Source organism: Triticum urartu, chromosome 5, assembly GCF_003073215.2.
Source record: "Triticum urartu cultivar G1812 chromosome 5, Tu2.1, whole genome shotgun sequence".
NCBI lineage: Eukaryota > Viridiplantae > Streptophyta > Magnoliopsida > Poales > Poaceae > Triticum > Triticum urartu.
Window position 1 is genome coordinate 49,312,331 of NC_053026.1, and position 144,179 is coordinate 49,456,509.

A 144,179-nucleotide genomic window follows, 5' to 3' on the forward strand; every position below is an offset into this window, starting at 1 on the left:
TAGGGGGTCTCCGGACAGCCGGACTATATCCTTTGGCCGGACTGTTAGACTATGAAGATACAAGATTGAAGACTCCGTCTCGTGTCCGGATGGGACTCTACTTGGCGTGGAAGGCAAGCTAGGCAATACAGATATGGATATCTCCTCCTTTTTAACCGACCTTGTGTAACCCTAACCCTCTCTGGTGTCTATATAAACCTGAGAGTTTTAGTCCATAGGACACAACAACGACAACATACAATCATACCATAGGCTAGCTTCTAGGGTTTAGCATCTCTGATCTCGTGGTAGATCTACTCTTCTACTACCCATATCATCAATATTCATCAAGCAGGACGTAGGTTTTACCTCCATCAAGAGGGCCCGAACCTGGGTAAAACATTGTGTCCCCTGCCTCCTGTTACCATCCGGCCTAGACGCACAGTTCGGGACCCCCTACCCGAGATCTGCCGGTTTTGACACCGACACCCACTTAGTTCTTTTGTTGAGCTTTCATACACTTATAGCTCTAGTGCATCTGTTGCATGGCAATCCCTACTCACTCACATTGATATCTATTGATGGGCATCTCCATAGCCCGTTGATACGCCTAGTTGATGTGAGACTATCTTCTCATTTTTGTCTTCTCCACAACCACCATTCTATTCCACCATAGTGCTATATCCATGGCTCACGCTCATATATTGCGTGAAGATTGAAATAGTTTGAGAACATCAAAAGTATGAAACAATTTCTTGGCTTGTCATCGGGGTTGTGCATGATTTAAATATTTTGTGTGATGAAGATAGAGCATAGCCAGACTATATGATTTTGTAGGGATAGCTTTCTTTGGCCATGTTATTTTGAGAAGACATGATTACTTTGTTAGTATGCTTGAAGTATTATTATTTTTATGTCAATATTAAACTTTTGTCTTGAATCTTATGGATCTGAATATTCTTGCCCCAATAAATAGAATTATATGGATAAATATGTTAGGTAGCATTCCACATCAATAATTCTGTTTTTATCATTTACCTACTCGAGGACTAGCAGGAATTAAGCTTGGGATGCTTGATACGTCTCCAACGTATCTATAATTTTTTATTGTTCCATGCTATTATATTATCAACCTTGGATGTTTTATATGCATTAATATGCTATTTTATATGATTTTTGGGACTAACCTATTAACCTAGAGCCCAGTGTCAGTTTCTATTTTTCCTTGTTTTAGAGTATCGCAGAAAAGGAAAATCAAACGGAGTCCAATTGACCTGAAACTTCACGGAACTTATTTTTGGACCAGAAGAATCCCACGGAGTATCGGAGATGAACCAGAAGAGTCCCGGGCTACCCATGAGGGTGGGGGGCGCGCCCACCCCCCTGGGCGCGCCCCCTGCCTCGTGGACAGCCCGAAGATCCACCGATGTACTTCTTCCTCCTATATATATCCATATACCCTAAAAACTTCGAGGAGCAGAATAGATCAGGAGTTCTGCCGCCAGAAGCCTCCGTAGCCACCGAAAACCAATCTAGACCCGTTCTGGCACCCTGCCGGAGGGGGGCATCCCTCTCCGATGGCCATCTTCATCATCCCGGTGCTCTCCATGACGAGGAGGGAGTAGTTCTCCCTCGGGGATGAGGGTATGTACCAGTAGCTATGTGTTTGATCTCTCTCTCCTCTCTCTCTCTCTCTCTCGTGTTCTTGAGGTGATACAATCTTGATGTATCACGAGCTTTGCTATTATAGTTGGATGTTATGATGTTTCTCCCCCTCTACTCTCTTGTGATGAATTGAGTTTTCCCTTCGAAGTTGTCTTATCGGATTGAGTCTTTAAGGATTTGAGAACACTTGATGTATGTCTTGCACGTGCTTATCTGTGGTGACAATGGGATATCATGTGATCCACTTGATGTATGTTTTGGTGATCAACTTGCGAGTTTCGTGACCTCATGCACTTATGCATAGGGGTTGGCACACGTTTTCGTCTTGACTCTCCGGTAGAAACTTTGGGGCACTCTTTGAAGTACTTTGTGTTGGTTGAATAGATGAATCTAAGATTGTGTGATGCATATCGTATAACCATACCCACGGGTACTTGAGGTGAGATTGGAGTATCTAGGTGACATTAGGGTTTTGGTTGATTTGTGTCTTAAGGTGTTATTCTAGCACGAACTCTATGATAAATTGAACGGAAAGAATAGCTTCATGTTATTTTAGTACGGACTCTTGAATAGATCGATCAGAAAGGATAACTTTGAGGTGGTTTCGTACCCTACCATAATCTCTTCGTTTGTTCTCCGCTATTAGTGACTTTGGAGTGACTCTTTGTTGCATGTTGAGGGATATTTATATGCTCCAATTATGTTATTATTGTTGAGAGAACTTGCACTAGTGAAAGTATGAACCCTAGGCCTTGTTTCAACACATTGCAATACCATATTCGCTCACTTTTATCATTAGTTACCTTGCTGTTTTTTATATTTTCAGATCACAAAAACCATTATCTACTATCCATATTGCACTTGTATCACCATCTCTTCGCCGAACTAGTGCACCTATACAATTTACCGTTGTATTGGGTGTGTTGGGGACACAAGAGACTCTTTGTTATTTGGTTGCAGGGTTGCTTGAGAGAGACCATCTTCATCCTATGCCTCCCACGGATTGATAAACCTTAGGTCATCCACTTGAGGGAAATTTTCTACTGTCCTACAAACCTCTGCACTTGGAGGCCCAACAACGTCTACAAGAAGAAGGTTGTGTAGTAGACATCATTCTTCAGAACCCATTTGAACTTCAGTAGTCACTGGGGACAGAGGAATTTGTTGCAGAGGAGTGAACAACGGAGAATTGCGGTGCTGACTTTCCCAAAAGTCATCATTCAGAACTGGCGTTGTGCACCCAATGTCCACATCCTCATCTTCTCCACTAATTTCTTCAACGTCGGCCTCTTCAGCAGTAAAATGAGGCATGGGCGATGAAACAACTGGGGTTTAAGGGATTGCATCCACTTCAATTTCTTCATCCAACTGCTCTAAGGAAGCAGCAGAAGGAATGTCTTCATCGGATCCGCTTGGGATAACGTATTCTTCATCAAAAGGAACGAGTTCCTTTGATGGCATGCTTGAGATTGGAACAACATCAATAGGATTTTCAAACGAGCTGGTCAATTTCTTCATCTTCTTCGGAGCTGAAGAGTCTGATGAAGTTGATGCTTTCCTTTTCTTCACAGCTGCACACTCCGCAACCTTGGTCTTCTTAGCTTCTGATGCAGAATGAAGAATTGGACTTGGTGCAGGTGTAGGAGGAGCATGTTGGGGAACGTAGCAGAAATTCAAAATTTTCTACGCATCACCAAGATCAATCTATGGAGTAATCTAGCAACGAGGGAAGGAGAGTGCATCTACATACCCTTGTAGATCGCTAAGCGGAAGCGTTCAAGTGAACGGGGTTGATGGAGTCGTACTCGTCGTGATCCAAATCACCGATGATCCTAGTGCCGAACGGATGGCACCTCCGTGTTCAACAAACGTACAGCCCGGTGACGTCTCCTACGCCTTGATCCAGCAAGGGGAGAAGGAGAGGTTGGGGAAGACTCCATCCGGCAGCAGCACGGCGGCGTGGTGGTGGTGAAGGAGCGCGGGACTCCAGCAGGGCTTCGCCAAGCACTACGAGAGACGAGGAGGGAGAGGGGTAGGGCTGCGCCAACAGGGAGAGCAAATCACATGTATTGGGCAGCCCCAAACCTCAAGTATATATAGGGGGAGGGGAGGGGCTGCGCCCCCACCTAGGGTTCCCTCCCTAGGGGTGGCGGCAGCCCCTAGATCCCATCTGGGAGGCGGCCACAAGGGGGAGAGGGGGAGGCGCACCTAGGGTGGGCCTTAGGGCCCATCTACCCTAGGGTTTGCCCCCTTCCCCTCTTGGAGGCGCCTTGGGCCTTGGTGGGAGGCGCCCCAGCCCACCTAGGGGCTGGTCCCTTCCCACTATTGGCCCATGTAGGCCTCCGGGGCTGGTGGCCCCACCTGGTGGACCCCCGGACCCCTCCGGTGGTCCCGGTACACTACCGGTGATGCCCGGAACACTTCCGGTGGCCAAAACCATACTTGCTATATATCAATCTTTACCTCCGGACCATTCCGGAACTCCTCGTGACGTCCAGGATCTCATCCAGGACTCCAAACAACATTCGGTAACCGCGTACATACTTTCCCTATAACCCTAGCGTCATCGAACCTTAAGTGTGTAGACCCTACGGGTTCGGAAGTCACGTAGACATGGCCGAGACAACTCTCCGATCAATAACCAACAGCGGGATCTGGATACCCATGTTGGCTCCCACATGCTCGACGATGATCTCATCGGATGAACCACGATGTCAAGGACTTAATCAATCCCGTATATAATTCCCTTTGTCTAGCGGTACGATACTTGCCCGAGATTCGATCGTCGGTATCCCGATACCTTGTTCAATCTCGTTACCAGCAAGTCTCTGTACTCGTTCCGTAACACATCATCCCGTGATCAACTCCTTGATCACATTGTGCACATTATGATGATGTCCTACCGAGTGGGCCCAGAGATACCTCTTCGTTTACACGGAGTGACAAATCCCAGTCTCGATTCGTGCCAACCCAACAGACACTTTCGGAGATACCTGCAGTGTACCTTTATAGCCACCCAGTTACGTTGTGACGTTTGGCACACCCAAAGCACTCCTACGGTATCCGTGAGTTGCACAATCTCATGGTCTAAGGAAATGATACTTGACATTAGAAAAGCTTTAGCATACGAACTACATGATCTTGTGCTAGGCTTAGGATTGGGTCTTGTCCATCACATCATTCTCCTAATGATGTGATCCCGTTATCAACGACATCCAATGTCCATGGTCAGGAAACCGTAACCATCTATTGATCAACGAGCTAGTCAACTAGAGGCTTACTAGGGACATGGTGTTGTCTATGTATCCACACATGTATCTGAGTTTCCTATCAATACAATTCTAGCATGGATAATAAGCGATTATCATGAACAAGGAAATATAATAATAACCAATTTATTATTGCCTCTAGGGCATATTTCCAACACTCTCCCACTTGCACTAGAGTCAATAATCCAGTTCACATCGATATGTGATTAACACTCAAGGTCACATCCCCATGTGACTAACACCCAAAGAGTTCTGGGTTTGATCATGTTATGCTTGTGAGAGAGGTTTCAGTAAACGGGCCTGCAACATTCAGATCCATATGTACTTCGCAAATTTCTATGTCATCTTGTAGATGCAACTACTACGCTACATTTGGAGCCATTTCAAATAACTGTTCTACTTGGAGCTATTCTAAATTGTTGCTCCATTATACGTATCCGGTATCTCTACACAGAGCTATCCGGATAGGTGTTAAGCTTGCATCGACATAACTCTTTACGTCGAACTCTTTATGACCTCCATAACTGAGAAACATTTCCTTATTCCTCTAAGGATAATTATGACTGCTATCTGGTGATTTACTCCTAGATCACCTTTGTACCCTCTTGCCAGACATGTGGCAAGGCACACATCAGGTGCGGTACTTCAGCATGGCATACCGTATAGAGCCTATGACAAAAGCATAGGGGACGACCTTCGTCCTTTCTCTTTCTTCTGCCGTGGTCAAGCTTTGAGTCTTACTCAACTTCACACCTTACAACTCAGGTAAGAACCCCTTCTTTGACTAATCTATTTTGAACTCCTTCAAAAACATGTCAAGGTGTGCGTTCTTTGAAAGTATCATCAGGCGTCTTGATCTATCTCTATAGATCTTGATGCCCAGTATGTAAGCAGCTTTATCCAGGTTTTCCATTGAAAAACACCTTTCAAATAACCCTATATGCTTTCCAGAAATTCTACATCATTTCGGATCAACAATATGTCATCCACATATACTTATCAGAAATGTTATAGTGCTCCCACTCACTTTATTGTAAATACAAGTTTCTAGCAAACATTGTATAAACCTAAAAGCTTTGATCACTCCATCAAAACATATATTCCGATTCCGAGATGCTTGCTCTAGTCCATAGAAGGATTGCTGGAGCCAGCATGCCTTTTAGCATCCTTAGGATCGTCAAAACCTTTTATTGTATCACATACAACTTTTCTTACGAAAACTGGTAAGAAAACTTGTTTTGACATCCATCTGTAAGATTTCATAATCGAAAAATACAGCTAATGCTAACATGATTCCGACAGACTCTTAGCATCGCTATGAGTGAGAAAGTCTCATCGTAGTCAACTGCTTGAACTTGTCGGAAAACATCTTAACGACAAGTCGAGCTTTCTTAATGGTGATACTTACCATCATTGTCCGTCTTCCTTTTAAAATCCATATGTACCTAACAGCCTTACGACCATCAAGTAGTTCTTCCAAATTCTACACTTTGTTTTCATATATGGATCCTCTCTCGGATTATATGGCCTCGAGCCATTTTGGAATCCAGGCCCACCATCGCTTCTCCATAGCTCGTAGGTTCATTGTTGTCTAGCAACATGACTTCCAAGACAGGATTAGGTACCACTCTGAAGTAGTACACATCCTTGTCATCCCACGAGGTTTGGTAGTGACTTGATCTGAAGTTTCATGATCACTATCATAAGCTTCCACTTCAATTGGTGTAGGTGCCACAGGAACAACTCCCTGTGCCCTGCCACACACTAGTTGAAGAGCGGTTCAATAACCTCATCAAGTCTCCACCATCCTCCCACTCAATTCTTTCGAGAGAAACTTTTCCTCGGGAAAGCACCCGATTCTAGAAACAATCCCTTATTGCTTTCGGATCTGAGACAGGAGGTACACCCAACTGTTTTGGGTGTCCTATGAAGATTCATTTATCCGCTTTGGGTTCGAGCTTATCAGCCTGAAACTTTTTCACATAAGCGTCGCAGCCCCAAACTTTTAAGAAATGACAGCTTAGGTTTCTCTAAACCATAGTTCATACGGTGTCATCTCATTGGAACTACGTGGTGCCCTATTTAAAGTGAATGTGGTTGTCTCTAATGCCTAACCCATAACCTATCGTGGTAATTCGATAAGAGACATCATGGTATGCATCATATCCAATAGGGTGCAGTTATGATGTTCGGACACACCATCATACTATGGTGTTTCAGGCTGTATTAGTTGTGAAACAATTTCCACAATGTCTTAATTCTGTGCCAAACTCGTAATTCAGATATTCATCTCTATGATCATATCATAGATATTTTATCCTCTTCTCACGACGATCTTTCAACTTCACCCTGAAATTACTTGAACCTTTCAATAATTCAGACTCGTGATTCATCAAGTAAATATACTCAACATCTACCCAAATCATCTGTGAAGTAAGAACATAACGATATCCACTACACGCCTCAGCACTCATTGGACTGCACACATCAAAATGTATTACTTCCAACAAGTTGCTTTCTAGTTCCATTTTACTGAAAACGAGGCTTTCAGTCATCTTCCCCATGTGGTATAATTTGTATGTCTCAAGTGATTCAAAATCAAGTGAGTCCAAATGGTCCATTTGCATGGAGTTTCTTCATGCATATACACCAATAGACATGGTTCGCATGTCTCAAACTTTTCAAAACGAGTGAGCCCAAAGATCCATCAACATGGAGCTTCTTCATGAGTTTTATACCGATATGACTTACGTGGCAGTGCCACAAGTAGGTGGTACTATCATTACTATCTTATATCTTTTGGCATGAACATGTGTATCACTACGATCGAGATTCAATAAACCATTCATTTTAGGTGCAAGACCATTGAAGGTATTATTCAAATAAACAGAGTAACCATTATTCTCCTTAAATGAATAACCGTATTGCGATAGACATAATCCAATCATGTCTATGCTCAACGCAGACACCAATCTCGATGGTAGAGGGAGCATGCGATGCTTGATCACATCAAGCTTGGAAAAACTTCCAACACATATTGCCAGCTCACCTTTAGCTAGTCTCCGTTTACTCCGCAACCTTTTATTTCGAGTTTACTAACATTTAGCAACCGAACCGGTATCTAATACCATGGTGCTACTAGGAGTACTAGTAAAGTACACATTAACACAATGTATATCCAATATACTTCTATCGACCTTGCCAGCCTTCTCATCTACCAAGTATCTAGGGTAATTCTGCTCCAGTGGTTGTTCCCCTTATTACAGAAGCACTTAGTCTCGGGTTTGGGTTCAACCTTGGGTTTCTTCACTAGAGCAGCAGCTGATTTGCCATTTCATGAAGTATCCCTTTTTTGCCCTTACCCTTCTTGAAACTAGTGGTTTCACCAACCATCAACAATTGATGCTCCTTCTTGATTTCTACTTTTGTGGTGTCAAACATCGCGAATATCTCAAGGATCATCATATATGTCCCTGATATATTATAGTTCATCACGAAGCTCTAGCAGCTTGGTGGTAATGACTTCGGAGAAACATCACTATCTCATCTGGAAGATCAACTCCCACTCAATTCAAATGATTGTTGTACTCAGACAATCTGAGCACAAGCTCAACAATTGAGCTTTTCTCCCTTAGTTTGCAGGCTAAGAAAATCGTCGGAGGTCTTATACCTCTTGATGTGGGCACGAGCCTGAAATCCCAATTTCAGCCCTCGAAACATCTCATATGTTTCACGACGTTTCAAAACGTCTTTGGTACCTCAACTCTAAACCGTTTAACTGAACTATCACGTAGTTATCAAAATGTGTATGTCAGATGTTCGCAACATCCACAGACGACATTCGAGGTTCAGCACACTAAGCGGCGCATTAAGGACATAAGCCTTCTATGAAGCAATGAAGACAATCCTCAGTTTACGGACCTAGTCCGCATAATTGCTACTAACAACTTTCAACTAAATTTTCTCTAGGAACATATCTAAACAGTAGAACTGAAGCGCGAGCTACGACATAATTTGCGAAGACCTTTTGACTATGTTCAGGATAATTAAGTTCATCTTATGAACTCCCACTCAGATAGACATCCCTCTAGTCATCTAAGTGATTACAAGATCCGAGTCAACTAGGCCGTGTCCGATCATCACGTGAGACGGACTAGTCATCATCGGTGAACATCTTCATGTTGATCGTATCTACCATACGACTCATGCTCGACCTTTCGGTCCTCCGTGTTCCGAGGCCATGTCTGTACATGCTAGGCTTGTCAAGTCAACCTAAGTGTTTCGCATGTGTCCCAAGGCCATGTCTGTACATGCTAGGCTCGTCAACACCCGTTGTATTCAAACGTTAGAATCTATCACACCCGATCATCACGTGGTGCTTCAAAACAACGAACCTTCACAACGGTGACAGTTAGGGGGAACACTTTTCTTGAAATTTTAGTGAGGGATCATCTTATTTAAGCTACCGTCGTTCTAAGCAAATAAGATGTAAAACATGATAAACATCACATGCAATCAAAAAGTGACATGATATGGCCAATATCATTTTGCTCCTTTTGATCTCCATCTTCGGGGCTCCATGATCATCGTTGTCACCGGCATGACACCATGATCTCCATCATCATGATCTCCATCATCGTGTCTTCATGAAGTTGTCTCGCCAACTATTACTTCTACTACTACAGCTAACGGTTAGCAATAAAGTAAAGTAATTACATGACGTTTATATTGACATGCAGGTCATAAATAAATTAAGACAACTCCTATAGCTCCTGCCGGTTGTCATACTCATCGACATGCAAGTCGTGATTCCTATTACAAGAACATGATCATCTCATACATCACATATATCATTCATCACATCCTTTGGCCATATCACATCACAAAACACTTGCTGCAAAAACAAGTTAGACGTCCTCTAATTGTTGTTGCAAGTTTTTTACGTGGCTGCTATAGGTTTCTAGCAAGAACGTTTCTTACCTATGCCAAAACCACAACGTGAATTGCCAATTTCTATTTACCCTTCATAAGGACCCTGTTCATCGAATCCGATCCGACTAAAGTGGGAGAGACAGACACCCGCCAGCCACCTTATGCAACTAGTGCATGTCAGTCGGTGGAACCGGTCTCACGTAAGCGTACGTGTAAGGTTGGTCCGGGCCGCTTCATCCCACGATGCCGCCGAATAAAGATAAGACTAGTAACGGCAAGATAATTGACAATATCGATGCCCACAACTACTTTGTGTTCTACTCGTGCATAGTAACTACGCATAAACCTAGCTCATGATGCCACTGTTGGGGAACGTAGCAGAAATTCAAAATTTTCTACGCATCACCAAGATCAATCTATGGAGTAATCTAGCAACGAAGGAAGGAGAGTGCATCTACATACCCTTGTAGATCGCTAAGCGGAAGCATTCAAGTGAACGGGGTTGATGGAGTCGTACTCGTCGTGATCCAAATCACCGATGATCCTAGTGCCGAACGGATGGCACCTCCGTGTTCAACACACGTATAGCCCGGTGACGTCTCCTACGCCTTGATCCAGCAAGGGGAGAAGGAGAGGTTGGGGAAGACTCCATCCAGCAGCAGCACGACAGCGTGGTGGTGGTGAAGGAGCGCGAGACTCCAGCAGGGCTTCACCAAGCACTATGAGAGACGAGGAGGGAGAGGGGTAGGGCTGCGCCAACAGGGAGAGCAAATCACATGTATTGGGCAGCCCCAAACCTCAAGTATATATAGGGGGAGGGGAGGGGCTGCGCCCCCACCTAGGGTTCCCTCCCTAGGGGTGGCGGCAGCCCCTAGATCCCATCTGGGAGGCGGCCACAAGGGGGAGAGGGGGAGGCGCACCTAGGGTGGGCCTTAGGGCCCATCTGCCCTAGGGTTTGCCCCCTTCCCCTCTTGGAGGCGCCTTGGGCCTTGGTGGGAGGCGCCCCAGCCCACCTAGGGGCTGGTCCCTTCCCACTATTGGCCCATGTAGGCCTCCGGGGCTGGTGGCCCCACCTGGTGGACCCCCGGACCCCTCCGGTGGTCCCGGTACACTACCGGTGATGCCCGGAACACTTCTGGTGGCCAAAACCATACTTCCTATATATTAATCTTTACCTCCGGACCATTCTAGAACTCCTCGTGACGTCCGGGATCTCATCCGGGACTCCGAACAACATTCAGTAACCGCGTACATACTTTCCCTATAACCCTAGCGTCATCGAACCTTAAGTGTGTAGACCCTACGGGTTCGGAAGTCACGCAGACATGGCCGAGACAACTCTCCGGTCAATAACCAACAGCAGGATCTGGATACCCATGTTGGCTCCCACATGCTCCACGATGATCTCATCGGATGAACCACGATGTCAAGGACTTAATCAATCCCGTATACAATTCCCTTTGTCTAGCAGTACGATACTTGCCCGAGATTTGATCGTCGGTATCCCGATACCTTGTTCAATCTCGTTACCGGCAAGTCTCTTTACTCGTTCCATAACACATCATCCCGTGATCAACTCCTTGATCACATTGTGCACATTATGATGATGTCCTACCGAGTGGGCCCAGAGATACCTTTCCGTTTACACGGAGTGACAAATCCCAGTCTCGATTCGTGCCAACCCAACAGACACTTTCGGAGATACCTGTAGTGTACCTTTATAGCCACCCAGTTACGTTGTGATGTTTGGCACACCCAAAGCACTCCTACGGTATCCGGGAGTTGCACAATCTCATGGTCTAAGGAAATGATACTTGACATTAGAAAAGCTTTAGCATACGAACTACATGATCTTGTGCTAGGCTTAGGATTGGGTCTTGTCCATCACATCATTCTCCTAATGATGTGATCCCGTTATCAATGACATCCAATGTCCATGGTCAGGAAAACGTAACCATCTATTGATCAACGAGCTAGTCAACTAGAGGCTTACTAGGGACATGGTGTTGTCTATGTATCCACACATGTATCTGAGTTTCCTATCAATACAATTCTAGCATGGATAATAAACGATTATCATGAACAAGGAAATATAATAATAACCAATTTATTATTGCCTCTAGGGCATATTTCCAACAGAGCAGAGGAAATTGGTTCCGTTTCTTCAGGAACAACTGATGCAGTTGCCCTGGTATAAGCAATTTCTTCAGGCACATCGGTTGAAGCTTCAGCTGGCGTGGCAATTTCTTCAGGTGCAACACTAGTGGTTGCCCTGGCAGTTTCATCAACGGCTGGAATGCAGTCATCAGCCCTGGTACTACCATTTTCTTCAGCAGCCTAAGTATCATCAGCGGTGCTAGCATTTTCTTTAGTAGGCTGAGTAGATGCTTCAGCCTGAGGAATTTCTTGTTGCGTAGGGGCAGCAACATTGGTAGTAAACTTTTCAGGTATATTTACAAATCTGACTTTGGCTCCAAGCCAGTTAGCATAGTAGCGATCAAATTCATCAGTCAGTTTCTTGATCTCTGATTGCAGAGCAACAAGTTCTTTAGGTGAAAGCTTCGAGAAGTTTTGCTTCAGAAAGCGCTCTTTCTTGTACTGCGCTTTCTTCACCTTCCTCCCTTGTTCATATTTCCATTTTTCTTCATCAATGAAGTGAGTCAGCACATGACTTTGACCAGGAGTGAGGTTCAGCTCAGGCAGAGGTGTGTTGGGGTCCTTGTGCCACAAGTCAATGAAGTCGAGGATCAACTTTGGGTCTAGCATCAATGGCACATTACTACCTTTGGCTCTAGCGGCCCTGTGCTGCCTATCTCTGATGATTTCAGCGAGTTCTTCATCATCAGCTTCGTCGTCATCGGACGGTACTTGGAAGGCGACCTGCTTCTTTTGAGGACTTGGTCTAGTGCCTTGTCCTGCAGTCGCCTTGGTATTCAGCAGAGTGGGGCCAGTTGAAGAGTGAAGAGGAGCTGATGAACTTGCAGAGGCTCCTGAGGCAATAGAGATGCCTTTTGTCCTTTGGCACGAGGCGAGATGTGCAGGTGCTGAGGACTTGGAAGGAGGAGCTGAGGTTTTTTAAGGAGCTGGTGCGGCTTGAGGAATTGGCCGTGAGGGCTTAGCAGACGTTGGCCTTGAGGGCATTGCAGAGGAGCTTGGCCATGAGGGCATTGAAGAATAAGGAGCACTGGGCTTATGTGCGGGCTTCTTAGGCATGGCCTTCTTCGGCTTGCTAGTAGAGGCCTTAGCAGTGGTAGCAGCAGCAGCAACAGAGTCTTCATTGAATTTCCTCACTGCTTATTTTGCTACTCTGGCCAACTTAGCTTGACGCTTGGCCCATTCATCAGGATAGTCCTCACCGCGCTTGAGGCTAGTGGGATCAGCTTCTTGGCCAGGTGCCAATGGAGGTCTTGGGAAAGGAGGGTGAAGAGAAATTTCTTCATATATTTTGGAGTGACATATCTGTATTCTCTCCATTCTCGTGCCCATTTCCTCTCTATCCTTTGTATGCGCACCTTGCGCTGATTTTTGTCCTCCTTTCCATGTGTGGCCTCATTAGGAGTGCAATAATCCTTGTAAATGTCATCAGGGATCTCAAAAGCTGTGTTGACTTCCAGTTTCTTTCCTCCCTTATGAGGTTTCTTGCCATCTGCCAATTTCTTTAGCTGAGGGTTTTGAACAATTGAGTTCTCTGAAGAGGTATGCAACTTTTCTTCAAGGAACGCCTTGACGAAGAACACGACGAACTGTGAAGTGTAGATTTGAAGCTTGTCAGTTCAGATCTTCCACGCCCTAACTTGGCTGAGGAAGACAGCTATGGCGGTGGCGGAGTGAAGAAATCCGTGGCCGGTGTGAGTACGGCGGCGACGAGGTCGAGGCAGTGAAGCTCTTCCTCATCGGAGATGATGGAAGTAGCAGTGGCGCTAGGGTTTGAGAGCTCGAGCAAGGGAGTGAGGTCGAGCGGAGCAAAAACGAAGTGAGGAAGGGAGAGGGGTATTTATAGCCGAAGTGAAAAACTGCTCGCCCGAGGAAATTGGACGAACGTGCCCCTGACCCTTCTCATTCGCGTGACATGTGTCACCCACGTACTGAGACGTGACGATCGTGTGCGATCGTGGGTGAATAGGATAAGTATATCGTGGAAGCGGAGCGGTTTGAGTGGCAAAAGCCGAAAATTCAGATAAGATAAGTTTAAAGTTCCGTTCGCAATTTCTTCAGCTGACAAGGACAAAGTGAAGATTTTGAACGAGTTTCAAATAGAACGCACATGAAGAATTTGTGAATAGACTAGGTTGAGTTTGGCATAGAGGGGGAAAGGGTCCGATCACATTCACTTAGCAGAACAAGCAACTCGAAGAATTAGCAATAAGTGAATGCTGTAGAGGACGTAAACTCATATATATATACATATATATATATATACATACATAAACACTATTCTGATCACGGGATCAGAATAATATTCTGACCACAACCTGACCTGCCCTGCTAGTAGTATGTTGAACTTCCCCTTGTACTAGGTTGAACTTCCGCTAACATTGCCTAAATGGGGCTTGCGATATACCGTTGGAAAGCTATGGACACCAATATCATGACCCAACTTAAATTTTTGGCAAAATATAAGCGGTTTAAGAGCAGTTTTGAAAACCGTTTTTTCTTCACACAAAAAACGTGAATCGTATTTTCGATCGCATTTCTAAACCGTTTATCGGAATGAGGCATATAATATGTCGTTGGAAAGCTGCTGCAAAATCGCTCATTCCACATGTTGAAAGTTTTCTCTAATTCCCTATGGTTAAAGAGTAATTTGAAAAAATGTAAAATTTCGTAAACCGAACAGCTGAGTTCGTATTTTCGATGTCATTTCTAAACAGCTAGTCGAATTGAGGCATATGATATGGCGTTGGAAAGCTTATGAAAATGCGCTACTTTTTCATCTTAAAAGGTTTTTTTTTCTAATTTTGAATGATTTAAGAGTAATTTAGAAAATGGTCCAAGTCCTACCGAGTTCGTATTTTTGAGCTAATTTTTTAACCGTGTGTCTGAATGCAGCAAATGATATGGCGTTGGGAAGCTTGAACAAATGCGAAACTTTTTGGTATGTATTGTTTCTCCCAATTCTTTACGGTTTTAAGTCAGTTTCGAAAATGGCGAAAAACGTATTTTCGCAGTATTTTCTACAAACTTTAACGGAAAGGCGCAAATAATATCCCGTTGAAAAGCTACGAAAAATGCGAAACTTTTTCATGTTGATGGTTTTCTATGATTCCTAGCCGTTTTCAAGTAATTGCGAAAATGGCGAGATCATTCGTTCTGCCTTTATCGCGAAACAGATTCTTCAAGAATGCACCGCGTGAAGAACCTGAACTTCTCGGCATGTCTACCTGAACTTCACTCTGTTTTCGATGTGCTTTTTTTGCTCGCAGATCTCCATCCACTACTCGTAGCTCTCCATCCACTCCCCGGAATTCAATGAGTGATATACTGATGGAAAGCTGCTGTAAACACGCAACTTTCCCGTGTTGATCATTTTTTCATACTCGCGGCGGTTTTAAAAGTTTTTCATCCGAAATTCATTCAGCGTAGTAGTTGAACTTCCTGCTATTTTCACGTTGAACTTCTGTGACGTTTTTTGTTCGTAATTTTCTCATCCATTTGTCAGTGTTACACAAATGATATTCCTTTTGTACAAACCTCTCTCACAATAATTTTTTTTAACCTTTTCCGATCAAGGACTTGAACTTACACAAATGATATTCCTGTCGTTTTGAAGTAAATTAGAAAATGGCGAGATCATGATTTCTGCGTTCATCGCGAAACGGAAATGCACTGCGTGAAGTAGTTGAACTTCTGAGACATGTCTGTCTGAACTTCACTCTTTTTTTACGTGTCGCTTTTTGCACTGCGTGAAGTAGTTGAACTTCTGGGGCATGTCTGTTTGAGGTTCACTTTGTTTCACCTTATTTGTATTTTTCTTATATGAAATACAGACCATGTAGTACGTGAACTTCCGGTTGTTATCACTTTGAACTTCTCTTTGGTTTGAGAGAATTATTTTAAAACACAAAAAATAACATAGTTTTATGTATTTTGGACATCTAAATACACGGTGAACCTCTCTCACAAGAAGTTTTTGAACTTTTCCTCGCTGGGCACTTGAACTTCTAGCAACCATTTTTTCGTTTATGAGTTGTTTTTAAAAATAACATATTTTTCATTTATGAGTGTTTATAAGAACTTCTGCATCTTTTTAATTTGGACTTCCTTGTTTTATTTTTCTTAATTTTTTTCTATGAAATTTTGAAGCGCTCTATTTTTAAAAGTTGAACTTCTTGTTATTTTATTTTTGAACTTCTTGTTTCCATTCTTTAATAACGAGGAAAATCTGAGTTTTCTATAATCATCAAACTTCTGCATCTTTTTAATTTGGACGTCCTGGTTATATTTCTTAATCTTTTTCTATGAAATTTTTGATTCTTATATAAACGCTGAATCACCCTCTTAGTTTAACTTGAACTTCTGTTGTACATTTTCCAACACCTAAAAAATGAACGTAGTGAGAAATAACAAGACAAATATGTCAATGTCTCCAATGATCATTTTTATGTGCAGAATGAATTAAAAAAACCAACCATATCCTGGTGTTTCATATGTTGGATCTGTTTATCTTGTTTGAAACCGACATTTTTTCCCACAAACAACAGGTTTGAACTTCTCGGGCCACGACCCCATTAACACGTTGAGCAAATAATATGTTTGAAGCACTACTCAAAGAAAGCTCTTACTGAACTTTTCTCAGGTATAGTTTTTTGAATTTCACGATCTTGAGAACATGAACTTCAAACCACACACTATAACATAAATCAATCAAAAACACTGATTCATCTGAAACAACATTTTTCACATTGTTCATGGGCACCTTTCCTACCAGCATTTTCTGCACATGGGAATCTCAGACCTAGTAGATTTTACCAAAGTGGCTTTCTATAAACATTGAACCGTCATTTTTATTCATTTTGAACTTCTATATAAACAAAGAAAGAATCTCTATCCATCACCATGAAATGCATGTAGAAACCTGTCGGGAAATACAAACGCATAAAGTGATAATTATGCATCCGATATTACATCAAAATATGCATCATGATAACAGGAACATAATGTGTGGCAGATGGGGATGGCGACTAGCAGAAACGGCTCCACGGGTATCTTTGTTTGACCTGCCACGAGAACTCTGTTTGACCTGCCAAAGCATCTTTGTTCGACCTACCACGAGAACTCTGTTTTGACCTGCCAAAGAGCACAATCCTGATGAGCCTAGAAAATCAACAGAAGCAAAGAGAACTATGTTTGACTTGCAAACATCTAAATTGCTGCAAGTCTACGAAAATCACAAAACAGAACATCTGCAACCTATTGTTAGTTTCTTCTTCTTGTGCATTATACATTGAACTGCTGCAAGAAATCAGAATAATTGAACACTGCTAGGTGGCTGTCCGTGGCGGTGAGCGAATCTGGTGTGCGCCGCGATGGCTGGCAGCGGTGGGGGGACAGGGGCATGGCTGCAGGATGTGACGGAGGGATCTAGGGGCATGCCGAAGGGAGGGCGCCGGCGGGATCCGTGGAGGCTTGCGGCGGCCGAAGCGGGATCCGGCTAGGCAGGGGATCCGGGGAGGGAGCACGCGGCTGTGAGATTTCCGGGAAGGGTGCGTGCGGCAACGGATGGTTTGGGGAGGCGCGCACGGCAGGAGCTGTCCCGCAGGTGGATCTGGGCTAGGAGGTGTCGTGGAGGCCGGATCAGGGGGGAGGAAGCAGCGCAGCGGCCGGATCTAGGGGCGGAGGCAGCGCCCTAGCCGGATCCACGGGTGGAGGCGGCGCGACAGCCTGTTACAGTGGCGGAGGCTGCGCGGTGAACGGTTTCGGGGGCGGGGGCGGTCGACGCGGGTGGCGGAAGAAGGTGGACACCGTGGGGGGGGGCGACGCGGTGGAGAAGCCAGGGACGGCGACACGTCGGAAGGAGGCGGGAGCGGGGGCGGTGCGCCGGGAGGAGGCCGCAGCGGGATCGGGGGAAGACCGTGGGGTGGCTCGTGGGAAGGTCGTCGGGAGATGGGCAGGTGGGTCGGTCCGTCGGGGGAGTTGTGGGGCGGGCTGGTTTTTTTTTCTCGGGAACACCTAATCAGGCTCTATATAGGGCGTTGTGATCCAAATAACTATTCTAATCCTGGAAAGAGTGAAGACAATGAAGAAAAATGAAGAAAAATGACGGAAAGAGTGAAGACAATGCAAAGTTGAATAACAACTGAGGAATTTCAAAGTGAGGAAAAACTCAGATTTAGGATTTTTCAACTTTTGGTGGTGGCATGACCCACCGTATAAGAATGATGATTTCAGACACCGCGTACAATTGTCGTAGAGTTCTGAGAATCAAATTCTTCGTTAATTTCTTCACACTTAGAGGGTTAGTCTTCATTGATTGAAGAAAAATGTTACTTTGTGTGTTGCACATCTAAGTCATCAATTTTGCATAAGTGTTAGGATGTGTGTCCTTTTCAAAGGACATTCGAAGATTCTAGGATATTTAGCTCACACCTCAACTTGCTAAATCTCTTCTCATCCAAGGGCTTAGTGAAGATATCGGCTAGTTGTTCTTCAGTTCTCACATGCTCAATAGAGATGTCGCCCTTCAACACATGATCACGAAGAAAATGATGACAAATCTGAATGTGCTTTGTATTCGAGTGTTGAACTGGGTTATGAGCAATCTTGATGGCACTCTCATTGTCTCAATAGAGAGGTACATTCTTCATGTTGACATCGTAGTCCTTGAGGGTTTGTTTCATCCATAGCAATTGAGCACAGCAAGAACCAGCAGCAATGTACTCAGCTTCAGCAGTAGACAGTGATACGCAGTTCTGTTTCTTTAAAGACCAACAGACCAAGGATCGTTCGAGGAAATGGCATGTGCCAGATGTTGACTTGCGGTCCACACAATCACCAGCATAGTCAGAGTCTGAATATCCAATGAGATCAAAAGCCGAGCCCTTGGGATACCATAATCCAAGTGTTGGTGTGTGAGTTAGATATCGAAGAATACGCTTCACAGCCTTACGGTGTGATTCCTTCGGCGTAGCTTGAAATTGGGCACACTTGCAAATAATAAGCATAATATCTGGCCTAGATGCACATAAATACAACAAAGAACCAATCATGGAGCGATATACCTTTTGATCGAAGTCAATACCGTTTTCATCAGTGCATAGATGGCCATTTGTGGGCATAGGGATTTTGACTCCTTTGCAATCTTGCATGCTGAATTTTCTAAGTACATCCTTGAGGTATTTCTCCTGAGATATGAATATGCCATTTCGTTTTTTACGAATCTAAAGACCTAAGAAGAATTTCAATTCTCCCATCATAGACATTTGATATTCTTCACTCATCATATAGGAAAATTCATCACTGTAACGTTGGTCAGTACAGCCAAAAATGATATCATCAACATATATTTGGCACACAAACAATTCACCATCATAAGATATAGTGAAAAGAGTTGGGTCAAGTGAACCGGGTTTGAAGCCTTTCTTCATGAGGAATTCCTTCAAAGTATCATACCACGCCCGAGGGGCCTGCTTGAGGCCAAAGAGGGCCTTATTGAGTCTGAAGACTTTGTCGGGATGCTTTGGATCTTCAAAACCTGGGGGTTGAGCAACATATACTTCTTCCTCAAGCTTACCATTGAGGAATACACTTTTCACATCCATTTGATATAAGATGATATCATGATGGTTAGCATAAGCAAGTAATATGTGAATAGCTTCAAGTTTAGCAATAGGTGCAAAAGTTTCATCGAAGTCAATTCCTTCAACCTGTGTGTAACCTTGCGCTACAAGTCGTGCCCTATTCCTCACCACAAGGCCATTTTCATCTTGCTTGTTGCGGTAGATCCACTTTGTGCCAATGATATTCTGCTTGCGAGGATCTGGACGTTTGACCAGTTCCCAGACGTTGTTGAGCTCGACATGATGTAATTCCTCTTGCATAGCTTGAATCCACTCAGGCTCCATAAATGCTACATCTACCTTAGTGGGTGATGACCCACAAGTATAGGGGATCTATCATAGTCCTTTCGATAAGTAAGAGTGTCGAACCCACCGAGGAGCAGAAGGAAATGATAAGCGATTTCCAGCAAGGTATTCTGTGCAAGTACTGAAATAAGTGGTAACATATAGTTTTGTGATTGGATAATTTGTAACGAGCAATAAGTAACAAAAGTAAATAAAGTGCAGCAAGGTGGCCCAATCCTTTTTGTAGCAAAGGACAAGCCTGGACAAACTCTTATATAGAGAACATCGCTCCTGAGGACACATGGGAATATCATCAAGCTAGTTTTCATCACACTCATATGATTCGCGTTCGGTACTTTGATAATTTGGTATGTGGGTGGACCGGTGCTTGGGTACTACCCTTACTTGGACAAGCATCCCACTTATGATTGATATCTATTGCAAGCATCCACAACTACAACAAAAGTATTAAGGTAAACCTAACCATAGCATGAAACATATGGATCCAAATCAGCCCCTTACGAAGAAACACGTAAACTAGGGTTTAAGCTTCTGTCACTCTAGCAACCCATCATCTACTTATTACTCCCCAATGCCTTTCTCTAGGCCCAAACAATTGTGAAGTGTCATGTAGTCGACGTTCACATAACACCACTTGAGGAGAGACAACATACATGTCATCAAAATATCGAACGAATACCAAATTCACATGACTACTAATAGAAAGACTTCTCCCATGTCCTCAGGAACAAAAGTAACTACTCACAAAGCATAAACATGTTCATAATCAGAGGGGTATGAATATGCATATAGGATCTGAACATATGATCTTCCACCAATTAAACCAACTAGCATCAACTACAAGGAGTAATTAACACTACTAGCAACCTACTAGCACCAATCCCGGACTTGGAGATAAGAATTGGATACAAGAGATGAACTAGGGTTTTGAGAGGAGATGGTGCTGATGAAGATGTTGATGGAGATTGCCCTCTCCCGATGAGAGGAGCGTTGGTGATGACGATGGCGATGATTTCCCCCTCCGGGAGGGAAGTTTCCTGATGACCCACAAGTATAGGGGATCTATCGTAGTCCTTTCGATAAGTAAGAGTGTCGAACCCAACGAGGAGCAGAAGGAAATGATAAGTGGTTTTCAGCAAGGTATTCTCTGCAAGTACTGAAATAAGTGGTAACTGATAGTTTTGTGATAAGATAAATTGTAACGAGCAACAAGTAACAATAGTAAATAAAGTGCAGCAAAGTGGCCCAATCCTTTTTGTAGCAAAGGACAAGCCGGAACAAACTCTTATAATAGGAAGAGCGCTCTCGAGGACACATGGGAATATCGTCAAGTTAGTTTTCATCATGTTCATATGATTCGCGTTCGATACTTTGATAATTTGATATGTGGGTGGACTGGTGCTTGGGTGCTGTTCTTACTTGAACAAGCATCCCACTTATGATTAACCTCTATTGCAAGCATCCACAACTACAACAAAAGTATTAAGGTAAACTTAACCATAGCATGAAACATATGGATCCAAATCAGCCCCTTACGAAGCAACGCATAAACTAGGGTTTAAGCTTCTTTCACTCTAGCAACCCATCATCTACTTATTACTTCCCAATGCCTTCCTCTAGGCCCAAATAATGGTAAAGTGTTATGTAGTCGACGTTCACATAACACCACTAGAGGCTTGACAACATACATCTTATCAAAATATCAAACGAATACCAAATTCACATGACTACTAATAGCAAGATTTCTCCCTTGTCCTCAGGAACAAACGTAATTATTCACAAAGCATATTCATGTTCATAATCAGAGGGGTAATAATATGCATATAGGATCTGAACATATGATCTTCCACCAAATAAACCAATTAGCATCAACTACAAGGAGTAATCAACACTACTAGCAACCTACGAGCACCAATCCCGGACTTTGAGACAAGAATTGGATACAAGAGATGAACTAGGGTTTGGAGATGAGATGGTGCTGGTGAAGATGTTGATGGAGATTGCCCTCTCCTGATGAGAGGAGCGTTGGTGATGACGATGGTGATGATTTCCCCCTCTAGGAGGGAAGTTTCCCCGGCAGAACAGCTCTGCCGGAGCTCTAGATTGGATCCGCCAAGGTTCCGCCTCGTGGTGGCGGTGTCTCGTCCCGAAAAGTTCCTCCTTATTTTTTTCTCATCGAAAGACTTCATATAGGAGAAGATGGACGTTGGAGAGCCACCAGGGGGCCCACAAGGTAGGGGGCGCGCCCTAGGAGGGGGGCACGCCCCCCACCCTCGTGAGCAGGGTGTGGGCCCCTGGCTTTCATCGTGGCGAGGATTTTTCTTTATTTATTTTAAGATGTTCCGTGGAGTTTCAGGACTTTTGGAGTTGCGCAGAATAGATCTCTAATATTTGCTCCTTTTCTAGCCCAGAATTCCAGCTGCCGACATTCTCCCTCCCTATGTAAACCTTGTAAAATAAGAGAGAATAGCCATAAGTATTGTGACATAAAGTGAAATAACAGCCCATAATGCAATAAATATCGATATAAAAGCATGATGCAAAATGGACGTATCAACTCCCCCAAGCTTAGGCCTCGCTTGTCCTCAAGCGAAAAGCCGATAACAATAAATATGTCCTCATGTTTAGAGGTAGAGGCGTCGATTAAAATAAAATACGGACATGAAGGAATCATGATTATTCTCATAACAGCAACATATATAGATTTTGTCATATGATTACTTATGTTCAAGTGATGATCTATTCACAATGCAAAAGTATAAATCATAAACCTTATTGGGCTCCGACAAACTATAATGTCAGTCATTGAAGCAATTGCAATTTATCATAACATCGGAAAGAGTCTATGTTAGAGCAAAAAAGCAAGTCCACATACTCAACTATCATCTAGTCCTTCATAATTGCTAACACTCACGCAATACTTGTGGTTACGGAGTTTTAATCGGACATAGAGAAAGATAGGGGCTTATAGTTTTGCCCCACAACCTTTTACCTCAAGGGTAATGTCAACAATAATGGTTCATGCTCCCCTACATCCAATTAGATATATATATATATATATATCATGTTCTTTCCAACATGCTGAGCTTGCCAAAGGATAAAATGAAAAAGAAAAGGTGAAGATCACCATGACTCTTGCATAAGGTAGAAGATAATAATAAAGGATAGGCCCTTCGCAGAGGGAAGCAGAGGTTGCCATGCGCTTTTATGGTTGGATGCATAAGATCTCAATGCGAAAGAACGTCACTTTATATTTCCCCTTGTGATATGAACCTTTATTATGCAGTCCGTCGCTTTTATTACTTCCACATCACAAGATCGTATAAAGGTTATTTCTCCCACACCAATCAATCATACATATTTAGAGCAATTTTTATTGCTTTGCACCAATGACAACTTACTTGAAGGATCTTACTCAATCCATAGGTAGATATGGTGGACTCTCATGGCAAAACTGGTTTAAGGGTATTTGGAAGCACAAGTAGTATTTCTACTTGGTGCTGAGAATTTGGCTAGCATGAGGGGGAAAGGCAAGCTCAACAAGTTAGAGGATCCATGACAACACACTTTATCTCAGATATAAGAAAGACATAACTCATTACGTTGTCTTCCTTGTCCAACATCAACTCTTTAGCATGTCATATTTTAATGAGTGCTCCCAATCATAAAAGATGTCAATGATAATATATCTATATGTGAAAACCACTCTTTCCTTATTACTTCCTATTAATTGCAACAATGACCAAAGCTATGTCTGCCAACTCCCAACAACTTTTAATCATCATACTCTTTCTATGTGAAGTCATTACTCTCAATAAGATCAATATGAACTTTTTGTTTCTTTTTATTCTTTTCTTCTTTCTTTTATTCACCCAAGATCATGGCAAAATAATCAAGCCCTTGACTTAACACTAATCTTTATTATAAAGCTCGCAGACTCGATTACGAATAAAGATCATAAAGCAAAACTCAAAACTAGATCATGCCATAAACTTTATTCTACTAGATCGAGATACTTCTAATAGGATCGAACTAAGAATAACGATAAATATAGGAGTTGTGATATACAATACCGGGGCACCTCCCCCAAGCTTGGCAGTTGCCAAGGGGAGTGCCCATACCCATGTGATTATATCTCCTTTGTCGGTGAAGAAGGTGGTGATGTTGGCTTAGTTGATGGCTTAGGCTTCTCCCTTAATTTGCGCTTGAGGACGGCATTTTGATCCCTCAGATCATCAATCTCCCACTCCAGGGTTAATATCTTTTTGCATAGGTCCTGCTTATTTTCTTGCAAAAGACGAAAAGGGATAAACTCGAACTTGGGTTTCTTTACCCTATCAGGGAGACTTGACTTTTTGAACTCCACGTGCATGTCCCCAAGTTGAGGTAATGGTGCTTCATCTTCATCTGAGCTCGTCTCCTCCTTCCCCTTGGGTTCATAGTCCTCTTCTTCCTCCGTGGTCCATCCATCGTGTTCCACATCTCCACAGACCTTGGGATTTGCTAAGTAATCATCCACATAGCTTTCTCCTTCCGAATCCTGGGAAGACATGTTGATTTATTCTGCAATGGGATAGCTCGAAACGAAAACAGAGGATATTTGCGTGATATGGGAGTCAAAACCTTCCGGAGGTTATATAACGAATTTTTGCCGACCAAAATACGTAACGTGCAAGAAAACAGAGTCCGGAAGGCACACGAGGTGCTCACGAGGTAGGGGGGCGCGCCCAGAGGGGTAGGGCGTGCCCACCACCCTCATGGGGCCCTCGTGTCCTTCCCAGGCTGCTACTTATTTTTCTATTTTTCTAAATATTCCAAAACGGAGAAATATTGCCTTAAAAATTGTTTTGGAGTCGGTTTACTTACCGTACCACATACCTATTCCTTTTCGGAGTCTGAAACGTTCCGGAAAGTGTCCCTTATGTATTCCTCCGGGGTTACGGTTTCAATAATATTGGTTTCAACATTTATGGGATTACCTGAGATATAATGTTTGATTCTTTGACCGCTTACCACCTTCGGATTTGTGCCCTCGAAGTTGTTGATTTTTATGGCACCGGAACGATAGACCTCTTCGATAACATAGGGGCCTTCCCATTTAGAAAGAAGTTTTCCTGCAAAAAATCTTAAACGAGAGTTGTATAGCAATACATAATCACCTACATTAAACTCACGCTTTTGTATCCTTTTGTCATGCCATCTTTTAACTTTTTCTTTAAACAACTTGGCATTTTCATAAGCTTGGGTTCTCCATTCATCAAGTGAGCTAATATCAAATAACCTCTTCTCACCGGCAAGTTTAAAATCATAGTTAAGCTCTTTAATAGCCCAATATGCCTTATGTTCTAGTTCGAGAGGTAAGTGACATGCTTTTCCATAAACCATTTTATACGGAGACATACCCATAGGATTTTTGTATGCAGTTCTATATGCCCATAATGCATCATCAAGTTTCTTAGACCAATTCTTTCTAGACCTGTTAACAGTCTTTTGCAAAATTAATTTGAGCTCTCTATTGGTCAACTCTACTTGACCACTAGACTGTGGGTGATAAGGAGATGCAATTCTATGATTAACATCATATTTAGCAAGCATTTTACGGAAGGCACCATGAATAAAGTGTGAACCACCATCAGTCATGAAATATCTAGGGACTCCAAACCTTGGAAAAATAACTTATTTAAGCATTTTAATAGAAGTGTTATGATTAGCACTACTAGTTGGAATAGCTTCTACCCACTTAGTAACATAATCAACAGCAACTAAAATATGTGTGTATCCATTAGAGGCAAGAAAAGGTCCCATATAATCAAAGCCCCAAACATCAAATGGTTCAATAACAAGTGAATAATTCATAGGCATTTCTTGACGTCTACTAATATTACCAATTCTTTGGCATTCATCACAAGACAAGACAAACTTACAGGCATCCTTGAAGAGAGTAGGCCAATAAAAACCAGATTGCAATACCTTATGTGCAGTTCTATCTCCAGCGTGGTGTCCTCCATAAGCCGCGGAATGACACTTGCGTAGGATCTGTTCCTGTTCATGCTTAGGTACACAATGTCTAATAACACCATCTACTCCTTCTTTATAAAGATGTGGGTCATCCCAAAAGTAATGTCTCAAGTCATAGAAAAACTTTTTCTTTTGCTGGTATGTGAAGCTAGGTGGTATAAACTTAGCAACAATATAATTAGCATAATCAACATACCATGGAGTACTACGAGAAGTACTTATAACATTTAATTGTTCATCAGGAAAGTTATCATTAATAGGTAGTGGGTCATCAAGAACATTCTCTAACCTAGACAAGTTGTCTGCAATGGGGTTCTCAGCTCCCTTTCTATCAACAATATGCAAATCAAATTCTTGTAGCAAGAGAACCCATCTAATAAGTCTAGGTTTAGCATCTTTCTTTTCCATAAGGTATTTAATAGCAGCATGATCGGTGTGAATAGTTACTTTAGAATCAACAATATAAGGTCTGAACTTATCACAAGCAAATACAACTGCTAAAAGCTCTTTTTACGTAGTAGCATAATTTCTTTGAGCATTGTCTAGAGTCTTACTAGCATAATGAATAACATTTAATTTCTTATCAACTCTTTGCCCTAGAACAACACCTACAGCATAATCACTAGCATCACACATAATTTCAAAGGGTAAATTCCAATCAGGTGGCTGAACAACAGGTGCAGAGACTAATGCTTTCTTAAGTATTCCAAATGCTTCTACACAATCATCATCAAAGACAAATGGTATATCTTTAATTAATAAATTAGTCAGAGGCCGAGAGATTTTTGAGAAGTCCTTAATCATCTTCTATAAAAACTGGCATGACCAAGGAAACTTCTTATACCTTTAATGTCCTTGGGACATGGCATCTTTTCAATAGCATCAACCTTGGCTTTATCAACTTCAATACCTCTTTCATAAACTTTGTGCCCCAAGACAATACCTTCATTAACCATAAAGTGGCACTTTTCCTAATTCAAGACAAGATTAGTTTCTTCACATCTCTGCAAAACTCGATCAAGATTGCTCAAGCAAACATCAAAAGAGGAACCATAGACGGAAAAGTCGTCCATGAAAACCTCACAAATCTTTTCACAAAAGTCAGAGAATATAGCCATCATGCATCTTTGAAAGGTAGCAGGTGCATTACATAAACCAAAAGGCATATGTCTATAAGCAAAAGTACCGAAAGGGCATGTAAAAGTAGTCTTTGGTTGATCTCTAGCCAACACAGGTATTTGAGAGAAACCAGAATAACCATCTAGGAAGCAATAGTGTGTATGTTTGCATAATCTTTCTAGCATTTGATCAATAAAAGGTAAGGGGTAATGATCTTTCTTAGTAGCTTTATTTAATTTGCGGAAATATTACCATCCTATAACATGTGATAATTCTTTGTGGAATCAATTCATCTTTATCATTAGGAACAACAGTAATAACTCCCTTCTTAGGGACACAATGGACAGGACTTACCCACTGACTATCAGCAACGGGATAAATTATACCTGCCTCCAGAAGCTTGAGTATTTCTTTTCTTACCACTTCTTTCATTTTAGGATTCAAACGTCATTGAGGATCACGAACTGGTTTGGCATCTTCTTCCAAATTTATTTTATGTTGACATAGAGTGGGACTAATGCCCTTAAGATCATCAAGAGTATATCCAATAGCAGCATGATGCTTCTTCAGAGTTTTCAATAATCTTTCTTCTTCATGCTCTCAAAGGTTAGCACTAATAATAACATGATATATCTTCTTTTCATCAAGATAAGCATATTTAAGATTATCAGGCAACGGTTTAAGCTCAAACACGGGATCACCCTTCGGTGGAGGAGGATCCCCTAAAATTTCAACAGGCAAATTGTGTTGCAGAATAGATTCATGTTTAAAGAATACTTCATCTATTTCCCTTCTTTCATTCATGAACATATCATTTTCATGATCTAGCAAATAGTGTTCTAAAGGATCACTAGGAGGTACGGCAATAGAAGCAAGACCAATAATTTCATCCTTACTAGGTAATTCTTCCTCACGATGTTGTTTACTAAATTTAGAGAAATTAAACTCATGAACCATATCATCCAAGCCAATAGTAACAACGTTCTTTTCGCAATCTATCCTAGCATTAACAGTGTTCAAGAAGGGTCTACCAAATATAATGGGACAAAAGCTATCTTGCGTTGAAGTAAGAACAAAAAAATCAGCAGGATATTTAGTTTTCCTACACAAGACTTCAACATCTCTAACAATTCCAATTGGTGAAATAGTATCTCTATTGGCAAGTTTAATTGTGACATCAATACCTTCTAACTCAGCAGGTGCAATTTCATTCTTAATTTCTTCGTATAAAGCATGCGGTATAACACTAGCACTCGCACCCATATCACATAAGCCATGATAACAATGATCTCCTATTTTAACAGAAATAACAGGCACGCCTACCATAGGTCTATGTTTATCTTTAGCACAAGGTTTAGCAATTCTAGCAGTTTCACCTTCGAACTGAATAACATGCCCATCAATATTATCAGACAAGAGATATTTAACAATAGCAATATTAGGTTCTACTTTAACTTGCTCAGGAGGTGTATAAGTTCTAATATTGCTTTTACGAACAACAGTTGAAGCTTTAGCATGATCCTTTACTCTAACAGGGAAAGGTGGTTTCTCAACATAAGAAGTAGGAACAATAGGATCATTATAAGTGACAGTCTTTTCTTCAACTTTAATAGGTGCAGCTACTTTTACTTCTATGGGAGGATGATATTTAAACCACTTCTCCTTAGGGAGATCAACATAAGTAGCAAAAGATTCATAGAAAGAAGCTACTATCTCAGAGTCAAGTCCATATTTAGTGCTAAACTTACGGAAAATATCGGTGTCCACAAAAGATTTAACACAATCAAACTTAGGTGTCATACCTGACTCCTTACCTTTGTCGAGGTCCCAATCTTCAGAGTTGCGTTTAATTCTATCCAATAATTTCCATCTGAATTCAATAGTCTTCATCATAAAAGAGCCAGCACAAGAAGTATCGAGCATGCTGCGATTGTTATCAGAAAGCCGAGCATATAAATTTTCAATAATCATTTCTCTTGAGAGCTCATGATTGGGGCATGAATATAACATTGATTTAAGCCTCCCCTGAGCTTGAGCGATGCTTTCTCCTTCGCGAGGCCAGAAATTATATATATATAATTGCGATCACGATGAACAAGATGCATAGGGTAATACTTTTGATGAAATTCCAATTTCAATCTTTTATAGTCCCATGATCGCATATCATCACATAGCCTATACCATATCAATGCGTCTCCCTTCAAAGATAAAGGGAAGACCTTCTTCTTAGCAACATCATCGGGTATACCTGCAAGCTTAAATAATCCACAAACTTCATCCGCATATATTAAGTGCTCATCAGGATGCTTTGTTCCATCTCCTGTAAAAGGGTTAGCTAGCAGTTTTTCCATCATACCCGAAGGAAATTCAAAAGGAGTTTCATTTTCAATAGGTTCAGTGGGATGAGGAGCAACTCTTTGCTCTACTGGACGGGGTGAAGATACCTCGAACAAGCCCCTCAGAGAATTACTTTCCATAGTAACAAGTGATAGTAAATTTCAGCACACTATATAAATTTTTCCTTACCAAATTCCACCTACCAAAGGCGCTACACTCCCCGGCAACGGTGCCAGAAAAGAGTCTTGATGACCCACAAGTATAGGGGATCTATCGTAGTCCTTTCGATAAGTAAGAGTGTCGAACCCAACGAGGAGCAGAAGGAAATGATAAGCGGTTTTCAGCAAGGTATTCTCTGCAAGTACTGAAATAAGTGGTAACAAATAGTTTTGTGATAAGATAAATTGTAACGAGCAACAAGTAACAATAGTAAATAAAGTTCAGCAAGGTGGCCCAATCCTTTTTGTAGCAGAGGACAAGCCGGAACAAACTCCTATAATAGGAAAAGCGCTCCCAAGGACACATGGGAATATTGTCAAGCTAGTTTTCATCACGTTCATATGATTCGCGTTCGATACTTTGATAATTTTATATATGGGTGGACCGGTGCTTGGGTGCTATTCTTACTTGAACAAGCATCCCACTTATGATTAACCTCTATTGCAAGCATCCGCAACTACAACAAAAGTATTAAGGTAAACCTAACCATAGCATGAAACATATGGATCCAAATCAGCCCCTTACGAAGCAACGCATAAACTAGGGTTTAAGCTTCTGTCACTCTAGCAACTCATCATCTACTTATTACTTCCCAATGCCTTCCTCTAGGCCCAAATAATGGTAAAGTGTTATGTAGTCGACGTTCACATAACACCACTAGAGGCTAGACAACATACATCTTATCAAAATATCAAACGAATACCAAATTCACATGACTACTAATAGCAAGACTTCTCCCTTGTCCTCAGGAACAAACGTAATTAATCACAAAGCATATTCATGTTCATAATCAGAGGGGTAATAATATGCATATAGGATCTGAACATATGATCTTCCACCAAATAAACCAATTAGCATCAACTACAAGGAGTAATCAACACTACTAGCAACCTACTAGCACCAATCCCGGACTTTGAGACAAGAATTGGATACAAGAGATGAACTAGGGTTTGGAGATGAGATGGTGCTGGTGAAGATGTTGATGGAGATTGCCCTCTCCTGATGAGAGGAGCGTTGGTGATGACGATGGTGATGATTTCCCCCTCCGGGAGGGAAGTTTCCCCGGCAGAACAGCTCTGCCGGAGCTCTAGATTGGATCCGCCAAGGTTCCGCCTCGTGGCGGCGGAGTCTCTCCCGAAAAGTTCCTCCTTATTTTTTTTATCATCGAAAGACTTCATATAGGAGAAGATGGACATCGGAGAGCCACCAGGGGGGCCACGAGGTAGGGGGGCGCACCCTAGGAGGGGGGCGCGCCCCCACCCTCATGAGCAGGGTGTGGGCCCCCTGGCCTTCATCTTTGGCGAGGATTTTTCTTTATTTATTTTAAGATGTTCCGTGGAGTTTCAGGACTTTTGGAGTTGCACAGAATAGGTCTCTAATATTTGCTCCTTTTCCAGCCCAGAATTCCAGCTGCCGGCATTCTCCCTCCTTATGTAAACCTTGTAAAATAAGAGAGAATAGCCATAAGTATTGTGACATAAAGTGAAATAACAGCCCATAATGCAATAAATATCGATATAAAAGCATGATGCAAAATGGACGTATCATTTCCCCGGCAGAACAGCTCCACCAGAGCCCTAGATTGGTTCCGCCTCGTGGCGGCGGAGTTTCGTCCGAGAAGATGGCTTATGATTTTTTCCCATCGAAAAACTTCATATAGCAGAAGATGGCCACCGGAGGGCCACCAGGGGGGCCACGAGGTAGGGGGGCGCCCAGGGGGTAGGGTGTGCCCCCCATCCTTGTGGGCAGGGTGTGGCCCCCCTGGTGAGTTTCTTTTGCTGAGTATTTTTTATATATTCTGAAAACGTCTTCCGTGAAGTTTCGGGACTTTTGGAGCTGTGCAGAATAGGTCTCTAATATTTGCTCCTTCTCCAGCCCAGAATCCCAGCTGTCGGCATTCTCCATCTTCATGTAAACCTTGTAGAATAAGAGAGAATAGGCATAAGTATTGTGACATAATGTGTAATAACAGCCCATAATGCAATAAATATAGATATAAAAGCATGATGCAAAATGAACGTATCAACTCCCCCAAGCTTAGACCTCGCTTGTCCTCAAGAGAAAAGCCGAAATCGAAAAATATGTCCACATGTTTAGAGATAGAGGTGTCGATAAAAATAAAATACAGACATGTGGGCATCATGATCATTCTTAGAACAGCAACTTATATAATTCTTGTCATATGATTTCTTATGCTAGAGTAATAATTCAATCACAATTTCAAGTATGAGTCATAAACTTCATTGAAAACTAACAAACTATAATCTCAGTCATTGGAGCAATTGCAATTTATCATAACATAGGAAAGAGTCAATATATAAGAGCTTTTCAGCAAGTCCACATACTCAACTATCATATAATCTTTCACAATTGCTGACACTCACGCAATACTTATGAGTATGGAGTTTTAATCGAACACAGAGAAAGGTAAGGGCTTATAGTTTTGCCTCCCAACGTTTTACCTCAAGGGTAATGTCAACAGTAATAGTTCATGAAAATTCACATCCGATTAGCCATATATACCAGGATCTTTCCAACATACTGTGCTTGCCAAAGGATAAAATGTAAAAAGGAAGGGTGAAGATCACCATGACTCTTATGCAATGTAGGAGATAAAAGTAAAAGACAAGCCCTTCGCAGAGGGAAGCAGAGGTTGTCATGCGCTTTTATAGTTGGATGCACAAAATCTTAATGTGAAAGAACGTCACTTTATATTGCCACTTGTAATATGGACCTTTATTATGCAGTTGTTGGGGAACATAGTAATTTCAAAAAAAATTCCTACGCACACGCAAGATCATGGTGAGGCATAGCAACGAGAGGGGGAGAGTGTGATCTACGTACCCTTGTAGATCGACAACGGAAGCGTTAACTTGGTTGATGTAGTCGTACGTCTTCACGGCCCGACCGGTCAAGCACCGAAACTAGGGCACATCCGAGTTCTAGCACACGTTCAGCTCGATGATGATCCCCGGACTCCGATCCAGCAAAGTGTCGGGGAAGAGTTCCGTCAGCACGACGGCGTGGTGACGATCTTGATGTACTACTGTCGCAGGGCTTCGCCTAAGCACCGCTACAATATTATCGAGGACTATGGTGGAAGGGGGCACCGCACACGGCTAAGAATATGATCACGTGGATCAACTTGTGTCTCTAGGGGGTGCCCCTGCCTCCGTATATAAAGGCTCGAGGGAGGGGGGCCGGCCGGCCAGGAGAGGCGCGCCAGGAGGAGTCCTACTCCCTCCGGGAGTAGGACTCCCCCCCTTTCTGAAGGAAATATGCCCTAGAGGCAATAATAAAGTTATTATTTATTTCCTTATATCATGATAAATGTTTATTATTCATGCTAGAATTGTATTAACCGGAAACATAATACATGTGTGAATACATAGACAAACAGAGTGTCACTAGTATGCCTCTACTTGACTAGCTCGTTAATCAAAGATGGTTATGTTTCCGAACCATGGACAAAGAGTTGTTATTTGATTAACGGGTCACATCATTAGGTGAATGATCTGATTGACATGACCCATTCCATTAGCTTAAGCACCCGATCGTTTAGTATGTTGCTATTGCTTTCTTCATGACTTATACATGTTCCTATGACAATGAGATTATGCAACTCCCGTTTGCCAGAGGAACACTTTGTAAAGGAGCTCTACAGGTGTCTCCAAAGGTACATGTCGGTTTGGCGTATTTCGAGATTAGGATTTGTCACTCCGATTGTCGGAGAGGTATCTCTGGGCCCTCTCAGTAATGCACATCACTTAAGCCTTGCAAGCATTGCAACTAATGAGTTAGTTGCGGGATGATGTATTACAGAACGAGTAAAGAGACTTGCCGGTAACGAGATTGAACTAGGTATAGGATACCGACGATCGAATCTCGGGCAAGTAACATACCGATGACAAAGGGAACAACGTATGTTGTTATGCGGTCTGACCGATAAAGATCTTCATAGAATATGTAGGAGCCAATATGAGCATCCAGGTTCCGCTATTGGTTATTGACCGGAGACATGTCTCGGTCATGTCTACATTGTTCTCGAACCCGTAGGGTCCGCACGCTTATGGTTTCGATGACAGTTATATTATGAGTTTATGATTTTTGATGTACCGAAGTTAGTTCGGAGTCCCGGATGTGATCACGGACATGACGAGGTGTCTCGAAATGGTCGAGACATAAAGATTGATATATTGGGCGGCTATATTCGGACACCGGAAGTGTTCCGGGGAAGTTTCGGATAAAACCGGAGCACCGGGGGGTTACCGGAACCCCCCGGGGGGTTAATGGGCCTCATGGGCCTAAAGTGGAGAAGAGGAAGGGGCTGCCAGGGTAGGCCGCGTGCCCCCTCTCCCCTAGTCTGAATTGGACAAGGAGGGAGGGGCGGCGCCCCCCCCTTTCCTTGTCTCCTTCCCCCTCTCCTACTTGGACAAGGAAAGGGAGGGGAGTCCTACTCCCGGTAGGAGTAGGACTCCTCCTGCGCGCCTCCTACTAGGGCCAGCCGCACCCCCCCTTGGATCCTTGATATACGGAGGCAAGGGGCACCCCTAGTGACACAAGTTGATCTTCGTGGTCGTTCCTTAGCCGTGTGCGGTGCCCCCCTCCACCATATTCCACCTCGATCATATTGTAGCGGTGCTTAGGCGAAGCCCTGCGACGGTAGAACATCAAAATCATCACCACGCCATCATGCTGACGGAACTCCTCCCCGACGCTTTGCTGGATCGGAGCCCGGGGATCGTCATCGAGCTGAATGTGTGCTAAAACTCGGAGGTGCCGTAGTTTCGGTGCTTGATCGGTCGGGCCGTGAAGACGTACGACTACATCAACCAAGTTAACGCTACCATTGTCGATCTAGAAGGGTACATAGATCACACTCTTCCCCTCTCGTTGCTATGCATCACCATGATCTTGCGTGTGCGTAGGAAATTTTTGAAATTGCTACGAAACCCAACACTTTCCTAGTTGGAATAGGATTCGTGGAGGGGGGGGAAAGAGGAGAGAGAGGAGGAAGGGGGGTCGGCCCCCTCTCCTTGTCCAATTCGGACCAAGGGGGGAGGGGCGCGCGGCCCATCTCTGGCCACCTCTCCTCTCTTCCACTAAGGCCCACTAAGGCCCATATACCTCCCGGGGGGTTCCGGTAACCTCCCGGTACTCCGGTAAAATCCCGATTTCACCCGGAACACTTCCGATATCCAAACATAGGCTTCCAATATATCAATCTTTATGTCTCGACCATTTCGAGACTCCTTGTCATGTCTGTGATCACATCCGGGACTCCGAACAACCTTCGGTACATCAAAATGCATAAACTCATAATATAACTGTCATCATAACCTTAAGCGTGCGGACCCTACGGGTTCGAGAACAATGTAGACATGACCGAGACACGTCTCCGGTCAATAACCAATAGCGAAACCTGGATGCTCATATTGGCTCCTACATATTCTACGAAGATCTTTTATCGGTCAGACCGCATAACAACATACGTTGTTCCCTTTGTCATCGGTATGTTACTTGCCCGAGATTCGATCGTCGGTATCCTATACCTAGTTCAATCTCGTTACCGGCAAGTCTCTTTACTCGTTTTGTAATACATCATCCCGTAACTAACTCATTAGTTGCAATGCTTGCAAGGCTTAAGTGATGTGCATTACTGAGAGGGCCCAGAGATACCTCTCCGACAATCGGAGTGACAAATCCTAATCTCGAAATACGCCAACCCAACATGTACCTTTGGAGAGACCTGTAGAGCTCCTTTATAATCACCCAGTTACGTTGTGATGTTTGGTAGCACACAAAGTGTTCCTATGGCAAACGGGAGTTGCATAATCTCATAGTCATAGGAACATGTATAAGTCATGAAGAAAGCAATAGCAACATATTAAACGATCGGGTGCTAAGCTAATGGAATGGGTCATGTCAATCAGATCATTCAACTAATGATGTGATCCCATTAATCAAATAAAAACTCTTTGTCCATGGTTAGGAAACATAACCATCTTTGATTAACGAGCTAGTCAAGTAGAGGCATACTAGTGACACTCTGTTTGTCTATGTATTCACACATGTATTATGTTTCCGGTTAATACAATTCTAGCATGAATAATAAACTTTTATCATGATATAAGGAAATAAATAATAACTTTATTATTGCCTCTAGGGCATATTTCCTTCAGTCTCCCACTTGCACTAGAGTCAATAATCTAGATTACACAGTAATGATTCTAACACCCATGGAGCCTTGGTGCTGATCATGTTTTGCTCGTGGAAGAGGCTTAGTCAACGGGTCTGCAACATTCAGATCCGTATGTATCTTACAAATCTCTATGTCTCCCACCTGGACTAGATCCCGGATGGAATTGAAGCGTCTCTTGATGTGCTTGGTTCTCTTGTGAAATCTGGATTCCTTCGCCAAGGCAATTGCACCAGTATTGTCACAAAAGATTTTCATTGGACCCGATGCACTAGGTATGACACCTAGATCGGATATGAACTCCTTCATCCAGACTCCTTCATTCACTGCTTCCAAAGCAGCTATGTATTCCGCTTCACACGTAGATCCTGCCACGACCCTCTGTTTAGAACTGCACCAACTGACAGCTCCACCGTCTAATGTAAACACGTATCCGGTTTGCGATTTAGAATCGTCCGGATCAATGTCAAAGCTTGCATCAACGTAACCGTTTACGATGAGCTCTTTGTCACCTCCATATACGAGAAACATATCCTTAGTCCTTTTCAGGTACTTCAGGATGTTCTTGACCGCTGTCTAGTGATCCACTCCTGGATTACTTTGGTACCTCCCTGCTAGACTTATAGCAAGGCACACATCAGGTCTGGTACACAACATTGCATACATGATAGAGCCTATGGCTGAAGCATAGGGAACATCTTTCATTTTCTCTCTATCTTCTGCAGTGGTCGGGCATTGAGTCTAACTCAACTTCACACCTTGTAACACAGGCAAGAACCCTTTCTTTGCTTGATCCATTTTGAACTTCTTCAAAATCTTGTCAAGGTATGTGCTTTGTGAAAGTCCAATTAAACGTCTTGATCAATCTCTATAGATCTTTATGCCTAATATGTAAGCAGCTTCACCGAGGTCTTTCATTGAAGAACTCTTATTCAAGTATCCCTTTATGCTATCCAGAAATTCTATATCATTTCCAATTAGTAATATGTCATCCACATATAATATCAGAAATGCTATAGAGCTCCCACTCACTTTCTTGTAAATACAGGCTTCTCCAAAAGTCTGTATAAAACCAAATGCTTTGATCACACTATCAAAGCATTTATTCCAACTCCGAGAGGCTTGCACCAGTCCATAAATGGATCGCTGGAGCTTGCACACTTTGTTAGCTCCCTTTGGATCGACAAAACCTTCCGGTTGCATCATATACAACTCTTCTTCCAGAAATCCATTCAGGAATGCAGTTTTGACATCCATCTGCCAAATTTCATAATCATAAAATGCGGCAATTGCTAACATGATTCGGACAGACTTAAGCATCGCTACGGGTGAGAAGGTCTCATCGTAGTCAACCCCTTGAACTTGCCGAAACCCTTTTGCGACAAGTCGAGCTTTGTAGACAGTAATATTACCGTCGGCGTCAGTCTTCTTCTTGAAGATCCATTTATTCTCAATTGCTTGCCGATCATTGGGCAAGTCAACCAAAGTCCATACTTTGTTCTCATACATGGATCCCATCTCAGATTTCATGGCTTCAAGCCATTTTGCGGAATCTGGGCTCACCATCGCTTCTTCATAGTTCATAGGTTCATCATGATCTAGTAGCATGACTTCCAGAACAGGATTACCATACCACTCTGGTGCGGATCTCACTCTGGTTGATCTACGAGGTTCAGTAGTATCTTGTTCTGAAGTTTCATGATCTTTATCATTAGCTTCCTCACTAATTGGTGTAGGTGTCTCAGAAACAGGTTTCTGTGATGTAATACTTTCCAATAAGGGAGCAGGTACAGTTACCTCGTCAAGTTCTACTTTCCTCCCACTCACTTCTTTCGAGAGAAATTCCTTCTCCAGAAAGTTTCCGAACTTAGAAACAAAAGTCTTGCCTTCGGATCTGTGATAGAAGGTGTATCCAATAGTCTCCTTTGGATATCCTATGAAGGCACATTTCTCCAATTTGGGTTCGAGCTTATCAGGTTGAAGCTTTTTCACATAAGCATCGCAGCCCCAAACTTTCAGAAACGACAACTTTGGTTTCTTGCCAAACCATAGTTCATAAGGCGTTGTCTCAACGGATTTTGATGGTGCCCAATTTAACGTGAATGCGGCCGTCTCCAAAGCATAACCCCAAAACGATAGCGGTAAATCAGTAAGAGACATCATAGATCGCACCATATCTAGTAAAGTACGATTACGACGTTCGGACACACCATTACGCTGTGGTGTTCCGGGTGGCGTGAGTTGCGAAACTATTCCGCGTTGTTTCAAATGTACACCAAACTCGTAACTCAAATATTCTCCTCCACGATCAGATCGTAGAAACTTTATTTTCTTGTTACGATGATTTTCAACTTCACTCTGAAATTCTTTGAACTTTTCAAACGTTTTAGACTTATGTTTCATTAAGTAGATATACCCATATCTGCTTAAATCATCTGTGAAGGTGAGAAAATAACGATATCCGCCATGAGCCTCAATATTCATCGGACCACATACATCTGTATGTATGATTTCCAACAAATCTGTTGCTCTCTCCATAGTACAGGAGAACGGCGTTTTAGTCATCTTGCCCATGAGGCACGGTTCGCAAGTACCAAGTGATTCATGATCAAGTGGTTCCAAAAGTCCATCAGTATGGATTTTCTTCATGCGCTTTACACCGATATGACCTAAACGGCATTGCCACAAAAAAGTTGCACTATCATTATCAACTCTGCATCTTTTGGCTTCAACATTATGAATATGTGTGTTACTACTATCGAGATTCAATAAGAATAGACCACTCTTCAAGGGTGCATGACCATAAAAGATATTACTCATATAAATAGAACAACCATTATTCTCTGATTTAAATGAATAGCCGTCTCGCATCAAACAAGATCCAGATATAATGTTCATGCTTAACGCTGGCACCAAATAACAATTATTTAGGTCTAATATTAATCCCGAAGGTAGATGTAGAGGTAGCGTGCCGACCACGATCACATCGACTTTGGAACCGTTTCCCACGCGCATCGTCACCTCGTCCTTAGCCAATCTTCGCTTAATCCGTAGTCCCTGTTTCGAGTTGCAAATATTAGCAACAGAACCAGTATCAAATACCCAGGTGCTACTGCGAGCATTAGTAAGGTACACATCAATAACATGTATATCACATATACCTTTGTTCACCTTGCCATCCTTCTTATCCGCCAAATACTTGGGGCAGTTCCGCTTCCAGTGACCAGTCTGCTTGCAGTAGAAGCACTCAGTTTCAGGCTTAGGTCCATACTTGGGTTTCTTCTCTTGAGCAGCAACTTGCTTGCTGTTCTTCTTGAAGTTCCCCTTCTTCTTCCCTTTGCCCTTTTTCTTGAAACTAGTGGTCTTGTTGACCATCAACACTTGATGCTCCTTTTTGATTTCTACCTCCGCAGCTTTCAGCATTGCGAAGAGCTCGGGAATAGTCTTATTCATCCCTTGCATATTATAGTTCATCACGAAGCTCTTGTAGCTTGGTGGCAGTGATTGGAGAATTCTGTCAATGACGCAATCATCTGGAAGATTAACTCCCATTTGAATCAAGTGATTATTATACCCAGACATTTGAGTATATGCTCACTGACAGAACTGTTCTCCTCCATCTTGCAGCTATAGAACTTATTGGAGACTTCATATCTCTCAATTCGGGCATTTGCTTGAAATATTAACTTCAACTCCTGGAACGTCTCATATGCTCCATGACGTTCAAAACATCGTTGAAGTCCCGGTTCTAAGCCGTAAAGCATGGCACACTGAACTATCCAGTAGTCATCAGCTTTGCTCTGCCAGACGTTCACAACATCTGGTGTTGCTCCAGCAGCAGGCCTGGCACCCAGCGGTGCTTCCAGGACATAATTCTTCTGTGCAGCAATGAGGATAATCCTCAAGTTACGGACCCAGTCCGTGTAATTGCTACCATCATCTTTCAACTTTGCTTTCTCAAGGAACACATTAAAATTCAATGGAACAACAACACGGGCCATTTATCTACAATCATACATAAAACAAGCAAGATACTATTAGGTACTAAGTTCATGATAAATTTAGGTTCAATTAATCATATTACTTAAAGAACTCCCACTTAGATAGACATCCCTCTAATTCTCTAAGTGATCATGTGATCCAAATCAACTAAACCATGTCCGATCATCACGTGAGATGGAGTAGTTTCATTGGTGAACATCACTATGTTGATCATATCTACTATATGATTCACGCTCGACCTTTCGGTCTCCGTGTTCCGAGGCCATATCTGTATATGCTTGGCTCGTCAAGTATAACCTGAGTATTCCACGTGTGCAACTGTTTTGCACCCATTGTATTTAAACGTAGAGCCTATCACACCTGATCATCACGTGGTGTCTCAGCACGAAGAACTTTCGCAACGGTGCATACTCAGGGAGAACACTTCTTGATAATTTAGTGAGAGATCATCTTATAATGCTACCGTCAATCAAAGCAAGATAAGATGCATAAAAGATAAACATCACATGCAATCAATATAAGTGATATGATATGGTCATCATCATCTTGTGCTTGTGATCTCCATCTCCGAAGCACCGTCATGATCACCATCATCACCGGCGCGACACCTTGATCTCCATTGTAGCATCGTTGTCGTCTCGCCAATCTTATGCTTCCACGACTATCGCTACCGCTTAGTGATAAAGTAAAGCATTACAGCGCGATTGCATTGCATACAATAAAGCGACAACCATATGGCTCCTGCCAGTTGCCGATAACTCGGTTACAAAACATGATCATCTCATACCATAAAATTTAGCATCATGTCTTGACCATATCACATGACAACATGCCCTGCAAAAACAAGTTAGACGTCCTCTACTTTGTTGTTGCATGTTTTACGTGGCTGCTACGGGCTTAAGCAAGAACTAATCTTACCTACGCATCAAAACCACAACGATAGTTTGTCAAGTTGGTGCTGTTTTAACCTTCACAAGGACCGGGCGTAGCCACACTCGGTTCAACTAAAGTTGGAGAAACTGTCACCCGCAAGCCACCTATGTGCAAAGCACGTCGGGAGAACCGGTCTCGCGTAAGCGTACGCGTAATGTCGGTCCGGGCCGCTTCGTCCAACAATACCGCCGAACCAAAGTATGACATGCTGGTAAGCAGTATGACTTATATCGCCCACAACTCACTTGTGTTCTACTCGTGCATATAACATCAACATATAAAACCTAGGATCTGATACCACTGTTGGGGAACACAGTAATTTCAAAAAAAATCCTACGCACACGCAAGATCATGGTGATGCATAGCAACGAGAGGGGGAGAGTGTGATCTACATATCCTTGTAGATCGACAACGGAAGCGTTAACTTGGTTGATGTAGTCGTATGTCTTCACGGCCCGACCGATCAAGCACCGAAACTACGGCACCTCCGAGTTCTAGCACACGTTCAGCTTGATGACGATCCCCGGACTCCGATCCAGCAAAGTGTCGGGGAAGAGTTCCGTCAGCACGACGGCGAGGTGACGATCTTGATGTACTACTGTCGCAGGGCTTCACCTAAGCACCGCTACAATATTATCGAGGACTGTGGTGGAAGGGGGCACCGCACACGGCTAAGAATATGATCACGTGGATCAACTTGTGTCTCTAGGGGGTGCCCCTGCCTCCGTATATAAAGGCACAAGGGAGGGGGGCCGGCCGTCCAGGAGAGGCGCGCCAGGAGGAGTCCTACTCCCTCCGGGAGTAGGACTCCCCCCTTTCCTAGTTGGAATAGGATTCACGGAGGGGGGAAAAGAGGAGAGAGAGGAGGAAGGGGGGCGGCCCCCTCTCCTTGTCCAATTTGGACCAAGGGGGAGAGGGGCGCGTGGCCCATCTCTGGCCACCTCTCCTCTCTTCCACTAAGGCCCACTAAGGCCCATATACCTCCCGGGGGGTTCCGGTAACCTCCCGGTACTCCGGTAAAATCCCAATTTCACCCGGAACACTTCCGATATCCAAACATAGGCTTCCAATATATCAATCTTTATGTCTCGACCATTTCGAGACTCCTCGTCATGTCCGTGATCACATCTGGGACTTCGAACAACCTTCGGTACATCAAAATTCATAAACTCATAATATAAATGTCATCGTAACCTTAAGCGTGCGGACCCTATGGGTTCGAGAACAATGTAGACATGACCGAGACACGTCTCCGGTAAATAACCAATAGCGGAACCTGGATGCTCATATTGGCTCCTACATATTCTACGAAGATCTTTTATCGGTCAGACCGCATAACAACATACATTGTTCCCATTGTCATCGGTATGTTACTTTCCCGAGATTCGATCGTCGGTATCCTATACCTAGTTCAATCTCGTTACCGGCAAGTCTCTTTACTCGTTCTGTAATACATCATCCCGCAACTAACTCGTTAGTTGCAATGCTTGCAAGGCTTAAGTGATGTGCATTACCGAGAGGGCCCAGAGATACCTCTCCGACAATCGGAGTGACAAATCCTAATCTCGAAATACGCCAACCCAACATGTACCTTTGGAGACACCTGTAGAGCTCCTTTATGATCACCCAGTTACGTTGTGACGTTTGGTAGCACACAAAGTGTTCCTCTGGCAAATGGGAGTTGCATAATCTCATAGTCATAGGAACATGTATAAGTCATGAAGAAAGCAATAGCAACATACTAAACGATCGGGTGCTAAGCTAATGGAATGGGTCATGTCAATCAGATCATTCAACTAATGATGTGATCCCGTTAATCAAATAACAACTCTTTGTCCATGGTTAGGAAACATAACCATCTTTGATTAACGAGCTAGTCAAGTAGAGGCATACTAGTGACACTTTGTTTGTCTATGTATTCACACATGTATTATGTTTCCGGTTAATACAATTCTAGCATGAATAATAAACTTTTATCATGATATAAGGAAATAAATAATAACTTTATTATTGCCTCTAGGGCATATTTCCTTCAGCAGTCTGTCGCTTTTATTTCTTCCATATCACCCGATCGTATAAAGCTTATTTCTCCCACGCTAATAAGTCATACGTATTTAGAGAGCAATTTTTATTGCTTGCACCGATGACAACTTACTTAGAGGATCTTACTCAATCCATAGGTAGGTATAGTGGACTCTGATGGCAAAACTGGTTTAAGGGTATTTGGAAGCACAAGTAGTATCTCTACTTGGTGCGATGAATTTGGCTAGCACGAGGGGGAAAGGCAAGCTCAACCATGTTGGATTATCCATGACAATATAATTTATCTCAGATGTAAGAAAACATAACCCATTATGTTGTCTTCCTTGTCCAACGTCAACTCTTTTAGCATGTCATATTTTAATGAGTGCTCCCAATCATAAAAGATGTCCAAGATAGTATATCTATATGTGAAGACCTCTCTTTCTTTATTACTTCCTATTAATTGCAACGATGACCAAAACTATGTTTGTCAACCCTCAACAACTTTTATTTATCATACTTTTTCTATGTGAGCTCATTACTCTCCATAAGACTCACATAATCTCTTTGTTTCTTTTTATTTCTTTCTCTTTTTCTTTTATTCACTTAAGATCATGGCAAAAGAATCAAGCCCTTGACTCAACACTAATCTTTATTATATAGCTCACGGACTCGATTACATAGAAGAATTATAAAAGCAAAAATCAAAACTAGATCATGCCATAAACTTTATTCTACTAGATCAAGATAATACCAAAAGGATCAAACTAAGAAAAATGGTAAAGATAAAAGTGATGGTGATACGATACTGGGGCACTCCCCCAAGCTTGGCAGTTGCCAATGGGAGTGCCCATACCCATGTGGTTATGTCTCCTTTGTTGGTGAAGAAGGTGGATTTGTTGATGATGGATAGTCGCACATTGAGCGTAGGAGGTCTTCTAACTTGCGGATAATGCCCTTTAGTGCGATGATATGCTCCTTCAACAAAATATTTTCACGTGTGAGATACTTATTTTGTATACGAGCTAACTCAATCATCTTGAAAGCTTCGATCTCTGTTGGGGTAAGAAGATTGTGATCAAGTTGAAGGGTGTCTTCTGTTGCCAAAATCTTGATCCCTTCATCCTTGTTGATCTACATGGGTTCTTCTCTCTTCAGCTCTATCTTCATTAGCCAAGCATCGTTGCCCTCATGGTTGGAGGAGGAGGGAGACGACATAGTGTCTGGCCTTGATAACACTGACAGAAAACAGCTCGAAACAAAGACAGGAGATTTTTGCGTGATACGGGAGTGAAAACCTCCGGGAGATTATATAATGAATTTTTACCGACCAAAATACGTGTCGTGTAAGAAAACGGAGTCCGGAGAGCACACGAGGTGCACACGAGGTAGGGGGGCGCGCCCAGGGGGTAGGGTGCGCCCTCCACCCTCGTGGAGGCCTCGTGTCCTTCCCGGACTGCTACTTATTTTTCTATTTTCCTAAATATTCCAAAACGGAGAAATATTGCCTTAAAAACTGTTTTTGAGCCCTGCATCATCCGTGATACTAGCAATGTCATATACAATTCCTTCAGCCCTGCCATATACAATTCCTTCATATACAATTCCTTCAGCCCTACATCATTAGTGATACTAGCAATGTTCTCAGATGAGGAATTAGTAATAGCAGAGACAGTTGAAGAATTTGCAGCAATGGAAGCATTTGAGCATTCAGGTGAAGAATTAGCAGTTTCACGTTCAATGCACTTCAAACATGGAGGAACAAATTCATCCTGAGTAGCGCTGATTTGTTGAGCAAGTAATGAATCACACTCCTTCTGAAGATCTTCATAACTCACTCTTAACTGCTCAAGATCTTGCTTTCTTTGAATAAATTCATAAGAAAGCTTCTCATGATCAGATAAGAGAGTGTTATGATGACCTTGAAGATTGTCAAATTTGGACTAAAGTCCCTAAAGACTTTCAGCCAGGGCTTTAGAATGATCCATTTCTTCACCCAACATAACGTCGCTCTCATTCAACACGTTTTGAACTTTTTCCAAAGCTCTTTGTTGTTTAGTGGCAAGGGAAGCAAGTTTGACATAACTGGGTCCAAATTCATCACCAGATTCATCATCATTGGACTCAAATAAGTAGCATTCAGTTACCTTGGCACCTTTTTCCATAAGACATGGTGCAGAGGATGATGATTCTGGATTGAAAGTCATAACCTTGCGTGATTCCATGAATTCTTCGAACCAGGGTTCATGGTGAGATCGATGACCTTCATAGACCTCAAAGAGTCGGTCCCAGATGAGTTTCGCATGGCTAAGATGCATAACATTCCTGAACTGATTTTGTGACAAGCTAGAGCAGATGATATCCTTAGCCGTGAGGTTGAGAAGCGTGTATTTGTGAATATCATCAGCCTCCGCCACCTTGCATAGGTCAGTAAGACCAATGTCGGTGACGGTCCAGAGTTCGCTGTTCATCACCATGAGGCGCTTCTTCATCATGGCCTTCCACTTGGGATAATCATGACCATCAAAGATGAGGCATTCCACAGTCTTCATTCATGTGGTCGACATAACTAAAACTTTAGGTGGTTAAACCAAAATCACACAGAACAAGGGAGTACCTTGCTCTGATACCAATTGAAAGTGCGTTAAGTCGACTAGAGGGGGGTGAATAGGCGATTTTTATGAATTCTTCACTGATGAATTTTAGGGTGAGGAAATTCCTAAGAGAAGAACTACTTGCAGCGGAATAAGTACTCAGAAGTAAACATAACAGAGCATGAGCATGGTCTTCATGATGAAATGAAAACAAGCATAGAGTACCGAAAGCGTAAACACGGGATAAATATAATGAAGACAAACAGACCGAAGAAATTGAGCTGAGGAAATAGAGAAAGTCTTTAGTCAAAGTCTTCAAACAGATATGAACAAGCACACAACACAGAAATGAGGAAATGGAAGGGTTGAGGAAATAGAACTAGTTAGCTCGATGAAGACAATGATTTGATAGACCAGTTCCAACTGTTGTGACAATTGTACGTCTGGTTAGGGCGGGTAGGTATTTAAACCTGAGGACACAGTCCCGGACACCCAGTCCTGAACACGCAGCTCAGGACACTTAGTCCTCACCGTATTCCCCTTGAGCTAAGGTCACATAGACCTCGCCCAATTACTTGTGGTAAGTCTTCATGTGACTTCAAAACCTTCACAAACTCGGTCACTCGGTGATCCACAATTTCCTCTTGGATGCTCTAGACCATGACACCTAACCGTCTGGAAGATGCACAGCCTTCAAAGGTAACAAGCGTCGGATCCACGCAGGATCAATCTCTTCAGTGATGCTTAATCACTTTGGGTTTGAAGGTGTTTGGGTTTGGGTTTTCCTGATACGTCCATTTTGCATCATGCTTTTATATCGATATTTATTGCATTATGGGCTGTTATTACACATTATGTCACAATACTCATGCCTTTTCTCTCTTATTTTACAAGGTTTACATGAAGAGGGGGAATGTCGGCAACTGGAATTCTGGGCTAGAAAAGGAGCAAATATTAGAGACCTACTTTGCACATCTCCAAAAGTCCTGAAACTCCACGGGAGTTATTTTCAGAATATATAAAAAATATTGAGCGAAGAAAGTACCAGAGGGGGCCACCCACCATCCACAAGGGTGGGGGGTGCACCCTACCCCCCTAGGCGCCCCCTGCCTCGTGGGCCCCTTGGTGGCCATCTGATGCCCATCTTTGGCTATATGGAGTCTTTCATCGAGGAAAAAATCAGAAGCAAGCTCACGGAACGAAACTCCGCCGCCACAAGGCGGAACCAATCTAGGGCCCCGGCAGAGCTGTTCTGCCGGGGAAACTTCCCTCCGGGAGGGGGAAATCATCACCATCGTCATCACCAACGATCCTCTCATCGGGAGGGGGTCAATCTCCATCAACATCTTCACCAGCACCATCTCATCTCAAACCCTAGTTCATCTCTTGTATCCAATCTTTGTATCCAAACCACTGATTGGTACCTGTGGGTTGCTAGTAGTGTTGATTACTCCTTGTAGGTGATGCTAGTTGGTTTACTTGGTGCAAGATCATATGTTCAGATCCATTATGCATATTAATACCCCTCTGATTATGAACATGAATATGCTTTTTTAGTTACATTTGTTCCTGAGGACGTGGGAGAAGTCTTGCTATGAGTAGTCATGTGAATTTGGTATTCGTTCGATATTTTGATAAGATGTATGTTGTCATCCCTCTAGTGGTGTCATGTGAACGTCGACTGCATGACACTTCACCATTGTTTGGGCCTAGAGGGAGGCATTGGGAAGTAATAAGTAGATGATGGGTTGCTAGAGTGACAGAAGCTTAAACCCTAGTTTATGCGTTACTTCATAAGGGGATGATTTGGATCCATATGTTTCATGCTATGGTTAGGTTTACCTTAATACTTATGTTGTAGTTGCGGATGCTTGCAATGGGGGTTAATCCTTGATACGTGTCCAACATATCTATAATTTTTTATTGTTCCATGCTATATTATATCCTGTTTTGGACATTATTGGGCTTTATTATACATTTTATATTATTTTTGGGACTAACCTATTAACCGAAGGCCCAGCCCAGAATTGTTGTTTTTGCCTATTTCAGAGTTTCGCAGAAAAAGAATATCAAACGGAGTCCAAACGGAATGAAACCTTTGGGAACGTGATTTTTGGAACGAACGTGATCCAGAGGACTTGGACCCTACATCAAGACATCAACCAGGAAGGCACGAGGTAGGGGGGCGCGTACCCTCCCCCCAGGCGCGCCCTCCACCCTCGTGGGGCCCACGTTGCCTCCACCAACGTACTTCTTCCTCCTATATATACCAACGTACCCCCAAACTACCAGATACAGAGCCAAAACCTTAATTCCACCGTCGTAACTTTCTGTATCCACGAGATCCCATCTTGGGGCCTTTTTCAGAGCTCCGACGGAGGGGGTATCGATCACGGAGGGCTTCTACATCAACACCATTGCATCTCCGATGAAGTATGAGTAGTTTACTTCAGACCTTCGGGTCCATAGTTATTAGCTAGATGGCTTCTTCTCTCCTTTTGGATCTCAATACAAAGTTTTCACCCTCTCTTGTGGAGATCTATTCGATGTGTGTTTGTTGAGACCGGTGAATTGTGGGTTTATGATCAAGTTTATCTATGAACAATATTTGAATCTTCTCTGAATTCTTTTATGTATGATTGGTTATCTTTGCAAGTCTCTTAGAATTATCAGTTTGGTTTGGCCTACTAGATTGATCTTTCTTGCAATGGGAGAAGTGCTTAGCTTTGGGTTCAATCTTGCGGTGTCCTTTCCCAGTGATAGTAGGGGCAGCAAGGCACGTATTGTATTGTTTCCATCGAGGATAACAAGATGGGGTTTATATCATATTGCATGAGTTTATCCTTCTACATCATGTCATCTTGCTTAAAGCGTTACTCTGTTCTCTTGAACTTAATACTCTAGATGCATGCTGGATAGCGGTCGATGTGTGGAGTAATAGTAGTAGATGTAGGCAGGAGTCGGTCTACTTGTCTCGGACATGATGCCTATATACATGATCATACCTAGATATTCTCATAACTATGCTCAATTCTGTCAATTGCTCAACAGTAATTTGTTCACCCACCGTAATAGTTATGCTATTGAGAGAAGCCTCTAGTGAAACCTATGGCCCCCGGGTCTATTTTCCATCATATTAATCTTTCAATACTTAGTTATTTCCTTTGCCATTTATTTTACTTGCATCTTTATTTCTCTTTATCATAAAAATACCAAAAATATTATCTTATCATATCTATCAGATTTCACTCTCGTAGGTGACCGTGAAGGGATTGACAACCCCTTTATCACGTTGGTTGTGAGGAGTTTATTTGTTTGTGTAGGTGCGAGGGACTCTTGCGTGGCCTCCTACTGGATTGATACCTTGGTTCTCAAAAACTGAGGGAAATACTTATGCTGCTCTATTGCATCACCCTTTCCTCTTCAAGGGAAAACCAACGCAGTGCTCAAGAGGTAGCAAGAAGGATTTCTGGCGCCGCTGCCGGGGAGTCTACGCAAAAGTCAACATACCAAGTACCCATCACAAACCCTTATCTCCCGCATTACATTATTTGCCATTTGCCTCTCATTTTCCTCTCCCCCTACTTCACCCTTGTCGTTTTATTCGCCCTCTCTCTCTCCATCCTCCCTCTCTTTCTCTATTCGCCTCTTTTTGCCCGTTTCTTGTTTGCTTGTGTGTCAGATTTCTTGCTTGTCATGATGGCTCAAGATAATACCAAATTGTGTGACTTTACCAATACCAACAAAAATGATTTTATTAGCACTCCGATTGCTCCTCTTACCGATGCTGAATCTTGTGAAATAAATGCTGCTTTGCTGAATCTTGTCATGAAAGATCTGTTTTCTGGCCTTCCTAGTGAAGATGCTGCTACCCATCTAAACAACTTTGTTGATCTGTGTGATATGCAAAAGAAGAAAGATGTGGACGCTGATATTGTTAAATTGAAGCTATTTCCTTTTTCGCTTAGAGATCGTGCTAAAGCTTGGTTTTCGTCTTTGCCTAAAAATAGTATTGATTCGTGGAATAAGTGCAAAGATGCTTTTATCTCTAAGTATTTTCCTCCCGCTAAGATCATCTCTCTTAGAAACGATATTATGAATTTTAAGCAACTTGATCATGAACATGTTGCACAAGCTTGGGAGAGGATGAAATTAATGATACGTAATTGCCCTACACATGGTTTGATTTTGTGGATGATTATACAAAAAATTTATGCTGGATTGAATTTTGCTTCTAGAAATCTTTTAGATTCGGCCGCGGGAGGCACTTTTATGGAAATCACTTTAGGAGAAGCTACTAAACTCCTAGATAATATTATGGTTAATTATTCTCAATGGCACACTGAAAGATCTACTAATAAGAAAGTGCATGCGATAGAAGAAATTAATGTTTTGAGTGGTAAGATGGATGAATTTATGAAATTATTCGCTAATAAAAGTGTTTCTTCTAATCCTAATGATATGCCTTTGTCTACTTTGATTGAGAATAATAATGAATCTTTGGATGTGAATTTTGTTGGTAGGAATAATTTTGGTAACAATGCGTATAGAGAAAACTTTAATCCTAGGCCGTATCCTAGTAATTCCTCTAATAATTATGGTAATTCCTACAACAATTCTTATAGAAATTTTAATAAGATACCCTCTGATTTTGAATCTAATATTAAAGAATTTATTTTCTCGCAAAAGAATTGCAATGCTTTGATTGAAGAAAAATTGCTTAAGATTGATGAGTTGGCTAGGAACGTTGATAGAATTTCTCTTGATGTTGATTCTTTGAAACTTAGATCTATTCCTCCTAAGCATGATATCAGTGAGTCTCTCAAAGCCATGAGAATTTCCATTGATGAGTGCAAATAAAGAACCGCTAGGATGCGTGCTAAGAAAGATTGCTTTATAAAAGCGTGTTCTTCTAGTTTCCATGATAATAAAGATGAAGATCTAAAAGTTATTGATGTGTCCCCTATTAAATATTTGTTTTGTAATATGAATCTTGATAATGATGGGACTGAATATGATCCACCTTTACCAAGAAGACGTTCCAAAAATTCGGGGTCTTTAGATCTTGATGCTAAAATTGTTAAAAGTGGGATTGAAGAAGTCAAAACTTTAAATTTTAATGAACCCACTATTTTGGATTTCAAGGAATTTAATTATGACAATTGCTCTTTGATAGATTGTATTTCCTTGTTGAAATTCCTACTAAATTCTCCTCATGCTTATAGTCAAAATAAAGCCTTTACCAAACATATCGTTGATGCTTTGATGCAATCTTATGAAGAAAAACTTGAGTTGGAAGTTTCTATCCCTAGAAAAATTTATGATGAGTGGGAACCTACTATTAAAATTAAGATTAAAGATCATGAATGCTATGCTTTGTGTGATTTGGGTGCTAGTGTTTCCATGATTCCAAAGACTTTGTGTGATTTGCTAGGTTTCCGTGATTTTGATGATTGCTCTTTAAACTTGCACCTTGCGGATTCCACTATTAAGAAACCTATGGGAAGAATTAATGATGTTCTTATTGTTGCAAATAGGAATATGTGCCCGTGGATTTTATTGTTCTTGACATAGATTGCAATCCTTCATGTCCTATTATTCTTGGTATACCTTTCCTTAGAACGATTGGTGCAATTATTGATATGAAGGAAGGGAATATTAGATTCCAATTTCCGTTAAGGAAAGGAATGGAACACTTCCCTAGAAAGAAAACTAAAATACCTTATGAATCTATTATGAGAGCCACTTATGGATTGCCTTCCAAAGATGGCAATACCTAGATCTATCCTTGCTTTTTATGCCTAGCTAGGGGCGTTAAACGATAGCGCTTGTTGGGAGGCAACCCAATTTTATTTTTATTCCTTGCTTTTTGCTCCTGTTTAGTAATAAATAATTTATTTAGCCTCTGGTTTTCTTGTGTTTTTTGTGTTTAATTAGTGTTTGTTCCAAGTAGAACCGTTGGAAGACTTGGGGAAAGTCTTTTTAATCTTGCTGTAAAAAACAGAAACTTTAGCGCTCACGAGAACTGATGCCATTTTTATTTGGAAAGTGATATTTAGTTAATTATTTTTGATGATGATTAATAGATAAATTCCTCACGTCCAGAAATTTATTTTAGAATTTTTGGGGTTCCAGATCTTGCGTTAGCTACAGATTAATACAGACTGTTCTATTTTTGACAGATTCTGTTTTTCGTGTGTTGTTTGCTTATTTTGATGAATCTATGGCTAGTAAAATAGTTTATAAACCATAGAGAAGTTGTAGTACAGTAGGTTTAACACAAATATAAATAAATAATGAGTTCATTACAGTACCTTGAAGTGGTGTTTTGTTTAATTTCGCTAACAGAGCTCGCGAGATTTTCTACTTTAAGTTTTGTGTTGTGAAGTTTTCAAGTTTTGGGTAAAAGGTTTGATGGATTATGGAACAAGGAGTGGCAAGAGCCTAATCTTGGGGATGCCCATGGCACCCCAAGATAATCTAAGGACACCTAAAAGCCAAAGCTTGGGGATGCCCCGGAAGGCATCCCCTCTTTCGTCTACTTCTATCGGTAACTTTACTTGAAGCTATATTTTTATTTACCACATGATATGTGTTTTGCTTGGAGTGTCTTGTATTATTTGAGTCTTTATTTGTTAGTTATCCACAATCATCATTGCTGCACACACCTTTTTGAGAGAGACACTCATGATTCGGAAATTGTTAGAATACTCTATGTGCTTCACTTATATCTTTTGAGTTATATAGTTTTTGCTCTAGTGCTTCACTTATATCTTTTAGAGCACGTTGGTGGATTTGTTTTATAGAAACCATTGTTCTCTCATGCTTCACTTAGATTATTTTGGGAGTCCTACAAAACAGCATGGTAATTTGCTTTAATTATGTTAGGCATTCAAGATTAATAATAAAATTTTCTTATGAGTGTGTTGAATACTATGAGAAGTTTGAAACTTGATAATTGTTTTGAGATATGGAGATGGTGATATTAGAGTCGTGCTAGTTGAGTAGTTGTGAATTTGAGAAATGCTTGTGTTGAAGTTTGTGATTCCCGTAGCATGCATGTATGGTGAACCGTTATGTTAAGAGGTCAGAGCATGATGTATTTATTGATTATCCTCCATATGAGTGGCGGTCGGGGACGAGCGATGGTCTTTTCCTACCAATCTATCCCCCTAGGAGCATGCGCGTAGTACTTTGCTTCGAGAACTAATAGATTTTTGCAATAAGTATGTGAGTTCTTTATGACTAATGTTGAGTCCATGGATTATATGCACTCTCACCCTTCCACCATTGCTAGCCTCTCTAATACCGCGCAGCTTTCGCCGGTATCATACACCCACCATATACCTTCCTCAAAACAGCCACCGTACCTACCTATCATGGCATTTCCATAGCCATTCCGAGATATATTGCCATGCAACTTTCCACCGTTCCGTTTACTATGACACGCTCAATCATTGTCATATTGCTTCGCATGATCATGTAGTTGACATTTTAGTTGTGGCAAAGCCACCGTTCATAATTCTTTCATATAAGTCACTCATGCATCATTGCTATCCCGGTATACCGCCGGAGGCATTCATATGGAGTCATACTTTGTTCTAGTATCGAGTTGTAATCATTGAGTTGTAAATAAATAGAAGTATGATGATCATCATTCATAGAGTACTGTCCCAATAAAAAAGAGAAAGGCCAAATAAAAAAAGAAGGCCCAAAAAAAAGAATAAAAAATAAATAAAAAGGGGCAATACTACTATCCTTTTTTCCACGCTTGTGCTTCAAAGTAGCACCTTGATCTTCATGATAGAGAGTCTCCTATGCTATCACTTTCATATACTAGTGGGAATTTTTCATTATAGAACTTGGCTTGTATATTCCAACGACGGGCTTCCTCAAAATGCCCTAGATCTTCATGAGCAAGCAAGTTGTATGGACACCCACTTAGTTCTTTTTGTTGAGCTTTCATATACTTATAGCTCTAGTGCATCCATTGCATGGCAATCCCTACTCACTCACATTGATATCTATTAATGGGCATCTCCATAGCCCGTTGATACGCCTAGTTGATGTGAGACTATCTTCCCCCTTTTTGTCTTCTCCACAACCACCATTCTATTCCACCTATAGTGCTATGTCCATGGCTCATGCTCATGTATTGCGTGAAGATTGAAAAAGTTTGAGAACACCAAAAGTATGAAACAATTGCTTGGCTTGTCATCGGGGTTGTGCATGATTTAAATAGTTTGTGTGGTGAAGATGGAGCATAGCCAGACTATATGATTTTGTAGGGATAACTTTCTTTGGCCATGTTATTTTGAAAAGACATAATTGCTTCGTTAGTATGCTCGAAGTATTATTATTTCTATGTCAATATTGAACTTTTGTCTTGAATCTTTCGGATCTGAATATTCATACCACAATTAAGAGAATTACATTGAAATTATGCCAAGTAGCATTCCACATCAAAAATTCTGTTTTTATCATTTACCTACTTGAGGGCGAGTAGGAATTAAGCTTGGGGATGCTTGATACGTCTCCAACGTATCTATAATTTTTGATTGTTCCATGCTATATTATATCCTGTTTTGGACATTATTGGGTTTTATTATACACTTTTATATTATTTTTGGGACTAACCTATTAACCGGAGGCCCAACCCAGAATTGTTGTTTTTTTGCCTATTTCAGAGTTTCGCAGAAAAAGAATATCAAACGGAGTCCAAACGGAATGAAACCTTTGGGAACGTCATTTTTGGAACGAACATGATCCAGAGGACTTGGACCCTACGTCAAGACATCAACCAGGAAGGCACATGGTAGGGGGCGCACCTACCCCCCCCCCCCCGGGCACACCCTCCACCCTCGTGGGGCCCATATTGCTCCACCATTGTACTTCTTCCTCCTGTATATACCTATGTACCCCCAAACTACCAGATACAGAGCCAAAACCCTAATTCCATCGCCGTAACTTTCTGTATCCACGAGATCCCATCTTGGGGCCTTTTCCGGAGCTCCGCCGGAGGGGGTATCGATCACGGAGGGCTTCTACATCAACACCATATATAGCCTCTCCGATGAAGTGTGAGTAGTTTACTTCAGATCTTCGGGTCCATAGTTATTAGCTAGATGGCTTCTTCTCTCTTTTTGGATCTCAATACAAAGTTCTCCCCCTCTCTTGTGGAGATCTATTCGATGTAATCTTCTTTTGCAGTGTGTTTGTTGAGACCGATGAATTGTGGGTTTATGATCAAGTTTATCTATGAACAATATTTGAATCTTCTCTGAATTCTTTTATGTATGATTGGTTATCTTTGCAAGTCTCTTCTAATTATCAGTCTGGTTTGGCCTACTAGATTGATCTTTCTTGCAATGGGAGAAGTGCTTAGATTTGGGTTCAATCTTGCGGTGTCCTTTCCCAGTGACAGTAGGGGCAGCAAGGCACGTATTGTATTTTTGCCATCGAGGATAACAAGATGGGGTTTATATCATATTGCATGAGTTTATCCCTCTACATCATGTCAGCTTACTTAAAGCGTTACTCTGTTCTCTTGAACTTAATACTCTAGATGCATGCTAGATAGCGGTCAATGTGTGGAGTAATAGTAGTAGATGTAGGCAGGAGTCGGTCTACTTGTCTCGGACGTGATGCCTATATACATGATCATACCTAGATATTCTCATAACTATGCTCAATTCTGTCAATTGCTCAACAGTAATGTGTTCACCCACCGTAATACTTATGCTCTCGAGAGAAGCCTCTAGTGAAACCTATGGCCCCCGGGTCTATTTTCCATCATATTAATCTTCCAATACTTAGTTATTTCCTTTTTCATTTATTTTACTTGCATATTTATTTCTCTTTATCATAAAAATACCAAAAATGTTATCTTATCATATCTATCAGATCTCACTCTCGTAGGTGATCGTGAAGGGATTGACAACCCCTTTATCGCGTTGGTTGCGAGGAGTTTATTTGTTTGTGTAGGTGTGAGGGATTCGTGCATGGCCTCCTACTGGATTAATACCTTGGTTCTCAAAAACTGAGGGAAATACGTACGCTGCTCTGCTACATCACCCTTTCCTCTTCAAGGGAAAACCAACGCAGTGCTCAAGAGGTAGCAATCATAAGTGGGGTGCTTGTCCAAGTAAGAACAATACCCAAGCATTGGTCCACCCACATATCAAATTATCAAAGTACCGAATGTGAGTCATATGAACGTGATGAAAACTAGCTTGACGATAATTCCCATGTGTCCTCGGGAGCGCTTTCCTTCATATAAGAGTTTGTCCAAGCTTGTCCTTTGCTACAAAAAGGATTGGGACATCTTGCTGCACCTTATTTACTTTTATTACTTTCTACTCGTTACAAATTACCTTATCATAAAACTATCTGTTACTGATAATTTCAGTGCTTGCAGAGAATACCTTACTGAAAACTGCTTATCATTTCCTTCTGCTCCTCATTGGGTTCGGCACTCTTACTTATTGAAAAGGCTATGATAGATCCCCTACACTTGTGGGTCATCAAGACTCTTTTCTGGCACCGTTGCCGGGGAGTGAAGCGCCTTTGATAAGTGGAATTTGGTAAGGAAAAATTTATATAGTGTGCTGAAATTTACTGTCACTTGTTACTATGGAACATAATCCTTTGAGGGGCTTGTTCGGGGTATCTTCACCGCGACCAGTAGAGCAAAGAGTTGCTCCTCAACCTACTAAACCTACTGAAAATGTTTACTTCGAAATTCCTTCGGGTATGATAGAGAAACTGCTAGCTAATCCTTTTGCAGGAGATGGAACATTGCATCACGATTTACACTTAATCTATCTGGATGAAGTTTGTGGATTATTTAAGCTTGCAGGTATGCCCGATGATGTTATCAAGAAGAATGTCTTCCCTTTATCTTTGAAGGGAGAGGCATTGACATGGTATAGGATATGTGATGATATGGGATCATGGAACTACAAACGATTGAAATTGGAATTTCATCAGATGTTTTATCCTATGCATCTTGTTCATCGTGATCGTAATTATATATATAATTTTTGGCCTCGCGAAGGAGAAAGCATCGCTCAAGCTTGGGGGAGGCTTAAGTCAGTGTTATATTCATGCCCCCATCATGAGCTCTCAAGAGAAATGATTATTCAAAAATTTTATGCTCGGCTTTCTCTCAATAATCACTCCATGCTCGATACTTCTTCTACTGGATCTTTTATGATGAAGACTATTGAATTCAAATGGGGTTTACTGGAAAGAATTAAACGCAACTCTGAAGATTGGGACCTCGACGAAGGTAAGGAATCAGGTATAACACCTAAGTTTGATTCTATTAAATCTTTTATGGATACCAATGTTTTCCGTGAATTTAGCACTAAATATGGACTTGACTCTGAGATAGTAGCTTCTTTCTATGAATCCTTTGCTACTCATGTTGATCTCCCAAAGGAGAAGTGGTTTAAATATAATACACCCATTGAAGTAAAAGTAGTTGCACCTATTAAAGTTGAAGAAAAGACTATCAGTTATAATGATCCTATTGTTCCTACTGCTTATATTGAGAAACCACATTTCCCTGTTAGAATAAAGGATCATGCTAAAGCTTCAACTGTAGTCAACAAAAGTAATATTAGGGCACACAAACCCCCTGAGCAAGTTAAAGTTGGCTAAAATTGCTATGGTTAAAGACCTCTTGGCCGATAATATTGATGGGCTTATTATTTACTTATGCAATGAAGCTGCTAGAATTGCTAGACTGATGCTAAAAATAAACATAGACCTGTTGTAGGCATGCCTGTTATTTCTGTTAAAATAGGAGATCATTGCTATCATGGCTTATGTGATATGGGTTCTAGTGCAAGTGCAATACCTCATTCCTTATACAAAGAAATTATGCATGATATTGCACCTGCTGAGATAGAAGAGATAGATCTTACAATTAAGCTTGCCAATACAGATACTATTTCACCAGTTGGGATTGTTCGAGATGTTGAAGTATTTTGTGGGAAATTTAAATATCATGCTGATTTTCTTGTTCTTGGTTCCCCACAAGATGACTTTTGTCCCATTATATTTGGTAGACCCTTCTTGAATACTGTTAATGCTAAGATAGACTGCAACAAGGATATTGTTTCTGTTGGTGTAGGGGATATGTCTCATGAGTTTAATTTTGCTAAATTTAGTAGACAACCCCGTGATGAGGAATTGCCTAGTAAAGATGAAATTATTGGTCTTGCTTCTATTGTCGTGCCTCCTAGTGATCCTTTAGAACAATATTTTTATTAATGAAAGAAGGGAAATAGATGAAGTATTCTTTAAACAGGGACCTATTCTGAAACACAACTTGCCTGTTGAAATCCTAGGGGATCCTCCTCCACCCAAGGATGATCCCGTGTTTGAGCTTAAACCATTGCCTGATACTCTTAAATATGCTTATCTTGATGAAAAGAAGATATATCATGTTATTGTTAGTGCTAACCTTTCAGTGCATGAAGAAGAGAAATTATTGAAAACTCTGAAGAAGCACCGTGCTGCTATTGGATATACTCTTGATGATCACCAACAACACAAAATAAATTTGGAGAAAGACACGAAACCAGTTATTGATCACCAACAACGGCTAAATCCTAAGATGAAAGAAGTGGTAAGAAAGGAAATATTAAAGCTCCTTGAAGCAGGTATAATTTATCCCATTGCTGATAGTTAGTGGGTAAGGCATGTCCATTGTGTCCCTAAGAGGGGAGGTATTACTGTTGTTCCTAATGATAAGGATGAATTGATTCCGCAAAGAATTATTACAGGTTATAGGATGGTGATTGATTTCCACAAATTAAATAAAGCTACTAAAAAAGATCATTACCCTTTGCCTTTCATTGATCAAATGCTATAAAGATTATCCAAACATACACATTTTTGCTTTCTAGATGGTTACACTGGTTTCTCTCAAATACCTGTGTCAGCTGATGATCAAGAAAAGACTACTTTTACTTACCCTTTCGGTACCTTTGCTTATAGACGTATGCCTTTTGGTTTATGTAATGCACCTGCTACCTTTCAAAGATGCATGATGGCTATATTCTCTGGCTTTTGTGAAAAGATTTGTGAAGTGTTCATGGATGATTTCTCTATTTATGGATCCTCTTTTGATGATTGCTTGAGCAACCTTGATCGAGGTTTGCATAGATGTGAAGAAACTAACCTTGTCTTGAATTGGGAGAAGTGCCACTTTATGGTTAATGAAGGTATTGTCTTGGGGCATAAAATTTCTGAAAGAGGTATTGATGTTGACAAAGCTAAAGTTGATGCTATTGAAAAGATGTTTTGTCCCAAGGACATCAAAGGTATAAGAAGTTTCCTTGGTCATCCCGGTTTTTATAGGAGGTTCATTAAGGACTTCTCTAAAATTTCTCGGCCTTTGACTAACCTATTACAAAAAGATATTCCTTTTGTCTTTGATGATGATTGTGTAGAAGCATTTGAAATACTTAAGAAAGCCTTGATTTGTGCACCTATTGTTCAGCCACCTGATTGGAATTTACCATTTGAAATCATGTGTGATGCTAGTGATTATGTGTAACACCCCGTATGTAACCTACGATATTTGTATTCCAACTCTTGCCATTTCCGGCACTAAGTTATGATATTTCCTCGTTGTCGGGTTTTTGTGTTCGTGTGCTTTTGTCTTTGTCATGCATCTCATATCATGTGCATCGCATTTGCATACGTGTTCGTCTCATGCAGTCGAGCATTTTCCCTGTTGTCCGTTTTGCATTCCGGCGCTCCTATGTCCTCCGGTGTCCCTTTCTACCTCTTTTCGTGTGTGGGTATTAAACGTTCTAGGATTGGACTGAGACTTGCCAAGCGGCCTTGCTTTACTACCGGTAGACTGTCTGTCAAGTTTCGTGCCATTTAGACTTCGTTTGATACTCCAACGGTGAACCAAGGGACCGAAAAGGCCTCGTGTGTGTTGCAGCCCAACACCCCTCCAAAGTGGATCAAAACCCACCTAAACCTCCTCCATCATCTAGGTCGTTTGATCACGATCGTGTGGCCGAAAACCGTGCTCAATTTGGAGCCTCCTATCTCCCTCTATCTATAAATATAGCCTCCCCTCCGAAAATCCCGGGTCATTTCGCACCCTAACCTAGCCCCCTTCCTCTCCGCGCGCCGGACAACGTCCGGGCCGTGCCGGACAACCGCGCCCAGCCAGCCAGGACGCGACACGTGGCACGCCGGCCACCTCCCACCGCCGCGGCCCGCCGAGCCCGGAACCGGCCCCCGCGGCCCACGTCGCCCGCCGCCACCTACCGCCCCTGCGCCTCCTCACCGCCCGCGCGCCGCCACACTTTGTCCCGGCCGTCCGCCGCGTTCCTCGCCGGCCGGAGGAGAGCTCCGACTCCGGCGAGCCCCCTCGCCGCCCGAGCCGCCACGCGCCTCCGCCGTCCTCTTTGCCCGGATCCGGCCACCCCGCCTCTTCCTCGTCAACTCCGGCGCCCCCAAGTCCGATTACGGCGACTCTCCGGCGAGCACCTCGAAACGCGTGTGATCCGGATCTGGATCTAGATCGGTTGACTTTTCCCCTAACCCTAGTTTTTATGCATTTTTCGTCATGGCATAAATCTGCATCCGTGGCTCCGTTTTGGACGTGTAGCATGTCAAAATGTTCGTCTCGACGAGTACTTCATTTCATCTCATTGCATCATGTTCTTTTGAGCTCATCTTGGTGCCATAAATGCTGTTGGCAGAGTGCTAGTTTATGTTAGTTTCAGCTTATTATCAGTAATTGGACATTTGTCATTTTTGCCATGATTGATGTGTGCCTCCTTTGAACTTGAGTCCTACATGAATTTTGAAGTATGCCATGCCATCTTTACAGGGGTGTATGCCATGTATTTTTGTGATCTCTATGGTGACTAGCACAAGCATGCAAAGTAGCCCTCTCAATGTTGCTGATTTCAGGGACATAGAAATATTCTAAGTCTCTGCCCTGTTAATATTTTTATGCCATGTATTCATGTTGCTACCGAGTGATCCATGCCTCTTTTGAGCATGATCAGTAAGGATGTTTTGTAGATATTGTGGTGCTCTATCCATCCATGAATTTGTTTGCATTTATGGAGCACCCTAGCTTAACTCAATCAAACTCTACTTTTGCTATAAAATGTTCCTGGCAGAATGTTTACGTGTTAAGCATTTTTGCCGAGCTTGTTGTAGTTGATCCATGCATGCTATGTTGTTGTTCTTGCCATGTTTAGATTCTATGCCATGTCTACTTGCTGGGTGTATGCTTAGTTTGTCATGCAATGCCTTGTGGTGAGTCCATCGAGCTCGTAAACATGCCTACTCAATATCTGTTTTGCCATGTTCCAGTTTTTCTTCTAAGTCTGAATCTGTTAATGATAATTGCTATGTTCACATGGTTGCCATTGTATTTTCTGATCCCTTTTGGCTTATGGTCAGTAAGGGACTTTTGTTGTATGCTTTGAGTAGCTTCATTCCATGCCTTGATTTGCCATGATATGTTCCTGTAGCATGTTGTTATCATGCTCTAAACATTGCTTCCTGATGTTGAATTCCTGACATGTTGTTATTTTCACTAGGTCTGTAACCTGATATCTTTTGCACTTTTGCCATGCCTGTTTGAACCTGTTATTGAGTGAATTAGCCGTAGCTCAGTGTTCATCTTTTGTCAAGCATCTTGAGTGGACCCCTGCCATGTATTTTGCTGTTATGTTGGAGTGCTGTAGCATGTTGTTCTTGATGCATTTAGATGGTCTCGTGTTGTTAATCGCAGATCAGTGCCATATTCGTTTTGCTTGTCATTTCCAAACTGTGCATCCGATTCCGGTGATCTTTATATCGATTTCGACCGAAATCAACTCCTCTTTCCGGTGGCACTCTTGGTTTTCCAAGTTGAGGCCTAGTTCAATCATTCCTTTCCAAAGCATGCATATGCACCGCATATCGCATCTCGCATGTCATGCATTGTTTCGCATCATGTTGCTTGTGCATTGCACGTGGTTGATTGTGTCTCCCTTTGCTTGTTTCTTGCTTTGGGTAGAGCCGGGAGACGAGTACGTGATCGAGGATCCCGTTGAGTACGCTTACGAGGATCAAGCTAATGTCAACCCGGAGAACTTTGCAGGTAAGATGACCATACCCTCGAAATCACTTCTATCTTTGCTTGCTAGATGCTCGCTCTTTTGCTATGCCTATGCTACGATACCTACCACTTGCTTATCATGCCTCCCATTTTGCCATGTCAAACCTCTAACCCACCTTGTCCTAGCAAACCGTTGTTTGGCTATGTTACCGCTTTGCTCAGCCCCTCTTATAGCGTTGCTAGTTGCAGGTGAAGATTGGAGTTTGTTCCTTGTTGGAACATGTTTATAGTTGGGATATCATTATTATATCTTGTCTACTTTAATGCACCTATATACTTGGTAAAGGGTGGAAGGTTCGGCCTTATGCCTGGTGTTTTGTTCCACTCTTGCCGCCCTAGTTTCCGTCATACCGGTGTTATGTTCCTTGATTTTGCGTTCCTTACACGGTTGGGTTATAATGGGAACCCCTTGACAGTTTGCCTTGAATAAAACTCCTCCAGCAAGGCCCAACCTTGGTTTTACCATTCGCCACCTAGCCTCTTTTCCCTTGGGTTTCTGGAGCCCGAAGGTCATCTTTATTTAAACCCCCGGGCCAGTGCTCCTCTGAGTGTTGGTCCAAACTAGAGCCCCTTGCAGCGCCACCTCGGGGAAACTCGAGGGCTGGTTTTAGTTGTACGAATTGCTTATCCGGTGTGCCCTAAGAACGAGATATGTGCAGCTCCTATCAGGATTTGTCGGCACATTCAGGTGGCTTTGCTGGACTTGTTTTACCATTGTCGAAATGTCTTATAACCGGGATTCCGAGTCTGATCGGGTTGTCTTGGGAGAAGGAATATCCTTCATTGACCGTGAGAGCTTGTGATGGGCTAAGTTGGGACACCCATGCAGGGATTTGATCTTTCAAAAGTCGTGCCCGCGGTTATGGGCAGATGGGAATTTGTTAATGTCCAGTTGTAGAAGACTTGAACCTTAACTTAATTAAAATGAATCAACAGAGTGTGTGGCCGTGATGGTCTCTTTTCGGTGGAGTCCGGGAAGACAACACGGTCTCGAGTCATGCTTGACGTAGGTTGTTCTAGGATCACTTCTTGATCATAGTTCATTGATCGTTCCTTTGCCTCCTCTTCTCGCTCTCTTTTGCGTATGTTAGCCACCATATATGCTAGTCGCTTGCAGTAGCTCCACCTCATACCTTTACCCTTCCTATAAGCTTAAATAGTCTTGATCGCGAGGGTGTGAGATTGCTGAGTCCCCGTGACTCACAGATTACTTCCAAAACCAGATGCAGGGACCGAAGATACCGCTCCAGGAGATTCGACTGAGCTCAAGTGGGAGTTTGATGAGGACTCAGGACGATACTACGTTTCCTTTCCAGACAATCAGTAGTGGTGCCCAGTTGGGGCGATCGGGGACTTTGTCGCATTTGGGGTTGTTCTTTATTTTGGTTTCGTAGTCGGACCTTGAGTGTAACTGGATGAATGTAATTATATTTATGCTATTGTGTGACATGGCGAGTGTAAGCCAACTATGTGTATCTTTCCTTATTTCATTACATGGGTTGTGTGAAGATTACCTCACTTGCGACATTGCTTACAATGCGGTTATGCCTCTAAGTCGTGCTTCGACACGTGGGAGATATAGCCGCATCGTGGGCATTACATTATGCTGTAGGTGCTGTTCTAGGACAAAGAGTTGATAAAAAATTAAATGTTATTCAATATGCTAGTAAAACTCTAGACAATGCCCAGAGAAAATATGCTACTACTGAAAAGGAATTCTTAGTACTTGTATTTGCTTGTCATAAATTCAGACCTTATATTGTTGATTCTAAAGTAACTATTCACACTGATCATGCTGCTATTAAATATCTTATGGAAAAGAAAGATGCTAAACCTAGACTTATTAGATGGGTTCTCCTGCTACAAGAATTTGATTTGCATATTATTGATAGAAAGGGAGCTGAGAATCCCGTTGCAGACAACTTGTCTAGATTAGAGAATGTTCTTGATGACCCACTACCTATTGATGATAGCTTTCCTGATGAACAATTAGCTATTATAAATGCTTCTCGCACTGCTCCATGGTACGCTGATTATGCTAATTACATTGTTGCTAAATTTATACCACCTAGTTTCACATACCAGCAAAAGAAAAAGTTTTTCTATGATTTAAGACATTACTTCTGGGATGACCCACACCTTTATAAAGAAGGAGTAGATGGTGTTTTTAGATGTTGTATACCTGAGCATGAACAGGAACAGATCCTACGCAAGTGTCGTCACTTCGAAGCTTATGGAGGACACCATGCTGGAGATAAAACTGCACATAAGGTATTGCAATCCGGTTTTTATTGGCCTACTCTCTTCAAGGATGCCCGCAGGTTTGTCTTATCTTGCGATGAATGTCAAAGAATTGGTAATATTAGTAGACGTCGGGAAATGCCTATGAATTATTCACTTGTTATTGAACAATTTGATGTTTGGGGCTTTGATTATATGGGACCGTTTCCTTCCTCTAATGGATACACCCATATTTTAGTTGTTGTTGATTACTTTACTAAGTGGGTAGAAGCTATTCCAACTAGTAGTGTTGATCATAACACCTCTATTAAGATGCTTAAAGAAGTTATTTTTCCGAGGTTTGGAGTCCCTAGATACTTAATGACTGATGGTGGTTCACATTTTATTCATGGTGCCTTTCGTAAAGTGCTTGCTAAGTATGATGTTAATCATAGAATTGCATCTCCATATCATCCACAGTCTAGTGGTCAAGTAGAACTTAGCAATAGAGAGCTTAAATTAATTTTGCAAAAGATTGTTAATAGATCTAGAAAGAATTGGTCCAAGAAACTTGATGATGCATGATGACCCACAAGTGTAGGGGATCAATTGTAGCCTTTTTGATAAGTAAGAGTGTCGAACCCAACGAGGAGCAGAAGGAAATGATAAGCAGTTTTTAGTAAGGTATTCTCTGCAAGCACTGAAATTATAGGTAACAAATAGTTTTGTGATAAGGTAATTTGTAACGAGTAGCAAGTAATAAAAGTAAATAAGATGCAGCAAGTTGGCCCAATCCTTTTTGTAGCAAAGGACAAGCCTGGACAAACTCTTATATGAAGGAAAGCACTCCCGAGGACATATGGGAATTATCGTCAAGCTAGTTTTCATCACGTTCATATGATTCGTGTTTGGTACTTTGATAATTTGATATGTGAGTGGACCGATGCTTGGGTACTGTCCTTACTTGGACAAGCATCCCACCTATGATTAACCCCCATTGCAAGCATCCGCAACTACAATAGAAGTATTAAGGTAAACCTAACCATAGCATGAGACATATGGATCCAAATCAGCCCCTTACGAAGCAACGCATAAACTAGGGTTTAAGCTTCTGTCACTCTAGCAACCCATCATCTACTTATTACTTCCCAATGCCTCCCTCTAGGCCTAAACAATGGTGAAGTGTCATGTAGTCGACATTCACATGACACCACTAGAGGGATGACAACATACATCTCAACAAAATATCGAACGAATACCAAATTCACATGACTACTTATAGCAAGACTTCTCCCATGTCCTCAGGAACAAACATAACTACTCACAAAGCATATTCATGTTCATAATCAGAGGGGTATTAATATGCATAATGGATCTGAACATATGATCTTCCACCAAGTAAACCAACTAGCATCAACTACAAGGAGTAATCAACACTACTAGCAAGCCACATGTACCAATCTGAGGTTTGGATACAAAGATTGGATACAAGAGATGAACTAGGGTTTGAGATGAGATGGTGCTGGTGAAGATGTTGATGGAGATTGACCCCCTCCCGGTGAGAGGATCGTTCATGATGACGGTGGTGATGATTTCCCCTCCCGGAGGGAAGTTTCCCCGTCAGAACAGCTCCGCCGGAGCCCTAGATTGGTTCCGCCAAGGTTCCGCCTCGTGGCGGCAGAATTTCGTCCCGTGAGCTAGCTTATGATTTTTTTTTCTCGGACAAAAGACCTCATATAGAAGAAGATGGGCATCAGAGGGCCACCAGGGGGCCCACGAGGCAGGGGGCTCCCAGGGGGGTAGGGCGCGCCCCCACCCTCATGGACGGTGGGTGGCCCTCCTCTGGTACTTCTTTCGCCCAATTCTTTTTATATATTCTGAAACGTGCTCCTGTGAAGTTTCTAGACTTTTGGAGATGTGCGGAATAGGTCTCTAATATTTGCTCCTTTTCCAGCCCAGAATTCTAGCTGCCGGCATTCGCCCTCTTCATGCAAACCTTGTAAAATAAGAGAGAATAGGCATAAGTATTGTGACATAATGTGTAATAACAGCCCATAATGCAATAAATATCAATATAAAAGCATGATGCAAAATGGACGTATCAACTCCCCCAAGCTTAGACCTCGCTTGTCCTCAAGCGAAATCCGAAATCGAAAAATATGTCCACATATTTGGAGATAGAGGTGTCGCTAAAAATAAAATACGGACATGAGGGCATCATGATCATTCTTAGAGAAGCAATATGATCTCTTATGCTAAAGTAACAATTCAATCACAATTTCATTTATGAATCATAAACTTCATTAAGAACCAACAAACTCTAATCTCAGTCATTGAGGCAATTGCAATTTATCATAACATCGGAAAGAGTCAATATAAGAGCTTTTCCGCAAGTCCACATACTCAACTATCATTTAGTCTTTCACAATTGGTAACACTCACGCAATATTTATGGGTATGGAGTTTTAATCGGACACAGAGAAAGATAGGGGCTTATAGTGTTGCCTCCCAACCTTTTACCTCAAGGGTAATGTCAACAATAATATTTCATGCAAACCCACATGCAATTAGCCATATATAGCAGGATCTTTCCAACACATTGTGCTTGCCAAAGGATAAAATATAGAAAGGAAAGGTGAATATCACTATGACTCTTTGCATGAAGTATAAGACAAGAATAAAAGATAGGCCCTTCATAGAGGGAAGGAGAGGTTGTCATGCTTTTTTATGGTTGGATGCACGAAATCTTAATGCAAAAGAACGTCATTTTATATTGCCACTTGTGATGGACCTTTATTATGCAGTCCATCACTTTTATTTCTTCCATATCACAGGATCGTATAAAGCTTATTTTCTCCACATTAATAGATCATAGATATTTAGAAAGCAATTTTTATTGCGTGAACCGATGACAACTTACTTGAAGGATTAACGGTGTCCTGGACTAGGGGGTACTCACCATGTCGTCTCCCGATCTGTTAGAATGGGCCGATGACGCCCATGGCCGTATACTCATGGGCCAGTTCAGACAGCTGCCGCATACATGGAAGATTCCACAAGACTTGGTGATCAAGACAAGGACTGCTCCCCACCGGCGTATTCGGCTAGGACTCTTGTTATCCTAGGCCTCTAGTGCATTATATAAACCGAGGCCAGGCTAGTCGATACATCATATACATACAATCATACCATAGGATAGCTTCTAGGGTTTAGCCTCTACGATCTCGTGGTAGATCAACTCTTGTAATACTCATATCATCAATATCAATCAAGCAGGACGTAGGGTATTACCTCCATCAAGAGGGCCCGAACCTGGGTAAAATATCGTGTCCCCTGCCTCCTGTTATCATCGATCCTAGATGCATAGTTCGGGACCCCCTACCCGAGATCCGCCGGTTTTGACACCGACATTGGTGCTTTCATTGAGAGTTCCGTTGTGTGATCAGCAAAAAGATCGATGGCTTGCCTGCAGATCAACTACGACTTCGGCATCTTCGTCACCAGCTTGACTGGTCACCTTGGTTCGACCAAAAACTGCGCCCCGTGTTCAGATCACCATGTTCGGACGAGGGCCTTCATCAAACATCAACTCCGATTTCTGTCAAGATCAGGGAGGAATCATCCATGGAGCTCGAGGTCTCGACGTCAACATTGCCTTCGGGCGGCTGTGCTATTTTTATGGACAGCAAACTTGTATTCGCCGTCACCGCATCCTCGAGCATCGGTTTGACGATTGCTTCGGTGGAATAGTGCGGAATTACATCTACAACAGCCATCCAAAATTTCATCGAGTTTCGATGGAGGAATCTCCAACAATCTACGATATACCTGAGCCCTGTCAAATCTGGACGGGAATCTGGACGAGTTTAGGGCCTGGTCTCCAGATCCTAGCTCGGAGGACCTTTGGAATATCCAACCGTTCATATAATGCGGAATTCCCATATCTACCACCCCTCCAAATTTCAGCTCGATCCGACGGTTCAAACTCCAGGAACCTTCCGATGAGTGGACCAATTTTCGGATCTGTTTTCTGCGCGAATACGAATCTGATCCGAATTCATGTTTCTTTATGAACGTGATATTGGACAACCTTTTTAGAGGAATTCTCTTCTAGGGAATTGTGCGTTGTTTTTAAACACATGCCCGTAAATTTTTAAGCCAAGCTCAACTTCTTCGGATCATCATCTCGGCAAGCCGAACAAGAGTCCGGCATCGCGAAGGATAAATCATCACCAACATCGTCGCCCCACGGATTACACGGAGCGGGCATACCGGCATCGCCGCACGGTCACTTTATCAAGCCGGCATCGACCACGTCACGACCTGCATCGGCAGGGACGCACTATCGCTTTTTCAAGCTTGTGTCCATCACGCCGACCTACTTCGACTCATCGGCTGACATCGAGGCTTCGACATCTCGGCTGGACCGGGGGCTTCGCAATCTCTTCATCAACCTACTCTGGAGACTTCGGCGTCACTAGCCGACCAGCTCCGTCACGTCAGCTGGACTGAGGGCTTTGCCTTGGCGAGCCAACCTTTGCCAGCATCGCCATACCGTCGCTTTATCGCCCATCAGGCAATGGGTGTGCGGATCGAGTCCCAATTTTCGGAATCACCTTTCTTCGGATTGCTACAACAAATGAACCAGGTGCTATTAATCCTAGTATTTTTTGCTTGTTCGGGTTCATTTTTCCCAAGGAATTATTACTCTGGTTTGTTCATCATATGTACATAGGTCTATCAAATGATGGTCGCATTAACGAAGGTCGCATGGTGGTTCAGTCAGTTTCTGTACATGGTCTCGTGAACGCCACATCCGGAACTCGGACCGACCTGTGAATTCAGGCTTTGCCACGCCTTTACCTCATCACGCCGACGCCCTGCATCGACATTGACTTCGGCGCCAGGCCATATTTATTTTATTACTCACTTTGCATAAATTATTTATTATGCAATGATTTTTTAATTATTATTATTACTATTATCTCTGGTTTGCACTATTTTTGTGCACAGGAAAATGATCCGGGGACTTCGGTGTCACTCTGCCGGTCTGCATTGACCGTGCTATGTCACCACTTCGGCGTGTCGAGCTCTCCGCTCCGCCACCTCGGGACCGGCTTGGGGGATGGAACCTTGTCCCACATCAAGCTCGGACCGTGTCATCAATGCCGAACACATTAACCAGCTAAGTCGCTTTCATGCTCAAAGTTTTAATTTTTAACTTGTGTTCGGTTCGACCAAGCATTATACTTTTTTTGAAAAAAGTTGCTGATAAAAAATCTCCTTGTCAAAACTCATGCAAATTCAAATACCCCGTTTACTCGGGGGCTTCCTTCATGAAGCTTTTTCCTCTTGCATATGATTATACTTGTACGGCTTTGTTCCTTGTTCGTTTATTACGCCACAATATGCACCATATTGACTTAAGAGATTTGCAAGCTGGGTTGCCTGGCTCCTGTGCTTACCCCTACGTTCCCGATTGTTCGGCTAGGGAGTAAAGGGAGCACCTCTGTGATTTTCACGACCGGGTCCTCCGAGCTCTGACCTCGGACTGGGTGAAGCTGAAAGCTAGCGCTCTTATTGTTTTCAATCATGGTCGGCACACAACGGAACTCATGAGTACAAAAAATCTATTGCACAAGTATCATAGTAATAATGAGCACCAAAGAAAGGTATCGGTGGGGGTACTATTTTCTTCGAAGATGCTTCTTACACTTCGTTAGTAATATAGCATAAGTTCCCTGAGTGCGCTTTGTCTATTACAGCCTTATGGCCTGATTGCCTGGTCATCGGAAACACCGTCGATACTCTCGACAGGAGGAGTACATGACACTTTTCGTCCCTTGGCCGAAGAGGGAGAAGCCGACGGTCGGTTAAGACGCTTTTAAAGTTCGGGTGAACACAAATATGATATAAGTACTTCAGTACATACAATCATTATACATAAAATTCTTACCCAAGTCACTTGGGGGCTCTTAAAATTTATATATGAGCTGTAAATGTGTTTTCTTCTTGGTCGTTGTCAAAACACGATAGAAGCACAATTTTTCTTTCTCTTCCAATTTTTGGATTGGCACCGAACACTTGATCTTGTTTGGACGTCATGTTTTTACTGACGTTTTTTTGGTTTTCCAAGCTTTTTGGCACTTTTAAACTATTTGTGTGTTTCCAGCACAAGTCTCATAGTGCAATGCCGGAAACCTTTATAGATTCGGCAAAAACATTCTCGGATCTCATTATATATGCATTGGTTTCGAATTGTGTCTTCGGTCAATAGTTGGGTTTCCCAGCTCCTGCGCTTGCCTCCTACGTTCCGCTTTGTTCGGCTAGGTGTGCAAAGGGAGAACCACTGCGATCATGCTTCCAGCTCACATGGTTAAGCACCTCAGTGGAGAAAGCCGAAAACTGACTGTCACAATAAGAGTAAACTAGTCAGCAATACGATGACGGTGTTAAATGACGGGCCATCATAACAATGGCCGAAGTGTTTACGTCTTGACCTCGACTGTCGCCAAACACTACCGGGGGCTGTTAACTAGCCTCCCAAACTAAATCCTCGATATTTTGCTCTTACAATAGAGCTGAGGTTTCATGATTATGCTTAGCATGACAACCCAAAGAAAGGAACCGATAGCGGAACTATTTTCTTTGGAAGACATTTCTTATGTCAAAACAGTAATATAACATATCTCTCTGCGTACCTTTGTTTATAAAACCGTATGGCCAGATTGCCTTGTTTGTCGTAAATCTTTGCCCTCATAAAGGCTTTATAAAGTAGGACAAACACTCCTCGGCTACTGGCCGAGGAGGTGGAAGCCGATGGTCGGTCAACAAAGTTTTGTACAATGCGGATCCGAGCATTAATGACGTAAAGTACTTGGATACATAGAGTCATTACACATAATTTGTGATTTTACTATGGATATTGATCCTTAATTCGGCCACCCGTGCCCGCATTAAGGCTTGGGGGCTACTGGGCTTCGGGCTTATTATTTACAAATATTAAAGGGGCACATCGATCCCCTGATCTAGTGTTGCCACCCGACCAGTGTCTCGGGGGCTACTGCATTGGCAATCCATTGCAGAAAATTTAAGTGCAATATAGTGTTCGAGGAGATTATGATCCTCAGGTTGGTCGACCGCACCCAACCTGAGTCTCGAGGACTCTGCACACCGCTTTTTGTCCCGAAGTATTCTGCCGAGCTAGGAGTTGGTCCTCAGACCGATTTTGCAAATCAACCTAAGTCTCAGCGGCTACTGGGATCAGCGGTTTTAGGTCATCCTTCAAGTGCATCTCGGGTTTTAGACCGATACACACCTTGAGGGCTATTGGCTATATATCTCGGCAGAGAATAAATTGCACCAATAAAAAATATTGTCAAAAAATCGGCCCATAGTCGGGGTGGTGCACCACCTCGGAAGCAGTCCAGCATAAAGCTCGGGCGCTAGTGGCTAGCTCCATAGAGGGCATTTCCGGCATTAAGCTCGGCTAAACTCCTTCAACTTTTTTGAACCAAGGTGATTTATGACACCTCGAATACAGTCCAGCGTTGGAGCTTGGACACAGTCCGGCATTGAAGCTCGGATACATTCCGGCGTTGGAGCCCGGATGCAGTTTGGCGTTGGAGCTCGGCTGTAACAATACTCTTATGCAATCCGGTGTTGGAGCTCGGATACATCCGGCGTTGGAGCTTGGAAGCAGCCCGGCATTGGTGCTCGGCTGCAAAAGATACCTCGAATGCAGTCCGGCGTTAGAGCTCGGACACAAGAGGACACTGCCTCCCGGGAACAACTTCAAACCCGAGGTGTGGCATAAAAATAACAAGGCATTGATAAAGGCCGGAAACTTAAAGGGGCTCCTCGGATATCCGACGTATAAACTCGTTGAATGCATTTCGGCGATCCTCAAGATCGAAGATGAGAAGATTTGTTGAACCAGTTTTCCAGACCGACAACCGAAGATGAAGAATAGTTCAGAAGAATCGAGGAGCGTCCCTAACTTGAAGACCGGTTCAGGGGGCTACTGACGGTGTCCTGGACTAGGGGGTACTCACCACGTCATCTCCCAATCTATTAGATTAGGCCGAGGACCCCCATGGTCGTATACTCATGGGCCAGTTCGGACAGTTGCCGCATACATGGAAGATTCCACAAGACTTGGTGATCAAGACAAGGACTCCTCCCCACCGGCGTATTCGGCTAGGACTCTTGTTATCCTAGGCCTCTAGTGCATTATATAAACCGAGGCCAGGCTAGTCGATACATCATATACATACAATCATACCATAGGCTAGCTTCTAGGGTTTAGCCTCTACGATCTCGTGGTAGATCAACTCTTGTAATACTCATATCGTCAATATCAATCAAGCAGGACGTAGGGTATTACCTCCATCAAGAGGGCCCAAACCTGGGTAAAACATCGTGTCCCCTGCCTCCTGTTACCATCGATCCTAGATGCATAGTTCGGGACCCCCTACCCGAGATCCGCCTGTTTTGACACCAACAAGGATCTTACTCAATCCATACATAGGTATGGTGGACTCTCATGGCAAAATTGGGTTTAGGGATATTTGGAAGCACAAGTAGTATCTCTACTTGGTGCAAAGAATTTGTCTAGCATGAGAGGGAAAGGCAAGCTCAACATGTTGGATGATCCATGACAATATAATTTATCTCAGATGTAAGAAAACATAACCCATTACGTTGTCTTCCTTGTCCAACGTCAACTCTTTAGCATATCATACTTTAATGAGTGCTCACAATTATAAAAGATGTCCAAGATAGTATATTTATATGTGATCTTTCTTTATTACTTCCTATTAATTGCAACGATGACCAAAACTTTGTTTGTCAACTTTCAACAACTTTTATTCATCATACTCTTCATATGTGAGCTCATTACTCTCCATAAGATCCATATGATCTCTTTATTTCTTTTTATTTCTTCTCTTTTATTTTATTCCCTCAAGATCATAGCAAAATAATCAAGCCCTTGACTCAACACTAATCTTTATTATATATAGCTCACGGACTCGATTACATAGGAAGATCATAAAGCAAAAACTCACAACTAGATCATACTAAAACTTGATGCTACTAGATCAAGATATTATCAAAATGATCGAACTAAGAAAAATGATAAAGATAAAAGGTGTGATGGTGATACGATACCGGGGCACTCCCCCAAGCTTGGCAATTGCCAAGGGGGGTGTCCATACCCATGTGTTTATGTCTCCTTCTTCGGGGGTGGTGATGTGATATTCTTGGCAATGATGCCCCTCAAGATACGATTCTCTTCTTCAAGATTATTGACATGGTGCTTGAGGCCCATTATTTCTTTTCGGAGCTTGCCAGTGATGGCTAAAGCTCCTTTCACCCATGGATGTTGCATAGCTACGGGAGAACAAGTAACACTCTTTTTCATATTTTCATAAGAAAGAAATCTAACATTGGAAGGGATGACCAAGTTTGGAATGGCTGAGCTCTGTAGTTCCCCCATCGTGAATCCAGATCGGAAACGAGAAGTAACTTCTTGATCCTCTTCCATGGCATCTATCCTTTTCAAGTCGGCCTCCATCTCTTCTTCCGTTGATGGCCCAAAGTGGTCAGCATCACTACTTGCTCTTGGTCTCGGTGTCGGATGAGACACCCGACTCTCCTCGACTGACTCTTGAGAAGACATCTTGCTCCGAATCTGCAGCAGAAACAGCTTGAAACAACAACAGGAGATATTTGCGTGACACGGTGGTCAAAACCTTCGGGAGATTATATAGTGATTTTTTACCGACCAAAAGAAGTATCGTGCAAGAAAACAGAGTCCGAAGAGCGCACGAGGTGCCCACGAGGCAGGGGGCGCGCCCAAGGGGTAGGGCGCGCCCTCCACCCTCATGGAAGCCTCGTGTCCTTAACGGTCTGCTTCTTATTTCCTATTTTCTTAAATATTCCAAAACGGAGAAAAATTGCCATTAGAACTGTTTTGGAGTCGGTTTACTTACCGTACCACGTACCTATTCCTTTTCGGAGTCTGAAACATTCTGGAAAGTGTCCCTTATGTACTCCTCCGGGGTTACGGTTTCAATAACATTAGTTTCAACATTTATAGGATTACCTCAGATATAATGTTTGATTCTTTGGCCGTTCACCACCCTCGGATTTGTGCCTTCGAAGTTGTTGATTTTTATGGCACTGGAGCGATAGACCTCCTCGATGACGTAAGGACCTTCCCATTTAGAGAGAAGTTTGCCTGCAAAAAATCCCAAACGAGAGTTGTATAGCAATACATAATCACCTACATTAAACTCACACTTTTGTATCCTTTTATCATGCCATCTTTTAACTTTTTCTTTAAACAGTTTGGCATTCTCATAGGCCTGGGTTCTCCATTCATCAAGTGAGCTAATGTCAAATAACCTCTTCTCGCCGGCAAGTTTGAAGTCATAGTTGAGCTCTTTGATGGCCCAATATGCCTTATTTTCTAATTCGAGAGGTAAGTGACATGCTTTTCCATAAGCCATTTTATAAGGAGACATACCCATAGGATTTTTATATGCAGTTCTATAAGCCCATAATGCATCATCAAGTTTCTTGGACCAATTCTTTCTAGATCTATTAATAGTCTTTTGCAAAATCAATTTAAGCTCTCTATTGCTAAGTTCTACTTGACCACTAGATTGTGGATGATATGGAGATGCAATTCTATGATTAACATCATACTTAGCAAGCATTTTACGAAAGGCGCCATGAATAAAATGTGAACCACCATCAGTCATTAAGTATCTAGGGACTCCAAACCTCGGAAAAATAACTTCTTTAAGCATCTTAATAGAGGTGTTATGATCAGCACTACTAGTTGGAATAGCTTCTACCCACTTAGTAACGTAATCAACAGCGACTAAAATATGTGTATAACCATTAGAGGAAGGAAAAGGTCCCATATAATCAAATCCCCAAACATCAAATGGTTCAATAACAAGTGAATTGTTCATAGGAATTTCTTGACGTCTACTAATATTACCAATTCTTTGACATTCATCACAAGATAAGACAAACTTACGGGCATCCTTGAAGAGAGTAAGACAATAAAAACCGGATTGCAATACCTTATGTGCAGTTCTGTCTCCAGCATGGTGTCCTCCATAAGCCTCGGAGTGACACTTGTGTAGGATCTATTCTTGTTCATGCTCAGGTACAAAACATCTAATAACACCATCTACTTCTTTATAAAGATGTGGGTCATCTCAGAAGTAATGTCTTAAATCATAGAAAAACTTTTTCTTTTGCTGGTATGTGAAACTAGGTGGTATAAATTTAGCAACAATGTAATTAGCGTAATCAGCATACCACGGAGCAGTACGAGAAGCATTTATGACAGCTAATTGTTCATCAGGAAAGCTATCATCAATAGGTAGTGGGTCATCAAGAACATTCTCTAACCTAGACAAGTTGTCTGCAACGGGATTCTCAGCTCCCTTTCTATCAATAATATGCAAATCAAATTCTTGTAGCAGCAGAACTAATCTAATAAGTCTAGGTTTAGCATCTTTCTTTTCCATAAGATATTTAATAGCAACATGATCAGTGTGAATAGTTACTTTAGAATCAACAATATAAGGTCTGAACTTATCACAAGCAAATAAAACTGCTAAGAATTCCTTTTCAGTAGTAGCATAATTTCTCTGGGCATTGTTTAGAGTTTTACTAGCATATTGAATAACATTTAATTTTTTATCAACTCTTTGTCCTAGGACAACCCCTACGGCATAATATCTAGCATCACACATGATTTCAAAGGGTAAATTCCAATCAGGTGGCTGAACAATAGGTGCAGATATCAAGCCTTTCTTAAGTATTTCAAATGCTTCTACACAATCATCATCAAAGACAAAAGGAATATCTTTTTGTAATAGGTTAGTCAGAGGTCGGGAAAATTTTGAGAAGTCCTTAATGAACCTCCTATAAAAACCGGCATGACCAAGGAAACTTCTTATACCTTTGATGTCCTTGGGACATGGCATCTTTTCGATAGCATCAACTTTAGCTTTGTCAACTTCAATACCTCTTTCAGAAATTTTATGCCCCAAGACAATACCTTCATTAACCATAAAGTGGCACTTCTCCCAATTCAAGACAAGGTTAGTTTCTTCACATCTCTGCAAAACTCGATCAAAGTTGCTCAAGCAATCATCAAAAGAGGATCCATAAACAGAGAAATCATCCATGCAAACTTCACAAATCTTTTCACAAAAGTCAGAGAATATAGCCATCATGCATCTTTGAAAGGTAGCAGGTGCATTACATAAACCAAAAGGCATATGTCTATAAGCAAAGGTACCGAAAGGGCAAGTAAAAGTGGTGTTTTCTTGATCCTCAGCTGACACATGTATTTGAGAGAAACCAGAGTAACCATCTAGAAAGCAAAAATGTGTATGCTTGTATAATCTTTCTAGCATTTGATCAATGAAAGGCAAAGGATAATGATCTTTTTAGTAGCTTTATTGAATTTGCGGAAATCAATCACCATCCTATAACCTGTAATAATTCTTTGTGGAATAGATTCATCTTTATCATTAGGAACGATAGTAATACCTCCTTTCTTAGGGACACAATGGACAGGGCTTACGCACTGACTATCAGCAACGGGATAAATTATACCTGCTTCAAGGAGCTTTAATATTTCCTTTCGTGCCACTTCTTTCATCTTAGGATTTAGCCGTCGTTGGTGATCAATAACTGGTTTGGCGTCTTTCTCCAAATTTATTTTGTGTTGACATAGAGTGGGACTAATGCCCTTAAGATCGTCAAGAGTATATCCAATAGTAGCACGGTGCTTCTTCAGAGTTTTCAATAATCTCTCTTCTTCATGCTCTGAAAGGTTAGCACTAATAATAACAGGATATATCTTCTTTTCAGCAAGATAAGAATATTTAAGAGTATCAGGCAATGGTTTAAGCTCAAACACAGGATCACCCTTGGGTGGAGGAGGATCCCCTAGAATTTCAACAGGCAAGTTGTGTTTTAGAATAGGTCCCTGTTTAAAGAACACTTCATCTATTTCCCTTCTTTCATTCATAAACATATCGTTTTCATGGTCTAGCAAATATTGTTATAAAGGATCAGTAGGAGGCACGGCAATAGAAGCAAGACCAATAATTTCATCTTTACTAGGCAATTCTTTATCATGGGGTTCTGTACGAAATTTAGCAAAATTAAACTCATGAGACATATCCCCTACACCAACAGAAACAATATCCTTGTTGCAGTCTATCTTAGCATTAAGAGTATTCAAGAAGGGTCTACCAAATATAATGGGACAAAAGCTATCTTGTGGGGAACCAAGAACAAGAAAATCGGCAGGATATTTAACCTTCCCAAACAAGACTTCAACATCTCTAACAATCCCAATCGGTGAAATAGTATCTCTATTGGCAAGTTTAATGGTAACATCGATATCTTCTATCTCAGCAGGTGCAATATCATGCATAATTTCTTCATATAAGGAATGAGGTATTGCACTTGCACTAGCACCCATATCACATAAGCCATGATAACAATGATCTCCTATTTTAACGGAAATAACAGGCATGCCTACAATAGCCCTATGTTTATTTTTAGCATCAGGTCTAGCAATTCTAGTAGCTTCACTGCAGAAGTAAATAACATGCCCATCAATATTATCGGCCAAGAGATCTTTAACCATAGCAATACTAGGTTCAACTTTAATTTGCTCAGGGGGTTTAGGTGTCTTAATATTACTTTTGTTAACCACAGTTGAAGCTTTAGCATGACTAGTCGTCAACCCGTGCGCCTGCACGGTCTAGATTTTCAATCCATAATATTTATGTTAATGATAATTTATAGTCACATAGTAAAAAAAGGGAGCATGGAATGATATAGTCCCTATTGTTATACCAAAAACAAAATACAATATTAATGAAATAAGTGTAAAGAGTTTTTGTTTCATAATATGAATCATAAGCTATAGTCTCTACTGTCCAACTGAGCTTAGATATTTATGCTCATGGATGTAGGAATACAGCAGGAAGGTGTAAAGAAACAGTAGTTGGAGGGTCAAAGAACTGACAATAATATGCAAGCTAGGATCCAAATTGATAAATCATGCATTATGTTACACCCACATGCTGTTTTTATGGACCACAATGAGCTGACAACACTACATCGGAAAGATAAAGTTCCAAAACTCGGAAAGATGAAGAACATGTTTGGATGATACCTCAATTTTGTGAGGTAACATAAAATGATAGCGAACTGGTGGTGTTTCTTCTATCAGTGTACCTGCAAAACACATGGATCTGATTATATATTTTCAATATTAAAATTATAATAACAGCTGTATTCCAAGTGCGACAAAAAATCATATAATGTCGTAACTTGCATATTGAAAACTCATTTACATTTTTTTTCCAAATATTGCATTTTCTCGGTGAAGGTTCATAGAGCAATCCCTTACAGAAATGTAGCTCAGGAATAAGATATCATCTTCATCACCACCAAAAAAGACCATTCGACGCGGACAGATCAAATAATTTTTGCTAGAACTGGAGTCACAACATGATCGTTATGGCTCCCACAAACTTGGTTGGAATCAATTAGAAAACCACTATCTGAACACCATATCAAATATCGATATATGAAGAGAGAATAATGCAGCTATTAGAGAAGCCATCGTGGACAATAAAGAATAGTTCCAATCAGCCAAATATGAGGATGTTAATTTAATGATAGGGATCATAACTATATTTCATTTTAGCGATGGAAAACTAATACATTACATTGTACATGTAGAAGCACTTAATCATGCTGGTACGTTTGTTCCAAATATATATATAGCGCTCTGACCCCATGTATTCTCAATACCTATCAATTAGGTGCGTATACACTTGGTCTTTGTTACAAATGAAAACACAGTGTAGTACATTTAACACAAAACACAGTTTTCTTCTTTAGTAAATGCCCACAAACATAAAACATGATTAAGTACTGGGAATAGAAAATTGTAGTACACAGGAGGAGATTCACATCTAAATAATATGTATTTAGATGATTTAGAAATAACATGGACTCCATTTTAGTACTCCATTTTTAGATGTTGGTTAACGTTTCATTAATATTTATTAGTTATATGGAACTATATTTATATTTGTCCCTGTAAATACCATATTAGGAAATGTTTTAAAGACTATTAAAATATTAAAATACATGTTCTAGGGTTATTATATGCAGATAATTACACTTTGAATTTTATTTTCTTTGGCCTTTCCTTGGAGTACAACATGATAGACGTTTAGCACATGGATGTGCAGAGGTACCAAGTGTACATATATAAAAACAATTAGTCTTAGCTAGAAAATACTGATCTTGAACACAAATTCAGAAGTTGCAGCGTACACAACACATGATTCACTTTTAATCAATTAAATTAACTCTTTAGTCAAGAAATGAACTACATCACGTATCTTGGAGAGAAAGAAAAGATCTGACGGAGTTACTACTATATTTAAGGAAGTAAGTACTCTAAGAAATCATAAGATGTACATGATTATAGATTGGACATAGCCGTGAGGCCTGCAGGTAATGCGTGGGTCTCCAGTTTCATCTCAAAACTACACAGAAATATTGTACCACTTTAGGGTAGGAGGACTGGCCTGGAGTGTCAACCACACCACGCACATGCATGATAATGCCCATGTGCTCCATCATTACAGCCAAAACTGGTTATAAGCATGTAATTAAGAATCATTATGCATATTCAATATAATTGCATACCTTAAATCCTGATTTGTCTGGCCTCTTGAACTGGACAGAACAGAAGTCAGCGTGCATGGCCTGATGTCGAGAGCGCTAGGGCACATGTGGTATTGCTTCCTTGTCCTGTGACATGTCGCAACAGCCAGCCGTCGGGGCACTACAAGGTCGATTCGTGATAACTGAACTTCTAACACATATTTGTGTGTTTTACGGCCATCTGGATCATCAAAACATAGTCCAGCACGCCTGCATGCACAATCAGCAGTTATGGGACACGGTGATGGCTAGGTGTAATCTCGTTCTAAATTGGATAACAGCGGGAACAAAAGAGAGCTGGTGGACAAATATTAAAGAAGATCGAAGCGTCTGAGAAGGCAGACCAATATATCCTTGCTTATGTTACCTTTTCCAGATCAGAGCACCAATGGATCTGGCTTTAAAAAGAAGATCAGAACCATGGGAGGCAACGATGACTATCGTCAAATCTGAGATGGATCAAGAGAATGGCTTCTGAATCAAAGAACATATTACATGGCTGCATCAACCAACATGGATTGGAGAGTGTTGGGGGCACGTAAGATTGAACAGTTGGAGAGAAGGCAATCACGAAAGCTTATTTGTAGCGTGATAGTTGAGATCGGCGTGGGGATGTGAGAGGAGGACAACAGGGAGGACACGTCAATGTTTCCTTTGGTGGTCTGTTAGAAGTTTTTTTCTTTTTGAGATGGCCCATGCAAGAATTGGCTAAGGAGGCATGCGTGTGGGACAAAAGGCATGGACTCTTTGTATATTTCATCTAACGACTGTCTATAACTACCATGGAGAGAGATGCGTACGTGACAATTTTTTACACGTGAGAGCTTGGGATATTATGGTCATGAGTTTTTTTAAGAGAGAGGTAACTGAGAGATTGGATCTGAACCATAATAATTCGGTCTCATCAGATTAACGGCTCGTAAAATCTGAGTTTTTTTTTGAGAGAGAGATAAATGAGAGATTGGATCTGAACCGTAATAATTCGGTCCCACCAGATTAACGGCTCGTAAAATCTAATTAACGTAGGAATTTTTAGAAAGTCTATAATTAGTATAGGTCGGTCCCACCAGATTAACGGCTCGTAAAATCTGAGTTTTTTTAGAGAGGGATAAATGAGAGATTGGATCTGAACCGTAATAATTCGGTCCCACCAGATTAACGGCTCATAAAATCTGATTAACGTATGAATTTTTAGGAAGTCTGTAATTAGTATAGGTATAGATAGATAGATAGATAGATAGATAGATAGAAAGATAGATATAGATCCTTCATTCTAACAGGGAAAGGTGGCTTCTCAATATAAGCAGCAGGAACAACAGGATCATTATAAGTGATAGTCTTTTCTTCAACTTTAATAGGTGCAACTACTTTTACTTCAATGGAAGGATTATATTTAAACCACTTCTCCTTAGGGAGATCAACATGAGTAGCAAAGGATTCACAGAAAGAAGCTACTATCTCAGAGTCAAGTCCATATTTAGTGCTAAATTCACGGAAAGTATCGGTATCCATAAAAGATTAAACACAATCAAACTTAGGTGTTATACCTGACTCCTTATCTTCGTCGAGGTCCCAATATTCAGAGTTGCGTCTAGTTCTTTCTAATAAATCCCATTTGAATTCAATAGTCTTCATCATAAAAGATACAGTACAAGAAGTATCGAGCATGGAGCGATTACTGAGAGAAAGCCGAGCATAAATTTTTTGAATAATCATTTCTCTTGAGAGGTCATGATTGGGGCATGAATATAACATTGACTTAAGCCTCCCCCAGGCTTGAGCGATGCTTTCTCCTTCGCGAGGCCAAAAGGGTCAAATTGGTAATTTTTCTTACATCTCCCCCCCTATTATATATATAATTACGATCACGATGAACAACATGCATAGGATAAAACTTCTAATGAAATTCCAATTTCAATCGCTTGTAGTCCCATGATCCCATATCATCACATAGCCTATACCATGTCAATGCCTCTCCCTTAAAACATAAAGGGAAGACCTTCTTCTTGATAACATCATCGGGCATACTTGCAATCTTAAATAATCCACAAACTTCATCCACATAGATTAAGTGTAAATCGGGATGCAATGTTCCATCTCCAGCAAAAGCATTAGCTAGCAGTTTCTCTATCATACCCGAAGGAATTTCGAAGTAAACATTTTCAGTAGGTTTAGTAGGTTGAGGAGCAACTCTTTGCTCTACTGGTCGCGGTGAAGATACCCCGAACAAGCCCCTCAAAGGATTATGTTCCATAGTAACAAGTGACAGTAAATTTCAGCACACTATATAAATTTTTCCTTACCAAATTCCACTTATCAAAGGCGCTTCACTCCCCGGCAACGGTGCCAGAAAAGAGTCTTGATGACCCACAAGTGTAGGGGATCTATCATAGCCTTTTCGATAAGTAAGAGTGTCAAACCCAACGAGGAGCAGAAGGAAATGATAGGCAGTTTTCAGTAAGGTATTCTCTGCAAGCACTGAAATTATAGGTAACAGATAGTTTTGTGATAAGGTAATTTGTAACGAGTAGCAAGTAATAAAAGTAAATAAGGTGCAGCAAGATGGCCCAATCCTTTTTGTAGAAAATGACAAGCATGGACAAACTCTTATATGAAGGAAAGCGCTCCCGAGGACACATGAGAATTATCGTCAAGCTAGTTTTCATCACGTTCATATGATTCGCGTTCGGTACTTTGATAATTTGATATGTGGGTGGACCAGTGCTTGGGTACTGTCCTTACTTGGACAAGCATCCCACTTATGATTAACCCCCATTGCAAGCATTTGCAACTACAACAGAAGTATTAAGGTAAACCTAACCATAGCATGAAACATATGGATCCAAATCAGCCCCTTACGAAGTAACGCATAAACTAGGGTTTAAGCTTCTGTCACTCTAGCAACCCATCATCTACTTATTACTTCCCAATGCCTCCCTTTAGGCCCAAACAATGGTGAAATGTCATGTAGTCGACGTTCACATGACACCACTAGAGGGATGACAACATACATCTCATCAAAATATCGAACGAATACCAAATTCACATGACTACTTATAGCAAGACTTCTCCCATGTCCTCAGGAACAAACGTAAACTACTCACAAAGCATATTCATGTTCATAATCAGGGGGGTATTAATATGCATAATGGATCTGAACATATGATCTTCCACCAAGTAAACCAACTAGCATCAACTACAAGGAGTAATCAACACTACTAGCAACCCACAGGTACCAATCTGAGGTTTGGATACAAAGATTGGATACAAGAGATGAACTAGGGTTTGACATGAGATGGTGCTGGTGAAGATGTTGATGGAGATTTATCCCCTCCCGATGAGAGGATCGTTCATGATGACGATGGTGATGATTTCCCCCTCCCGGAGGGAAGTTTCCCCGGCAGAACATCTCCGTCGGAGCCCTAGATTGGTTCCGCCAAGGTTCCGCATCGTGGCGGCAGAGTTTCGTCCCGTGAGCTAGCTTATGATTTTTTCTCGGACGAAAGACCTCATATAGCAGAAGATGGGCATCAGAGGGCCACTAGGGGGCCCATGAGGTAGGGGGCGCGCCCAAGGGGGTAGGGCGCGCCCCCCACCCTCGTGGACGGTGGGTGGCCCCCCTCTGGTACTTCTTTTGCCCAATATTTTTTATATATTCTGAAATGTGCTCCCATGAAGTTTCGGGACTTTTGGAGTTGTGCAGAATAGGTCTCTAATATTTTCTCCTTTTCTAGCCTAGAATTTCAGCTGCCTGCATTCCCCCTCTACATGCAAACCTTGTAAAATAAGAGAGAATAGGCATAAGTATTGTGACATAATGTGTAATAACAGCCCATAATGCAATAAATATCGATATAAAAGCATGGTGCAAAATGGACGTATCAATGCATTATGGGCCTATAGAACTGCATACAAAAATCCTATGGGTATGTCTCCGTATAAAATGGTTTATGGTAAAGCATGTCACTTACCTCTTGAACTAGAACATAAGGCATATTGGGCCATTAAAGAGCTCAATTATGATTTCAAACTTGCCGGTGAGAAGAGGCTTTTTGACATTAGCTCACCTGATGAATGGAGAACCCAGGCCTATGAAAATGCCAAGCTGTTTAAAGAAAAAGTTAAAAGATGACATGATAAAAGGATACAAAAGCGTGAGTTTAATGTAGGTGATTATGTATTGCTATACAACTCTCATTTAAGATTTTTTGCAGGCAAACTTCCCTCTAAATGGGAAGGTCCTTACATTACCGAGGAGGTCTATCGTTCCGGTGCTATAAAAATCAACAACTTCGAAGGCACAAATCTGAAGGTGGTGAACGGTCAAAGAATCAAACATTATATCTCAGGTAATCCCATAAATGTTGAAACCAATGTTATTGAAACCGCAACCCCGAAGGAATACATAAGAGACACTTTCCAGAACGTTTCAGACTCCAAAAAGGAATAGGTATGTAGTACGGTAAGTAAACCGACTCCAAAACAGTTCTAATGGCATTTTTTCTCCGTTTTGGAATATTTAAGAAAATAGGAAAATAAGAAGTAGTCCGGGAAGGACACGAGGCGTCCACTAGGGTGGAGGGTGCGCCCTACCCCCTGGGTGCGCCCTACCCCCTGGGCGCGCCCCCTGCCTCGTGGGCACCTCGTGCGCTCTCCGTACTCCGTTTTCTTGCAAAATACTTCTTTTAGTCGGTAAAAATTCATTATATAACCTCCCGAAGGTTTTGACCTCCATATCACGCAAAAATCTCATGTTCTTGTTTCGAGCTGTTTCCTGCCAAGGTTGTCAAGGCCAAGCATCATGTCGTCTCCCTCCTCCTCCAACAATGAGGGCAACAATGCTTGGCTAATGAAGATAGAGCTGAAGAGAGAAGAACCCGGAGAGATCAACAAGGATGATGGGATCAAGAAGGCCATGGGGGATCAAGTTCTGGCAGTACCAGAAGAAGACATCCTTCAACCTCACCACAACCTCTTTACCCCAACGGAGATTGAAGCTTTCAAGATGATTGAGTTAGCTCGCATTCAAAACAAGTATCTCACGAGTGAAAATATTTTGTTGAAGGAGCATATCATCGCACTCAAGGGCATTATCCGCAAATTGGAGGATCTCTTACGCTCAATGTGCAACTACCCATCATCACCAACACCTTCGTCACCAACAAAGAATAACTGAGCCTCGGGTATGGGCACTCCCCTTGGCAACTGCAAAGCTTGGGGGAGCACCCCGGTATCGTTTGATAATATCTTGATCTAGTAGAATAAAGTTTTAGTATGGTCTAGTTTTGCTTTATGATCTTCCTATGTAATCGAGTCCATGAGCTATATATAATAAAGATTAGTGTTGAGTCAAGGGCTTGATAATTTGCTATGATCTTGAGGGAATAAAATAAAAGAGAAGAAATAAAAAGAACTAAAGGGATCATATGGATCTTATGGAGAGTAATGAGCTCACATATAAAGAGTATGATGAATAAAAGTTGTTGAGAGTTGACAAACATAGTCTTGGTCATTGTTGCAATTAATAGGAAGTAATAAAGAAAGAGAGGTTCACATATAAATATACTATCTTGGACATCTTTTATGATTGTGAGCACTCATTAAAATATGACATGCTAAAAAGTTGATGTTGGACAAGGAAGACAACGTAATGGATTATGTTTTCTTACATCTGAGATAAATTATATTGTCATGGATCATCCAACATGTTGATCTTGCCTTTCCCTCTCATGCTAGCCAAATTCTTTGCACCAAGTAGAGATACTACTTGTGCTTCCAAATATCCTTAAACCCAGTTTTGCCATGAGAGTCCATCATATCTACCTATGGATTGAGTAAGATCCTTCAAGTAAGTTATCATCGGTGCATGCAATAAAAAATTTGCTTTCTAAATATGTATGATCTATTAGTGTGGAGAAAATAAACTTTATACGATCTTATGATATGGAAGCAATAAAAGTGACGGACTGCACAATAAAGGTTCATATCACAAGTGGCAACATAAAGTGATGTTCTTTTGCATTAAGATTTTGTGCATCCAACCATAAAAGCGCATGAAAACCTCTGCTTCCCTCTGCGAAGGGCCTATCTTTTATTCTTTTCTTATACTTCATGCAAAGAGTCATGGCGATATTCACCTTTCCTTTTTACATTTTATCCTTTGGCAAGCACAATGTGTTGGAAAGATCCTGATACATATAGCTAATTGGATGTGAGTTTTCATGAACTATTATTGTTGACATTACCCTTGAGGTAAAACGTTGGGAGGCAAAACTATAAGCCCCTGTCTTTCTCTGTGTCCGATTAAAACTTCATAACCATAAATATCGCGTGAGTGTTAGCAATTATGAAAGACTAAAAGATGGTTGAGTATGTGGACTTGCTGAGAAGCTCTTATATTGACTCTTTCCTATGTTATGATAAATTGCAATTGCTTCAATGACTGAGATTATAGTTTGTTAGTTTTCAATGAAGTTTCTGATTCATACTTGAGTATCTGAATGAATTGTTACTTTAGCATAAGAGATCATATGACAATATATATTTATGTTGTTGTTCTAAGAATGATCATGATGCCCTCATGTCCATATTTTATTTTATCGACACCTCTATCTCTAAACATGTGGACATATTTTTCGGTTCCGGCTTTCGCTTGAGGACAAGCGAGGTCTAAGCTTGGGGGAGTTGATACGTCCATTTTGCATCATGCTTTTATATCGATATTTATTGCATTATGGGTTGTTACTACACATTATGTCACAATACTCATGCCTTTTCTCTCTTATTTTCCAAGGTTTACATGAAGAGGGGGAATGCCGGTAGCTGGAATTCTGGGCTGGAAAAGGAGCAAATATTAGAGACCTACTCTGCACATCTCCAAAAGTCCTGAAACTCCACAGGAGTTATTTTCAGAATATATAGAAAATACTAAGAGAAGAAAGTACCAGAGGGAGGCCACCCACCATCCACGAGGGTGGGGGCATGCCCTACCCCCCTTGGGCGCGCCCCCTGCCTCGTGGGCCCCCTCGTGGCCATCTGATTCCCATCTTTGGCTATATGGAGTCTTTCATCGAGGAAAAATCAGAAGCAAGCTCACGGGATGAAACTCCGCGGCCACGAGCCGGAACCTTCGTGGAACCAATCTAGGGCTCCGACAGAGCTGTTCCGCCGGGGAAACTTCCCTCCGAGAGGGGGAAATCATCACCATCGTCATCACCAATGATCCTCTCATCAGGAAGGGATCAATCTCCATCAACACCTTCACCAGCACCATCTCATCTCAAACCCTAGTTTATCTCTTGTATCCAATCTTTGTATCCAAACCACTGATTGGTACCTGTGGGTTGCTATTAGTGTTGATTACTCCTTGTAGTTGATGCTAGTTGGTTTACTTGGTGCAAGATCATATGTTTGTTGGGGAACGTAGCAGAAATTCAAAATTTTCCTACGTGTCACCAAGATCTATCTATGGAGAAACCAGCAACGAGGGGAAGGAGAGTGCATCTACATACCCTTGTAGATCGCTAAGCGGAAGCATTCAAGAGAACGGGGTTGAAGGAGTCGTACTCGTCGTGATCCAAATCACCGGAGATCCTAGTGCCGAACGGACGGCACCTCCGCGTTCAACACACGTACAGCCCGGTGACGTCTCCCATGCCTTGATCCAGCAAGGAGAGAGGGAGAGGTTGAGGAAGACTCCATCCAGCAGTAGCACAACGGCGTGGTGGTGGTGGAGGAGCGTGGTACTCCAGTAGGGCTTTGCCAAGCATCGCAAGAGACGAGGAGGGAGAGGGGTAGGGCTGCGCCAAGAAGGAGAGGAACTCGTGTGTCTTGCAGCCTCCAATACCTCAAGTATATATAGGGGAAGGGGAGGGGCTGCGCCCCCACCTAGGGTTCCCTCCCTAGGGGTGGCGGCAGCCCCCAGATCCCATTTGGGTGGCGGCCACAAGGGGAAGAGGGGGAGGCGCACCTGGGGTGGGCCTTAGGGCCCATCTGCCCTAGGGTTTGCCCCCTTTCCCTCTTGGAGGCACCTTGGGCCCTTGTGGGGGGCGCACCAGCCCACCTGGGGCTGGTCCCCTCCCACACTTGGCCCATGCAGCCCTCCGGGGCTTGTGGCCCCACTTGCTGGACCCCCGGGACCCTCCCGGTGGTCCCGGTACGTTACCGATAAACCCCGAAACTTTTCCGGCGACCAAAACAGGACTTCCCATATATAAATCTTTACCTCCGGACCATTCCGGAACTACTCGTGATGTAAGGGATCTCATCCGGGACTCCGAACAACATTCGGTAACCACGTATATCTATTCCTTATAGCCCTAGCATCATCGAACCTTAAGTGTGTAGACCCTACGGGTTTGGGAACCATGCAGACATGACCGAGACATTCTCCGGTCAATAACCAACAGCGGGATCTGGATACCCATGTTGGTTCCCACATGTTCCATGATGATCTCATCGGATGAACCACGATGTCGAGGATTCGATCAATCCCGTATACAATTCCCTTTGTCTAGCGGTATTGTACTTGCCCGAGATTCGATCGTCGGTCTCCCGATACCTTGTTCAATCTCGTTACCGGCAAGTCTCTTTACTCGTTCCGTAACACATCATCCCGTGATCAACTCCTTGATCACATTGTGCACATTATGATGATGCCCTACCGAGTGGGCCCAGAGATACCTCTCCGTCACACGGAGTGACAAATCCCAGTCTCGATTCGTGCCAACCCAACAGACACTTTCGGAGATACCTGTAGTGTACCTTTATAGCCACCCAGTTACGCTGTGACGTTTGGCATACCCAAAGTATTCCTACGGTATCCGAGAGTTGCCCAATCTCATGGTCTAAGTAAATGATACTTGACATTAGAAAAGCTTTAGCATACGAACTACACGATCTTTGTGCTAGGCTTAGGATTGGGTCTTGTCCATCACATCATTCTCCCAATGATGTGATCCCGTTATCAACGACATCCAATGTCCATGGTCAGGAAACCGTAACCATCTATTGATCAACGAGCTAGTCAACTAGAGGCTTACTAGGGACATGGTGTTGTCTATGTATCCACACATGTATCTGAGTTTCCTATCAATACAATTCTAGCATGGATAATAAACGATTATCATGAACAAGGAAATATAATAATAACCAATTTATTATTGCCTCTAGGGCATATTTCCAACAATGTTCAGATCCATTATGCATACTAATACCCCTCTGATTATGAACATGAATATGCTTTGTGAGTAGTTATGTTTGTTCCTGAGGACATGGGAGAAGTCTTGCTATAAATAGTCATGTGAATTTGGTATTCGTTCGATATTTTAATGAGATGTATGTTGTCATCCCTCTAGTGGTGTCATGTGAACGTCGACTGCATGACACTTCACCATTGTTTGGGCCTAGAGGGAGGCATTGGGAAGTAATAAGTAGATGATGGGTTGCTAGAGTGACAGAAGCTTAAACCCTAGTTTATGCGTTGCTTCGTAAGGGGCTGATTTGGATCCATATGTTTCATGCTATGGTTAGGTTTACCTTAATACTTTTGTTGTAGTTGCGGATGCTTGCAATGGGGGTTAATCATAAGTGGGATGCTTGTCCAAGTAAGGACAATACTGTAGCGACCTGACCTCAAACGGTCAAGTCTCTATGCTTCCGTGTCATCCCTGGATCGGTAATGCTGACAAACACAGTACTCGAAGGATTTATAACAGAGCAGCAATCACACACTTATTACATCGAATGTCTCAAAAGAGAACTTATTAAAAGAAATATGGCTTAAGGCCATCTAATACGATAACAGCGGAAGGCTTGGAAGATAAAGTGAGTCCATCAACTCCAACGGCATAGCTGAGCTGCACGACAACGACCTAACGAACCTTACTCCTCGTCTGAAAATTCTGCAACATAATACGTTGCAGCCCGAAAATGGGTCAGCACATGGAATATGTTGGCAATATAACACAGTAGAGCAAGAACAGAATAATGCTATCACTATATGCATATTTGGCTGGTGGAAAGCTCTATGGTTATAGTTTGCGAAAAGCCAATTTTTCCCTACAACAAAGGAATAGATTTTAATTTAACTATCATGGTAGTTGAAACATCATTGAGAAGGTTCCTCCAACTCAATCCCAATTAAAGTAATTAACAACCCAACAATATTAATTAGGAATGTGATGAGATACTTAAGATACTCCAAGTACTAGATACTCAAGATTGTCCATAACTGGGGACACGGCTAACCATGATTAGATTGTACACTCTGCAGAGGTTTGCGCACTTTTCCCCACAAGACTCGATCGCCTCCATTGGATTTCTCGCACTACATGGTGTTTGAGAAACGGATGACCGAGACACAGTCTTTTAGAAACATTAACTCTCTACTCCGGGCAAACCATACCAAACCTACAACCCACTACTTGCTGATCTACCTCTTCGAGAGCTTCACATAACTTACTCAACTATGATAGAGCCCATAATAGCTTGTGGCTGCACACGGAAGTTTCTAGCATGAATCATCTCAGTTCCCTTTGAGCCTGGGTGGCGGTCCATAGGAAGATCGCACGGAACCCCGGGATTTCCAAAAATAAAGGCAACACTGGATTCTCCATGTGCCTCAATCCACCCAGATGTGTATTCAAGTTGCCACCTTAAGTTGAACCATTAATTAACAATCTCACATCTGTCATGGATTTCACTCACCCAAACCACGTCTACGAGCATAGCATAGCAATATAAGCAACATGTGGAAGTAACTCCCAAGGGTTTGAATATAACAGGGCAATAGGTTCTACCTCATCAACTACTTCCCAACCCACAAGTTAATCACATCCTAACCATGCAATGTTTGAGGATTGGAACTAATGCATAAAAACTGGGTGATAAAGGGGTATGATCAAAGTGTTACTTGCCTTGCTGACGATCCGTGAAACCTAGGGATTCGATGTAGCACGCTTCGCACTCCGGGAATTCTATCGCAAACAAACAATAGCATACATAAGCAATCAAGCAAAGATGCACGGGCAAAACTCAAATAAGAAGAATTGACCAGAAAGTTCAACTTAAGAACTCCGGTTTGCAAAAAGAATCAAATCGAACGGAGCAACGAAACTCAAACGGCGAAAGAAACAAGATATGTTTACTAATCTGAACTAAAGTCAAATTTTACAGTACCAAAATCTTGTTTAAGTTGATTAAACAGAAAGAGGGTCTCGAGACGAAGATCTAGGCGCTTGAATCGCCTGATTCCGATAAACGAGCGAAAAGATAAACTAAAACAAAAATCGGATCAGAAATCGTGATTGAAAATAATCGCGGAAAAATCCGATAAAAAGAAAACTGACGAACAGGCTAAGGAACGAACGTTCGTTGTCTGTAACTATCAAGAGAAAACCATTCGTTAAAATGAACGTACGGACGAACGTCCGCTAAATAGAAGAACCGGGAAAAACCAGCGAACCGATCTAAAAAACGAACTAGGGTTTTTCAAAAAAAACGAATCGGATTTCTTAAAAAAAAAACCGGCGGCGACGAACGGCGCGTTACCTCTCCGGCGAGGCGGGGCTCGGGCGGCGAGGCGAGGCGGCACGGTGCGGTGAGGGGCGGCGGCGGCGGTGCTGCAACGGCGGCGGTGAGGCGCGGGAGGCGGCGGCATGGCTCGGCTGCGGGAGGCGGGGCTGCGGCGGCGGGGTTCGGTGGTGGTGGCGGGGCTCGGGGCGACATATAAAGGGGGAGGGGCGGTGGCTTGGGGGAGGGGCCAAGGCGGTGGCGAGGAGGAGTCCTGGCCGGCTACTCGTCCGAGGCGGCGGCGGCTCGGTCTCTGGGTGGGAGACGACGCGCGGGGAGGTGGGCCGGCTCGGCTGGGCTTCACCAAGTCGGCGCTGGAAGTTTTTTTTAAACAATTCTGCCGAACAGAAAATAAATCCTAGTAAATGAAATAAAAATCTAAAAATTCCAAAACAAATTTTCACCGTCTAAATAAAATATTTAGAACAGGATGAACATTTTCTTGGCCCTAAAATGCAACTTTGAAAAACGTGCAATTTTTCTAATTCAAATAAAATAGCAATAAACTCCGGATAAAAACAAATATTTGATTTTAATCTTTTTCCTCCAATATTTCATTTATTTTGGAGAAGTCATATTATCTCCTCTCATGTATTTTAATATGAAATATTTTCGGAGAGAAAATAATTAAAACCAAAATCCTCGTTTCAATATTTGATAAAAATCAAATATGAAAATCGGGAAATCCCCAACTCTCTCCGAGGGTCCTTGAGTTGCTTAGGATTTCGAGGATCGCGAAACGAAAATGCAATAAAATATGATATGCAGGAATGATCTATGTATAACATTCCAAATTGAAAATTTGGGATGTTACAAACCTACCCCCCTTAAGATGAATCTCGTCCTCGAGATTCAGGTTGGCTAGAAAATAGGTGTGGGTGGTCTTTGCGAAGATCATCCTCTCGTTCCCAGGTGGCTTCATCCTCGGTATGGTGGCTCCACTGAACTTTGCAAAACTTGATAACCTTGCTGCCGGTGACTCGACTGGCAAACTCCAAAATCTTGACTGGCTTCTCCTCATAAGTCAAATCACTGTCCAACTGAATTGCCTCCAAGGGTACAGTATCTCTTAACGGTATATCGGCCATCTCAGCATGGCACTTCTTCAACTGTGAAACGTGAAACACATCGTGAACTCCTGACAGTCCTTCAGGTAACTCCAACTTGTAGGCAACTTCTCCCATCCGTTCCAAAACACGATACAGTCCTACAAATCTCGGGGCTAACTTTCCCTTAACTCCAAAACGTTTCACTCCTCGCAAAGGTGATACTCGCAGATATGCTCTTTCTCCAATTTCATAGGTTACCTCCTTGTGTTTCGAATCTGCATAACTCTTCTGCCTGGACTGAGCTATCTTCAGTCTATCTCGAATCAGTTTAACTTTCTCCTCCGACTCTTTGATCAAGTCTGGTCCAAACAACTGTCGGTCTCCAACTTCATCCCACATCAACGGTGTTCTGCACCTTCGTCCATAGAGGGATTCGAATGGTGCCATCTTCAAACTAGCTTGGTAACTATTGTTGTATGAGAACTCTGCGTAAGGCAAATTGTCATCCCAACTAGATCCATAATCTAGCGCACAGGCCCTCAACATGTCCTCCAGAATCTGGTTGACTCTCTCGGTCTGTCCATCCGTCTACGGGTGAAATGTTGTACTGAACTCCAATCTCATTCCCAAAGTCTGGTGCAGCTGATGCCAAAACTTTGAGGTAAAGTGTGTTCCTCTATCTGATATGATGGTCCTCGGAACTCCATGCAGACATACGATCCTGGACATATATATCTTGGCCAACTTCGCACTTGTATAAGTTATTTTCACTAGGATAAAGTGAGACACTTTGGTCAAGCGGTCAACTACTACCCATATTGAATCATATCCTGATTTGCTCCTGGGTAATCCGGTGATAAAGTCCATGCCAAGTTTATCCCACTTCCATTCGGGTATCAGCATAGGCTGTAACAATCCTGCTGGCTTTTGATGCTCTGCCTTCACTCTCTGGCATACATCACATATGGCTACATACTCGACGATATCCTCCTTCATCCCTGTCCACCAGAAACGTTCCTTCAAATCCAAATACATCTTGGTGTTTCCGGGGTGTATCGAGTATGGTGAGTCATGAGCCTCCTGAAGTATTAACTTCATGATCTCTGTGTTATTGGGCACATAAACTCGGTCCTCAAGCCATAAGGTGTCGTGCTCATCCTCACAAAAACCTTCGGCCTTTCCTTTGCTCATTCTCTCTTTTATCTCGGCAATCTCTATGTCATCCTTCTGAGCTTCTCGAATCTTTCCCAACAATGTAGACTGAACCTCCATTGTTGCAACAAAACCTCTAGGAACAATCTCCAATTGAAGTTCCCTGAGATCCTCTGCTAACTCCTTTGGTAATCCCGTACCCTCTAGGATATTAGCATAACTCTTCCGGCTCAAAGCGTCTGCTACAACATTGGCCTTTCCTGGATGATAGTGCAGCTTCATGTCATAATCCTTTATAAGCTCCAACCATCTCCTCTGCCTAAGGTTCAACTCCTTCTGTGTGAAGATGTACTTCAAACTCTTATGATCCATGTACACATCACAACGGTTTCCAATAAGGTAATGTCTCCAAGTCTTCAACGCATGCACTACGGCTGCTAGCTCCAAATCATGTGTGGCATAATTCAACTTGTGCGGTTTTAGTTGTCGTGAGGCATACGAGACAACTCTTCCGTCCTGCATAAGCACACTTCCAAGTCCTAAGCGAGAGGCATCGCAATACACTTGGGAATCCCTACGTATATCTGGCAGTGTCAACACTGGGGCTGTAGTCAAACATTTTTTTAACTCCTGGAAACTTGCCTCGTAATCTTCCGTCCATTTAAACTTGGTATCCTTCTTCAATAACTCCGTCATTGGCTTCGCAATCTTGGAAAAATTCTCAATGAATCTCCGATAGTATCCTGCGAGTCCAAGAAAACTGCGGATCTCACTAACTAAAGTGGGTGTCAACCATTCAGTGACTGACTGAACCTTGGTGGGGTCTACTACTATACCTTCTCCTGATATAACATGTCCAAGGAATCCGACTTCCTTCAACCAAAACACGCATTTGTTGAACTTGGCATACAACTGGTGTTCCCTGAGTTTCTCGAGAACTAAACGCAAATGCTCCTTGTGCTCCTCTTCATTCTTCGAGTACACCATTATATCATCAATAAACACCAGAACAAACTTGTCCAAATACTCCATGAACACCTTGTTCATCATGCTCTTGAAATAGGCAGGGGCTTTAGTCAGTCCAAATGACATGACCGTATATTCATACAATCCGTACCGTGTGGTGAATGCTATCTTTGGTATATCCTTCTCGAGAATCTTCAACTGGTGGTATCCTGATCGCAAATCGATCTTCGAAAACACCTTAGCTCCTTGCAGTTGGTCAAACAGATCATTGATCATCGGCAGTGGATACTTGTTCTTGATCGTCACTTCATTCAAGGCCCGATAATCAACAACCATTCTTAGAGACTTATCCTTCTTCTCAACCAAAAGCACTGGGGCTCCCCATGGTGATGAACTCCATCGAATGTATCCTTTCTCCAATAACTCATTGATCTGTTTCTTAATCTCCTCCAGATCATTCGCGGGCATCCGATAGGGTCTCTTGGATATTGGCCCTGTACCTGGCAATAGCTCTATCAAAAACTCGATGTCTCGATTCGGTGGCATGCCTGGTAACTCCTCTGGGAAAACATCCGGGTAATCCTTCACTATAGGCACTTCCTCCTGAACAACTCCCATGAGGGTATTCACTTGGCTCCTCCTAGGCACATGCCTAGACACATACTTAATCCTTTTTCCCTCTGGGGTGGTGAGATAAATCGACTTACTAGCACAGTCAATGCTTCCTCCATACTTTGACATCCAGTCCATGCCTAATATCACATCCAATCCTTGTGACTCCAAGATAATTAGGTCAGACGGAAAAACATGGCTACCAATGGTTAGGGGTATCTGGTCGCACCAGCGACTAGCCATATACTCTGCTCCAGGTGAACTCACTAACAGAGGGGTCCTAAGGGTTTGGGTTGGTAGTCTAAACTTATCCACGAATCCCCTTGATATGTATGAATGTGATGCACCAGTATCAAAAAGAACAAGAGCGGTAAATGACTTAACCAAAAACTTACCTATAACCGCGCCAGGCTGCTCTTCAACCTCCTCCATGTTAACGTGGTTCACTTGTCCTTTGTTGAGTGGATTGGGCTTCTTCCCAACGCTCCCATTCCCGTTTCCATTCTTCCCTTCAGGGCACTCCGTGGCATAGTGTCCAGTATTCCCGCACTTATAGCAAGTAATGTGACTTAGATCTCTTTTGGCGGGTGTGGCTGGATTAGGGCGGTTATGATTGTTGTTTGTCTTGTTCATATTTCCATTCTTAGAACCATTGTGGTTATGCGAACCTCCTCCGGTGTGGTTATGACCTCCATGGCTATGAACAAGTCCTCCCGAGTTCGGGGTTAGGTGAGGCTTCTGCTGAGCTCCAGAGTTATACCTCCCTTGTCCATACTTCCTATTACGGCTCTCAATCTGTTGTTGCTTCCTTCAATCATAAGAGCCTTATCTACCAACTCCTGGTAGTTGTTGAAGGTTGCTACCATCAACTGCATGCTCATCTCGTCATTCAGCCCTTCCATAAACTTCTCCTGTTTTGCGGCATCTATGGCCACGTCATCAGGGGCATAGCGAGATAACTTGCTAAACTCATCCATGTACTGAGCCACAGTACGGTTCCCCTGGCGTAAGTTGCGAAACTCCCGCTTCTTCATATTCATGGCTCCAGTTGAGACATGGGTTGTACGGAAAGCTTGCTGAAACTGGTCCCAAGTGACATTGGCTATGGGGAAAGTGGCCGTGTAATTCTCCCACCATGAGGCTGCTGGTCCATCCAATTGATGTGCAGCAAAGCGCACCTTCTCAACATCTGTGCAACCTGCGGTGGTCAACTCCCTTCCAATACGGCATAGCCAATCATCAGCAATTATGGGCTCAGTGCTACTGGAAAACACCGGTGGATGTAACCTCAGAAAACGAGCTAAGTTGTCTACTGGAGGTGGGTTGTTGTTGTTGTTGTTGCCTTGGTTCTAAACTAGCAATTGCATTAAGGCATTCTGTTGCTGGATCAACTGAGTGAGCTCTGGCGGGAAGGCAAATCCGGTGTCACGTCTCGGAGGCATCTGATGGGTTTAGAGGGAAGAGATCAGAATAGAGAAAAGGGGTCTAATGAGAAAGCACTACCCATATGCACATGAGACAAACACAAACATTTCACTCAATCAATCAAGCAAGGGCATACAACAGTCTATAACTATCACAAAAGTGCTCAACTACTACTAAATACATGGGGGAATACTACTAATTATTTGGTGGTCATCTAGAAATTTTGATCGGTGGAAGACTCCATGATGTCTGCTCCAGCTTCGTCTTCAAAGTCATCATCACTAGGGTCGGAGTTGGTGTCGTCGATGATGATGTAGTTCTTTGGGCAAGTGGAATCATCGTATTCTCTTCCCGGTGCTGGATCTCCCATGAATACTCCGATCTTCTTAATTAGGTCGTCATTCTTCTCCAATAGTGTCGCAATTTCCTCCTCGTATCCATCGCGTGTAGACTTAAGTTCTTCTTCCAGCTCGATGATCCTTGTCTTCGCCTTCTTCAAATCTATCATGTCTGCGCACATCTGATTCTCCTGGCGTCGAATGTGCTGGTTTAACTCCTGGATGAAAGCTGCAATGGATCTGTCCTTCTTGGTGCTGATCATCTCCCATTGCTCGTCTCGGCGCCCACAAATCTGATAGATAGTATCCTTAAGCTCCTTATGATAAACTTCTCCAATGTGTCCCATGGTAATGTGGGCTGCCATGCTTTTGCCTAGACTCCAGGTGGGTGCTTCAAAAGAAAATTCTATGGGCTTAGAGGTTGGCAAGAACGTCCTTCCTGGAACTTGTACTTGAATCATCCAGCGCTCCTCTTCTGGTAAGGTGGCGTTGTATGTCCCGGTGAAGCTTGGTATTCCAATGTTCAAGTACCTAGTGACTTCCTTCAAGTGGCGTCCAAAGGGTGTGTCTTCATCCGGCTGTGCAAACTTGTTCTTCAACTCCGCCATCCTAAAGAGTAGAAAATGGAGAGGAGTCAGAAAGGAGTAAAGAATGGTGATCTAGGGTTTATCTTAGTGGTCGTGCCCTACACTCAGTGTGTGCTCTAATACCATCTTGTAGCGACCCGACCTCAAACGGTCAAGTCTCTGTGCTTCCGTGTCATCCCTGGATCGGTAATGCTGACACACACAGTACTCGAAGGATTTATAACAGAGTAACAATCACACACTTATTACATCGAATGTCTCAAAATAGAACTTATTACAAAAAATATGGCTTAAGGCCATCTAATACGATAACAACGGAAGGCTTGGAAGATAAAGTGAGTCCATCAACTTCAACGGCATAGCTGAGCTGCACGGCAACGACCTAACGAACCTTACTCCTCGTCTGAAAAGTCTGCAACATAATACGTTGCAGCACGAAAACGAGTCAGCACATGGAATATGCTGGCAATATAACACAGTAGAGCAAGAACAGAATAATGCTATCACTATATGCATATTTGGCTGGTGGAAAGCTCTATGGTTATAGTTTTTGCGAAAAGCCAATTTTTCCCTACAACAAAGGAATAGATTTTAATTTAACTATAATGGTAGTTGAAACATCATTGAGAAGGTTCCTCCAACTCAATCCCAATTAAAGTAATTAACAACCCAACAATATTAATTAGGAATGTGATGAGATACTTAAGATACTCCAAGTATTAGATACTCAAGATTGTCCATAACCGGGGACACGGCTAACCATGATAAGATTGTACACTCTGCAGAGGTTTGCGCACTTTTCTCCACAAGACTCGATCGCCTCTGTTGGATTTCTCGCACTACATGGTGTTTGAGAAACAGATGACTGAGACACAATCTTTCAGAAACATTAACTCTCTACTCCGGGCAGACCATACCAAACCTACAACCCACTACCTGCTGATCTACCTCTTCGAGGGCTTCACGTAACTTACTCAACTATGCTAGAGCCCATAATAGCTTGTGGCTGCACACGGAAGTTTCTAGCATGAATCATCTCAGTTCCCTTTGAGCCTGGGTGGCGGTCCATAGGAAGATCACACGGAACCCCGGGATTTCCAAAAATACAGGCAACACTGGATTCTCCAAGTGCCTCACTCCACCCAGATGTGTATTCAAGTTGCCACCTTAAGTTGAACCATTAATTAACAATCTCACATCTGTCATGGATTTCACTCACCCAAACCACGTCTACGAGCGTAGCATAGCAATATAAGCAACACGTGGAAGTAACTCCCAAGGGTTTGAGTATAACAGGGCAATAGGTTCTACCTCATCAACTACTTCCCAACCCACATGTTAATCACATCCTAACAATGCAACGTTTGAGGATTGGAACTAATGCATAAAAACTGGGTGATAAAGGGGTATGATCAAAGTGTTACTTGCCTTGCTGACGATCCGCGAAACCTAGGGATTCGATGTAGCACGCTTCGCACTCTGGGAATTCTATCGCAAACAAACAATAGCATACATAAGCAATCAAGCAAAGATGCACGGGAAAAACTCAAATAAGAAGAATTGACCAGAAAGTTCAACTTAAGAACTCTGATTTACAAAAAGAATCAAATCGAACGGAGGAACGAAACTCAAACGGTGAAAGAAACAAGATCTGTTTACTAATCTGAACTAAAGTCAAATTTTACAATACCAAAATCTTGTTTAAGTTGATTAAACAGAAAGAGGGTCTCGAGACGAAGATCTAGGCGATTGAATTGCCTGATTCCGATAAACGAGCGAAAAGATAAACTAAAACGAAAATCGGATCAGAAATCGCGATTGAAAATAATCGCGGAAAAATCCAATAAAAAGAAAACTGACGAACAGGCTAACGAACGAACGTTCGTTGTCTGTAACTATCGAGCGAAAACTGTTCGTTAAAACGAACGTACGGACGAACGTCCGCTAAATAGAAGAACCGGGAAAAATCGGTGTACCGATCTAAAAAACGAACTAGGGTTTTTCAAAAAAACGAATCTTTTTTCTTAAAAAAAACGGCGGCGACAAACGGCGCGTTACCTCTCCGGCGAGGCGGGGCTCGGGCGGCGGGGCGACGGGCTTGCGGGGCGGCGGGGTGAGGCGGCGCTGTGCGGCGAGGGGCGGCGGCGGCGGCGCTGCAGCGATGGCGGCGAGGCGCGGGAGGCGGCGGCGCGGCTCGTCTGCGGGAGGCGGGGCTGCGGCGGCGGGGTTGGGTGGTGGTGGCAGGGCTCGGGGCGGCATATAAACGGGGAGGGGCGGTGGCTTGGGGGAGGGGCCAAGGCGGCGGCGAGGAGGAGTCCCGGCCGGACTCCTCGTCCGAGGCGGCGAGGAGGAGTCAGCGCTGGAAGTTTTTTTTTAAATTCCGCTGAACAGAAAACAAAATAAAAATCTAAAAATGCCAAAACAAATTTTCACCGTCTAAATAAAATATTTAGAACAGGATGAACATTTTCTTGGCCCTAAAATGCAACTTTGAAAAACGTGCAATTTTTCTAATTCAAATAAAATAGCAATAAACTCCGGATAAAAACAAATATTTGATTTTAATCTTTTTCCTCCAATATTTCATTTATTTTGGAGAATTCATATTATCTCCTCTCATGTATTTTAATATGAAATATTTTTGGAGAGAAAAATAATTAAAACCAAAATCCTCGTTTCAATATTTGATAAAAATCAAATATGAAAATCGGGAAATCCCCAACTCTCTCCGAGGGTCCTTGAGTTGCTTAGGATTTCGAGGATCGCGAAACGAAAATGCAATAAAATATGATATGCAGGAATGATCTATGTATAACATTCCAAATTGAAAATTTGGGATGTTACATGTACCCAAGCATCGGTCCACCCACATATCAAATTATCAAAGTATCGAACGCGAATCATATGAACGTGATGAAAACTAGCTGGACAATAATTCTCATGTGTCCTCGGGAGCGCTTTCCTTCATATAAGAGTTTGTCCAGGCTTGTCCTTTGCTACAAAAAGGATTGGGCCATCTTGTTGCACCTTATTTACTTTTATTACTTGCTACTCGTTACAAATTACCTTATCACAAAACTATCTGTTACCGATAATTTCAGTGCTTGCAGAGAATACCTTACTGAAAACTGCTTATCATTTCCTTCTGCTCCTCATTGGGTTCGACACTCTTACTTATCGAAAAGGCTACGATAGATCCCATATACTTGTGGGTCATCATTTACTCACTTGATGATTTTCGCTCAAAGTCCTCGGAGGATGGGATGCTCTCAAATGACAAGTGTCAGTTTCTCTCGGAGCAGCCAACCAGCTAGTGGTTGTAGGGGCGGCTATTTATAGCCTAGGGAGCAGCCCGACATGATAAGACATAGATGCCCTTCAATGATATGACCGTTAGGTGGAAGGATATTTTGGGACAGCTGGCTGATACGTCTTCGTCGTATCTACTTTTCCAAACACTTTTGCCCTTGTTTTGGACTCTAACTTGCATGATTTGAATTGAACTAATCCGGACTAACGATGTTTTCAGCAGAATTGCCATGGTGTTATTTATGTGCAGAAACAAAATTTCTTGGAATGACCTGAAACTTCACGGAACATCTTTTCGGAAATAATAAAAAATCCTTGCAAAAGATGAAGACCAGGGAGCCCACCACCTGTCCACGAGGGTGGGGGGCGCGCCCCCTACCTCGTTGGCCCCCTGAAGCTCCTCCGACCTCAACTCCAACTCTATATATTTGGTTTTGGAGAGAAAAAATCAGAGAGAAGAATTGATCGCGTTTTATGATACGGAGCCTCCGCCAAGCCCTAAAACCTCTCAGGAGGCTGATCTGGAGTCCGTTCAGGGCTCCGGAGAGGGGAATCCATCGCCATCGTCATCATCAACCATCCTCCATCACCAATTTCAAGATGCTCACCGCCGTGCGTGAGTAATTCCATCGTAGGCTTGCTGGACGGTGATGGGTTGGATGAGATCTATCATGTAATCGAGTTAGTTTTGTTAGGGTTTGATCCCTAGTATCCACTATGTTCTGAGATTGATGTTGCTATGACTTTGCTATGCTTAATGCTTGTCACTTGGGTCCGAGTGCCATGATTTCAGATCTGAACCTATTATGTTTTCATCAATATATGAGAGTTCTTGATCCTATCTTGCAAGTCTATAGTCACCTATTATGTGTTATGATCCGTTAACCCCAAAGTGACAATAATCGGGATACTTATCAGTGATGACCATAGTTTGAGGAGTTCATGTATTCACTATGTGCTAATGCTTTGTTCTGGTACTCTATTAAAAGGAGGGCTTAATATCCCTTAGTTTCCATTAGGACCCCGCTACCACGGGAGGGTAGGACAAAAGATGGCATGCAAGTTCTTTTCTATAAGCACATATGACTATATTCGGAATACATGCCTACATTACATTGATGAATTGGAGCTAGTTCCGTGTCACCCTATGTTATGACTGTTACATGATGAACCGCATCCGGCATAATTCTCCATCACCGATCCATTGCCTATGAGCTTTCCATATATTATTCTTCGCTTACTTACTTTTCTGTTGCTATTGCTATCATCATTACAAAATACCAAAAACATTACTTTTGCTACTGTTACCTTTTGCTACCGTTACCACTACTATCATATTACTTTGCTACTAAATACTTTGCTGCAGATATTAAGTTTCTAGGTGTGGTTGAATTGACAACTCAGCTGCTAATACTTGAGAATATTCTTTAGCTCCCGTTGTGTCGAGTCAATAAATTTGGGTTGAATACTCTACCCTCGAAAACTGTTGCGATCCCCTATACTTGTGGGTTATCAAGACTATTTTCTGGCGCCGTTGCCGGGGAGCATAGCTCTATTCTTTGAGTCGCTTGGGATTTATATCTGCTTATCATTATGAAGAACTTGAGAGATCCAAAAACCAAGATTTATCCCTCAACTACGAGGGGAGGCAAGGAACTGCCATCTAGCTCCGCACTTGATTCACCTTCTGTTTGAGTAAGCTTGCGACACCTAAACCTGCTTCTGCTATTCATTCTGATATGTCGCATATTATCGATGATGCCACTTCTGCTATGCATGATACTTATGATGAAACTACTTCTACACTTGATACTACTGTGCCACTTAGTGAATTTCTTGATGAACAACTTGCTAGGGTTAGAGAGAATGAAATTATTGAAACTGATTATATTGAAGATAGTGATGATGAAGACTCTCCCCCTAATACTTACGAATTTCCTGTTGTTCCTGAGGGTTATGTTCTGGATGAAGAATCTGCTAGAGCTATTCTTGCTTGTAATGATAGAAGTGATCTTAAGAAATTATTAGCTAAATGGAAGCAGCACTCCCTTAATGCTAAAATGAAACATGACCCTACTTTTGTTACTTCACCTATCTTTGTTACCGATAAGGATTATGAATTCTCTGTTGATCCTAATATAATTACTTTGGTTGAATCTGATCCTTTTCATGGCTATGAATCTGAAACTGTTGTGGCACATCTTACTAAATTAAATGATATAGCCACCCTGTTCACTAATGATGAGAGAACTCGCTACTTTTATATCCTTAAAATATTTCCATTCTCATTAAAGGGTGATGCTAAGATATGGTTTAATTCTATTGATCCTGGTTGTGTGTGTAGTCCCCAAGATATGATTTATTACTTCTCTGCTAAATATTTCTCTGCTCATAAAAAACAAGCTGCTTTAAGGGATATATATAATTTTGTGCAAATTGAAGAAGAGAGTCTCCCACAAGCTTGGGGGAGGATTCTCCAATTACTTAATGCTTTGCCTGATCATCCTCTTAAGAAAAATTAAATGCTTGATATCTTTTATAATGGACTAACCGATGCCTCCAGAGATTACTTGGATAGTTGTGCTGGTTTTGTTTTTAGGGAAAGAACGTCGGATGAAGCTGAAATTCTATTGAATAATATGTTGACAAATGAAAATAATTGGACACTTCCTGAACCAGTTCCTGAACCAACTCGTGAGCCTATTCCTAAACCAACTCCGAAGAAGAGTGGTGTTCTATTTCTCAGTCTTGAAGATATGCAAGAGGCAAAGAAATCTATGAAACAAAAAGGTATTAAAGCTGAAGATGTTAAGAATTTACCTCCTATTGAAGAAATACATGGTCTTAATTTACCGCCTGTTGAAGAAACATATGATCTTGATCCATCACTTATTGAAGAAACTCGTGGTCTTGATAACCCGACACAGGTAGTAAAGGTAAATTCTCTCTATAGATTTGATAAAGCTGAAATCCCATTTACTAAGTTTGCTAGCCCATGCTTAGATAGTTTGATAAATTTATGATTAATCAAGAAGACTTCAATGCTTATTTTGGTAGACAATTGAAATACAATTAAAATATGCTTGAACACTTGGGTGATTATATGGCTAATGTCAAAGGTGAACTTAAACTTATTAGTAAACATGCTTCTATGGTTACCACTCAAGTAGAACAAGTACTTAAGGCTCAAAATGATTTGCTCAATGAATTGAATAGTAAGAATAATGATTATGCTGTTAGAGTGGCTACTAGAACTGGTAGAATGACTCAGGAACCTCTGTATCCTGAAGGCCACCCTAAGAGAATTGAGCAAGATTCTCAGAGAAATAATATAGATGCACCTAGTCCTTCTAAAAGGAAGAAAAAGAAAAATGATAGTACTTTGCATGCTTCTAGTGAACCTATTGCTGAAACACCTGAGAATCCAAATGATATTTCTATCTCTAATGCTGAAACACAACCTGGTAATGAACCTGAAACTAGTGATAATGTTAACGATAAAGTTCATGATGATGCTCAACCTAGTAATGATAATGATATAGAAATCGAACCTGATGTTGATCTTGATAACCCACAATCAAAGAATCAACGTTATGATAAGAAATACTTTGTCGCTAGGAAACACGGTAAGGAAAGAGAGCCTTGGGTTCAGAAACCCATGCCTTTTCCTCCCAAACCATCCAAGAAAAAGGATGATGAGGATTTTGAGCGCTTTGCTCAAATGATTAGACCTATCTTTTTGCGTATGCAATTAACTGATATGCTTAAAATGAATCCTTATGCTAAGTACATGAAAGAAATTGTTACTAATAAAAGAAAGATACCGGAAGCTGAAATTTCCACCATGCTTGCTAATTATACTTTTAAAGGCGGAATACCTAAGAAACTAGGAGATCCCGATGTACCCACTATACCATGCTCCATTAAAAGAAACTATGTTAAAACTACTTTATGTGATCTTGGAGACGGTGTTAGTGTTATGCCTCTCTCTTTATATCGTAGACTTGATTTGAATAAGTTGACACCTACTGAAATATCTTTGCAAATGGCTGATAAATCAACTGCTATACTTGTCGGTATTTGTGAGGATGTGCCTGTTGTGGTTGCAAACGTTACTATTTTAATGGACTTTGTTATTCTTGATATTCCCGAGGACGATAGTATGTCTATTATTCTTGGAAGACCCTTTTTGAATACTGCAGGGGCTGTTATTGGTTGCACTAAAGGCAATGTCACTTTTCATGTTAATGGGAATGAGCATACGGTACACTTTCCAAGGAAACAACCTCAAGTCCATAGCATCAATTCTATTGGAAAAATTCCATCGATTATTTTTGGAGGTTTTGAATTTCCTCTTCCTACTGTCAATAAGAAATATGATATTCTTATTGTTGGGGATGTGCATATCCCCGTTGAGATAACATAGTGTTATTCAAAATTTCTCCGGTTCCATGTTATTCGGAATGAGTTCGTTAACAAGACTTGATCAACCTTGTTAGTGGATTCCTTTTGATGAGCATGAGATGGATGAAACTAGAAAGCACAACTCTCTGTACCTTCTTTTTGCTTTCTGTTATTTATATTAAATAAAATAAAAATAAGTAGTTTCCGTCTGTTATCTGATTTATCCGTGCAATAAAAATACCCCGAAAATAAAAGTTCTCCAAATGCCCTGAAATTTAAATATGATTTTTTCTGGAATAGTTGAGAATATTTGGCACTGAGAACACAGCATGAGGAGCTGGCACCTGGCCACGAGGGTCAGGGGCGCGCCCCCTGCCTCGTGGGCCCACGGTGGCCCTCCTCCACTTATTCCTGCACCCACACACTCCTTCTTCCTCCCACAAACACGAATATCCAACTCAAACCCGAGTCCAAGCTCATTTTGCTGCCATTTTCGATCTCCTTGCTCAAAGCACCTATCACAAAACTGCTTGGGGAGATTGTTCCTTGGTATGTGACTCCTCCATTGGTCCAATTAGTTTTTGTTCTAGTGCTTTATTCATTGCAAATTTGTTCTGCTTAGGTGACCATGTTCTTGAGCTTGCATGTCAAATTTATATGGTTCCAAGTAGTTTTGATGCATGATATAGGCTCTAGGCACTTGTATGAGTAGTTGCTACCAATATTATTGAGTTTGGCTTACTTTTATTTTGAAGTTACTAAAAATTTCAGAATTTTTTAGAGAATAATGAAGAGATTTTTGAGGGGCTCATCGAGCCGAAGCTCGAAGGAAAAGCAAAATGAAGAAGCAATGAAGCCCAAATATAATTTGCCTCGCACCGCGGAGGTTAGGCCGTGTGAATGGCCCTCCGATGATTTCTTGAGAGACATCGGGATTTATGAGGATTTTTCACCGACTTCCTCCACGACCCACGTGAACAGTATCTCTTACTCACCAATACTTTTGTGCAAAACTTCTACTATTATCCTAGGGAATCACCTCCTTCAGTAGAGTTTCATTTATATGATGTGGTTAAGAAGATGTCACTTTATGATTTTTGTCGGGTTTGTTTAATCCCTTTCAAGGGCAAAATAGAGGAACCACATCGTGACGACGTGGATGGGTTTAATAATACCATCACCGTAGGGGAAACGAGGAAGGTTTCCGATGCACGAATCACTAGCATACATTTTCCTGTTTTACGCTACTTTGCAATATTTACTAGTCATTGCTTAATTGGCCGCGGAAACTATGGAAACCTTAGTGTTCATGATATTATTATTTTGTTCCACGGGTTATTTTGTGATAACTCTGTGAGTATGGGCGGTATTATTGCTAAATGGTTGAGTCTGAACCGTACAAAGGGCCCCATCTTTGGTGGTATCTATGCTTCACGCCTAGCTGCACATTTTAACATACCTATTAGGCATTATGAGAGGGAAGAAAAATTGCTGCCTCGTGTTTATTTAGATTATAAGAGTATGGTAGCACATGATTTCATTATAAAGAATAGGGAAGGGGAGCTTAAATACAAATTGTTCTTTGATAAACATCATCCGGAGACTATTACCTTGTCTGTTCCTTCCTTGTTTGATTTATCTGCAGGCCAGTACCTCGTCTCGCCAGAGGACATTCACGCCTATTCCAGAACCCTGCACCAGCCATAGAGCCAGAGTCGGAACCACAAGTTGATCCTCCACGACATTCTACTTACCATTGGGATCCGGAGATGATTGCCAACCAGTGGCAGTCAGAGTCTTCTTCATCGCAGTACGACCCCAACTATTACTATGGATATCCGCCAGGACAACCGTGGCCATAGACCAACTTAGGCCAAAAGCCCAAGCTTGGGGGAGTACGTATTTCTCACCAACATTACATTCATGTTCACACACTCATTGCTAAATGTCGGTGCTCATACTTTTTCATTGTATCTTCCATGCTAGTTTATTTCCTTTTTATGCTTTCTTCTTGTGTGCTTAATAAACCTTAAGAAAAACAAAAAAGAATAGTTGTAGCTTTTAGCTAGTTTTAATTTTGTAGTAGTAATTAAAAAGAAAACCCAAAAATATTTCCTGTTCTTCTTTTGCTTGTTGGGAGCTTTCCCGTGTAAATAGTTTTATTTCTTTTCTTTTCTTTGGGGGTCGATAGGAGAAGACCATAATTAAATTGTTGAAGCGGCTCTTATATGCATTATTGTTGATCTGACAAAAGAGCCCATATTGCCTTGTCTTCTCCTGTTTATTGAATGCTTGCAGATTCCAGCTTAGTCCAATGCACGCGCACTATTATTATTATTCACATCATTCGGTCGTGCAAGTGAAAGGCAATTATGACAATATATGATGGACTGACTGAGATGATAAAAGCTGGTATGAACTCGACCTCTTTTGTTTTTGTAAATATGATTAGTTCATCGTTTCTGATTCAGACTATTATGAATAAACATGTTTGCAACGGCAACGAGAGATCATAGTTTCTTGTGCCATGCTTGATTAGCTAGGAGCTTATAATGGTTTACCTTGCGTGCCAATATGCTATTAAAATGGTTGTGATGTGGTATGATAGGGTGGTATCCTCCTCTGAATGATTTAAGTGACTTAACTTGGCACATGTTCACGCATGTAGTTGAAACAAAATCAACATAGCCTTCACGATATTTATGTTCATGGTGGATTATATCCTACTCATGCTTGCATTCGATGTTGATTAATTTTAATGCATGTTCATGACTATTGTCGCTCTCTAGCTAGTCGCTTCCCAGTCTTTTTCTAGCCTTCACCTGTACTAAGCGGGAATACTACTTGTGCATCCAATCCCATAAACCCCAAAGTTATTCCATATGAGTCCACCATACCTACCTATATACGGTATCTACCTGCCGTTCCAAGTAAATTTGTATGTGCCAAACTCTAAACCTTCAAATAAATATCCTGTTTTGTATGCTCGAATAGCTCATGTATCAACTAGGGTTGTCCGTATCTTCCATGTTAGGCGGATTATTCTCAAGAGGAGTGGACTCCGCTCCTTGTTGGGGAATGTAGTAATTTCAAATTTTTCCTACGCACACGCAAGATCATGGTGATGCATAGCAACGAGAGGGGAGAGTGTTGTCCACGTACCCTCGTAGACCGAAAGCGGAAGCGTTAGCACAACGCGGTTGACGTAGTCATACGTCTTAACGATCCGACCGATCAAGTACCGAACGTACGGCACCTCCGAGTTCAGCACACGTTCAGCCTGATGATGTCCCTTGAACTCCGATCCAGCCGAGTGTTGAGGGAGAGTTTTGTCAGCACGACGGCGTGGTGATGATGTTGATGTTCTACCAACGCAGGGCTTCGCCTAAGCACCACTACAGTAATATCAAGGTGGATTATGGTGGAGGGGGGCACCGCATACAGCTAAAAGATCAAACGATCAATTGTTGTGTCTATGGGGTGCCCCCCTGCCCCCGTATATAAAGGAGCAAGGGGGGTGCGGCCGGCCAGAGAGGAGGCGCGCCAGGAGGAGTCCTACTCCCATCGGGAGTAGGACTCCCCCCTTTCCTAGTTGGATTAGGACTTGGGAGGGGGAAAGAGTGGAGGAGAAGAAGGAAGGGGCGGCGCCGCCCCCCTCTCCTTGTCCGATTCGGACTGGGGGGAGGGGCGCGTGGCCCAGCCCTAGCCGCCTCTCCTCTGTTCCACCTAGGCCCACTAAGGCCCATTAAGTCCCCGGGGGGTTCCGATAACCTCCCGGTACTCCGATAAAATCCCGATTTCACCCGGAACACTTCTGATATTCAAACATAGGCTTCCAATATATCACTCTTCATCTCTCGACCATTTTGAGACTCCTCGCCATGTCCGGGATCACATCTGGGACTCCGAACAACCTTCGGTACATCAAAACATATAAACTCATAATATAACCGTCATCGAAATTTTAAGCATGCGGACCCTACGGGTTCGAGAACTATGTAGACATGACCGAGACATGTCTCCGATCAATAACCAATAGCGGAACCTGGATGTTCATATTGGCTCCCACATATTCTACGAAGATCTTTATCGGTCAGACCGCATAACAACATACGTTGTTCCCTTTGTCATCGGTATGTTACTTGCCCGAGATTCGATCGTCGGTATCTCAATACCTAGTTCAATCTCGTTACCGGCAAGTCTCTTTACTCGTTCTGTAATACATCATCCCGCAACTAACTCATTAGTAGCAATGCTTGCAAGGTTTAAGTGATGTGCATTACCGAGAGGTCCCACAGATACCACTCTAATATTCGGAGTGACAAATCCTAATCTCGAAATATGCCAACCCAATAAGTACCTTCGGAGACACCTATAGAGCACCTTTATAATCACCCAGTTATGTTGTGACGTTTGGTAGCACACAAAGTGTTCCTCCGGTAAACGGGAGTTGCATAATCTCATAGTCATAGGAACATGTATAAGTTATGAAGAAAGCAATAGCAACATACTAAGCGATCGGGTGCTAAGCTGACGGAATGGGTCATGTCAATCACATCATTCTCCTAATGATGTGACCCCATTAATCAAATGACAACTCATGTCTATGGTTAGGAAACATAACCATCTTTGATCAACGAGCTAGTCAAGTAGAGGCATACTAGTGACAATCTGTTTGTCTATGTATTCACACATGTATTATGTTTCCGATTAATACAATTCTAGCATGAATAATAAACATTTATCATGATATAAGGAAATAAATAATAACTTTATTATTGCCTCTAGGGCATATTTCCTTCAGTCTCCCACTTGCACTAGAGTCAATAATCTAGATTACACAGTAATGATTCTAACACCCATGGAGCCTTGGTGCTGATCATGTTTTGCTCGTGGAAGAGGCTTAGTCAACGGGTCTGCAACATTCAGATCCGTATGTACCTTGCAAATTTCTATGTCTCCCACCTGGACTAAATCCCGGATGGAATTGAAGCGTCTCTTGATGTGCTTGGTTCTCTTGTGAAATCTGGATTCCTTCACCAAGGCAATTGCACCAGTATTGTCACAAAAGATTTTCATTGGACCCGATGCACTAGGTATGACACCTAGATCGGATATGAACTCCTTCATCCAGACTCCTTCATTTGCTGCTTCTGAAGCAGCTATGTACTCCGCTTCACATGTAGATCCCGCTACAACGCTTTGTTTAGAACTGCACTAACTGATAGCTCCACCGTTCAATGTAAACACGTATCCGGTTTGCGATTTAGAATCATCCGGATCAGTGTCAAAGCTTGCATCAATGTAACCATTTACGATGAGCTCTTTTTCACCTCCATAAACGAGAAACATATCCTTAGTCCTTTTCAGGTATTTCAGGATGTTCTTGACCGCTGTCTAGTGATCCACTCTTGGATTACTTTGGTACCTCCCTGCTAGACTTATAGCAAGGCACACATTAGGTCTAGTACACAGCATTGCATACATGATAGAGCCTATGGCTGAAGCATAGGGAACATCTTTCATTTTCTCTCTATCTTCTGCAGTGGTCGGGCATTGAGTCTTACTCAACTTCACACCTTGTAACACAGGCAAGAACCCTTTCTTTGCTTGATCCATTTTGAACTTCTTCAAAACTTTGTCAAGGTATGTGCTTTGTGAAAGTCCAATTAAGCGTCTTGATCTATCTCTATAGATCTTGATGCCCAATATATAAGCAGCTTCACCGAGGTCTTTCATTGAAAAACTCTTATTCAAGTATCCCTTTATGCTATCCAGAAATTCTATATCATTTCCAATCAACAATATGTCATCCACATATAATATTAGAAATGCTACAAAGCTCCCACTCACCTTTTTGTAAATGCAGGCTTCTCCAAAAGTCTGTACAAAACCAAAAGTCTGTATCCGAGAGGCTTGCACCAGTCCATAAATGGATCGCTGGAGCTTGCACACTTTGTTAGTTCCCTTTGGATCGACAAAACCTTCTGGTTGCATCATATACAACTCTTCTTCCAGAAATCCATTTAGGAATGCAGTTTTGGCATTCATTTGCCAAATTTCATAATCATAAAATGCGGCAATTGCTAACATGATTCGGACTGACTTAAGCATCGCTACGGGTGAGAAAGTCTCATCGTAGTCAATCCCTTGAACTTGTCGAAAACCTTTTGCAACAAGTCAAGCTTTGTAGACAATAACATTACCGTCAGCATCAGTCTTCTTCTTGAAGATCCATTTATTCTCAATTGCTTGCCGATCATCAGGCAAGTCAACCAAAGTCCACACTTTGTTCTCATACATGGATCCCATCTCAGATTTCATGGCCTCAAGCCATTTTGTGGAATCTGGGCTCACCATCATGTCTTCATAGTTCTTAGGTTCATCATGATCTAGTAGCATGACTTCCAGAACAGGATTACCGTACCACTCTGGTGCGGATCTTACTCTGGTTGATCTACGAGGTTCAGTAGCAACTTGATTTGAACTTCCATGATCATCATCATTAACTTCCTCTCTAATTGGTGTAGGCGTCACAGAAACTGGTTTCTGTGATGGACTACTTTCCAATAGAGGAGCAGGTATAGTTACCTCATCAAGTTCTACTTTCCTCCCACTCACTTCTTTCGAGAGAAACTCCTTCTCTAGAAAGGATCCATTCTTAGCAGCGAATGTCTTGCCTTCGGATCTATGATAGAAGGTGTACCCAACAGTCTCCTTTGGGTATCCTATGAAGACACATTTCTCCGATTTGGGTTCGAGCTTATCAGGTTGAAGCTTTTTCACATAAGCATCGCAGCCCCAAACTTTCAGAAACGACAACTTTGGTTTCTTGCCAAACCACAATTCATAAGGCGTCGTCTCAACGTATTTCGATGGTGCCCTATTTAATGTGAATGCGGCCGTCTCTAAAGCATAACCCCAAAATGATAGCGGTAAATCTGTAAGAGATATCATAGATCTCACCATATCTAGTAAAGTACGATCATGACGTTCGGACACACCATTACGTTGTGGTGTTCCGGGTGGCATGAGTTGCGAAACTATTCTGCATTGTTTCAAATGTAGACCAAACTCATAATTCAAATATTCTCCTCCACGATCAGATAGTAGAAACTTTATTTTCTTGTTATGATGTTTTTCAACTTCACTCTGAAATTCTTTGAACTTTTCAAATGTTTCAGACTTATGCTTCATTAAGTAGATATACCCATATCTTCTTAAATCATCTGTGAAGGTGAGAAAATAACGATATCTGCCATGAACCTCAACATTCATCGGACCACATACATCTGTATGTATGATTTCAAACAAATCTGTTGCTCTCTCCATAGTTCTGGAGAACGACGTTTTAGTCATCTTGCCCATGAGGCACGGTTCGCAAGTACCAAGTGATTCATAATCAAGTGGTTCCAAAAGTCCATCAGTATGGAGTTTTTTCATGCGCTTGAAGGAAATATGCCCTAGAGGCAATAATAAAGTTATTATTTATTTCCTTATATCATGATAAATGTTTATTATTCATGCTAGAATTGTATTAACCGGAAACATAATACATGTGTGAATACATAGACAAACAGAGTGTCACTAGTATGCCTCTACTTGACTAGCTCGTTAATCGAAGATGGTTATGTTTCCTAACCATAAACAAAAGAGTTGTTATTTGATTAACGGGATCACATCATTAGGAGAATGATGTGATTGACATGACCCATTCCATTAGCTTAGCACCCGATCGTTTAGTATGTTGCTATTGCTTTCTTCATGACTTATACATGTTCCTATGACTATGAGATTATGCAACTCCCGTTTGCCGGAGGAACACTTTGTGTGCTACCAAACGTCACAACGTAACTGGGTGATTATAAAGGAGCTCTACAGGTGTCTCCAAAGGTACATGTTGGGTTGGTGTATTTCGAGATTAGGATTTGTCACTCCGATTGTCGGAGAGGTATCTCTGGGCCCTCTCGGTAATGCACATCACATAAGCCTTGCAAGCATTGCAACTAATGAGTTAGTTGCGAGATGATGTATTACGGAACGAGTAAAGAGACTTGCCGGTAATGAGATTGAACTAGGTATTGAGATACCGACGATCGAATCTCGGGCAAAGTAACATACCGATGACAAAGGGAACAACGTATGTTGTTATGCGGTTGACCGATAAAGATCTTCGTAGAATATGTAGGAGCCAATATGGGCATCCAGGTTCCGCTATTGGTTATTGACCGGAGACGTGTCTCGGTCATGTCTACATTGTTCTCGAACCCGTAGGGTCCGCCAGCTTAAGGTTTCGATGACAGTTATATTATGAGTTTATGAGTTTTGATGTAAAGGAGTTCGGAGTCCCGGATGAGATCGGGGACATGACGAGGAGTCTGAAATGGTCGAGACGTAAAGATCGATATATTGGACGACTATATTCGGACATCGGAAAGGTTCCGAGTGATTCGGGTATTTTTCGGAGTACCGGGTAGTTACGGGAGAAGCAATGGGCCTTGATGGGATTTAGTGGGAAGAGGAGAAAGGGCCAAGGGGCTGCTGCGCCCCCCCTCCCCTCTAGTCCGAATTGGACTAGGGAAAAGGGGGCCGGCCACCTTTCCTTCTCCTCCACTTCCTTCTCCCTTCCTCCCCTCTTGGTGGACTCCTACTAGGACTTGGAGTCCTAGTAGGACTCCACATCCTGGCCGCACCATTGCCTTGGCCGGCCTCCTCCTCCTCCATCCTTTATATAGGGGCAGGGGCACCCCATAGACACACAAGTTGATCCACGTGATCATTTCCTTAGCCGTGTGCGGCGCCCCAGCCACCATAGTCCTTCGATAATATTGTAGCGGAGTTTAGGCGAAGCCCTGCTGCATTAGTACATCAAGATCGTCACCACGCCGTCGTGCTGATGGAACTCTTCCCCGACACTTTGCTGGATCGGAGTCCGGGGATCGTCATCGAGCTGAACGTGTGCTAAAACTCGGAGGTGCCGTAGTTTCGGTGCTTGATCGGTCGGGCCGTGAAGACGTACGACTACATCAACCAAACGCTTCCGTTGTCGATCTACTAGGTATGTAGATCACACCTCTCGTTGCTATGCATCACATGATCTTGCGTGTGCGTAGGAATTTTTTGAAATTACTACGTCAACAGTGGCATCCGAGCCTAGGTTTTATATGTTGATGTTATATGCACGAGTAGAACACAAGTGAGTTGTGGGCGATATAAGTCATACTGCTTACCAGCATGTCATACTTTGGTTCGGCGGTATTGTTGGATGAAGCGGCCCAGACCGACATTACGCGTACGCTTACGCGAGACGGTCTCTACCGACGTGCTTTGCACATAGGTGGCTGCGGGTGACAGTTTCTCCAACTTTAGTTGAACCGAGTGTGGCTACGCCCGGTCCTTGCGAAGGTTAAAACAGACCAACTTGACAAACTATCGTTGTGGTTTTGATGCGTAGGTAAGATTGGTTCTTGCTTAAGCCCGTAGCAGCCACGTAAAACTTGCAACAACAAAGTAGAGGACGTCTAACTTGTTTTTGTAGGGCATGTTGTGATGTGATATGGTCAAGACATGATGAGATATAAGTTGTTGTATGAGATGATCATGTTTTGTTAAGTTATCGGCAACTGGCAAAAGCCTTATGGTTGTCTCTTTATTGCATAAGATGCAAGCGCCAAATAATTGCTTTACTTTATCGCTATGCGATAGCAATAGTTGCAAGAGCAATAGTTGGCGAGACGACCGTGTGACGACACATTGATATAGATCAAGATGATGGAGATCATGGTGTCATGCCAGTGACGATAGAGATCATGACAGTACTTTGGAGATGGAGATCAAAGGCGCAAGATGATGATGGCCATATCATGTCACATATTTTGATTGCATATGATGTTTATCTTTTATACATCTTATTTTGCTTAGTTTGACGGTAGCATTTTAAGATGATCTCTCACTAATTATCAAGAAGTGTTCTCCCTGAGTATGCACCGTTGCGAAAGTTCTTCGTGCTGAGACACCATGTGATGATCGGGTGTGATAGGCTCTACGTTCAAATACAATGGGTGCAAAACAGTTGCACACGCAGAATACTCAGGTTATACTTGACGAGCCAAGCATATACAGATATGGCCTCGGAACACGGAGACCGAAAGGTCGAGCGTGAATCATATAGCAGATATGATCAACATAGCGATGTTCACCAATGAAACTACTCCATCTCACGTGATGATCGGACATGTTTTAGTTGATTTGGATCACGTAATCACTTAAGAGGATAGAGATGTCTATCTAAGTGGGAGTTCTTAAGTAATATGATTAATTGAACTAAATTTATCATGAACTTAAGTCCTTGTAGGTATTTTGCAAATTATGTTGTAGATCAATAGCTCGCGTGTTGTTCCCTGTGTTTATTTTGATATGTTCTAGAGAAATTTGTGTTGAAATATGTTAGTAGCAATGGATGCCGGATTGGATCCGTGATCTGAGGTTTATCCTCATTGCTGCACAGAAGAATTATTTCCTTAATGCACCACTAGGAGACAGACCTAATGCAGGAGAAAATGCAGATGTTATGAATGTTTGGCTAGCTCAATATGATGACTACTTGATAGTTTAGTGCACCATGCTTAATGGCTTAGAATCGGGACTTCAAAGACGTTTTGAACATCATGGAGCATATGAGATTGTTCCAGGAGTTGAAGTTCATATTTCAGCAATACCCGAGTTGAGAGATATGAAGTCCAACAAGTTCTATAGCTAAAAGATGGAGGAGAATCGCTCAACTAGTGAGCATGTGCTCAGATTGTCTGGGTACTACAATCGCTTGAATCAAGTGGGAGTTAATCTTCCAGATAAGATAGTGATTGACAGAATTCTCTAGTCACCATCACCAAGTTAGTAGAACTTCGTGATGAACTATGATATGCAAGGGATAACGGAAACGATTCCAAGCTCTTCGTAATGCGGAAATTGACGAAGGTAGAAATCGAGAAAACATCAAGTGTTGATGGTAGACAAGACCACTAGTTTCAAGAAAAGGGCAGAGGGAAGAAGGGGAACTTCAAGAAGAACAGCAAGCAAGTTGCTGCTCAAGTGAAGAAGCCCAAGTCTGGTCCTAAGCCTGAGACTAAGTGTTTCTACTGCAAAGGGACTGGTCACTGGAAGCGGAACTACCCCAAGTGATTGCAGATAAGAAGGATGGCAAAGTGAACATAAGTATATTTGATATACATGTTATTGATGTGTACTTTACTAGTATTTATAGCAACCCCTCAGTATTTGATACTAGTTCAGTTGCTAAGATTAGTAACTCGAAACGGGAGTTGCAGAATAAACAGAGACTACTTAAGGGTAAAGTGACGATGTGTGTTGGAAGTGGTTCCAAGATTGATATGATCATCATCGCATACTCCCTATACTTTCGGGATTAGTAGTGTTGAACCTAAATAAGTGTTATTTGATGTTTGCGTTGAGCATGAATATGATTTGATCATGTTTATTGTAATACGGTTATTCATTTAAGTAAGAGAATAAATTGTTGTTCTGTTTACATGAATAAAACCTTATATGGTTACACACCCAATGAAAATAGTTCGTTGGATCTCGATCGTAGTGATACACATAATCATAATATTGAAACCAAAAGATGCAAAGTTAATAATGATAGTGCAACTTATTTGTGGCACTGCCGTTTATCATATTGGTGTAAAGCGCATGAAGAAACTCCATGCTGATGGGCTTTTGGAATCACTTGATTATGAATCAGTTGATGCTTGCGAACCATGCCTCATGGGCAAGATGACTAAGACTCTGTTCTTCGGAACAATGGAGCGAGCAACAGATTTGTTGGAAATCATACATACTGATGTATGTGGTCCGATGAATATTGAGGCTCGCGATGTATCATTATTTTCTGATCTTCACAGATGATTTGAGCAGATATGAGTATATCTACTTGATGAAACAAAGGTCTGAAACATTTGAAAAGTTCAAAGAATTTCAGAGTGAAGTGGAGAATCATCGTAACAAAAATGAAAGTTTCTACGATATGATCGCAGAAGTAAAATATTTGAGTTACGAGTTTGGTCTTCAATTAAAACAATGTGGAATAGTTTCACAAACTCATGCCACCTGGAACACCACAGCATAATGGTGTGTCCGAACGTCATAACCGTACTTTATTAGATATGGTGCGATCTATGATGTCTCTTACCGATCTACCACTATCGTTTTGGGGTTATGCATTAGAGACAGCTGCATTCACGTTAAAAGGGCACCATCTAAATCCGTTGAGACGACACCGTATGAACTGTGGTTTGGCAAGAAACCAAAGTTGTCGTTTCTTAAAGTTTGGGGTTGTGATGCTTATATGAAAAAGTTTCATCTAATAAGCTCAAACCCAAATCGGAGAAATATGTCTTCATAGGATACCCAAAGGAGACTGTTGGGTACACCTTCTATCACAAATCGAAGGCAAGACTTTTGTTGCTAAATTCGGAGTTTTTCTAGAGAAGGAGTTTCTCTCGAAAGAAGTGAGTGGGAGGAAAGTAGAACTTGATGAGGTATTGTACCTTCTCCCTTATTGGAAAGTAGTTCATCACAGAAATCTGTTCTGTGACTACTACACCAATTAGTGAGGAAGCTAATGATGATGATCATGTAACTTCAATCAAGTTACTACCGAATCGTAGGTAAACCAGAGTGAGATCCGCACCAGAGTGGTACGGTAATCCTGTTCTGGAGGTCATGTTACTTGACCATGACGAACCTACGAACTATGAGGAAGCGATGATGAGCCCAGATTCCGCGAAATGGCTTGAGGCCATGAAATCTGAGATATGATCCATGTATGAGAACAAAGTATGGACTTTGATTGACTTGCCCGATGATCGGCAAGAATTGAGATAAATGGATCTTCAAGAGGAAGACGGACGCTGATAGTAGTGTTATTATGTACAAAGCTAGAATTGTCGCAAAATGTTTTCGACAAGTTCAGGGTGTTGACTATGATGAGAGATTCTCACTCGTATCTATGCTTAAGTCTGTCTGAATCATGTTAGCAATTGCCGCATTTTATGAAATCTGGCAAATGGATAAACAAAACTGCATTCCTTAATGGATTTATTAAAGAAGAGTTGTATATGATGCAACCAGAAGGTTTTGTCAATCCGAAATGCTAACAAAATGTGCAAGCTCCAGCGATCCATCTGTGGACTGGTGCAAGCATCTCGGAGTTGGAATATACGCTTTGATGAGTTGATCAAAGCATATAGTTTTATACAGACTTGCGGTGAAGCCTGTATTTACAAGAAAGTGAGTGGGAGCACTACAGCATTTCTGATAAGTATATGTGAATGACATATTGTTGATCGGAAATAATGTAGAATTATTCTGTAAAGCATAAAGGAGTGTTTGAAAGGAGTTTTTCAAAGAAAGACTTCGGTGAAGCTGCTTACATATTGAGCTTCAAGATCTATAGAGATAGATCAAGACGCTTGATAAGTTTTTTCAATGAGTACATACCTTGACAAGATTTTGAAGTAGTTCAAAATGGAGCAGTCAAAGAAAGAGTTCTTGCCTGTATTACAAGGTGTGAAGTTGAGTAAGACTCAAAGCCCGACCACGGCAGAAGATAGAAAGAGAATGAAAGTCATTCCCTATGCCTTGGCCATAGGTTCTATAAAGTATGTCATGCTGTATACCAGATCTATTGTATACCCTGCACTGATTTGGCAAGGGAGTACAATAGTGATCTAGGAGTAGATCACTGGACAGCGGTCAGAATTATCCATAGTGAAATAAGGATACGTTTCTCGATTATGGACGTGACAAAAGGTTCGTCGTAAAGGGTTACGCCGATGCAAGTTTTGACACTAATCTAGATGACTCTAAGTCTTGGTCTAGATACATATTGAAAGTGGGAGCAATTAGCTAGAGTAGCTCCATGCAGAGCATTGTTGACATAGAAATTTGCAAAATACATGTGGATCTGAATGTGGCAGACCCGTTGACTAAGATTCTCTCACAAGCAAAACATGATCACACCTTAGTACTCTTTGGGTGTTAATCACATAGCGATGTGAACTAGATTACTGAATCTAGTAAACCCTTTGGGTGTTGGTCACATGGTGATGTGAACTATGGGTGGTAATCACATGGTGATGTGAACTATAACTGTGTAATCTAGATTATTGACTCTAGTGCAAGTGGGAGACTGAAGGAAATATGCCTAGAGGCAATAATAAAGTTATTATTTATTTCCTTATATCATGATAAATGTTTATTATTCATGCTAGAATTGTATTAACCGGAAACATAATACATGTGTGAATACATAGACAAACAGAGTGTCACTAGTATGCCTCTACTTGACTAGCTCGTTAATCAAAGATGGTTATGTTTCCTAACCATAAACAAAAGAGTTGTTATTTGATTAACGGGATCACATCATTAGGAGAATGATGTGATTGACTTGACCCATTCCGTTATCTTAGCACTTGATCGTTTAGTTTGTTGCTATTGCTTTCTTCATGACTTATACATGTTCCTATGACTATGAGATTATGCAACTCCCGTTTACCAGATTAACACTTTGTGTGCTACCAAACGTCACACCGTAACTGGGTGATTATAAAGGAGCTCTACAGGTGTCTCCAAAGGTACTTGTTGGGTTGGCGTATTTTGAGATTAGGATTTGTCACTCCGATTGTTGGAGAGGTATCTCTGGGCCCTCTCGGTAATGCACATCACTTAAGCCTTGCAAGCATTGCAACTAATGAGTTAGTTGTAGGATGATGTATTATGGAACGAGTAAAGAGACTTGCCGTTAACGAGATTGACTAGGTATTGAGATACCGACGATCGAATCTCGGGCAAGTAACATACCGATGACAAAGGGAACAACGTATGTTTTTATGCGGTCTGACCGATAAAGATCTTCATAGAATATGTGGGAGCCAATATGAGCATCCAGGTTCCGCTATTGGTTATTGACCGGAGACGTGTCTCGGTTATGTCTACATTGTTCTCGAACCCGTAGGGTCCGCACGCTTAAGGTGTTGATGACAGTTATATTATGAGTTTTGATGTACCGAAGGAGTTCGGAGTCCCGGATGAGATGGGACATGACGAGGAGTCTCGAAATGGTCGAGACATAAAGATCGATATATTGGACGACTATATCGGACATCGGAAAGGTTCCGAGTGATTCGGGTATTTTTCGGAGTACCGGGTAGTTACGGGAGAAGCAATGGGCCTTGATGGGCTTTAGTGGGAAGAGGAGAAAGGGCCAAGGGGCTGCTGCGCCCCCCCTCCCCTTTGGTCCGAATTGGACTAGGGAAAAGGGGGCCGGCCACCTCTCCTTCTCCTCCACTTCCTTCTCCCTTCCTCCCCTCTTGGTGGACTCCTACTAGGACTTGGAGTCCTAGTAGGACTCCACATCCTGGCCGCACCTATTGCCTTGGCCGGCCTCCCCTCCTCCACTCCTTTATATACGGGGGTAGGGGGCACCCCATAGACACACAAGTTGATCCACGTGATCTTTTCCTTAGCCGTGTGCGGCGCCCCAGCCACCATAGTCCTCGATAATATTGTAGCGGAGTTTAGGCGAAGCCCTGCTGCAGTAGTACATCAAGATCGTCACCACGCCGTCGTGCTGACGGAACTCTTCCCCGACACTTTGCTGGATCGAAGTCCGGGGATCGTCATCGAGATGAACGTGTACTAAAACTCGGAGGTGCCATAGTTTCGGTGCTTGATTGGTCGGGCCGTGAAGACGTACGACTACATCAACCAAACGCTTCCATTGTCGATATACTAGGTATGTAGATCACACTCCCCCCTCTCGTTGCTATGCATCACATGATCTTGCGTGTGCGTAGGAAATTTTTTGAAATTACTACGTTCCCCAACAGCGCTTTACATCGATATGACCTAAACGGCAATGCCACAAATAAGTTGCACTATCATTATCAACTCTGCATCTTTTGGCTTCAACATTATGAATATGTATATCACTACTATTGAGATTCATAAAAAATAGACTACTCTTCAAGGGTGCATGACCATAAAAGATATTACTCATATAAATAGAACAACCATTATTCTCTGATTTAAATGAATAACCGTCTCGCATCAAACAAGATCCAGATATAATGTTCATGCTCAACGCTGGCACCAAATAACAATTATTTAGGTCTAATACTAATCCCGAGGTAGATGTAGAGGTAGCGTGCCGACCGTGATCACATTGACTTTGGAACCATTTCCCACGCGCATCGTCACCTCGTCCTTTGCCAGTGTTCGCTTGATCCGTAGTCCCTGTTTCGAGTTGCAAATATTAGCAACAGAACCAGTATCAAATACCCAGGTGCTACTGCGAGCTCTAGTAAGGTACACATCAATAACATGTATATCACATATACCTTTGTTCACCTTGCCATCCTTCTTATCCGCCAAATACTTGGGGCAGTTCCGCTTCCAGTGACCAGTCTGCTTGCAGTAGAAGCACTCAGTCTCAGGCTTAGGTCCAGACTTGGGTTTCTTCTCCTGAGCAGCAACTTGCTTGCTGTTCTTCTTGAAGTTCCCCTTCTTCTTCCATTTTGCCCTTCTTGAAACTGGTGGTCTTACTGACCATCAACACTTGATGCTCCTTCTTGATTTCTACCTCCGCTGCCTTTAGCATTGCGAAGAGCTCGGGAATTTTCTTATCCATCCCTTGCATATTATAGTTCATCACGAAGCTCTTGTAGCTTGGTGGCAGTGATTGAAGAACTCTGTCAATGACACTATCAACCGGAAGATTAACTCCTAGCTGAGTCAAGTGATTATGGTACCCAGATATTCTGAGTATATGTTCACTGACAGAACTATTCTCCTCCATCTTGCAGCTGTAGAACTTATTGGAGACTTCATATCTCTCAATCCGGGCATTTGCTTGAAATATTAACTTCAACTCCTGGAACATCTCATATGCTCCATGACGTTCAAAATGTTTGAAGTCCCGGTTCTAAGCCGTAAAGCATGGCACATTGAACTATCGAGTAGTCATCAGCTTTGCTCTGCCAGACGTTCTTAACGTCATCAGTTGCATCAGTAGCAGGCCTGGCACTCAGCGGTGCTTCCAGGACATAATTCTTCTAGGCAGCAATGAGGATAATCCTCAAGTTACGGACCCAGTCCGTGTAATTGCTACCATCATCTTTCAACTTTGCTTTCTCAAGGAACTCATTAAAATTCAACCGAACAACAGCACGGGCCATCTATCTACAATCAACATAGACAAGCAAGATACTATTAGGTACTAAGTTCATGATAAATTTAAGGTCAATTAATCATATTACTTAAGAACTCCCACTTAGAAAGACATCCCTCATATCTTCTAAGTGATCACGTGATCCAAATCAACTAAACCATAACTGATCATCACATGAAATGGAGTAGTTTTCAATGGTGAACATCACTAAGTTGATCATATCTACTATATGATTCACGCTCGACCTTTCGGTCTCAGTGTTCTGAGGCCATATCTGCATATGCTAGGCTCGTCAAGTTTAACCTGAGTATTCTGCGTGTGCAAAACTGGCTTGCACCCGTTGTAGATGGACGTAGAGCTTATCACACCCGATCATCACGTGGTGTCTGGACACGACGAACTTTGGCAACGGTGCATACTCAGGGAGAACACTTTTTATCTTGAAATTTAGTGAGAGATCATCTTATAATGCTGCCGTCAATCAAAGCAAGATAAGATGCATAAAAGATAAACATCACATGCAATCAATATAAGTGATATGATATGGCCATCATTATCTTGTGCTTGTGATCTCCATCTCTGAAGCACCGTCATGATCACCATCGTCACCGGTGCGACACCTTGATCTCCATTGTAGCATCGTTGTCGTCTCGCCAATCTTATGCTTCCACGACTATCGCTGCCGCTTAGTGATAAAGTAAAGCATTACAGGGCGATTGCATTGCATACAATAAAGCGACAACCATATGGCTCCTGCCAGTTGCCGATAACTCGGTTACAAAACATGATCATCTCATACAATAAAATTTAGCATCATGTCTTGACCATATCACATCACAACATGCCCTGCAAAAACAAGTTAGACGTCCTCTACTTTGTTGTTGCAAGTTTTACGTGGCTGCTACGGGCTTAGCAAGAACCGTTCTTACCTACGCATCAAAACCACAACGATAGTTTGTCAAGTTGGTGTTGTTTTAACCTTCACAAGGACCGAGCGTAGCCACACTTGGTTCAACTAAAGTTGGAGAAACTGACACCCGCCAGCCACCTGTGTGCAAAGCACGTCGGTAGAACCAGTCTCGCGTAAGCGTACGCGTAATGTCGGTCCGGGACGCTTCATCCAACAATACCGCCGAACCAAAGTATGACATGTTGGTAAGCAGTATGACTTATATCGCCCAAAACTCACTTGTGTTCTACTCGTGCATATGACATCTACGCATAAAACCTGGCTCGGATGCCACTGTTCGGGAACGTAGTAATTTCAAAATTTTCCTACGCACACGCAAGATCATGGTGATGCATAGCAACTAGAGGGGAGAGTGTTGTCCACGTACCCTCGTAGACCGAAAGCGGAAGCGTTAGCACAACGCGGTTGATGTAGTCGTACGTCTTCACGATCCGACCGATCAAGTACCGAATGTACGGCACCTCCGAGTTCAGCACACGTTCAGCCCGATGACGTCCCTCGAACTCCGATCCAGCCGAGTGTTGAGGGAGAGTTTCGTCAGCACGACGGCGTGGTGACGATGTTGATGTTCTACCGACGCAGGGCTTCGCCTAAGCACCGCTACAGTAATATCGAGGTGGATTATGGTGGAGGGGGGCACCGCACACGGCTAAATGATCAAACGATCAATTGTTGTGTCTATGGGGTGCCCCCTGCCCCCGTATATAAAGGAGCAAGGGGGGTGCGGCCGCCCAGGGAGGAGGTGCGCCAGGAGGAGTCCTACTCCCACCAGGAGTAGGACCCTCCCCCCTTTCCTAGTTGGATTAGGACTTGGGAGGGGGAAAGAGTGGAGGAGAAGAAGGAAGGGGGGGCGCCACCCCCCTCTCCTTGTCCTATTCGGACTGGGGGGGAGCGGCGTGCGGCCCAGCCCTAGTCGCCTCTCCTCTCTTCCACCTAGGCCCACTAAGGCGCATTAAGTCCCCGGGGGGTTCCGGTAACCTCCCGGTACTCCGGTAAAATCCCGATTTCACCCGGAACACTTCCGATATCCAAACATACGCTTCCAATATATCAATCTTCATGTCTCGACCATTTTGAGACTCCTCGTCATGTCCGGGATCACATCCGGGACTCCGAACAACCTTCGGTACATCAAAACATATAAACTCATAATATAACCGTCATCAAAACTTTAAGCGTGCGGACCCTACGGGTTCGAGAACTATGTAGACATGACCGAGACATGTCTCCAGTGAATAACCAATAGCGGAACCTGGATGTTCATATTGACTCCCACATATTCTACGAAGATCTTTATCGGTCAGACCGCATAACAACATACGTTGTTCCCTTTGTCATCGGTATGTTACTTGCCCGAGATTCGATCGTCGGTATCTCAATACCTAGTTCAATCTCGTTACCGGCAAGTCTCTTTACTCGTTCTGTAATCATCCCGCAACTAACTCATTAGTAGCAATGCTTGCAAGGCTTAAGTGATGTGCATTACCGAGAGGGCCCAGAGATACCTCTCCGATATTTTACTAATGGCGCACCATGGGTGCGCCATTAGTATCTGGTATACTAATGGCGCACCTCAGATGCGCCATTAGTATATATAATAGTGCGCCATTAGTATGCCTCCCAGGGGGCCATGTATACCCAGGTGCTTTGGCATACTAATGGCGCACGACAACGAGATGCGCCATTAGTAAGTTCGGCATACTAATGGCGCACTGTTTAATGATGCGCCATTAGTATCCTTTGGCATACTAATGGCACACTATGATGTGATGCGCCATTAGTATGAATATTAGGGTTTTTTTATTTTTTATTTTTCTGTTTTTTGCACAGGTTACAAAATGTATAATTGGACAAAATATAAACAGCACACATCAACAACAGATTCATCAAATACAATAGAAGATTAGTCTTTGAATACAATTCATCATTTTAGTCTCCGAATACAATTCATCATATTAGTCTCCGAATTGAAAAGACCGAACAAAGATAGAACATTATATTACAAGTCTTGAGACCGCGAGTTTGTCTTCACATTACAAGTCGATATCGATCATCTAAACTACCATCACATAGAAGAGAGCTGCGGTCATCACGATGAGCATCATCACGATGAAACTCGTCTTCATCCGGTTCCTCCAACGCTCCCTCCCTTCTCCCGCTAGATAGCGGGTGTATCTAGATTCGGCCTCGGCCCTAGTGGCGTACCCTTTGTAACTGTTGCCGCTGAATCGGTGAACCTGTCTCCGACACTCCTCCCAGTCGTCGTAGACTCCGGGAACGTTACCCTTGTACACGACATACCACGGCATCGCTATGCAGTAGCCAAACGAAACGTTAGTACCAATTCACAGACAATACATAAGCAATATATAAGTATGCAACAGAACGATCGAAAGAGAAAAGCAAGACATTAATAGCATCGATTACATCTTAAGTTGAACGACTCTCGAAACCAAAGAGACATACTACAAGTTCATTAAAGTTTAATTACAACATGAGCCAATCGATGTTTCAGAACTAGACACAGCATCACTGCTTTCGACTTGACTCAAGGGACCGGAGCGTGGATGAAGCCGCTGTCTATCGTGGAGTCATGAAAGAACGGGCGTTGTCAGCCTGCATTTGTAGGATTGTGTCGATGTCACTGTTGGACGGTTGATTTCTGAGGTAGAACTGCCCCGAGGTACGAAGGACATCTTGATGGATGATTTCCGCAAACTCCGACTGGATGCGAAAGAATTCTTATTTGATGTCCGCGTCCTGGATTGCCGACACACTCGCGGCCCAATCTTTGAGTCTACTCGGTAGCAGAAGGTGATGATGGTCCCGTACGATCGCCCGCATGTGATGGATGGCGTAGTAGGCACCCTTCTGACCGCCAGGCGGCTGCTTGACGCAGCAGAACGTCGTATTGTGGGAGAACACGTGCTTGCCGTACTTACGAATAGGCCTGGTGAAGGTGCCTCCAGATTTGACGTAGCCGGGGAGAACATCATCAAGAACCTTCTTGACATTTGTGTAGTCTACGTTCGACTGACGGTCTGGGTCGAAATACGTGGCCATGGAATATTTGGGGCTTAGGAGGATGAGCGTGCAATGTGTGTCACTGCAGAAAACACGGAATGTTAAAAGAAAAACGATCGAAAACTAAGAATTCATATGTTACGGGGCGGTTGAGGGGAGGACTTACTCGGGAAAGTAAGGCACGAGGAAGTTATCCTTATCTTGGTTTACCAGAATGACGCCTTCGAGGTAAGAACTCGTGACTTGCCGGTCCCCAGCGCTGCCCAAGATCTTGGCACGCATGTAGAAGGGGTCGACTATCACGATGTCCAGGGTCTTGTCGCGAATGATCCGCATCTCCATACTCAGCGAAAATAGCCGAACGAAGGTGTAGTGCAGCGGATGAAGGTTCAACATAGCATGGATGTCATCAAACCGCAGGACGATCGTACCCCCGATGGAGTTATCCACAAAGCCCTTGCCCTCTGGCACCTTGGCCGCAAAAACCGGGTATGCCACATCCTTCTCTCCGAGACGCCGCTTCTCCAAAGAAAGAACACTGTCATGCAGACTCCGCATAGCACCGGTTGTAGCATTGAGCATATTTCTCGGTAGCATCGGCCTACCCGCCACATGCACCCTCCTCGAGATATCCTCAGGTGAAGGTGGCCCGTCCTGAGCACGGATCGTACTCGGTGCCGGCTGGCCCGCACCCTTGTTAGTCTTTCTTTTGCGTGCCTTCTTCTTCTCCTGTAATGGGACCGAGTTCTGCTCACAGACCGCCTTCTTGAGTGTGTTGGGGCTGATCATATTTCGCACCTCGCCTATCTGAGACTCGGTGAAGTCGGCAGCTGGAGGCGTTTCCTGAGAGCTGAACTGCAGACGATGCCTGTTGCAACTTGGCTTCTCCGCGGTACCAGCTAGATCGCGCACGTCTTTTGTTGGGTTGGGTTCTTGAGAAGAAGGCCCCATGAAGTCGCCACCGTACCCATGATCGGCAAAGTACTGATCGACGTTGGCAAATGTATCGTCGTCGTCGTCGTTCTAATCCTGTGCCATATGCATGTTTGGATCCAGTGGCATAGGGATGTCCGGCACCGTTGCGGCGGTCTTGCCATGGGGCCGACTTGGCGGCGGCACGACTGGCGGTGTTGTCTTTGGGGTGGTGTCCCCCGCCCCCAAACGAATCTGGCTCTTCGGCCAAAGCAGGGGCCAGCTCAGGCAAGCGCTGAGGGTCATCACGTCATCATCGTCGGCCCCGACGGGTCGAATCGGAGGTAACAACTCGTCGCAGCCTGGTAGCACCCGAACCAGTTGAACCCTAAACAAGTTGGGTGCCATCTGGGTACCGTGGAACAAGGGGTTGCCCGGTTGAACGATTTTGCCCTTGGCGACATCGACCAACTCATTGTTCACGAAGTGCAGGAGAGTGCACGGAACGTCGGCGGCGCCCTGCGAAAACATGTAGGGCGTCAGGGATGCCCAGTCAAAGGCAAGGAGATGAAGTCCTCGGCCGAGAGAGGCTTAATTAGTTACCGTGATGATGGCGTCGAGCTCGGCTAATGTCGAGGCACCGCCAACGGCGGGCGTGCAGTTGACGGAGGGGCCGCTTGCTGCAGAGGTGCCGGCCGGCGTACACCCGGGTGCATTAAGCTCCCGTGCCGCCTCCGCCGGAGACACCAATGCCGCCTCCGCCGGAGACACCAATGGCCCCGCCATTGCGTTCTGCGAGTTGCTGGCCGTGAAGCTAGGAATCGGGGGCGGCCCTTGTTGGCCACCCGCAATCCATGCACTAATCCCCTGGATCAAGGTAGGCACAATGGCGGTGATCGTCGCTTCGAGTTGTTGTTGCACTTGCTCTTGGACAATCTCCGGAATCCGCGCCACCTGTGCCCTGAGTTCTTGAACCTCGCGCGTCTGGCTTTCCGAGCTGGTCTTTTTCTCCTTTCGCCCACCAGTGTTATAGTATGACGACCATTTTGTCGACAAGCCTTTGCCGGCCACACGACCAGCTGACGTCGGCTTACTGAGCTTATCCTTGTTCTTCATTACATTCAACGCCCTATTTAGAGTGGTGTCCCAAGGGTTGCTCTTAGTCGACCCCGCGCTACTGCTTTCAGTTGCCTGCGGAAGGAATGTGAACCATTTAGAAATTTGGCTTCATTAATTAGAATGCAACCATATGGAGCTAATTACGCGGGGGTGTATTCCTTACCAGAACAAGCTCAAGCGCCCTGGTCTTCGGATCCGTGGTAAGCTCCTTTGTTTTCGGGTCCTTCTTGTACCGGGCCCTGACAAAGTTCCTGGTCTGCTTGTCACCGTATTTATCGAAGAGGGGCGGTAGGCCTTGCTCGGCACGGTCCGCCTCCTCCTTGTCCCATATAGGCTCCGCCACTCTGTAACCGCCGGGACCGAGTGTGTGTTCCCCTAAGTTCAGCTCCCGCATTTCTTTCCCCCACTTACTTGATTCGGAGCTTGCGGTGCTCGAGCAATTGATCTTGAAGTCTTTGTAGTCATCTTCGGTGATCGAAGGATTTTTCTCCTTGATCTTCTCATAACTCTCACCTTTCTCGATCATTCTCTTCACATTGCTTTTCCAAGTAGACAGGGCCGTGCTCATCTTTGTGAGGGCAGCATTGTTCACTTTATTCCCTTTGAGGCTTGTGTTTTCAAATTCAGCGGGGAACTTGTATCGTTCGTGCAGCTTCGTGAAGAGGAGGTTGCGCAAATTCCCTCGGTCAGGATGCCTGAGGTTCTCGGTGTTGATCGAGACGGTGCTCCGGAGAATGCACCCGAGCTGAAGCGAGTACCCCTTGACTATTCGTTCGGGCGCCGTTGGATTCCCGTTGGAGTCCACTTCAGTAACTTCCTCCTTGAGGGTGCGGAGCACGGTCGGGCGCCGGTCCTTCCGTTGCCTCTTCGGTTGGCTGCCATCTGTGCGTGCGCCGCCATCATCAGTGGTGGCATCCTCGGCAGCACCATCAGTGGTGGCATCAGTGGGGTCATCCTCGGCGGTACCATCAGTGGTCTCAGGATCGGTGGGGAAGGCGGCGTCCTCATACAAGTGAGGTTGTTCCTCCATCTCCTGGGGATAGCTCCCAGAATTTCTTGCCACCCGAACCCCCGGCCTCATCGTTGTTGGCCATGTTTCTCTATAAATAGGAACAAAGTTTGGTCAAAAAGTTGGTTATTGTCAAGGAACAAGATCTCTAAGTTGACCAAATAACCTAATTCTCGAGGAATGTCGCCAAAAAGTTGGTTATTGTCAAGGAACAATTGAGAGATGTTTGTGATATTGCCTAGGTGTTTTGGGATAGAACCTGTTAGTGTGTTGTTGCTAAGGTCCAAGTCCACGTTCTCAGGGTAACCTAGTTCTTGAGGGGTGTGTCTAGAAAGTTGGTTGCTGCAAAGATACAAGGTTGTGAGTTTGGTCAAATTACCTATGATGTTTGTGATATTGCCTTGGATCTTGAAGGCACTGTTGCATGATGTAGTGGTACAGCCAGCATGTGACCTCATCTTTGCAGGCTAATGTTCTAGATTGTAACACTGGGATTTGTGCACAAGCTAAGCTAGCTAAGACAGTAGCTTCCTTGCAACCCACAAAAGACAAAGGAAAAGGGGTGAAAATGGGGAGATGGTTAGCTTTGATGAGCAGGCAACATCTTCCTAACCCCCTTCTTCTTGTCTCCTCTCACTATCTCTCTCACACACATGGCAAGCAAGGGTGTCTGAGTGTGTGAAAAAAATACTAAACTAATCCAACCACTAAAGCAAATTAATTTTTATTTTGGTTGAGAATCGGGCACCTTCTAGGTCAAGAAAATTGGGCATGACCTTTGCTAATTTTCTTGACCTTGGAGTGCCCCATTTCTCAACCGAAACGGAAATTAATCGACGTTTCAGGAGAAAGGGGTCATTTTAGAAGATCACAAGTAGCAGCAGCATCACTTGACAAAATCACAACTAGCAGCAGCAACTCGTAGATAGCAGCAGCAGCATCACTTGACAAGTAGTACAGCAGCAGCAGCAGCATGCATGCACTGGTCCATGGCACAAAGTCCATGACCCAGAACAGAGCACTTTACTAAAAATGAAGAAGAAAAAAGGCATGCATGCACTGGTTGTAGCAAATCATCACTTCTGAATCAAAACACCATGCTGGTGTAGCCATAGGCCCACATTAGTCTAAAATCCTGCTTTATTTTTCACAACAGAAAGGTCAAAACAACAATAAAAAGGAGAGCCCAATCTGGTCTAATTGATCCTTGGAAATTATAGAATGTTCATCTATGCATGGAAAAACAACAATTAGGACAGGGAAATTACTATGCAGCTAATAGTCTTTAAGCATTGAAACACAGCTAAGGTTACAACCCAGAAGTGATGGTTAACACTTCTAATAAACATGGCAATTTTAAATTATGACACACAATGCCATAATTAATCAAGAGTTACTACTACAGTACTCATGTACTCCATCTTACAGAGTTACTCCATCACAGCAACAACAACCTTGCAGATCAAAAATGATTTGTGTAATCTGGTTGGTACTCTTACAGTTGCATAAATTGAAAAAAATTTGATCTGTGTGATCTGGGTTACAGTATCAGCAACCTTGCATTTCATTTTATACAAAGGAGCTCACAAAGGCCATGTCATGCTTGGCAATATTTGTTTACTGAAACTAAATGAACATTTTACTGGTAGTGTACTGATAGTGTAATCTAGCTATTGTACTGATATTTCTGTTTCTTTGAACATTTTACTGTCAATAAAAATGATGTACTGCTGCTTTCAGTTAATTCAAATTAGCTAAAACCTATTACTGTCAAATAGTGCTAATGTTTACTCTATGAAATAAACTACTCCTCCTCTCTTCTCTTCTTCAGTTAATTAGGAATAGTTTTAGAGGTAACTAACTGAAACTATTTATCATGTTGACAACAGTAGCATGTGGACCTATCATGGTGATTTCATATCAAAATAGAGGAGTACTCCTGTTCATTTGGAGAACTCATACAACAATTGTTATGCATCAAACTTGGGATCAACAGTAGCATGTGGCCTTATCATTCTGGGTTTTGGATGATTTAGTTAATCAAATTCCTCAATTGAGGAACACCTGGACTTGTCATTCCGGTCTTGGGATCAACAGTAGCATATGGACTTATCATTCTTGTTTCTGGATGATTTAGTTAATCAATTTGACATCAATTGACCTGGTTTTTGGATCAATTACAGTTGCTACTGCTGTGAATCAACTATACAAAGGCCCAAAATTACACTAATAATTACAGTGTAAAAACCATGGAAATACACAGTAATTCCACTAAAAATGCCACTAGCAAATACAGAGCAAAATCCACTAGAAGTACACTGTAAACCCACTAACATTTACAGTGTAAATTCCACTAACAATTACAGAATGACAAAACAATATATTTATACTACAACATATATAAAGAAATCTCCGAATATGGAGATCTTGTAATCAGAAGTAAACACAAGCAAGCTTCAATCCAGATAAAGGCAGTGGAGGCAAAGGCACTAAATCAAAATAGACACCTTAATTGTTTGTGTCCTACATATGTACACCGAAACAAGAATATGAATTAGCAAGGTGTTCCATGTATTGGTTGAAAACAGAATTTTGTTAGTGTCCTCAAATTATGCAGAAACAGCAGTTGACCACTCTACTACTCTAGTTTGTGTTCCAGAAACAACAAGTATGTCCAACCAATGGAGTGCACTGACTTTAATTTTCGCGCTATATGACACCCAAACAATATTGGGGATTTAAGATTAGCTATAATCGGTGCGCCGGGAGATGGGATGGGAGGAGGGAAGGGGATAGGGGTCGGGGCGGTAGCTTACCTTGGAGGAGCGGGCCGGGGTGGAGGAGGCGGTCGGAGAGGATAAGGATGCCGGGGAGTGGGGCGCGGGGAGGATGTCGGGGACGAGGTCCGGGTGGTGGTGGTGCTCCGGCGACGGTGGTGTGGATGGGGCGGCGTCCGGGCGGCGGGGTCGCGTCGAGGCGGCGGGGCAGCGTCGAGGTGGCGGGGCAGTGGCGTCGGGGCGGGGTCGAGGCGGCGTCGGGGCGGCGGGGCAGCGTCGAGGCGGCGTCGGGGCGGCGGGGCAGCGGCGTCGGGAGAGGAGAGGGGAAGGGGATCGAGGGCGAGGGAGAGAGAGGGGATAGGGAGGGGCCGGGAGGAAATATGGATGGGGGCAATGGCACAATACTAATGGCGCACCACCCCTCGGTGCGCCATAAGTACATCCATACTAATGGCGCACCTCACCGTGGTGCGCCATTAGTATTTTATTTTTTTGATTTCTGCTCGAGCCAACAGGTTATCTTCCACCTGACCTGATCCACACCAAGTCCCCTTTACTAGCTCGACTGGTCAGCAGCCAGTTCTCACACCAGGAGGTCCTGGGTTCAATTCCCAGGCTCCACAAATTTGTTTTATGCATTTAAAATGCTGTTTGATACTTATTTGTGTTTAAATATGTTCAAACTTGTTTAAATCATAACAGTAATATATTTTTTATAAGACAGTAATAATTTTTTAAATAATATCATCAAACAGTAATGCCGGTGGAGCGGGGGAGGGTGCGCGGGGTGCGGGGGGTCGGCGGCGGCGGGGGAGGGTGCGCGGGGTGCGGGGGGTCGGCGGCGGCGGCCGGTGGACCGGGGGGTGCTCGGCGGCGAGGGGGACCGGATCTGGCGAGGTGGGATAGCGATCGAGATGGAGGGGGATCGAGATCGAGTGTCCATGAAATTTAAAAATATTCATGATAGTTCAAAAAGTGCCCATGAAATACAATCGAGAAATGAAGGCTACGATTTAAATACAATCGATCTTAGCTAGCTATCTGTTCACAATCTTCTTGCCCTTCTTTTTCACAAATGGAGTTCTTCTGTGGAACGGACGTCCTTTAGGTAGGGTGGTCCTGCTTCTTCTTGTGGTGTATGCTGCTACTTCATCATCGTCGTCATGTTCGATCCTCGGGTCACCATACTTGTCGAAGTCTTGCTCATTGGCTACTCCATCCATTTCGATGATCTTCCTTTTGCCTCTCCTCACGACAACACGACAGGGCTTTGACGGGTCGGTAATGAAGAAGCATTGGTCCACTTGGGAAGCCAGTACCCATGGCTCATTTTTCGCGGTGACGTTTGCGCCCGCGGTCTTGGATTTGGCTTCGGGTATAACCATGGTGGTGAAATACCGGTCTTCTTTTAGGACGCTCTTGGCCCATCTGACACAAAACATCGGGACCTTCTCTCCAGCGTAGCTCAGCTCCCAGATCTCCTCGATCCTTCCGTAGTATTTGTCCTTGTCGTTACCGGTGTAGGATTCCATCGTTACCCCGGAGTTCTGATAACCATCGCTCTTCATGTCCTTGGCCTCGGTGTAGAATGTGTAGCCGTTGATATCGTACGCCTCATAGGTCATCAGGTTGTGCTCGGCGCCCTGTGACAAGGCGAATATGAGTTGTTCTTCCGCGGAAGAATCCTCATGTAAAGGGTACGATAGAAGCTTCTGCTTGAACCAACGCGTGAAACATGAGTTGTGCTCTTTGAGTATATCTCCGTCCGTCCTCTGTTGGCCTCGGTCATTGTACGTCTTCTTAATAAAGGTTTTGTGCTGTACCACCCAAGGATCGACCACGTCTATGTGTTGTAGCGCGACTAGGTTTGCTCTTTCAAAGTCGGCGAGTCGACCCTCGAAGTCGACATGCATTTCGCGACGACCCTCACGGTGACCCCATCCAGCGAGCCTGCCGAGGTGCCTGTTGACGGGCAGACCAACGGGGTTCTCGATGCCTAGATAATTCGTGCAGTAGGAGATGCACTCTTCGGTCAGAAAGCCCCTGGCTATGCTTCCCTCTGGACGTGACATGTTGCGAACGTATCCTTTGATGACACCATTCATCCTTTCGAACGGCATCATGCTGTGCAGGAACGTCGGCCCAAGTTGGATGATATCGTCCATGATATGGACCAGCAGATGCACCATAACATCGAAAAATGCGGGCGGGAAGTACATCTCAAGCTCGCATAGTATCACCACGATCTCTTCCTGTAGCCTTCTGAGTTGCCTCACGCCAACAGACTTCCGAGAGATGACGTCGAAAAAGTTGCATAGGCCAAATAGGGTTTCACGGACGTGCGCGTCTATGATCCCACGGATTGCAACTGGAAGTATCTGCGTCATCAGCACGTGACAGTCGTGAGACTTCATCCCGCTGAACTTCAGCTTCGCTGGGTCTAGGTATCTGCTTATCTTCCCCGCGTAACCGTAAGGAAGTTTTACTCCTACGAGGCAGGTGAAAAACTGCTCGTTCTCCTCCTGACTTAGAGTGAAGCACGCGGGAGGGTAGTCATTTCCGGTCTTCTTGGCCTTTTTGCCTTTGTGACGACTTTCCGTGTCCTGCTTCGCCTCATCATCATCATCATCATCATCATGATCATCATATATCGCGTGAAGCTCCTGCCTGATGCCCATTGATTTCAAGTCTGCCCTTGCTTTCGGCCCATCTTTGGTCCTCTCTGGCATGTTGAGCAGGGTACCAAGCAGACTCTCGCACACTTTCTTCGTGATATGCATGACATCAAGGCAGTGAGGCACACGGTGGATCTTCTAGTACGGCAAGTCCCAGAAAACAGACCTCGTTTTCCATACCTTCAGCAGCGGCTCTGGCGCCTTTCGCTTCTTTCCCGGCTCTGGCGCCTTTTGCTTCTTTCCCGGCAGTGGGCAGTCTTTCCAATTTTTCAACAGCTCGTCTATTTCCTCGCCGCTCCTCGTACGCGGGCGTCCTCGGGGTTCGGTTTCACCATCAAACAGATCCTTGCGTTTTCTCCACGGGTCATCGTCGCGAAGCCACCTTCGATGTCCCATGAACACGGTTTTCGAAGACCCGGGATCTCTATCTAGCTGGCGATACGTTGTGTCATCCATGCACCTGACGCATCCAGAAAATCCGTGGACCACCTGCCCCGCGACATATCCGTAACCGAGATAGTCGTGCACCGTCGTGAGCAGCGCGGCTCTCATAGGGAAATATTCTTTCTCTGCGGCGTCCCACGTATTGGCTGGCGTTTTCCACAACGTGTCAAGCTCCTCTTTCAGCAGCCCCAGATACAGATTGATGTCGTTCCCTGGTTGTTTCGGTCCTTCAATTAGCATACTCATGTGAATGTACTTCCTCTTCATGCACAACCAGGGGGGAAGGTTGTACATCCACACAAACACAGGCCAGGTGCTATGTGTGCTTCTCTGGCTGCCAAACGGATTGACTCCATCGGTGCTCGCGCCCAGCACGATGTTCCTTGGATCATTCCCAAATTCTGGGTCTTCGAAGTTCAACGCTTGCCACTGGCTCGCATCCTTAGGGTGACTCAGCATCTTGTCTTTTTTATCTATCTCCGGATCATTTGCGTCATCTTCTCGCTTCTTCTCCTCCCTATCCGCGTGCCAACGCAGGAGCTTTGCTACCTTAGGGTCCGCGAAATACCGCTGCAGACGAGGAGTGATCAGAAAGTACCACACCACTTTTCGAGAAGCTTTCTTCCTCTTCTTGTATCGAGTGACGCCGCACACCGGACATATGGTAGACTCTGTGTGCTCATCCCGATAAATGATGCAATTGTTCATGCACACATGGTATTTCACGTGCGGTAAATCCAGAGGACACACGATTTTCTTCGCCTCCTCCAAACTGGTCGGGCACTTGTTCCCCTCGGGAAGACGTTCGTGCCAGAATGACATGTTCTCGTCGAAGCATGCGTCGGTCATTTTGTGTTTTACCTTCATCTCCAGAGCCATGAGCGTTACTTTCAGGCGGGTATCCTCGGGCCTGCATCCTTCATACAATGGAGTAACCGCGTCTAACTCAAGTTGATCCATCTTGGCTTTCTCTCGGGCGGCAGCTCTTGCGTTATCCGTCTGCTTGAGAAGCAGCTCTTGAATATGAGGGTCGTGCACCCAGCCCATCGATGGTCCAGCGTCGTCTGCTCCGCCGGCATCATCATCTTCATGATCATGCCCGTCGACTGCTCCGGCATCTTCCTCATCATCATGTCCTGCATCTTCTACATGATGACTGTGTACAACATCACCGTCGTGATCATCTCCTCGGGATTCTTCGTCTTCTCGCCCGCCCGAGCCGCGGTGGTTGTCTTGCTGCCCTTCCTCATTTCTTGCCCGGCCCCCATGGACGACTTCGTAGTCATCTTCATCACCTTGCCACCGATAGCCATCCATGAAACCACGCAAGAGCAGGTGGTCCCGCACCTGCCCGGATTCCGGGTCCGCAATAAGGCTCTTCAGCTTGTATCTTCGACACGGACATCTTATCTCCGTCTCGTTCTTTTGAAGCATCTCGGCCTTCGCGGACCTCAAAAACCTATTCACGATGCCTTTGGTCATCATGCGGACCATGGTCGCCTGCGGGGTAGAGCAAAACGATATTTTAGAACCAAGAAAAAATTTGGCATGACTTTCCCTAAAAATAGGACCAAAAAGAATGCTTAATGCCAAAATTCTCGCCGAAACGGAAATGAATCAACATTCTGGCAAAATATTGGCAACTATCGAATTTCAAATACCGGTACACCTCCAAACACAAACACATATGCAACACCACAAACATATGCAACACCACGAACATACATAGATCTAGCTAGGCCATAAAAAGTGCATGTGCACATTGTTGTAGGGAGAACAACATAAATATAGCTTCCCCCCTTACTTACCTATCAAAACAAGGTAATTTAACCACTTAAATTGAATGAATCTATGGTGGAAATGAGGTGAAAAAGAGGAGGCACCCGAGACAAGGAGGAGGTGGAGAGAATGAAGTGGGGAGAAAGTGAGTGTGGGTAGGAGAGGCTGTCCAAAATATCTTGTTGCTGCCCACTTACTAATGGCGCACCAACTCTAAATGCGCCATTAGTAATCCAGATTATTAATGGCGCACCTCCTGGTGCTGCGCCATTAGTAGTTTTGCAAAAAAATACTAATGGCGCACTGTCCCACAGTGCGCCATTACTAGTTTAAACTAGTAATGGCGCACGGTGGAACAGTGCGCCATTAGTAGTTTTGCAAAAAAGGAAATAAAAAATATAATAAAAAAAACAACATTAGTGGCGCACTTTCCGGCTGGTGCGCCATTACTAGTTGTGGACAGGCGCACTAGTTAAAAAAAATTGATACTAATGGCGCACCCTGGGCCAGGTGCGCCATTAGTAGTTTCAACTCTAATGGCGTATCAGTAGGTGGTGCGCCATTAGTATATACTAATGGCGCACCGCTTGTCTGGTGCGCCATTAGTGTCAATCCCATCTATAGCCCTTTTTCTAGTAGTGTCTTCACCTCTACAAATCCCTGCTACCCTCTACGAAAGGCCTATCTATTTACTTTTATGATGAGTCATCATCCTCTTATTAAAAAGCACCAGTTGGAGAGCACCATTGTCATTTGCATTCATTACTGTTAGTTTATATTGAGTATGACTTGACTGGATCTCTTTTACCATGAATTACAATGTCTAGTCAGACCTTGATCTTTAAAGGTGCTCTGCATTTATGTATTGCGGTCTCAGAAAGGGCTAGCGAGATACCATCTTGTTATATCATATTATGATTGTTTTGAGAAAGTGTTGTCATCTGAGATTTATTATTATTGCTCGCTAGTTGATTATGCCATTTATATGAGTAAACTTGAGACCTAAGCATTATTGTGAATGTGGTTAGTCATAATCTTTGCTGAAAAGTTGAATGCTGGCTTTACATATTTACAACAACAAGAGCAAACAGAGTTTGTAAAAGTTTTTCTTTATTACTTCCAGTTTATCAACTGAATTGCTTGAGGACAAGCAAAGGTTTAAGCTTGGTGGAGTTGATACGTCTCCATCGTATCTACTTTTCCAAATACTTTTGCCCTTATTTTGGACTCTAACTTGCATGATTTGAATGGAACTAACCCGGACTGACGCTGTTTTCAGCAGAATTGCCATGGTGTTATTTATGTGCAGAAACAAAAGTTTTCGGAATGACCAGAAACTTCACGGAACATCTTTTCGGAAATAATAAAAAATCCTTGCAAAAGATGAAGACCAGGGGGCCCACCACCTGTCCACGAGGGTGGGTGCGCGCCTGCCCCCTAGGGCGCGCCCCCCTACTTCGTGGGCCCCCTGGAGCTCCTCCGACCTCAACTCCAACTCTATATATTTGGTTTCGGAGAGAAAAAAATCAGAGAGAAGAATTCATCGCGTTTTACGATACGGAGCCGCCGCCAAGCCCTAAAACCTCTCGGGAGGGCTGATCTGGAGTCCGTTCGGGGCTCCGGAGAGGCGAATCCGTCGCCATCGCCATCATCAACCATCCTCCATCACCAATTTCATGATGCTCACCACCGTGCGTGAGTAATTCCATCATAGACTTGCTGGACGGTGATGGGTTGGATGAGATCTATCATGTAATCGAGTTAGTTTTGTTAGGGTTTGATCCGTAGTATCCACTATGTTCTGAGATTGATGTTGCTATGACTTTGCTATGCTTAATGCTTGTCACTAGGGTCCGAGTGCCATGATTTCAGATCTGAACCTATTATGTTTTCATCAATATATGAGAGTTCTTGATCCTATCTTGCAAGTCTATAGTCACCTATTATGTGTTATGACCCGTTAACCCTGAAGTGACAACAATCGGGATACTTACCGGTGATGACCATAGTTTGAGGAGTTCATGTATTCACTATGTGCTAATGCTTTGTTCCGGTACTCTATTAAAAGGAGGCCTTAATATTCCTTAGTTTCCATTAGGACAACGCTGCCACGGGAGGGTAGGACAAAAGATGTCATGCAAGTTTTTTTCTATAAGCACGTATGACTATATTCGGAATACATGCCTACATTACATTGATGAATTGGAGTCAGTTCTGTGTCACCCTATGTTATGACTGTTACATGATGAACCGCATCCGGCATAATTCTCCATCACCGATCCATTGCCTACGAGCTTTCCATATATTGTTCTTCGCTTATTTACTTTTCCATTGCTATTGCTATCATCATTACAAAATACCAAAAACATTACTATTGCTACTGTTACCTTTTGCTACCATTACCACCACTATCATATTACTTTGCTACTAAATACTTTGCTGCAGATATTAAGTTTCCAGGTGTGGTTGAATTGACAACTCAACTGCTAATACTTGAGAATATTCTTTGACTCCCCTTGTGTCGAATCAATAAATTTGGGTTGAATACTCTACCCTCGAAAACTGTTGCGATCCCCTATACTTGTGGGTTATCACTGGCGCGTAGTATAGCAACGGCCGGAAATTTGACTAACAAATTCCTCAGGGCTATCATGTTCCTCACTTGTAGGCAATTCGCACTGGCGAATTCCTAACTCCTCGGTCAGAACAAATTCCTCAAAAACCAAAAGAGTTTCGTCTCTGTCACTGAAGAAATTTGACTGAACTGTATGAGATTTCCAATGGCTTCACTCGAAATGATTGGTGGTGTAGGATTTTCAGTTGAGCATCACTTGGAAATTTTTCCTTAGTATTTCATCGACCCCTTTAACAGTACAGTGTTTCCTATGATTCAAGAAATAGAAAATGAAACTACGAAAGCAAAAGTCTTCACGCTTCATGTTCCTCGAATGAATACCAAGTCTTCAGGATCACACCAATTTCTTCACTTTCAAAGTCTTCAGAAAGACTTCAGTAATCCAAAGTCTCCAGTCGAAGAACCTCATTTTTAGGGGTCGACTTTCTCTGTAAATATCAAACTCCTCATAGACTTATAGACCTGTATACACTCACAAACGCATCAGTCCATTAACCTATAAGTCTTCAATACACCAAAATCACTAAGGGGCACTAGATGCACTTACAAAAATGCACAGAGTTGAAAACAAAGTTCGCTAATTTAAGAAAAAATTCGCAAATTTGAAAAGCTCATGGATTTAAGAAAAGGTTCATGATTTAAAAATACTTCACAGTTTTTTGTCAAATTCATGAACTTTTTTTGCAAGCGATTAGCTTGGTCCATGTAATTCACGTGGCTGCCGCTCACGCACGCTCATCGTTGTATGTGGCATAAATTTTCCAACAGCAACAGAAAAGACGAAAAATTTGGTTTTTTGGTTTGGTCTTCGGTATGTCGGTTTTTATGCCCACCCCTAGCTCGAAGGATAAAAAGGTTCACAAAAATCAAAAGAATCATCTATTTGAATTTTTTTCACAAAATTGTCAAAAAATCATGGATTTGAAAAAATAAATCACAAATTAAATACTTTGTTCACAGGAGGCCGCATGGCTAGGAAAGTCCATTGTCGCCCGTGGATACATGGGAAAATTAAAATTACAATTTTAAGTACTTGCTTAAATTATGATTATGTTCAACGCCCGCGGATAATTTGTTCGCATGTCAAGAAAACACCATGTTCAACTAAGGGTGTCTGGGTAGAGGCCATAAGGCTCAGTTTGAGGGCAAGTTTTTTTTTGCATCCGTCAAATGTCCCAAAAAATTCCCATGAGCTTATATGACCAATAAAAGGACCATGCAAAGTTGTTATGATATCGAAACATTTATTTTCACGTGCACCAAATGGACCCAATTGTTTTTTCACACATTGGAATCACCATGGCCAACACGCATACCAACTTTTGTTGTTTATGACATTTTATGCATTTTCTAGGCTTTTCTCGGTGAAAAGCCTTAAAACACAGGTTGGACGTGACACAAACGGGCATTTGGTGTCCAAAATCGTTCAAATTTTGCATGGAGGCCTTTCATGGGCAATCCCACACGCTGGCTAAATTTGATGTCATTTCATGCAAGGCAGGACCTACACCATGTTCAACCGGGATCGTTCAGGTCTACCAGTAGGGTAAGTCATGAACTAGTTTTTTCACATAAACCAAATGGAGCCAAACAAATTTCACACACTAGCCTCCCATGGTATGCATGCATGCCAGCTTTCGTTGCTTTCAGACATTGTATGCATTTTCTAAGGTTTTTTCAAGTGAAAACCCCTAAAATACTGCTCGCACGTGACACAACGTGCGTTCGATGTTCAAATTCGTTCAAATTTTGTGTTGAAGACTATCTTGGGTATGCCCATATGATGGCAAAATTTGGTGTCATTTCATACACGACATGATCTACACCATGTTCAACAGGGATAGTTCGTGTATGCCGGTACAACAAGTCTTGAAGCAGTTTTTTCAAGTCCATAAAATGGAATCATTTTTTTCCACACACTTCCATCACAATGGAACGCATGCATGCCAATTTTCGTTGTTCTCTCACATTCTATGGTTTTCCCCGTGAAAAAACCCTAGAATACCGCCCGCATGTGACGCAATGTGCGGTTGGTGTCCGAATTCATTAAAATTGTGCATGAAGGCCTTCCATGGGCATGACACAACGGTAAAATTTGGTGTCATTTTCATGCATGGTAGCAACACAACATGTACAATCTGAATCCTTCGGGTAGGCCGACATGGCAAGTCTCAAAGCACTTTTTTACCTCCACCAAACGAACTCAATTTTTTCACACATTGGCGTCACCATGGCCAGCATGCATGCCAAGTTTTGTTGGTTTATGACATTTTATGCATTATTTAGGGTTTTCCCGGTGAAAAAATAGTAAAACACATGATGGACATGATGCAACGTGCGTTTGGTGTCAGAATTCATTCAAATTTTGCGTGGGGGACTACCTTGTCTTTTTCAAATTAACCAAATGGAGCCAAATTTGGTTGCATGGGGGGGCTAGAAAATGCATACAAAGTTGGGTAGGTCAGAAGGCTCTATCTGAGAGCACGCTATTTCTTCACATCTTTGAAATGACCACAATTTTTTATGGCCTTGCATGACCAATTAAAGGCACCATGCCAAGTTGTTTTTGTCTTCGACAAATTTGGCATTTTCTGAAGTTTTTTCGGTCAAAAAGGTCGATAAATGGCTGGACATGTGGCAACTTGCATGTGGTGTCGAAAGTCGCTCAAATCAAGCATGGACCTACCATGGTCATGCCCACGTTTTTGCAAAGTTGAAGTCATTTGAAGGATGTCCAAAAATAGACCATATGCAATGGAGGGTGTTCGGGTAGGGCCAGAAGGGACTGTTTGAAAGCACATTATTTTTCAACATCCATCAAATGGCCCAAAAAATTTCCACCCACCTCTATGACGAATTCAAGGCATCATGCCAAATTGTTTGGATTTTGACAAGTTTTGCATTTTCTGCAATTTTCTCGGTGAAAAAAGACCGATAAATGGCCAAACGTGTCACAATGTGCAAACCACGTCAGAAGTCATTCAAACCTGGCATCGATGCCTTATATCTCCATGTCATGCTGTTGCATGGGGTCATTTATCCATAGCCCAAACAATACCAGTATTATGAGTGTGCCAGACTAGGCGAGACGGGTGCATCCGTGAGCATGTACTTTTTTTCTAATTTGAATGCCCATGTTATTCCAAAAATATTTCAAATTTTTAAACAGATTTCAAAAAGAATAATAAAGTTTAAGAAGAAGAACAATGAACTAATGAAAAGAGGAAAGAAAAACGGAGAAAATAGAAATTGAAAAATAAGTTCAGGCATTGTTTCAACTAGGCGATGACATCGCTCCCGCCGGGTGACTGTTGGGCCGACCCAAGCGTTTGCGAATTCAAAAAAAAGTTCATCAATTTGGAACCAAATGTCCACGAATTTTAAGAAAACACCGCGGGCTTTGACAAATGTTCGTGAAAGTTGAAAAGAGTACATGGATTGAAGAAAAGTTCACGGATTTGGAACCAAAGTTCACAAATTTAAGAAAATATTCATGAATTTGAAAAGTTCATGGATTTAAGAAAAAGGTTGTTGATTTAAAAATAGTTCAGAAATTTAATAAATCAAAGAAAATGAAAAGGAGAGAAAGTAAAAAAATAGAAGAAAAACGAGAAAAACAAAAACAAAAAAAATAAAATCACAACATATTTCGAAATTTTACAAATTTCAGAAAAATGTTTGCTAAAATTTCGTTCAGATATTCAAAACTATTGGGCATTTAAAAATTGTTCACATTTTTTAATAAATTTTGCATTTTTTTACAAAATATTTCATATGTATTAATTCTTTTGTGTTTTCTTATATATTTTGAGCTTGAATATACCTCAAGTGGCAATCGGGTGGAGTGGCTATCAGCGCTTGACTTCAAGTTGGAGGTCTTGAGTTTGAGTCCTCATGTATCATGTACTATTTTGTTTCTAGTATTTTTACGTTACTTTTTTTTATATTAAACATGATAGGAGTGACATGGCTTAATGGGCCGGCCCAGTCGCAAGCGCTTGCGACTACGTAATTGTTATACGAGCTGTTATCCATCTGTTGCTGGCTCCGTTGTCCTGACCCTTTTTTTTCCTGTCGAGCCGTGGTTGGCGGAAGCCACTAGTTAACGAGCGCTTCTTGTGAAGCCTCGCAACAATCAGCGCCACTTGGCGTGCTCTCAGCCATTCGCCATGTGTCGCGCTCTGAACGCTTCCTTCAGATTTTGTTTTTATTTTTATTTTTCCACATGCGTTTTTGGCTATTTAAATGTTTTTTTTCGATTTTTTTGACGTTTTGGTTTTCCACTGGTCTTCCTTAGCTTTTCGATAAAAAAAATTGTGTTTTTTGTGCGAAAAACACGTTTTCTTTTTTTTCCTTTCGCGAGTCACGGTTTTCCTTCTGCGAGAGGCATGGTTTTGCTTTCGCGAGAGTCACGGTCGTGCCTCTCGGAAATGGAAAAAATGCATTTTCTGGGTTTTTTTCCTTTCGCGAGAGTCACGGTTTTGCTTCCACGCGAGGCATGGTTGTGCTTTCGCGAGAGTCACGGCCGTGCCTCTCGAAAATGGAATAAAAAACACGTTTTCTGTTTTTTTTTGCCTTTCGCGAGAGTCACGGTTTTGCTTCCCTGAGAGACACGGTTGTGCTT